The 128,315-nt window shown below is 29.7% G+C and overlaps 1 protein-coding gene across 3 annotated transcripts; it reads right to left on the bottom strand.

Annotated features, from left to right (window-relative positions):
* Positions 1-34,685: 34,685 nt before the first annotated feature.
* On the bottom strand, positions 34,686-85,105 carry LOC129976725 (organic cation transporter protein-like). 3 transcript variants are annotated; one of them, XM_056090431.1, is made up of 11 exons: positions 84,984-85,105; positions 73,454-73,638; positions 54,775-55,282; positions 51,194-51,297; positions 49,422-49,576; positions 47,853-48,021; positions 43,315-43,557; positions 40,141-40,355; positions 37,795-37,976; positions 35,083-35,222; positions 34,686-34,969 (listed from the first exon to the last, which is right to left on the bottom strand). In XM_056090431.1, the coding sequence occupies exons 3-11, from the start codon at positions 55,198-55,200 to the stop codon at positions 34,903-34,905; spliced, it is 1,701 nt and encodes a 566-aa protein (XP_055946406.1). In that variant the 5' UTR covers positions 55,201-55,282; positions 73,454-73,638; positions 84,984-85,105; the 3' UTR covers positions 34,686-34,902. The 3 variants fall into 3 exon arrangements, with proteins under 3 accessions (XP_055946406.1, XP_055946407.1, XP_055946408.1); XM_056090432.1 differs by lacking the exon at positions 73,454-73,638 and having other exon boundaries at positions 84,984-85,083; XM_056090433.1 differs by lacking the exons at positions 73,454-73,638; positions 84,984-85,105 and adding an exon at positions 63,286-63,376.
* Between the last annotated feature and the right edge of the window lie 43,210 nt (positions 85,106-128,315).

Genomic DNA, 128,315 nt, shown 5'->3' with positions numbered 1-128,315 from the left:
TATTCGAAGAATGTTAGGAGGATAAAATTTGGTTCATATGCCTAAAATCTAGATTTTGGATTTGTATCAAATGTGTAACGACATCTGTCAAACAGCTGGATGTACCTTTGCATTCATATAAGTGCGATTCTGTGGCGGGGACTGTGGTGGAGTCCTAAAGGCCATCACCGGCCACTGTACAACCCTTCCCTAAGGAAGTACCCATGACTTAAATATACGAAATTTTGTATACGATTTGGTAATTACAGTTATGGTTCGGTGCAAACTATTTGTTTCAATCGGTCCAAAATAATGATGTCTAAATTACAAATTCTTATTTCAAGTACTTATGTATTAACCGCAGCCCAGTTACCAATAAAAAAAAGAAAGTACTCTTATATTCTTCTTCTTTGTAATTACTATTCTCCAACGGCTTGTAAGGCATAAGTACATTATTTGTAAGACATAAGTACATTTATTGGATAATATGCAAGTAATTTTCGGTAAGACCATCCCCGCTGGTTTTCTTTCACTTCATGCATCGTTCAATTTTCATAATTTCTTTTTTGTATGTATAGTTATATATTTTTTTGGATCCATTAAATTTCCTGAGATAATTAAGAGCTGGTTAAGAATATTACATACTTAAATCAAATGGTAAACTTGTGTTTATTTAAGTACATGCGATTCTGCAATTATCTTTTTTTATATATATTTATCTAGATTCCAATTCTTGGTTATCACACTATTCAATCAGGTTTCCAGAACTGCAAAACTACAGAAGATATCCAAAAAATGCTGTTTGATGGAAATCAGAATAACTTGCTTCCTTCTTATCCTCCATGGCAGTAGGAAGTCATTTATTTGTTTGTTTTTTAAAAATAGTAGTAGCCTTTAGCAACCAGGTGGTTCGTCAGGAATATTGATACTGTTATTATCAATTGAATCTCTTATAATATTTTCTATATTATAAATTCTTGTTTTAATTTTTTTATATATATAAATCACATAGTATTTACCCTTAACTGGAGAGATACGGTATCTCAGATCGTTAAGGATGGACAACTATTCTATTTTTAGCACAATCGAATAGATTGACCCCTTAGCTTCCTGTTTCCTGACCTTCACAACATGCACACTTTTTCAATCGGTTTCAGTGGATACTTTTAAAAATATTTACATTATTTCTTTGCTCGGCGTCTGTGAGACCGCACTTCCCTTTTAGTGTTCCAGCATTATATAAGGCTCAGAAGATGGCACTACAACTTGGTGCTCGAAATATAATCCACATTCTTTATCCTTATTCTGAAGCAGAGCTCCAGAGACTTTTAAATGAAGCAGAAAGTGATTTTAGTGATGAGGATAATTGTACAGAAGAGTTTTTCTGTGAAAATTCGCATTCGACGGATTCTCATATGCATGTTCAAATATAATTGATTTTTTTTAATGATAATATATTTTGGAAAAATTCTAAAACATATTTAATATCAAGAAAAATGTATGCACTATATATTGACTGATTTCATACTAATAATTTCATTAGAAGATTTAATTTCAGTGTAAAGAAAATTGGATCTCGTAAAGCATACCTCTCCAGTTAAATAAAATTTTCATTTCCCCAATTAATTATTAAACAGAACTTTTGTCCCTTAGGTTACAAAAATGGAAGAAAATTTCAAAATTAGGCCTTTGATGGAACAATGAAATAGCTTGAATTTCAGTACAACAATGAATTAAAAAAATATGCAAAAGAATATTTAAAAAATTCAGAAACGAGACCGACTACAGAACGAATAAGAAAAACGGAAATGACGTTGAATTTGAATCATGAAAAAGAATTTTTAAAATTTTAAATAATAATTAATATTTTTAGGATTTATGACGAAAGAAACTAATATTTTATTTAATTTCAAATTAATTAAAATTATAATAATAATTTTTAAAACAATTGCCCATTTTCGCCCTCGAAGGTATATCGGTGCCAAATTAAGTAGCAGAAAGTGAAACGGTTTCTTTTTTGCAGAGTGCCAGCACTCACACATATTTTTCTTTATTATTAGAAAATTTAGAAGCCATGCAGTTCCCGTTTTGTCATATTTTCAAGTTAAAGAATCATTTGATCACAACAGAAGAAAATCAATTTTTAAATTCTTACCACTTAAATTTCAGTAATTTTTTTCTCAATGCTTTGAATAACAAAATTATGACAATGATATGAATAATTATTAGACCCCTTTTAATTTTCAAAAAAATTCGAAGAAAATTGTAATTTAATCAAATTGACCAGGGACTCACAACTGTGATATTAATACATAAGTAATATAATTACAATATTTTTGTTTATAGATTCTTTGTATATAATAATTTGAATGAATGGCAATGGGTCCCGTTTAACATTATTTTTAAACATTCATTAGTTCAGATACAAAATGCCTTTTTTTTTTTTTTCGATTTGGCATACTTGTTTTTGGCTATTTTTGTCATATGTTAAGACGAAGTGTCAGATTTGATAAAGTTTTGTGAAAGTATGATATTGTAAATTAGGCAGGAATAAAGTAAATTAATAAATTTTGGAATGCTAATATTAATGTTCAAAATGGAGCCATCTATAAAAATATAATAGAAATTTGCAGCGATAAATGCTAGTTTTCTTGTTTGAAATACTTGCAAATAAAAAAAAATAATTGAATGCAATTCATGTTAATTATCATATGAGAACATGATGTTGTTTTGGTTAGGGAGTTTTGAAGTTCGAAATGATGTAGGCAATGAATATTGAAGGTCGTAATCACGTAGGCAATGAATAAAGCATAAATGGAAATGTTCAGCTTTTAATTGTATCTATTTTTTTACCTGCTTTTTCCAGTATTGCATTATTATTATGTATGATTCTTTGAAAGTAGATATGTTTTTAAAAGGTTTACCTGCTTTTACCAGTATTGCATTATTATTATGTATGCTTCTTTGACAGCAGATGCATTTTTTGTAGATGCATTTATGCATTTGCATTTAGTAGATGCATTTATGCATATGCATTTAGTAGATGCATTTAATAGATGCATTTAGTAATTGCATTTAGTAGATGCATTTATGCATTTGACGTAGAAGTATAACATCATAGCTGTAATTTCATCAAATAGACCGATATATATATATATATATATATATATATATAATATACAGGGACAGAGAGCGATAGAGAAGTAGAGAAGTCCTGTGATTGTTTCAAACCGGTTTAAACGCGTTAATGACTTAAATAAATTAAGACAAATAATGACTTCAAAAATAATAATGTTATCACATAATAATTTAAAATTTGCGGTCGTGCATTTTTTTTTTAAACTTTTATCATGAAAATTATATTACATTGGAAAAGTATTTTTTACATAACCGTCTAATCATAATTACTCAGCTACTTTAAAAATTATTCTGATATTTTATAAATATTTAAGTTATCGAAATATTTTTGTTTTACTTTTAAAATGAAAAGCAATTTAATGAAACGTGGAATCATATAGTCTTGATAAATCGGGCTTTATATACCAAGAATAAATAATCGTCCAAATCGACCGAGCTAAGGTTTATTTATGGATAAGGAAATGTTAAAATAACTTTATTTTTAAATAGAATGTTTGTTTGTTAACCGTTTTTTATAAAATTTGAAAAACAAACAAACTTTATTTTGGAATTATATTTCAGTTTCCGGTTATTTTATATCAAATTACATATCATTCCTTATATGGAGGTTCTGCATGTGAAAAAGCATTTGATAAAATAAAAAAAATCAGATTTCGCATTAGAAAACTTTATGCTGATGTGAAAATAAATATGTAGACTCTTCCTTACACAAATATAATTTGTAGGAATTCAAAAAATACATTTAAAAAAAATATCAACTGAAATATTTCAACTAATATCTGCAGATTTCGATAAATGAAACTTTTTTGTTGAACTGTTCCGTAATTATAGTAGAACGAAAGATACGTTTTCCTCTCTTTTCTTAAAATACTAATAATAATACTAATTTTAAATTACCGAACTTTATTCCAATAAAAATATTTTTATCTATCATATACTTTTGTCTGAAAATTGAATTTAATGTCTGCATGATGAGATATTAAATTCCATTTAAGAGACATATGGCTGAAAATTCCAAAAATACTGCTTTTGTGTCTAATACGATACACAGAGTGAGAATGTCTATTTTAACGTTTCGCAGCGTTTTCAATTCAATACAGAAAGGCACCTGGTATACATTAATACTAAGAACAAAACTCTTAAAATGCATATATTTTATTTTTTTGTTCGCAATTTTCAAAATTGACTTCACAAAATGTGCTGAAAAGAGGGAAGAAGTAACTATTCACCACACTTTATCTTTATCTCTGTTGAATCTTATTTATATCTGTTGAAGCTACACTTTTTCATCTACAATCTAGATATGGGCCATTGTTTGAATTTCATTTTGTACCCTTTTTAGCATAACAGTTGGAGAGAGGTACAAGCAGCGGTGATTCATTAACGAAATTACTGGAATGCTGCCAGAAAGTTCGCTTATACTTGCTGTTTTCAATTATACTCATAGTAAATTCGATATAAAAAAATACATTACACAAATCAGGGCATAATTTTTTATTTTTCCAATTTTTTTTTAGTTTCTATGCTACTTCTGCAAAACTATAAAATGTTTTTTTTTCAGTTTTGCTAGCTTTGTTGCAATCTATACTACTTCAACTATTTTACGCAAAAGCAGAAATTGTTGAGAGTAGAAAAATTGAAGAAAAACACATAAGACAAGTAAAATAGCACTTTCCCAGAAACAGATTTATGTAATCAAACACCCGATAGAATTATTACACATAATAAAAGTAATAAATGAACGTATAATGTTTAAAATTCTTTTTTCTCTTCCATTTTCCAATTGCTTGTTTGGAATTCGTTTAGGAAGTGAAAGACTACATACGTCTATGATTACGACTTACATCTGTATTCAAGGTGTTATTCTGACAATCTTCATATTTCAAGCAATGAAAAGGCTTTTGAAAAGAAGCTTGGTAAGTAGTTTAGCTCCTCAATAAATTAAATACATTGCACATTTTATTTTTCAAATATGCTTTCTTATGGATTATTTCTTTTAAAGTACCGAGAGATAGGTACTTTTGTTATATCGCTTAATGTTTTAACTCTCGAAACATACATGTCTCTCAATGTTTTACACTTGAAACAAATATATACTGTACCTCTATATATAAGGAGACTTCAAAAAGGAAACGAGCCGGAATCCGGAATGTGCAATCAGCTGACAGAATTGTAATATCTTTGCGTGTGTTACAAAACGTGATGCAACAATAGGTCAGAAGTTGACAGCCCGTAGCTAGAGGTTCACGGGTGCAGGCCACGTGATTACAAAGCTAGCAGAAGCACGCCTCAATTATCCAACGCTGTCATTCGCGTTGTAACCGAATGACGGCGAAGCAGTAAAATGGAGCCTTAAAAAGAAGATCAATGATTTGTTTGTTGTTCGTTTTCTATTACTACCGGAAGGAGTAGAGGGAACTGACATCCATCGAAGAATGTAACAATTGCACGGTGAACACTGCATGTCTCTTTTAAGGGTTAAAGAATGGCACAGATGCTTCAGGGAAGGATGGTTGTCTCTAGATCATGATGCACGGTATGAAAATCCAAACTGAATTACTGACGATCTTATATAGCTGGTTGATGTACTCATACTCGTCTCCAGTGGTAGTATCCAGGGTCATCACCAACCAAAAAATCCAATGCCATTCACACAAGCGCAGGAAGAGTTATGTTGGCCATCTTCTTTGACTGAGACAGTCCCGTTCTGCTAGACTTCCTGCAGCATGGGACAACAATGAATGCACAGTGTTACTTTCAAACCTTGATCACTCTCCACCAACCGATCTAATCGAAATGACCAAGCCAGTTCAACCGTGGGGTCATTCTGCTGTACGGCTATGCAAGGCCTCCAACAGACAATAAAGCAAGGCAATTATGCAGAAGTGAGAGGTCCTCGATCAATCTCCATACAATCCAGACCTCTTTCCCTGTGATTGCACCATTTTTGGTCCTCTAAAAATGCTCTAAGGAGCAGACGATTGACCTTGGACGTCGACGTAAATCAGTATATTGAGTCCCATGAATTTTACGTGACAACCATTCATCGCATTATGTCGTAGTGAGACAAGTGCCTCAATTGCCAGGACCAGTTCTTCTGACATGCAAATAAGAGTTTCTGTTTCTAGATCTCCGACTCGTTTCTTTTTGAAGGTTCCTTATACTTATTTGAAGTTTCTAGTATTACGAATACTCTAATCAAAAGCTTTGATTCACACATCAATTAAATGTTGAAAATTATCAAAGTTTTAGGAATATCATAATCTGAAATGTGAAGATTACTCCAAACTATTCCAGGCATATCCAGGAAAAAATACTCCAGGCATATCCAGGAAAAAATACTCCAGGCATATCCAGGAAAATATACTCCAGGCATATCCAGGAAAAACTACTCCAGGCATATCCAGGAAAAACTACTCCAGGCATATACAGGAAATAATTTTTCTGCACTTCCAAGAAATGAAAAACCATTCATTATTAAAAGCGAACGCGCCTTACTGATATAATTTACGATGTCGCTATCTACCTAACGAATGTAGTTTCCGCCCTCAGGAACATTCAATTCTCTCAATTTCTACTTCAAAGTAGCGACTATTTTACATCTGTATTATTGTCGATGTACGACATCGAAAGCATTACAGTCAAGTTTTTAATGGATCAATGAGATTCCTTGCATCATATGACTGGATAAATAATCTTCAACAGTCCATTTCTCTTTTGGATAGTATTAAATGATCTGGATTATTGCCATTTGTACTCAAGTCGTCGGACATCACATAACCGTCGAGGGCATGTGATGCTCAGGAGAGCCAATTGATTGTTTGTAGAGTCTCATAACAAACTTTGCTATTATTTGCAAAAATATGCTCATTGTACCAATTGATTGATCAATAAGTATCAGTATAGACTGAAATTATTCTCCCATATATTGTGCAATATTTTTTGTAAAGTAATTAATATTCCAAATGCATAACAATGTCGTAAGAATATAGTAGCAGAATTGCGGAGCATCTGAAATTAGTTTTTCTGGAACCAGCCAAGATCAATTATTTTTTCTCTAATACTGCCCGCCTTCAATATCAGATTTATGGAATCTGGTTATCACTGTTAAAGCTGCTATAAGTGATTTAAAATAAGAGGGTTGTTCGGAAAGTAAGTCAACCATCTAACTCTCCGACCCGCCCGAAGGCACACGGATTTAAACCATAAAACTGAATGACCGCCGCAACAGCAACATTGGCGGGAACTGTGGTTGAGTCCTGAGGGCCGTCACCGGCCACGGTACAACCCTACCCGAAGGAGGAGCCAGATCCCCCACCTATTAGTGTACCTTCCAGAGTGGCGAGATCCAACCACCATGCCGGAAGCATCTCATCCTCATTTCGAGGTGCCCCCCCCCGGGGTTACTTTGTTCGGAAAGTAAAATCAGAGTCGCCTAATTAATCGAATGTCGAGTGATAATTTAAATACGCATGTGCTTGAACACCCAGCATGCCTCGCTCATCAAACAATGGTATTTGAAATTAGTATTTTTATAATGTGCTGTTTGCAGCATCGTTTAAATTTTTTTAAACAATTGATAAGCAAAGTGACTTTGAAATCCAATTAGTGATTCGGTTTTTGACAAGAATGTTTCGGCAGTGGAAATTCATAGACAGATATAAGGGATGTATGGACCCATTGCGATGATTGACAACTAAATGTCTTAAGTGGTTGGCAACTTTCAAGGACAAACGGAAAAATAATCATGATGGACCTGGACTAGCCCTGCCATCCGTGGCCACAGAAGATTTGGTCAGTGGCTTGCATGAAAAGATTCGAAAAGGCCGGTGATTAACAATTTTAATTGGAATTGCCGAATATGGATAGAATAATTTTGCATAAAATTGTTTTTGAAAGTTTTACGCCGTTTGGGTTTCCAGGCTGCTTACTGAGGAACATCAAATGAAAATAGCGGCTTGTGCTCTTAATTTCTTTGGACCAATATCATAAGAAAAGTAATCAATATTCAGAAAACATTGAACCTAGAGTGTAAACATTAATCAATGGGATGGCACTTCATGGCATCATCAGTCAGAATGAAGGCCAAACAGACAATTTCATCGCGTAAAGTTATGAAGACGCTGTGCTGGGATAGACACGGAAGTCTTGTTAGTCGAGTTTATAAAAGAAAAAATAATAATAAATCTTGCCGGTTACTGCGCTATTCTGACTGAACATAGAAATGCAATATATAATTAGAGAGGTGGCCTACTGATGAGTGAAGTTTTCTTCTACATGATAAGGCCAGATCCCATTCTGCCATTCATAAACAAATTCTAATTTGGTTTGGACTAGATTGATCAATCACCACTCAGTTCATATTTGGTGCCAAGCCCCTATTTTTTCGTCGGTTGTTGATTTTCATTCTTTTTTTCCTACCTAATGGAATTTATCGGTGGCAAGCATTGCGCCATAATTAAAGAAGTGAAAAAAGTAGTTGAAGACTTTTTTTTCCGCACAAGAGGCAGACTTCTATGCTCTAGGCGTATAAAAGTCTGCAGGACTTTATGACAAATGTTTAAACGAAATTTAGAACTAAGTAGAAAAATGGAGAAACATCCAAGAATCTGAGGAATGAAATGAAAAAAAAGGTTTTTGTAAAGTCTATGATCGATTATATTTTATAAGAAATTGATTCTAACTCTTTGAATAATCATCGTAGAAGGAACTGGTTACATATTACATCAGTTTTTTTTAAATATTTAATGACTCTCTTGTCCACATGCATCAAATTCGGCAACACATCTACTCCAAGAGAGGAGTAGATGTGTTGCCGAATGATCGAAAATCCTGCATTGAGGATTTTCGATCATTCATCCTATAATCTTTTAGTATCTGTTTAATATCATTTCTTCAAGAAATTCCTGTCCCATGCATTTTCTAAAAGATAAAAAAAGTGCCATCACACATTCATTCTTATTCCAAGTACCAGATACTGTTGCAAAAAGTATTTCCTCAATATAACAAGTGTTTCTTGAGTTGATTCCGAGAATTGATTATTTGTTAATCCTTAACTGAGGACGTGCGGTCTGTGAGACCGCTAGTGAGGGATTTTCGGTCATCCCTATTCTATTTTTAGTTCAATTGAATGGATTGACCCCGTAGCTTCCTGTTTTGTGACCTTCAATACACATGCACTTTTTCAACCGCTTTCAGTGGATGATTTTTAAAATAATTCAGTTATTTCTTTAAGTGCTGTCTCTAAGACCGCACCTCCCTGTTAGTGTCCCAGTGATAAACAAGGCTTAGCAGATGACGCTAACACTTGGGCCCCGAAATCTCATCCAATTTACTGATCCTATTATGAAGCAGTGATTCAGACACTTTTAAATGAAGCAAAAAGTGATTTTAGTGATAAGGATAATTGTACAGAAGAGTTTTTCGATGAGAGTTCGCATTCAACTGATTATGATATGCATGTTCAAACATAATTAATATTTCTAATGATAATGTATTTTGAAAAATTTATAAAATATATTAATATATCAAGATATATATATACAGAATTTATACGTTGATTTTTATACTAGTTCTTAACATGTATGTTTAAAATGCCCCAGAAAGCCTTGCTATGAAAGTCATACAAGCCAATAAAAAAAGGGCCAATTTTACCCATTGTCAATTTTTTTTTTCATATAACTGTTGAATTTTATATTATATTGTCTTCCATATACCTTCATATTCTGCAAAATTAAATATGATTTAAAAAAGTAAAATGTAATATGTTTTTCAAGAATATTATTTATTGTAACAAGTAATTTGAGAAGAAAATGTATGTTCCAACGCATTTACTTTTTTAATAATAATTTATTTTGAAATATTTCTAAAACATATGTATATATCAAGAAAAATGTCTGCAAAATATATTGGCAGTTTTTCATACTAATACATTCATTAGAAACTTTAATCTGAGTATAAATGAAATGCGGTCTCGTAGACCGCACCTCACCAGTTGAGTCCCAGAATTTCACCTCCCCAGTTAAGGATTAAAATAATAAATTACGGTATCTATTCCTCTAACTGTAATCTTGTCTTCCTTCTCTTCAAAACCTTTGGGAAACACCTTTTTTGAATGAAATATGTAACTTCACGAAAAGTTTCGAAATATACCAGCTTAAAAATGAGGATAATATCGTTCTTCAGAATTAAGTGTGGTGTTTCAACAATACTAATATCAAACTGCTGAGCAAATACTTTGATTTACGAAAATTAAATTAAAAAAATGGAAAAGCATAATGAATTGGCTAAAAGTAGTTCTAAATTCTTGAAATTAAAATATGTTAGAAATAAAATCGACTCGTTTTGAAGTTCCCGTGATATTCACTAACATTATGAGCAATAAGATGGAACAAGGGCAAATCAAAGGTTCGCTATATGAACTTTATCTTTAAATTATATTGAACTTAATTTCTTACCTTAACTAATTTTTTATATAAATTTGAATCTCAAAACAAAAACAAGAAACAATGTGACATTCTAATAGAAATAAATTAAACAATTTAGAACCTATATTACTTTTAGAAGATGATTTAATGTTTAATAAGTGCCCATGATTTCTTTAAATGATACTCATTGTGCCTAAATTTCCTGATAATATTATAATATTAGTTATTTTTCGAAGATAATATATATATATATATATATATATATATATATATATATATATATATATATATATATATATATATATATATATATATATATATATATTATTTTCTCTTTTTATAACGCTAAAATAATCATGCTTAAAAACCGGTTTTTATTATTTCAACTTTTTAGGTTTCAGTATCAGGTATTTATTAATTAACGGTGTAGGATTGGCGATTTGTTGGCGATAATTTCATTGTTGAAAAAAAAAAACCAATAAACGACCAAACAAAATGCACACTCTTACGGTTGAAATGCCAACTGGGTTTTGTTACTACATTTAGCAACCAAGCAAAATGTTCAAATAAAATGCGCGCTCATAAGGTTTCAATGCCAATTTGGGTTTGGTGCTACATTTGGCTACTAAACAATGAGCGTTCGTAGGGCTGAAATGCCAATATGGATTTGGTGATACATTTGGCGATTTTTGGAACCTTCACCGTTGATTAATAAGTACCCAAAATAAATTTCATAATTCATAATTATTTAATATTATATAAGCAAAATTAATGTATTTCATATTGGTCACCAGATGACCCCATCTACATAAAACCGATATTTAATTAAATTAATATTTTAGTTTATAATTAAAGAATTAAAAATTTTGTATGTATGTGTTGACATTTTTTATAAAATTTGGGAGTTCTGCTGTGTACAGAAGTTAATGGATGAATGAGAAGTGAATATGGAATTCCAGCGTTATAAACTTGAAATAAGAAAGAGCGTTGAAGTATATACAAATTGAATGTATTTTACTATTTTCCAGGATAAGTATAACAACATGTTTTTTTTTTTCAGATGAAAATCCTCGTGAACCAAAACGTTATACTTTTGAAGAACAAAGTAAGTTTTTTTAATACACTCTTTTTGTACAAATTACGGTGGCAGTCATAAGTATTCGCACATTGAATTTTGAAGAACTAATTCGGTGATTATATAAAATTTCTGGGGACTATGAATAATTACCACTAATCTTATTGTTAATCAGGGATAATTACCACTAACCTTATTGGCGATAAGGAGTAATTATCACTAACCTTATTTTTCATTTTGAATAATTATTACAATTTATAAATAATCACCAGTTTATAATATTTATCGTAACAAATATAATATATTTTTTCTTTTAGCTCCGTTATCGATTGTGCAAATTCACTATTTTGTCATCAAAGTAGATAGAAAAGAATTGCTTTATCCATGGCTCCAGAATCAAGCCGCTATTTTCTTGCATTCTCCTTTTGTACCTGTCAACCCTTTTGTCCTTGGAAAACCATTGAAACCTGGGCACGAATACAACATATACCTGAAAATGGTGAGTACAACATCAAGTTTTCTTATCTTGCTATTTTGATATCACGGAAAAAATAAATAATTTATATTCATTAGTCTCCTTCGACATTAGCTACTTCGACTTGGATATTGGCTACATTGCATTTAAGTTAAATCATTTATTAGTCCATTAAATAATCAAACTGCTAAACATTAGCATTATTTTTAACTGCCTTGCGTATGATCTATTTATTATATATAAGAATTTTTTTAATGGAAACAGCTCTTATGTCAATGTACATGTTAAACATTGCTTACAAATTGTTACATTTTAATAACGAAGGGAATCACGTAATTATATATATTTAGGAAAACAATATTAAAATTTTGTATTTCAAGACAAAAATGCAATCTGCTTTTAAAATTAAGAAAAGAAAAAAATTTTAAAAATTCCGAAATTTAGGAAATATTTACAATTTTACTAAAATGGTATCTTTAAAAATACAATTTATCTTTAAAAAAATTAAGCGATATAAAATTTCTACAGTCATACTTTTGAAGTTATAATCAATAAAGGCCAAATTGCAGCTTAGTTTTTAATTATTTGAAACTTAAATGAAAGTTTCAGAAAATCATTTGGAAATGCATTTACGAAAACGTATATATACGTGTGTGCGTAAATTTTCTTAGTTGTAAGTCAAACGGTCTGGCCTGTACAGCACCAAACAGCACACATTCCTTTTTATTATTAGCAGAGTTTGTACTTCAATCAAGCATGAAATTTTCTAGAAAAATTCATTTGAAATTCTGATTGTGAACATTATAGAGAAGGTTAATTCAAAAGGATTGATTCTATTTCCATGAACAGATGTTTTCACTATTATAAAAAATCCACCCTGGAAATATTACCATTCTTGTGTTAATTTCTTTGTCAGGAGTGGTGAATTAAATACAGAAAACATGTTATATTGTTTTAACTCAAATGAAATGTATTTCATATTAAATGAATAACTTTATTTAATGTGTCACAAGTTGTTTAACATATCTTTTCAAACGGATTATCAAGCATTTTAAATTATATTCCATTTTAGAATGAAGAAAAGCTTTTACCACATCCATTCCCAACCAACTGCACAGATTACGAGGCACTATGGGAGAAAAACAACAGAACTGGACCGCGTTCGAAAGAAGTAATTCTTTTCAATAACAATCTAAAAATAGATTATGAAAATGAATTAAAAAGATTTCAAATTCTATATGTTTCAGATGTGTCAAGAACTGTGTGTCAAGATGTCTATAGCAACACATTGCGAGTCCAGACTGACTATGCTCATGAATCCAAAAGAAATCTGCAATACAAGTAAACTTATCTAAATTTTATTTCCCAAATGTTGATTGATTGGCGCCGTCTTGGTGGAAAAAAATAATATGGGGTGGAAATAAAATTCCTCTATTGTTGACTCGTTTCCTACAGGTAGGTTGGTACTATTGCCGGTGATGGCCTTGAATATACAACCACAGTTCCCGTCTGTGTTGTCGCTGCGTCTGGTCACTCAGTGGGCCTCAGAACGGGTCAGGATAGACGGCAATGCTTAGTTAGAATTTATATAATAAACAAGATAAAGCTAACTAGAGAGGTCTTCCCGAAACTTTCTCGCATATTTTTTTTACTCCTCACTCTCGCATAAAATTGTGGACATGACACATGCTCGTGAAAGCCACGTACTCAGATTTCGAATTGCAGAATCCCGCACATGAGTGTTTTGGGCTTTACAGTAAAGTGAAGAAAACCCTGTCCATTTTGGATGCCGTATTTTGACCAACTAAGACAATGCAAAGGACAAAAATTCAACTATAATTTTAGTGATGTATAGCTGTCATTTTATGTATGTGGAAAAAGACACATTTCGGAGATTTGATTATAAAAAATATAAAACTTAAACAAATATGAAATAAGTTCACATAAAAAGGAACATCTACTGATTTCTGATAAAGGTAGCTGTCGTTAGAATTTTTTCTCTGAGTACTCTGTAGGACTGATTGTTAAACACAAGACTATAAAATCTTTCATAGATTTAATTTTAACATCATTTTCAAGGTGTAAATATACATTTTGGGTGGAATTTTATGAAATTTATAGATTTTTAATTAATTGAAAATAAATAACACTGGAAAACCAATGTGAAATAATTATGTAGATACTGCCAGATAACACAAGATAATTTATAACTTAATTACCTATAAAATATATCATAGCACGAAAGTGATCTTAAATTTTGAAAATTTTCCTCTACACTATTATATTGCTTGAATATTCCATCCCTTTAAGGTATACGTACACACTTGAAAATTTTTTTAAAAAATTTTAACTTTAAAAATACAGTTTTTTTACAGTAGGTTATTAATATATGTTTAAACTCATTTCAGGGAAAAAAAACCATATTACACTAATTATTAATTAATTAAATAATATTTGATGAGCTAATTAGCCTATTTTTTGAAACATGATATCTTAAATTCTAATTTGTACAGACACTTAATTCTAGTTGGAAATGATGCCTAATATTAGTCTTCATGTTGTCTGTTTCCATCAAGTTATAAAAATATACAGTTTTTTTTTAAACAATTTTTTCATCAACGATGAATAGAAAAAGCGAGATTTTTTCTGTAATTTTAACATTTAAACAGCTATTAAAAATTTATTTCTATAAATATGATTTTGATGGAGGCACAAAACATTCGCTATTTCATACAGATTATTTTGATATATAAATAACTGTATTTGGTTAATTTCTTGTTGAGTTATGATTGTTTGAATGAAGCAACATAGTGGAAAAATATCATTCTTCATAAAATAAGTTTTAAAAACACCGTAACTAGAGTTTTTAATGAAAGCACCTCAAGAAAAATAATTTTAACTCGAGAAATATTTCGAATACTGACAACATCTTGGTATCGTTTGAAAGCTAAAGGATCAAAGAACATCATTAAGCAATAAAATTTTTTCGATATTTTGAACAATGTTCGAAGTTTCAAGTGTGTATATACACCTTAAGTTTAATAATTTTTCATTAAAATCTAAACTAGCTGAGTGATCTTCCCAAATCTTTCTAGTATACACTTTAAAAGAAGTATTTTTCTATATAACGCCTTGTATAGAATTGGCATATAATAGTTATGAAATATTAACTTTTTAAGTGACCTTCCCATTTTCACTGAATGTCATCCTTGGCGAGTTATTTGGCGATTAATCTCTGGCATCCGTTAATAATACCATGAAATGAATTTGTGTTTTAGACACGTTTTCCCTGCCTATTCAAACAAAATTTCACAGAAAACTACACTTGTAGTTATAAAATCACATACCAAATTTTATATATTGAAGTCACTGCGTTTCCTATTTATCGCGTTTATATGTTTCTGGGAGCACAGACAGAAAGACAGTCAACCTCTCATTGGATTTCGTTCAAAATTGGATTGGTATCTACACTATAGATGTTAAATCTGTGTACCAAATCTTATATATCTAGCTCTCTTCTTTTTTTTAGTTATTTTCATTACATTCGAACAGCAGGACAGACAAACTTCCTCTGAACGGATTTTGTTCCAAACTTGACAGTAGATCTAAGAATATGGTGTAAAGATCACATACCAAATTTCATCTTTTTAGCTCAAAGTGATTTTGAGTTATTGTCGCAGACTGATATATAAATGTACATTTTCCAAAAATTTGTTTTTCGAACTCGGGGGGGGGGGGTGATCTAATGCGTTCAGATTCATCAAAATCTCAAGTTCGAATTTTTTTTCGATTACTATTCGTTCTATGTACTATGTATCAGAGAAAGTAAAAACTGAAATTCACAAGTAAGCAAATTTAGTACTTCAGAAAGAAATAAAATTTCTGCCGCTATTTAACCTTCATTTTAGATGTAATTTGGATTGAAAATTCTATTTCACTTCAACCTTATTTTGAAATATGATAACATAACAAATGAAATAAGCTGGATTTGTCAAGAGTGTGAAATCGTTTTATTTCCTTTTATACTTGAAAGTATAAAACTCGAAGATTCATTAATTTTTTAAAAATCTCTACCAATAATAAATAGAATGTTTGTTTTGTTGTGTCTGGGCTAGACCATCTTGTTAAGAGGCCAGATCTTTTGACACTAGAATTATCAAACGTTGTAGATACATAACGAAAAGAGTGAAAATATGCTCTTTCACTCGGGGCTTCTTTTTATAATTTAATTAGATTAACTAAAACGTAACCGATTTTCCACGATAAATCCTGAAAATATTGAACAAAATCTAATTCTATTATAATTTTTAAATTTAAAAATTTTTCGTTTGAATGATATCGATTCAAGTCATGGATTTTTTCCTCGAATTTTGATAATTTTTAAAGTACTTATGTTGCACAATTTCCAACAATAGATTTTGTTATTACAATGAAATTCAAACTGTTTCCGTTCTTTCGTTTAATCGTTTGATCACTAGAATTTCTTTAATTGTTGACAGAAAATGGTGTTTATTATCTGAGCAAGTTTTATGCCAGTGTAAAAAGTAAGTCTAGGACTCCAAAAGACAACGCACAATTAAAACATTGAATAATCGGAATTTAACTTTTCAATGACATTAGAATATCATGAGATTTAACATGAATAATAAGGAATTTAATAAAGGATCAGTTCCTGAAAAAATTATGAGCACCAAACGTATGCATAACTGAATTAATTTTTAATTAATTTAATAAAATTCATTTGATTTAATTTTTAACTATTAAAATATTCTCAATATACTTTATATAACGAGAAAGTCAAAAATGTAGATCAGTCAAATTTGGTACAAAGATTCATCATCTGAATGGTAAATCTGTTCAAATTTTGAACCAAATCTGTAAATGTTTTGAACTTCTGTCACATATGTGCAAATCCAATAATTCAAAATCGCAAGGACATTGATAAAGGAAATTTTGTATGTGATCTAACGGCAAACGACAAAAGTATCAAAAAGTTCAAATACAATTTCTTATTTTAGATAGTTAAATAAACTATGTTTTAGAATGGAATAAACATAAAAATGCGTAATATACCTCTACACTCGTTAAAACAGTGTTTAGAAATCGGTAGTCCAAATGTCATTGTCTGATAATTGGGCAAAATCTAGGATAGAGCTACTATTCTTTTGTTGTCAGTCTTGAGTAATTATTTCAATTCACAGAACAAATTTAAAGTACAGGTTGATTCAAAATTGCAAATGCCAGATATATGCATTTTGTTGGTTATTTATTTATTTATCTTTGCGTTTTTTGATGTTTCTAAGTTGTACCCTTATTAAGTTCACTTCTTCGGTTGTAGCACTTACACCTATTAGTTCTGGTAAGTGACTACGTAAAAAAGTCTATTTTTTTGCAGATATATAAATATTTTTTATTTAATATCCTTTTTAATTAATTTAGCTTCTATATCTATTTATTGGGAAGATATTATGTTTTTCATATTTTTATATGTTTTAATGCTATTTTACATCTTTAGATGCTGTTTTATTTAATACAGAATATAATGGAATTTTTTTCCGAAAAACCTCATAAATTAAAATTTAATGCATATTTTTTCTATCACAATCGATATAGTAATTTGTCAATATACTTCTGAGCTATAAATAATCTATCCATTTAGAAACTGTGTTTTAGTTTAACTTCAGGAAGTCAAAAAAATGGATATTTCGTGTTATTTATCAGTAAAGCCCTAATATTTAAAAAACGGATGGAAATACAGCTTATTTTTTTTGTTCAGGAATTAGTTAAAATATTCCAAAACTATTTGCAAAATTTTAAGCAAATCATTTGATAAGCCTCTAAATTAGAAGATTTTTGCTTTATACATCTATTTAACCAAAAAAAAAATCTCTTTTTTGCAATATTTAAAAACTTTTGCCACTTATTTGTTATGGTTTTCATAGATGTTATTTCAATCCTTTTTATTCAAATATTGAAAAACATAACTATTTTAGGATGTTTTTCAAAACACTCATCCCTAACGTAGTCACATACAGTAACCTCGTTTCACACTGAATTATTGCTGCTTTTAAAAGTCACAAACTAATAAAACTTTGCTGTTAAATGTCTTTCATTCTCCAATATCTTTACAGAGGGATGCGGGGGCAATAGATTCTTTCTTAGCCAAGATTGGGATTTTCTTGAAAATTGCATGGCGAACTGTCGACCAAGCTGCTTGTAAGTTCCATTATCGAAAATTTCAACATGATCTTTTGAGCTGTGCTTTTAACTTGAAAAAAATATTACGAAATGATCTAAACATTTTGAAAAAAACTTGATTATTGATTTTCTTATAACCCATTCTGGGACGGTGGTTGCAAAAGAGGACACCAATTTAAAAAATTTCTGTAAAAGAAAAATTGATTTTAAAACTGAAAAAATTGTTGGAAAAATGCAGTTGGTTTCTATTCTAATGAATAGATGGTAACCCGAGCAATTTTATATTGCTTGTTTGGTATTAATTTTATGCTAAAAATACCTCAATTTTTTTTGCCTCAAATGTGTGATTATTATTATTATTATTATTTTTGAGTTCTTAAGAATTAAGATTTTATCAAAATCTGTCACCCGCTTTCTTACAATATAAATGAAGTTTTAAATCATAATTCTTTTGAAGCTTCTAATTAATATAAGATCTAACCAAAGTAGCTTATTTGTGGGTGGTCTCATTTGGGGACACCACCTGTCTAGGACATTTGTTTCTTCGCTCGCTTATCTTCTGTTTTGGCGTCTCTCGTATCCGTGAGAAAGCTATAACTTAATATTTTTCAGTGAAGGGTGCGATGCAGATTTTGTGGTTGGCGTGGGAGGGGGAGTTTCGTTTATTGTCTTCGTTGAAAGACCACCCATATTTAAAGCCAGAAAACATTTTATATTTCAAATTTGCTTTTTGCCAGACGGTTTCGTATTTTTAACGCTCGTGCCCTGCTTTATTTTTTGCGATTTTTTCCTGTAAAGTTCAAAAAAAAAAAAAAAAACGTGCATAAAACACGAACAATTAGCAAAATATGCAATGTGTCGTCATGTGTTAGCCAAAAAGATATTCCTACATGTTTCGAAGGATTTTACGCCAAAAAAATGAGTTTTATTTTTTTTATTTTATTTATTTATTTATTTTTTGCTTTCTATTTGATATCTATCAATTAAAGTTTAGATATGAATATATATTTTTAGCAATATATTTAAATAGTTCTTTTACTTAATTGATATTTTGTATTAAATTACAATAGTTTCTATTTTTTATTATATATATATATATATATATATATAAGATAAATTTTAGAAACTTCATAATAAATATAATATAAATTGCATTTTAAATATTTTAAATGTTTCAAATTACCTAAAACATAAATAATGATCTTTATTAACCTAAAATATTCATGATAACTGCTATTATCATAATCAGTTTTTCAAAATACTTTTCTTTTATCACTTTTATTTAGGAAGAGGAAATACCAATACACTGTAGAGGACATCATTCCTGATGAACTTTCAGGACAGAAAAGGTAAATATATATTTATAAAAATTGTTTTACCATTTCATTAGAAACTTAAAATCAACGAAATTCAATATTCTAAACAAGTGATATAAACTTTCAGCAGTTCGAAGCAATTAATCTTTCAAATTCCAAATAAAACAAATAATCTGCAACTCTTATTGCAGATTATTTGTATTGACCAGTGGGAATGGTCTCTCAAAAACTTTCTCGCAAGCTCTTTTATAAATTTATGATGCCACCGGACATCTTGGAGGCAGGAAATAAAACTATTGCTTTAATAACACCTTTCTTAATAAATTAGGATTGAGAACGAATGAAAAAAGTTATTGCGGATGCTTAGCATTAGATATTAGTTTTTTTTTTTTTTTTTTTTTTAGAAATCTTGAATAAGAGAAACTTCAAAACACTTTTTTAGTTAAATAAACTTTTTTCAAAGTTAATGAGTTAAAATAAATTTTATTCTAATAATCCTGTTTCTAGCATTTTGGCTATTTTAAATCCAGTAAACCTTAGGTTAAACTGGAGTGAAAATCCTGCAGAGCTAGCAGGTTGTTGTGTGTTACGCTATATTGCTTTGGAGTACTGAAAATTTGGTTTTTATTTAACAGGGTTTTAAATATTTAATGAATCGTTATTATATTTTTAATGAAACCTTTCATTTATGTTTTATTACTTGTGAGTAGAATTTGTGGAAAATCTTTGCAATGGTTTATATTTCTATGAAAATCAAGAAAATTAGCATTTCAGTTCTATTTATGCTGATTTAAAAAGAAATTTCAATTACTTTACGGAAAACTATTAATTTCTACCTCTGTACTGATGCATGTACTTTTATAGTAATTGTGCTTGTTTTAAAAGTAGAAATTTACAAAGAAATTTCAAAGAAATTTCTTTGTAATTACAAAGAATTTCTAATTTACAAAGAAATTTCAAATTTACAAAGAAATTTCAAATTTACAAAGAATTTCTAATTTACAAAGAAATTTCAATTACTTTACGGAAAACTATTCATTTCTACCTCTGTACTGATGTATGTACTTTTATAGTAATTGTACTTGTTTTAAAAGTAGAAATTTACAAAGAAATTTCAAATTTACAAAGAAATTTCAAATTTACAAAGAAATTTCTAATTTACAAAGAATTTCTAATTTACAAAGAAATTTCAATTACTTTACGGAAAACTATTCATTTCTACCTCTGTACTGATGTATGTACTTTTATAGTAATTGTACTTGTTTTAAAAGTAGAAATTTACAAAGAAATTTCAAATTTACAAAAAAATTTCAAATTTACAAAGAATTTCTAATTTACAAAGAAATTTCAATTACTTTACGGAAAACTATTCATTTCTACCTCTGTACTGATGTATGTACTTTTATAGTAATTTTACTTTCTTTATAAGTAGAAATGTGTGGTTGTAATTGATGGTTTTGCTTAATATTCATTTTGATACCGACAATTAACTTACAGTAGTGATTAAATGTCTAAACCATGTTATTCTCTCTTTCTGCAGAAGCACTATACCCGTCAATGTTTTCCTCAGTGACCGTGACGTTACTGTTATATCTCATAATCAATTGTACGGCGTAAGTAGATATATCAATACTATACTAATAATAGGAAAGAATATGTGTATGTATGTATGTCTATGTTTGTGTTGCCGCTCTAGGCCAAACCCTTGGAATGAGAGCTGCCAAATTTAGCATATGTATACCTTGATGAGTATAAATGTGCAAGTTGGGGCGATTTTAAAAAAAAATTAATTAATTAAACATTAAGCTGAATTTTAGTGCTTTCTCTTGATATCTCCAGAAAATATCACTGGAATAAATAAAACTATAAATCACAGTATTTAAAAAATTTAGAAAATCGTCTTTTTCGGGATATCAATTTAATAGTCGCAGGATTTTTTTTTTTTCTGAATTTAGGGATTTTTTTAAAAAAATGTCTTTTGTCTCATATTTTAACAATGGATTTCATTATTATCCTTAAATTCAAATCTTTTTCATTGTTTCGTCAAATATTTTACTATGTAACTTTTTTCTATTGTTAAAAGCTAAAAAAAGAAGGATTTTATTTAATATCTGTGTAGTTTACACGATAAATAAAAAGGAAAGTTACAATAACGTGAAATTTAGAAATTAGATGAACATGGTATTTATATTTTTAGTAATCTTATTATATTGCGGGGATGTATCCATTAGAAAGGTCCATACACAATCAATAAAGCTTAACTAAAACAACTGAAATAACACTGCTTTAATGTCAAACAATTTCGCAGAATCATAAACATGCATTTCAATATAAAACGACTTATTTGACATAAAATATAGCCAATATTCCCGGCGAACCGGCTAAGGCGACAAGTATGAAATATTATATTATATATCAATTCTATTTTGTTTTGTGGTAGATAAGACAGTCCCCCCCCCCTTCTCTAGCAATATACTGATTCATACTTCAATCCTAAAACTTCCCGTCTGTTATTTTGGAAGTATCCTTAAATCAAATTGGAGCTTTCTTAAATCGAATTAGAACTGTGAGAATTAAAGAAGATATAAAGCAGTGCAACTAATAAGATATTTTTAATGAATGCATATAGTTTTAAACTTTTCCATGACTGCTATACTCTTTTTCACCCTAACTTGGCAGTATTGTAAAAGGTAGAAAATGTGACGCTCCGCGTTGGGAAAGAGTTCCCCATGAATTCCGACTTTAAAATAGTTAAAATGCGCAGAAATTTATCAAATAATATCATAAATTACAGAAATCCTTTTTTTATCAATATGTATTTAAAATTATTCTCAAGTTAGAAGTGCTTATATGTTAAGTATTTTGTAAATAAAGCGAACGAATAAAACTAAAAGATTGACATAATGAATTCCACTTTGGATAGAACCGGTCTTCAAGGTCAAATATTTGGCGCGCTTTTCTTTTACATCTCCGCCAAACATTCAGGTCTTGTAAAATATGATGATTTTACATTATCCTGTATTTGACGAAAAATCCATGCATATTTTCGTAGAAATGAGGTCCCAAAATTAGATAAAGTTTTAAGAGATGTGAACGATGATACAGATATCTTTTCGAAAAACATTAGCCGAACTATGCTTTACCGAATATTGAAAGATTTAGGGTTTTCTTTTCAGAAACGATGAAACGAAATGAAATAACATTAATGATTTATTAAAATAATGTATCAATAATATTGGAAAAATAATGAAAATAAGGAAACAATTAATTCTCTGATAAAGTGATAATATAATACAGTAAATAAATATTTACTATTTGGCGAAAAATTTGCGAGATAAAGTTTCGCCAGTGATTTGCATTTCTAGTAACTTTGTACTTTAAAGTAACCCAGTTCCCCTGATAACGACTGCGATTCGGCATCCCTAGAATATACACTACTGCCAAGTTAGGGTGAAACGGAGTATAGCCTAGGATTCTAGGAGTCATGATTAAAGAAAGAAACTTCCTAAAGGTATATTATATAAACCACTGAAATATATAGCAATCATATAAAGCAGCTGCCTATAAATAGTTTACGATTTGGTGTCTGCTGATGGTCAAAATTATGTGATTCATAACATACACTTTAATTCCATCCAAATTCAACAAAACTAAATGACAAAAACGTTAAACGTTAAAATAAGAATCTTTTGACGTTAATGTTAGCGGATGATTGAAATATTTGATACTTCAAATTGAAAATCAATGAGTGTTTGTGGAGAGAGAGAGAGATGATTTATATGTTGTATATTTTTATATATGTAACGATATTTTAAAATATAAACTAAATGCTAGTTAATTTCTTAATTTTTATCTTATATTGGTCCACGTTAAATTCATTCGAAAATGTTATCTTATTTCCTGATCCAATTTCCACTTTTTCATTTAAATAAATCTTCACGCCCTATAGAAAACCGATGACTTCTGTCTTCTCACGTTCAGAGACAGGGGATAAAATCCTTTCGTGCATGCTTACAACATACATTTAAAGATACCTAAGATTTCTTAGCTTACATCGACGCTTGGGAAAGAAATCCCTATCTGAAATTCCGAAAATTGTACCTTTACGGCTATACATGCTAACATATAAATATATGATGTTAATGCACGTGGCACAAAAATCGCTCTTATTACTCATTGACGAATGACAGCAGTCAATGTAAATAAATTATCATGCGAATTTCAGACTGTTCCATCATACGTGTTTTCCAGATGCATTCAATTCAGCTTTTCGCTTAGCTAATGAATGGAACAAAATGTCACCAGAAATGTTATAGTAAGTTTTCCGCCGTTTACCATACAGATATATTCATTCAGGAAACAGAAAATATAAAAGACATCAAGAAACAGACATCAAATAGAAAGGTAAATCAAGCACAAAAATAGGCTTTATAATGTGTGGTTGTGAAAACGTTATAATTTGCCAATGAAAATGGGTGCTCATATCATCCCCAGCAATTTTCTTACATAAATGGTCTTCGTATTATCGTAAGACTCTAAAAATTACATTTCGAATGATATCAGTTTCATTTCCGTGCGATATTGCCCATTAATTTTAATAATAGTTTTAATTCAGTTTGAATAGTTGTGTTTTTAAATGCTATGACAAACATCCATTAAATATTTCATTCTCATGCTTTTAAATCCATAGTAAAAACATCATTTCTGCATTTGTTTCGTAATGTATATAATGCTTTTTGCAATAGTATCAAATTAATATAATTTTAACATATATTTCATATTAATCATTTAACAGCCTGATCAGTCAATAATCTGGCCAAATAAGCTGGTCGCGAAAGGTGGCTAGTATCATTAAAATGCTGTATTGCTATGATTATAAAAGTGGTATATTTTTCTAATTTCTTCTAGGCTTGGGATTTGTTCAGTAATATTGGAGGCCTGATGGGTTGCTGGTTGGGCATATCGGTCTGGACGCTCGTCGGCATCGCTGAAACGACTTACAGCAAGCTTATTGTATTTCCGAAGAAAATCTGGCAGAAGTTAAATTGTCTATCATTAATTCTTCGTTGGAAGTGCAACCATCAAATAAAGAAGACTCCATCTATCACAACTTGTGGAAGATCACCCACAGAATGTTAGCTTGTCGATATTAAATCACAAATGATGCACTTACACATTGAGAAGCATAAATAATTGTGTATTCTTTATCATTTCCAAATAAAATGCAACTTCGAAACATTTACTTAGCCCTTTGACTCCAAATAATTTAATGCACACTAAACCTTCGATCAAAGCACATTTTTCGTGGGATTGTTCTTTCAAAGTACTTGGCTGGAAGGCAAACAAATACATCAAAACAACAAGAAAACGATACCAGATCATTGCAGCCAATTCAATTTGGTCAACAGACCATCATAGTCATATTTGATATCGTTAACAAAAATGTTTGGTACTAATTAGCAACATGAAGCTATGGCTTAAAAAATAATATAAGTTTACAGTCTAAAAGGTTCAAAACCCAAACTACTTGGATATTTTAAATTCATTGTTGATCAACAATCAGCTATACATATATAGATATATATACCGGGTGCGGTATATATATCTATATATATATATATATATGATATAAATTCGTGCAAACTTCAATAAATCATAATAAAAAAAAAGAATTTTTTCCGAGCATTACATTTTTTGTTATGAATTTTTGAAGTCTGTACGAATTTATGCCGCACCCGGTATATACATATTGCGGTTTGAGGGAATATGTTCAGAGAGCCTTTGGATTTTGTTATTTCCTTAAAAAAAGTGTATTTAGAAAATGACCGATAGATGGCTCTCACACGTCATACCGAGACGGTTTATGCAATTCAGGAAAACAGAGCGCAGTAACACTATAGTACATTTTATTTTAAAGCAAAAGATGCTCAACATGACCGCCACCAAAAGGTATTAAGGAAGAGAGTCTTGTAAGATGTCGGCATCGATGCCACCAACGAAAAATTGAATGGCATCTTTCAATTCCATCAAAGTGGCAGGAGAGCTCCGGTAGACACGAGACTTTAGGTATCCCCACAACCAAGAGTCCACTTGAGCAAGATCTGGCGATCGTGACGGTCACTCATTCTTACATCCTCGGCTTATCACTCTGTCCTCAGTGAATGTGTCTAGGAGGAACGTCTTAACGAAACTAGCAACGTGGGCCGGGACACCATCCTGCATGAAGGTGACGGAAGATAATGCACGTCTTTGCTACAAAGCAAGCGTAACATGGTCACGCAAAAGCTTAAAATAGTGTTCTACAGTGACGGAACAAGTTTTCAAATCGGATACAGGACAGCGCTCTTCAAAAGAGAAAGGGCCTGGAAGGAAGGACGCAGTCAAACCGCACGAAACAGTCACATGTGGAGAATGTAGTGGTTTGATTGTGTACGCACGAGGGTTTGATGTCGCCCAAATACGACTGTTTTGCGTATTGGAGTCACCATCTAATGAAAAGTGGGCTTCATCTGTCCACATGATGTTCAGTAACCATTATGGGTCATGTTCCATCTGTGCGAGCACCCATGTTGCAAAGGCGTGTCTTTTCAATGTCAATCTGCTGGTAACAACTGTTAAAATGCCTATATCTTTTTCGGATGCAGTTTCAAGATTTGGTGCAGAATCTGTCGGATCAACCTTTCCGGAATTCCTGTTACTTTACCTGCTTCATGGGCACTCCCCGTTGAAGCCTCGGCTGCCACATTTCTCATGACCCTTTGGATAACAGGGATGCGGTCAGTGCTGGCGGATGGTCTGCCACTTCGTGAACGTTCCTCTAATCTTTCCGTTTCCTCAAAACGGCGAACAAATTTGAATATCCCATTCAATGAAATTGAGTTTTTCTTCGCCTTATTCCTTTCACCGTCAGTAACTGTCGCAATGCTTTAGTCGCGGATTCGCCGTTCTTATAGAACAGTTTAACCATTAATGTTCGATCCGGTAGCGATAGCATGCTACTGGCGTCGGATGACAGATCCATTTCCAGCCTTGCGTTTTATAGCAATGCTGATTTGCATAAACAGTCTCGGTATAACGTGTGAGCGCCATCTATCGGTCATTTTTAAAGACATTTTTTAATGAAAATGACAAACTCCTAAGGCTCTCTGAACATATTCCCGCAAACCTCAATTTTTTTTCGAGCATTACTTTTTTTTATTATGATTCTTTGAAGTTTGCACTAATTTATGCCGCAACCGGTATATATTTTACAATCTTATTTTTCCCAAGGTCACTTACCTTAACACTGCTTTATATATTATATATATGAGGTTAATTCCCGCGGTATCGTGGCAACATTAAAAGCTTAAGCGTCTGTGTAATTTATTTTAAACTCCATAAACTGCATGTTTACTTTCATGGAGCTGGAATTCCTCTTATTTGATTCCTGATGTAAACTGCGCGGATCTATCTACATAGAATCTGTGGTTCTTGATGTAAATATGTACTTTACAATCTTAACTTTCGGTAATGAGAGTAACCAGGCGATTAAATAATTGAACGATAAAAATGGTTAGAAATCTATTAAATTTACAAAAAAAAAAAAAAAAAAAAAAAAAAAAAACATTTTTTTTTTCCAAAATTTAGAATTGAATGGTACAGCAACTATATTCATATCAATAAAACATACTCTTGAATTTTAAAATGATGCAGAAATTAATTTAGACACTAATTTATAAATAAAACTAATAACTTTTTAACTTTTAGCTAATTTAATTAATAACTTTATACTAACTTTTTAATAAAACTAAGCAAAAATTAATTTATTTCCAAAAATTAATTTATAAACTCCGAACTCTCACTTAATTTTTTTTTTTTTTTAATTTCAAAAGAATTGCTTTGAGGTCCATTCTTGCTTCTTCAAATCAAGCATTTTCTGTCCTGCATTGTAGAAATATACACATTTTTGTTTATCGTCAGTAGAAATAGATTAACGATAGAGATATTAAATTGTAATGATATAAAAGTTGGAAATATTTTTCGGAGTAATATATAATAATTTTTTTACAATTTGAAATATTTTGATTGTGTTATTACTGTCTCTCAAATAGGAATATTCAATTTATTCATTTGCGGCTTATGCATTCAGTGGTGTATGATTTTCGGTCTTCTTTCTTGGAAATTACATTAGAAGAATGAAGAATATATTTCTCTTTGATTTACTCTCATTACTTACGTTGATTACTCAAATACTCTTTGTTTCAAATACTCTTATATATATATATATACTTGATTGTAATCTCATTTACATTTTTCTATTTTCATTTATATTTAATTTCTTGCTTCTTACGGTAGATGGCAGCACGACTGACATTTCATCAGTAGTAATCGTTTTCAATATGAGTCGAAGGTATTGACAATACTTTTTCGATTTTCTTCATCATTAATGGAAATCAAGAAACTTTTGATGAACTGAAAAAATTATTTCATCATTGTGGAGTCCTAAAATAATTTTTAGTAATTTTTCAATACATACTCTCCTTAATTTTGTTTTCAGAATCCATTATTGTTATTGCTACGAAGTCAGCTAAAATTGATCTTTTTTCTTTTTAATGCAGATGCGACATTACAATCGTTTGGTCTAATCGAAAGTACCCATATAGCGGAGAATAATAAAACATTTGTTTGTTTCTTACGGCACTTGCCACTGACAAGCCCACTGTTACGAAGACAGCGATTTAAGCCTGAGGGGAACGTCTCTTATTTTTTATAGCAGCGCCAACTAGGGCCAAGAGTACGACTTTTCCACTCACGCATCACTCATTCGCTTGCACAACCCCTTTTTACAGGAGGGCACATTCACACATCTCACAGATAGAACAACAGAAGAACAACCATGCCCAAACCGGGACTCGAACCCGGGACGCCCAGATCACGGGGAAGACGCGCTACCCCTATGCCAGGACGCCGGCAAAACAGTTGTAATCACGGTAAAAAGTGAAAATGATCAAACGATTAATCATATGCTTGATTAATAATATATCTTTTTATTTTCTCATATACGATGTATAAAAATGAAAATATTGAATGACTGAAATGAAGAGGTTTATCAAAATTTCGAATCCAAAAAAATTTGAATTCAAGATTTTGACAAACCTCTTTATTTCAGTTTTTTTTATGAGTCCGGAAAACATACTTGTAGAATGACGTCTACCTATGAACACTCAGAATAACTCAAAAATACATTGAGCTATATGAATGAAATTTGGAATATGGTCACAGCTCCAAATTTTCAGATTTCTATCCAGTTTTAGACAAAACAAATTCAAAGTAAGTCTCTTTGTCTGACCGACTGTCAAAATAGAAAGCTGATATACGTTAACTACAAAACGAAAAGAGCCAGAAAAATAAAATTTCAGCTCACAGATTTAACATTTAAAGCGTAAATATGTGTCAAATTTGCAAAAAAGACATATCAAGGATGTGGTTGTCTATCAGCCTGCAGTTTTGTAATTATGTTAATTCGATAATTCAAAAATTCAATTATATACATATAGGGCTCTGCTGATTTCCAAAGTATCGAAAATATTGATTTTTCGATATTGGAAAATTTGGAAAAAATTGATTTATAATTATCATAACCAGAAATCATGACCCATTGAGTCGATAGGTGGATTGATCAAATGAATTAGAATTAATTTTCCTTTTCAATGTTTATAGGTATTTACTCAGACTTAGTATTGGTGCATTTTACGACTATTAGCAAAGATTTTACGATTTTATGTTATATTGTTACACTGCCCTTCTAAAACATTTTACTTTAATAATCCTTTAAGCAAGCAACTCGAAATAATGTTTTGAAATGAAAAAATCAAATAAAATGATAAAATTTGGTCAAAACTTACATTTTCTTTTATCAACATGTAATTATTTCATTTTATGTGAAGTTCTAGTGCAACAAAACAGTTTGCGTTAGCAAACTGCACCAGCGCATATTTCTAATTAGTGATAATGAAACCAAAATTCAAGAAGCTGATGATTTTTTTCCTTGTTGTAACATTCCGTCCAAATTATAAGAATCATTCAGACTGACATTTATAAGGATTTCATGTTTAATTTGAAATATATAAAATTATTTGAGTCAGTAAATTTTGTTCCATGTTTTAATATTTATCATTCAATGAAAAATTTAATTTGAAATTTCGCGCATATAATTATAGTTAATATAAAATAGATTAAAAAACATATTAGCAGAATTCATTACATGTCTTTTTTTATACTAAGTTTAGTTCAATTTTCTTTTATTTAAACATTTATCATGTTATACATATTTTAATCCTTGTGTGTTAAAAGATTGAAATTATATTATTTTTATTGTTTGAAATGATTTACAAATCATTTCGAAAAATAATTTGATGACTTATTATTATTGACAAAAGCATAACGGACATAAAAATAGAAAAATATTATTCAAGAATAAAAATTTGAAAAATGAAGACTGCAAGTTTAAAGTTGCAAATTAAGTAAAACCATCCATGCAAGTCGAAATTTTATCTTCGAAATCTGTTCAGAATTATATCTTGAGATTTTTTCCTTTTTAATTTGTTTTCTTTTTCTAGACTACGTGTTTTTAAATTTTTTAAAAAATATAATTTTTAAAGTCTATGCTTCTAAAACTATTGCTTCATTTCGTTTTAATGAACTACAATTCATTAAATCTTATTGTTGTTTTATTGATGATAAAGATTTTTTTAGTGGCATATCGGTACATCCAACAGTTGATAATTATCTAAATTCTGATGATCATCAGTCTTGACCGAGCTCTTTGTGCAGATCGAAACTTCGATAAACCGACTATTGGATGCTTATCAAATTTTCGATACTTATCAACTTTCTGTTGGTTACCGAAATTTCTATACTGGCAAACTTTTGATTTGAAAATTCATGCTATTGAGAATAACTGGTAATATTTACCGATTGAATTCAGAAGCACTGCTTTGGAAGTACTTCGATAATGGTTATTATAATCATGTATTAAACGAATTTTATTATTAGAATTTATTTCAGATTGGATTTGTGTTGGAATGCTTATTTATTGTTACGGAATTTCCGGGGTTCGTTTGGATAGTGGGGGTTAAATGGTGTGAAGAACGCTCAATCACCAGGCGGCAGTAGAAAATAAAACAACGACGTTTATTTACACGAAGACACACAGGACAGCACAAAGACGACAACTATATACAGCACAGAAGACGATTATCTTCAGCCGAGACGTGCAGCATACAACAGCATACACAGCAGCATACAAAACAGCATAAACAGCAGCATACAACAGACTCTACTGCAGATAGTAGCACACGGCTTAGTTCAGTACTAGCTTCACTCCGTCGCTGCTCCGCTTAACTCTGGAAGGCCAGTTCTTTACCGTCTGTTCCGACTACAACGACTCTGGCAGCCGCGGCCGCCTCCTTTTATAGGTCTGAGGGGGCGGGGCTAGAAGCCTCTCAACCAATCAGGAACGTTCGAGGCGTATCTCGGTTCCTACTGGACGGTTCAGGAAAATTCTCAATGTCTCGAGTATAATCTATTTTGGCACCAAAGTTGCCAAATTCGTCGCCAAATCGCCAAGTTTGTCGCCAAGCTCCGGGACCTCCGACGCGACGCACGGATTCCGTCCAATACGGATGACTGTAAAACATTCTTTCCGATGGTGGAACCAACTATGCTGGGAAGCAGCATTAAAGATTCGTAACAATATATATATATTTTACCTTTAATTTCAGACTCTTCTAATATATATTCTAAAATACAATTTGTGTGAATTTCATACTTCTAAAATTATTATTCCATTTCTGTTTCAGTATGTATTGTTTATTTATCTATTTTGGTCTACGTTTATGATAAAAATAAATTTTAATGATATATCAGTTTATCTGCCATTTCAAACTATTTTTATTTTGATGCTTATCTAATTTGATCAAGCGTTCAATGCTGATCAAATTTTCAAGATCATGCAGCAGACCATTCGTACCGTCCTGGCAAATTTCCGATTTCGTTTTGGTAACATGGCATTTAAATTGCTTCGATGCTGATAAATTATACAATGCTAGCGGTAGAAAGATAAATGATTTTTATTGGACTGATTTTGATTGATATGAATGAATACTTTAGCATGCTTTTTAAACCTTCTCATTTAATTATTTAAAAGTTATTATTTTTTTTTCTTTTCAAACGTTCAGTCTTTTGAATTGTCTTAAAAAATTCCACTATTTAATTTATTTATGGTGTTTTTATTATGATATTTTAAAATACTTTCATTTTAAATTATTTAAGTTTCCATTAAATATATGATATTTTACAATATTTTATTTTATCTTTATAATAAATATTATTTTTAGTGATAGTTCTTAAAATCTATAATTGTACTTTATATAACTTTTTTATTATTCTTTCAACTTTATAATTCAATTTTTATTATGTACTTAAATGTCGATAGAGTTACCAGAAATGCTATTAATATTCAAAAGCATAAGAGTTTTGTTTTGATGTTTATGTTTTCAATGAGTTTGTATGAAGGATGTACATAGGAATATTTTTTTCCTAATTATTCATTTATTCTAATTGCTCAGAATTGACAGCCTTATCTAAATTTTTAATGTATTGCAATATTCTCTCCTAAATTCATTTACATTTCATGATACTTTATATTATACTTTACATTTACATTTACATTTCATGATACTTTATATTATGATACTTTACATTTACATTTACATTTCATGATACTTTTATGATACTTTATTACCATTAAGGAATTACTTATTATAGATTTCTAAAATTTTACTTTTAGTAGTAATAATTTTATAGACAGATATTTAAAATTCTAGTTGCATATTTAAATTTGGTCGGCCACTATCATCTTTAAAAAAAAACGAATTAATTTGTTATGATGTTAGACTTCACATTTCCAATTCGCGTTTCGTCAAAATTATTCAATTGACCGTATGAAGCACAAATATTTTGTGCATATATAAAGGGTGGATGAAGCTGAAATTTTCTAAATGGGCATTAGAGAAGGTAATATTTTAAAAATTACTCCATTATTAAAATAAAATAAAATATTATGGTATATTGTAAGATGCAGACATCGTTAAAACGAAATGCTGCTGCAATACTCTATATCGAAATGAATGTAACATCATTATTTTATAGGTAGAAAAAAAACCCAAATATTTTTACCATATAAATGAAAATTTTCAAAATAATTGAAAGAGTTCCTCTTTCTTTGGTGAAATCCAGTATGCACATTAAGTGATATTAATTATAATTTTTTTGCAGTAAATAAGTAATGAATTCCCGATATATCGAGAAATATATTTAGGACGATATATCCCGATGATAGACTGGAGCTGTCATCGCCCAGGCCTACTTATATATAATTTGCTATGGGACCTTATGATTTCTGTTATATTTGTATGTCAAATTTTCGTTCTAAATGATAGGAAAAGAGGCTTCTAACACGCAGCTTCATTTCTCTGATAATTTTGTAGCTTTATGTTATCGATTACCAGCGATGAAATGAGGAGGATAGCACTCAAATGGGATCTTTCATGACTCTTATTCACCAGAGGCATATGATTAATAATACAGTAGTATATTTATTAGAGAATATGCGAGAAACTTTCAGAGAGAACACTCCCGCTAGTTTATTTACTCAATGAATTATGTCTAATTCTTAAAGTTTTCAATGATCATTTTCATTTTCTTACCCACTGCCTAAGCCTTTAAATGAATGAAAATTGGTATCGATTTTTTGTGAATAGGATTTCAGTTCTGTGTCAAATTTTGGTTCAATCGGTCAGGGAAAAAAGGTATTTAAAATACATGTTCCGTTTTATAGCGCTAGTTAATTAATCAAATTCTTCTGATTAATCGCCAAAGATTCCAAAATATTAATATTCCATATTTCTACAATGGCATTCGGTCCGGAAAATAACCGACAAATATCGCATAATATTAATATTCCATATTTCACCAATGGCATATGGTACAGGGATTAACCGCCGAATTTCGCATAACATTAATATTTCTAATTTCGCCGATGGCATACGGTGCATTGAATAACCGCCAAATATCGTATAATATTAACATTCCATGTTTCCCCAGTGGCATACGGTCAGGGGATTAACCACTAAATATCGCAAAATATTAATATTTCATATTTCACCAATGGCTTACAGTCCGGGGATTAACCACCAAATATCGCATAATATTACTATTCCATATTTCACCAATGGCATACGGTGCAGGGATTAACCGTCAAAGATTCCATAATATTAATATTTCATATTTCGCCAATGGCATACGGTGCATTGAATAACCGCCAAATATCGTATAATATTAACATTCCATGTTTCCCCAGTGGCATACGGTCAGGGGATTAACCCCTAAATATCGCAAAATATTAATATTCCATGTTTCCCCAGTGGCATACGGTCAGGGGATTAACCACCAAATATCGCAAAATATTAATATTACGTATTTCCCCAGTGGTATACGGACCAGGGATTAACAACCAAATATCACATAATATTAATATTCTGTATTTCACCAATGACATACATTTAATAATACGTAAGTGCATTTATTAGAGAGTTTCCGAGAAAAATTCGGAGTGGGGGGGGGGCTTCCTCTGATTTATCTTTATAATAATTATGATGTATAGAGATTAACCTACTCGATATTTTCATTAATGAAATCTGAAGTTTTTATACCTAGTATCTTAGAAGTTCTCACATATAGAAATCGAAATAGCTGGTATTTTTTTTTTTTTGTAAATATTTTGTACCAGAATTGTACGCTTAATTTAGGGATCAAAGCATTTAATTTAGAGATCAACAACTAATTTGGATATGCTCTAAATATCGTTAAATCCTATTCAATAATAAATTAAGAAGTAATTATGAAGAGCGAAGTCGTATGCATTGATTTATCAATATGAGAATGCAATGGGTACCGGCAAATTTCAAAAAGAAATCACAAACAAGTTTTATCTAACAAACTGTTAAAATATTTTATTTATATAATACAAAGCACGCAACACAAATAGTATACTTTCTGAATGAGCAAGAACAGTTGCTTGGAAATATACATATTAATAACCTTCCGTCCAATAGTTATTTGCAAAAGTATGTACAAAACGCTTGGCACTTATGAGGCGTAAATTATCAAAGATAGGACGAAATGAAAACAAATTAAGAATGAATGTGACGACATATGAATGAATATTACACAAATGCTCTCTAAATAATGCCATTATATCTTGTTTCCAATAAAATCGTCACAATGACCAGATTTCATATTATCATCGCTTTTCCGTCTCCTGAAAAGAAAATGACAGATTGAAAAATAATTCTTATCATTTAGTAATTTACAAATTATTAATTATTTTTTCATGTAATAATCTCTAGGAATAGTAAAATATTTTTTTCTTACTTTCCAATGTTTTCTGCCTGTTTAAGTGTATCTGCAAACGGTTCGTTGTTGGTTTCCGGTAAGAAGTAGATCAAAAACCCGCTGGAAACTGATAGGAACGAGTACAGAAGATCGGGGAAACTATCAAAAGTGCTGCCACCCTAAAATCATAATTCAAGAAACTATTAAAAAATGTTATATGGATTTGGAAAAAAGCATGGATGATGCATAAGCTCCTCATGTACATTCAAAAGTTAGACATGCCCCGATGTGTGAGAAAAAATGTTAAAAAATGGTACCAGCGTTTTATTAAATTATGTTCTTTGTTGTTTATATGCAATTATCGTACTTGCCATTATTTCCTTCACAGTTTGTCTTATCCCTCTCATTTCTAGCATCAGGGAAATTCAGATACGTCAGAACTCTAAAATGCACGAATTTCTTTTTCAAAGATTTCACCCTCTCCCCCTTACAAAACAAATATGACTGCCCATCGACATAAGGGGTTGACAGTCAAAAGACGGTCCTCTTAAATAATGACTATTAAACAAATGTACAAGGCCGGGATAGCCTGGTTGGTAGAGCGTGGGATTCGCGTCCTTTAGGTTGCGAGTTCGAACCCCGCCGGCCGAAAATCCCCCGCGTGCTTGGTGGCTGACGCGCGTTAAATCTGTCGTGGTCACAAAGTCCTCCATGTCGAGAGTAATACCACTGGGTACTGGATCAGGGGTGATCGTTCTCTGATTCAGGTCTGAATTACCATCTGTGTTTGAGTGAATGAAGTCCGCCCCGTAAAAAGGGTTGTGACGTGTGTGTAGCTAAGTCGTTCTCTTGGCCCTAGATGGCGCTACTATAGAAACAAGAGGCGCTCCCTCCCAGGCCTAAATCCGCTGTCTTCGAACAGCGGTCTTGTCTATGGCAAGTGCCATAAGAAACAACAACAAACAAATGTATGTTTGAACATTCTTTGAAAATTGTCAGAAAACCACTCTGTCCCCAGACTCATCGGAATGAGCGTATCTAAGTGATAGACATCCGTCTTGGACAACCACCGTAGTTTTGTCGAATGGGCGCTTAGGGCGTTTCAGTATTGATAGATTTAAAAGGGCATAACATTAGATAAAATTTAGAATATGCATTTAAGAAAAGAAATTCGTTTAAAGCATTCTACAAGAGCTGTAACATATTCTATTCTTTATGCAATTAGCAGATATCTCTAAAATTTTTATGAAGCGCTTAAAATCATAAGATAAAATTCAAGAATTATAAAATAATTTCCATTTTTCATATATAAATGACATTATTTATAATAACAAAAATTTTATTTCTTTCACATTATTGTAATCTATCAACAAAATTTTTTTCTAGGTGAAATTAAAGTAGCATGCATTATTAGCTCGCAAATTATTCCAAATCTTTCTTTAAAGTTAAATAATATTTTTAAATAAATAATAATTTTATACCCATTTTAATTTTTAAAAAGTTACCAGCTTAAGATAAAGAATGATTTCAATAAGTGTTAAACCACTGCAATAAACTTGGAATTTTTATTCCTTAATTTCACCTTTCATGATTAATACTTCAACTATGCATGATTACTTACTTATACATTCTTAAGTCATACTTGCACCGTGAATGATTAAGAAATGATCTTCATCGAATTTATTTAAAAAATTATTATGCCCTTTCATTTACGTGCTGTAGATCACGAAATTGCTTTTTATTATGTAGTTTGTAATGCAATCCGAGTATCCCATCTCTTAACCCATTCATTGCCGTCAACAAGATATTTCGTAGGAAACTGCTGTAAAATAAAACGTCGCTAAATTTCTCTGGGAGTGAATGGGTTAATTAAAGACGTAATGCCACGAAAATTTGTATGCATTTTTATTAACTTTTTTTTAACATGGATATGTTTTGCACTTACACAGGTGCTTTCCTCTGTATAATTGTTTTGGTTGATCCTTTTATATTCATCTGTCTTCTACTAGGTTTTAGAACTAGCCTTTCACTGGCGCCACTATGGCAATATTGAGATGCATGGCTATTTTAGATTAAGAAATATATAAATCCGTTTTCTATTTAATTAAAGAATACAGATAAGGTTTATTGGTATAACATTTGCTAATTTTTTTGTCGAATTAATTGCATTTTGAATATAAACCACAGACGACCACTCCGGCCGGCCACAAGGCACACGGATAAACACACGGACCCAAACAAGGATCACGATTCATCGTAGGCCATGATTTATCGTCATGATATAGATATTTCTAAAAATCGATTTTTCTTTTTTCGAATCGAAAATCGACACATTCTTATATATATATATATATATATATATATCATATACTGACTACCCCGTCGAAAGGCACACGGGAAAACCTGATTGACCGGACAGCCGCAACAACACTGGCGGGAACTGAGTCCTAAGGTCTATCACCGATCACGGTACAACCTCCCTATAGGAAGCAACAGTAGGAGGTACCCAATCCCTATCATTCCTGTACCAACTCGGTTGGCGAGAATCCCCCACCATAGCGGAAACTTCTCACCCTCATTTCCGAGGTACCCCCGAGTGGGATTCATCTTGAATTTGAATAAAAAATTGAATTATATGTGCTTTAAACCTAAAGTATGAAAGCAACTTAATACCACTGTAGTGGCGTCATAAGGTTCAAAGATAAGTAAACATATATCTTATAATATCAATTCAAGCGTCTTTATACAAACCAGTTCTCTGACAAAAGGCGCCACTATGGATCCGATTCGTGCCACCGTCGACCCCGTACCTAGTCCAACATTCCTGACGACTGTTGGAAAGATCTCGGCTGAGTAGACGTAGAGCGTTGCGAATGTGGCTGTAATGCAGAATTTGCCCACCAGGGGAAAGAAAGCTTTCAAAGGTGCATAATCTACAAAAAAGAAGAAGAAATCAAAATGTAGAATAAGAATTTTCGTATTCTTGTCTTAATTTGAAAACTACTCGACCAGATCGACTTGGTAGAATGTTGGTAATAAAAGTTTTGTGGCCTAAAAGCGAAGTTTGATTATCTTACACGATGGATAAGGTATTGTGCTCTGGTTTAGGAATTTGAACCCTATTATTTCTATTGTAAAAGAAATGTACAATTCATAATAGTTTCAATGGGTTGGGTTCGAAAATAAAATTGAAAATGTTAGATTGGTTCTGATATCGGAGATAAATGAAAACTTATAAAGAACATAATATGTGCTTATGCATGTGCACGTGTAAGTGTGAAATGAAAGTTAAAAGATTTATAAAACAATAGGGTGCAATAAGAATAGTTAAAGCGATAGTGAAATGCAAAAATAAATCATTGTTGAACATGTTCCGAGAAGCGTTGCTCTTCTTTCAAACACTGACAAAGAATTTGTTTAGATATGAGTATGACAACATGTTTCAACATATGTGTGGATTCCAACAAATATGAGCGATCTACTGGTCAACAAACTTACAGTCATAATCCGCAGGTGCGTTTTATAAAATTATTGATGATGATGATGTCGTGTCAGCTTAGTCGTGGAAAGTGGACTGCAGTAGCTTCTGAAGGTAAAGACCTCTGAACATCCTAGGGCAGAAGTCTGTCTTCTTGCTCATATGAAGATAACCCTCACACGCACGCTTGCACAACCCCTTTTTACAAGGGAGGGGGGGGGGGCTTTCACACACCTCATAAATAAAACATGGGATAAAGAACAAACATTCCCGAACCAGGACTCGGGCCCGGGACTCCCAGATCACGGCATTTTCTGATTGATAGATTGATATTGGAATTTAGTAGTTTCTTTTCTCACTTTAAGAGACAGAGGCTGGTAAGAAAATCCCTTAATTTACAAAAATTCAAGAATTTTGTATATTAATTTCTTGATTTACAAAATTTTAAAAATTTGGCTATAATATGTGTATATTCCATATCTCTTCCTGAATAACTGGGCCGAATTCAATCAAATTTCGCACACAAGGAATTATGCTATCAATTTTTAACTAACAAAAATTAATCTAAGATAGGGAATTAATACAAATGAACCAAACTTTTAATTTTGAAAGAAATTATACCAGAAAAAATATTTCTATACTGTTTAAAATTCAAAATTTTACATTTTGAATTGCAAATTAATTCTGGAATGCAATTTTTTTCTTCAGTAATTATTAATATTTTTTAAAAAAATTATCGGATATCTTTTGTAATCAGGAAATGTATAGGCAATCGTTTGCTAGAAAACGTTAAAATATGTCTAAGCTAAATTTCTCTTCTTTCAATACGTATCTTTTAACAATTCTACCTTTTAACAATTTTGTTGTTTGTAAAAAAAAACTGATTTAACGAGGAGTATAAGCAAGAAAAATGTTTTCAAGAGCGTATGGAGTATTTTTTTTTTTTTTTTGTAGAAGATTAAGAATATATATGAAAAGTTGTTGACTGAAAGTATCAGGAAATACTAGCAGAATTATATAAGCAAAATTTCAAAGTTCAATGTTAGAGAGTCACACTTCAATCTTTAATGACGGAATCTTGATAAGCAATGAGTTCAAAATATCTAAGTATTTTTTGAAGTTCATGGCAAAAATTAGCAACACACTTATCTAAACATTATAAAACTTGGCAAATCGTACAAAGCGCTTAGATAGAACTAATTAAATAATCAACATTCAAAAGAGAAACTTCGTTTTATTAGTATCTCTCGTCTGAAATATTCATTACTGATTCGTCCACGCGCCTTCGCTTTTTTAACGTCGAATGTTCTAGAACAAACGTTGGAACTTGAATCCTAATGGAAATATAGTAAGCATTCTGAAATATTCGGTATCCCTCATTTTTGTCGCCAAATTTGGCTGTTTGTAACAGTGCCGTCATTGACTAAACATGAAATCAGCATCCTTTAGAACTATATGTGAAACTAACTTTGCTACTTATAGATTCACTGCGTAAAAAGGGAATAATATAAATTCGAGATAATATGATAGGATAAAAGGCCACGGTCGAAATAAATGGCTTAAGACAAGTAACATATTTTTAAAAATGCAAAAAATTGTTTAAAAAATTGACTTTTTACCTGAAGGCACTGGTATAGCCAAGCAGCAGGCGAGTCCGGCAATGACCATTGCGATGGCCAGCGGTCGCCTTCGGCCCACTTTTCCGATCACTTTAATAGTAATCAAATAGGCAGGAAACTCCACCGCCCCAGACAGGAAGAAGCTCAGGTAAGGATCCATGTGGAGCTCTCCGGTATTGTAAGACAATCCAAAATAGATAAAGGAGTTCACGAGCCTGTAAAAAAATTATACAGAAATGCAATTGACAGAGATTTCATCAGCAAGACTGTAACAATATTAAACCGAAACGCAGTTTAGGTGATTTCATAAGAAAAGAAGCATTAAAAATTTTTATCGAAATGAAATTTAGAAGATTTCATAAAACAAGCCTGTAAAAAAAATTAAACCGATATGCAGTTTACGAAGATTTATAAACGATCATAAAAAAATATTAAACCAAAATCCAATTTCTGAATATTTTATAAAGAAAGCGTGTAAAAAGAATTAAACCAAAATGCAGTTTAAGGAGATTTTGTAAAACAAGTATCTAAATTTACTAAACCGTTACGCTATTTATGAAGATTTCATAAAACAAGCCTGTAAAAAATTAAACAAAAATGCGGTTTAAGAAAATTTCATAAAGAAAGCCTGTAAAAAATTTTTACCAAAATGCGGTTTACGGAGATTTTATAAACATTATTTTAACAAATTTATTTCTTCCATTGTCCAATCAAGAAAACTGCAAGAATCGATTTGCATTTGATTTATCTTATTTCAAATAGTATAAATGCAACTGAAAAAGAAAGTAAAAAAATTATAAATTAACATTCTTGCATTAAATACTGAGGAGACGGCATCGTGTGGCAGTTATCAATGTTGTATTATCTGATTTATATTATCGAAATCCTCTGGTCCTGAACAGATGTATTCAAATGTAGCTAAGAATATTCATTAGTGTTATCGATATATCATTTAATATTATCATTTTTGGACTGGAGAATTGAACTATCTTTCATTTCTAACCAGTGATTGATATTCGTGAAAATTCTTACTCCAGTTGCAAGGAAACAACAAAGAGCAATTTTTCACGTGGATTTTTTTTTTCTGATTCCTTGATCTGAACCAGAGATATCTGGATTGACTTAAACATGCAACTACTCTGCCATATTTACCATAAATCTGATAAACAGGAGCACACTGTTTCTTGAAATTGAATTATGGTGGCAAAATCATAAACATATCTTTGAGTGTTAGAATCTAAATCTAAATTCTTTACAGGTATGAAAGGTTTACCTGAATTTAGTCAATACAACGGAATAGCACAGTAGAAATTTTCAAAGATTCTCCTTATTGAAATTTTAAAAATTGCAAACTTTTTGTGAGCAAGGCCGGGCAATAGTTGTTGATGATTCCGATGGAAAGGAATACTGAAGACAGCTCACCAATGTATACCAAAGTGAGTCAAGTACTAGATATTTTAAAACGCAATGTGTGGCATCATTCAACAAATTTTAAGAAACAATACAAATACCAACAAAATATAAGTGATCTCTTGAGGAATAATAATCACTAAGCAAAACAATTAACCTAGATATATATATATATTAAATAATTATTAAACAACTCTTTTCCATTGATATGATAAAAAAATTGAATTTACCTATTTCACTTATTGTTATCAATTTGTTAATGTTACTGTAATTCTTAAACTCCAAGGTCATCACATTAAAAGTTAACTATTCTGTATGGAATTCAAACCTAAAAAGTTTTACTTTATGAAACGTTATAGTGTAAAATATTTCTTCTTCTTTGATCTAATATAGGCTAAATTTTTATTAAATTGTTATATAAATTATTTTATAAAATTTATTTTATTTTAATTTTTAAGAATTATCACAAAAATTAAGACTCCCAATAATTTTATTAAATCAATTATTATTAACACAATTTTATTATTTTTACTACTATCTTTTAATATAATATATAAACAAATTATCATTATTGATTCATGTCTTTTACAACTCTTTCTTGTAATAAAAGCAATAAATTAAAAAAAATTTATCAATATAAAGGAAGAAAATCTCTATTCAAAACATTTTCTGCTTTCAAATGTTTAATTTAGTATTCAATTTTATAAATATACACATTTTTAACTTAGTTAATTACAAATTCAATATTACGTGATGCCACATGTATATAATCTAATTAAATCAAACGAATCACTTATAAGAGTTCTGAAAATATTTGTGACAATACATTTTCATCAAAAACCTATAAGGACTTAAAATTTTTAACGTCCATCTCATCAGGAGCTGAAAGAAGAATAGATTAAAAAATTTAAAATGTGCAGAGTATATATGAGGCTTCTCAAGTTAAACGAAAATGAAAAAAAAATGTACAGTAAATTATTAATTCTTCAATACTGCCTAGTTTTAAATTCAGTATTATTTAGCTTGCTCGATCAAAAATTACTATATCCTTTACCCATTTTATATGATTACTATGAAAATTTATAATCGTTCTTCAGTTTGCCTTTTCATGTAAAATATAGCAGAAAAATTTTGGGGCAATGGGATCTTAGTCACACCGCCATTAACAAACCCTCATCTTCGTACTGAATAATGTAATTTTCTCATCCATGGACGAGTTAATAAAGAGTTAATAATATACCTAACCAACAGGAATGAAAGCCACATGTTCTCTTATCTTTATTTTCATAGTGCTGGAAATTAGTGTTTTCGGCTTCAGAGTATTTGGACCTATTTTTATATTTATTGAAACCGGAATTTGATACAAAAGAGTACAATTTTAATAAAAAGATCAAGTGCCAAATTTCATTTATCTAAGTTCATTGTGTTTTTAAGTTATTCGTTTTACATACATGAAAATATATATACATACAGAAAATCAAGCCTTTAATTTGATTTATATCTACACTCTAGATGCTAAAAACTGTAATCAAATTTGGTCCCTTTATTTGTTTGCATTTTGTAATTATCATGTCCAGTTGTATATGAACAAACAGATAAGCATAATGCCATAAATTCGACTTTGGGGGTCGTGAGAATATGAAACTTGGGAAGTCGTCAATACCAAGAATTTTAAATTTTTTAAAGCTTTTTTTAAGCTTAAGCTTTTTTTTTTCAAGCCTCGTTTACATGAAAATAAAAAATAAAAAAATGAGAATTGCGTACCAGCTATAAAATAATATCACGGTATTCTTTCTCAGATTGGACGTTTTGAAGAGATCAAAGACGGTCGCCGTGGATTCGGCAGAGGTGGTGCGCATGTCTTCGCTTCTCAAGATCAACTTTTCGATCTCGATGTCGACGTATTCTGGTGGAATGCCATTCTTTCTTGAAGCTTTCTCGACCACCCTTCTGAAGACATCTTTTTCTCCTCGAATAAGCAACCAACGAGGAGATTCCGGAATCACCCTACAAAGAACATTACATTAGCTCTGTAAAAAATGAATACATTTGAAGAATACAACATCGGATTTTTTCTCAAATTCCGATGGGCCATAAAGCAGTTAAATGTGGAGAACTAAATGAATATATTACTTAGATATACGCAAAAACATGCTTAATTTTCGACATAAAAACTACAAAGTCCATTACTACTACTATAAATATATTATTACTACATAAAGATATTGTCATATCGGTGGAATAGAGCTCTGAACCCCTCTTTGAAAACTCATCCACCAATGATGTGAATTGTGTATTCCAGATAATGTGTAATAATCAAGCTAATACACAACTCTTCGTTAGTCCAGAAGTTTTGTGAATTTTCTTTGAAAAGAGAACAAGTAGCAGAAATGTATAAATTCTCAATTTGATAGGTTGATCGGCCTGCTTTCTGTATGGGATCCCAATATCCAACCTTTTTTTCCAGTCGCCTGATCAACTCGTTAAATAAGATCTTTCATTGCAATAAACTTGCATAGATGTCCTCCTCCTTTATCGGGAAAGTTTTACAGATGAAGTATCTTCATCTATTTCCCTGAATTGAAGAACTGGCTAAAAGACAAAGGTTTCCAGTTCAATGAGGAATGTCGAAGAAATATTAAAGCCATCTCACAACACTGGCATCAAGATCAAAATTAAGAGCTGTATGATTTTTATCTCTTCTCTGAATTGAAAAACTAACCAGAAGGCCAAAACTGACAGACTAATGAGGAGCTTCAAAGGAATGTTAAGGTCCTCTCACATCACTGGTATCCAGAACACATTTAAGAACAGTATGATTTTCATCTTTTCCCTGAATTGAGAAACTAACTAGATGGCAAACCTTCTAGACTAATGAGGAGATGCAAAGGAATATTAAACACATCATTTGCATCCCTTCCCTGGATTTTAGAATTGTAAAGAAGGCCAAATTTTCAGACTAATGAAAAGCATCAAAGGAATGTTAAGATCCTCTCACATCACTGGCATCCAGAACACATTTAGGAGCAGTACGATTTTCATCTCTTACCCGAATTGAAAAGCTAACTAGAAAGCAAAACTTCCAAACTAATAAGGAGTTTTCAAGAAATGTTAAGGCTTTCTTACATATTTGGCATGAAGAACACAGTTAAGATCTGAGTGATTATCATTTCATTCCTGAGTAAATTAACTGATTAAAAAACTAAAGTAAAAACTTTAAATTAATGAGGGCCGCGTTGGCCTGGTGGTAAAGTCTTGGCTTCGGAACCAGACGGTTTCAAGTTCGAGATCCGATTCCACCGAAGAAACGTCATATAAGCGGGAATGGTGCACGTTAAATCGAACGGTACAAACGTCCTCTAGCTGATGTAGTGTAGTGTGGAGAGGGGGCTGTCAGCTCAGATGCCGTCCTCGTCATCTGACCGTTCAAAATTACGAGGTTCGTCCCAAAATAGCCCAAGTACGGGACGTTAATATAACTAAACTTTAGACTAATGAGGAGCTTCAAGGTCTTCTCACGTCATTGGTAACAGCGTCTTTCGGGAAGGAAATAGAAAGCGTCATCTACCGGTATGACAAATGTATGAATCTTTACTGCGATTGTGGTAATAAAAACTTTTTATTCTTCTCTATTCGTGTCTAATTTAGAATCTATAGGTTTGTTTTGGTTATATTAACGTCCCGTTTGAAGCAACACTAGGGCTATTTGGGGACGGACCTCGTAATTTGGAACCGCGGTCAGATGACGAGGACGACACCTGAGCTGGCACCCCCCTCTCCACACCACTCCAGCGGGAGGACGTTTGGTCATGACGGATTTAGCGTGCAACAGAGCCCCTTACACGTCGGTTCATCGGTGGAATCGGGTCACGAACCTGGAACCCACCGGTTCCGAAGAAGAGACCTTACCACCAGGCCACCGCGGCCCTTAGAATCTATAGGAGCTGGGTACAAAAGGAAACTATCATCGTACAAGAAGTAGTTGGGAATAAGAAGAACCCCTAATTTTATAGTAATTTTATTGTTATTGTTGTTGCTAATCTCCATGGTCTGACTTAGTCAGACCAAATCCAAAAATCCGTTGACAAGAAGAAAGTCAAAAACGAGGAAGGAAGAAGAATACATTTCTCCCCAAAGAAGTCCTAAACAGTCTAGAATATGTTCAGCAGAGGCCTGATGTTGGCAACATTTCGGGCAAAGAGGGTAACATTTTTCACCCTAAGAAAAGAAAAGACATTTAAGGTGGCCACTGGCAAGGCGCGACAGGCAAGTGTTGGTTTTTCTATCACAAGGAAGAATTAAAAGTAGTTTTATAAAGAAGATTTATTATTTAGAAGTAGTTTTAAAAAAAGTACTTGTCATTAATTACTTATAATTTGTTTCTGCTCTACCTTTGTCTCTTTTTGCATAATTTCATGATTAGTACGTCATTATTATAAAATGCATCAGATAAGTAATGCAATATATTAGATGATCTGAATAAGGAAATAAATAGTCATCTAATTAAAGTATTTTGCAAAGTATTAAAGTAATAAATAATCATCTAATTAAAGTATTTTGATTTGGTAAGGACCTATATATATATATATTTATATTTTTTTATATATTTCTCTTTTGATGCCTATTTCATGGAAAAATGAAAATGTAAAATATTACAAATTAAGACAAATGTAATATATATAAAATTCTTCGGTACTTTTATAATTAGCATTTGTTATTTACAATTTATTACATATTTCTGCATGGTCTTTATATCTTGAAGCAATAACATTCTCTGTACAGACTATTATTTCATGTATCATATATTTTAGTAATACTCTGCATTAAATAATTCCTTAAATATTTGATAGGTAAAAATATGACTAATAATCCATTAAATGGACTTTGCAGAGGATGATATCTTGTGTGCCTGATCAACCTGATCGAATTTTATGGCAAAATAAGGTCACAGAATTTTACATGTCAATGCAGCTATGATCTGGAAGAATTCACATTCTGCTCAAAATCAGAATTCCTATTCTGCTCAGAATAAGAATTCAATTTACTCTAAATTTGTTCCTCTACCAAATTAAAATGTGTCTATCTATGAGAGTGTAAATTGGAAATCTATATGCCAGAATATTCGAATTTGATATCAATATACTTTGGGAAGTAAGTACACTTCATAGTGATTTTCTAGATAATTTAATAAACATTTCATTAATTCAAAATTTAGCACCAATTTAGTGCCATTTTCATGATAAACTCACAAAATATTATTCCACTTACGCTGCTTTTTATAGCATTTTAAAATTTATAAATTTGTCTTTTTAATGACACCCATTTATTTGTTTTAAATGGTTTTCCTAAATTTTGCTAATGATTTAAATATATATTTTTTACATAGTTTCCGACAATAGTTTCCATCGATGCTATGAAATTCAAATAATTTTCATTCTATCATAAAATATTTAATCAAATGACACTATTTTATAATTGAAATCTAATAATGAATGATTCTTCTTCTTATCTCCATAATTTCCATCAAAAATTGAAAAGTAAAGCTACCTTACGAAAGACAATGCGCAATTTAAAAATTTATAACATAAGCAGTTACATATTTAAAGACTTAACGATATCTCTAGACGTGCTTCGTTTTTTTAAAGTTCATGTACAAAATAGTTGAAGAGAGCTAAGGCGATTAAACTACACGCACTTCATGTCTATCGAAGTTTGATACTCAAAAATATATTGTTAAGGAAATCATAAATACCATACAACGAATAAGAGATTTAATGCGAATTAAATAAAAACCAAAACTCCTGATCGGCCAACTGGTTGCCAAAGATGTCTACTGTTTGACAATGGATTCTAAAACTCTCCTAGCTTGTATGCATGTCTTAGGATGGGTTTCATTTGTCAAAATAGGGGTGAGAGAAAAGTTGAAAGGAGGAGATGATTACATCTAATAATAAAGTAAACTTGTATTCCTCGCGGGTTGAATTAAATTAATATGGCCAGAAACGGCACGATATTCATATACACGAGGAAAAAAAATTGGACAAAAAAGTATCTAATAGGGAGGATCTCAAGGTCAAAGAAGACGAAGAATTCCAGAAATTCGTGATCATCTCAGGATACTGAAATGAACAGTAGTTATTAGATAAAAATCACAACAATAAACTATTAATCATTTTTTCAGAAATATAGAAATTATTTTCAATTAAACTTTAAATACCATAAAACTGATTAATTGCTGCAAAGAATTAAGATATAAAAAATGTTGTTCTTTTGTGAAGGAAGAAATAAACACACAAACTTACCAAAATACGGAGATAAAAAGTAATTTGGGAAGGGTCACAGCTAACTGAAGCCAGAACCAATCTCTTATAATCCACGCTACTGCTGGAAGACTGATGAAAGCTAAGCACCATCCGAAATTGATGGCAACTCCTACCATGGATCGGTAAACTGGACTCACCATCTCTATCACTGAAATGAAATGAAAAAACTTTCTAAATAATGTCAAAGTATTTCTGCCCTAAAGATTCAAAGAAATCAGTGATCATAATTTCCATAAAAGAAATACATTATTAGAGAAGAAAGGAATTATATATTTTTTGAAAAAAGATAAAAAGTTTTAAACGTTGACCATCCTTCATCAAATTCTGAGCCAATTTACCGATATCTGAGTCAGAGGTATAAGTCCTACGTTGAAAGAAACTGGTCTAACCAAAAATCTACCTGCATAAATTACTTACAATTTTTGTGCTACAGCAATATTTCAATTCCAGCACAATGTCTCTTGAGTATCTGCACCGTACCAGTGGAATATCTTTTTAAATAGAAGTTATTTTTGTTCTTGTTCCTTATGAGTGTGGATTTTAAATTTTTAATAATTGTTCGCTGTTATATGAAATAATTAATTTTCTGTCATATGGAATACTATCCGCTATGTAAATGTTCTTTGTTGTGTAAAGGAATCATTCCGTTCATCGTATTCATTGAATCTATCAAAAATGTGGTTTAAAAATATTTCAATGTGGAACCCATTAAGTCACAATTACATAATACAATTATTTGAAATTTTAAGCCACTGTTGATTTTGATGAACCAAATAATCGTCAATGCCAACTAGTATTTAATAAAATAATTGTGACATACTAACATTTTAAATAAAAAAAGCTACAATAATCTGCAATTAAAAGTTATATATCTTTGAATATCACAACCATTTTAAACTATTTTATACCAGTTTAATAATCGCCTCTAAGTGGATCAATACATAGTATTTCGTTGGTCGTTGATTGGCCAAAAATGATGGAATTCAAAGCTTCATAACTCGTTCAATTTAATCCACAGAAGAGTGGATTCTTTTTCTCTTTACATATTAGTGCGTCAAGAACTTTTAGAATATGAATAATAAAACCATGAGAGTGTATAAAAATTTAGATTTCATAATTTTTTCAGATGTATATCTCTTCTCAGATAAAACAAATTTTTCATGCAATTTCTTACATTTTCTTGTATATCTAGTATCTTGTATCTTCCCTATTAAAAGCGACGCTTTGATGGATTCATGCTTTATTCATTGACTTTTGGGAGGTTTTGGGATTCGTAGAAATGGTCTAGAAAAGCTAAATCATATATGAATTGTGATAACAATAACAAAACTCACATATAACAAAACTGATTGTATAAAATCCAGCTGCCCCTACAGCGGTGAAAAATCTTAATATAGCAAAAACTGCAAACGATTGTGCAAAAGCCGATAAAAATGGCGCTTTGAAACTTCTATATTTTATTCATTGACTTTTTGGAGGTTTTTAGATTGATAGGAATGGTCTAGCACAGCTAGATCATATGATATTTGTTGTAACAATTATACTTACATATAACAAAACTGACTGTATAAAATCCAGCTGCCCCCACAGCGGTAAAAAATCTTAATATAGCAAAAACTGCAAAGGATTGAGCAAAAGCCGATAAAAAGCTGGCTCCAACATTCATAACATAGGAAAATAACAAAGTAGGTCGTCTTCCAACACTGTAAAAAACAAACAAACATCAATGAAAATTTACAGGAAATGGATTTTTGAAAAGATTATAAAATCTATTACATAATCTGACCTTAAAAAAAGGCCTTTAAGAACGAAATCACTTCCTATCACTTAATTAAGTCTTGGAAGTTCATTGCAACGATAAGTAAGCTTCTTTGCATCACTTTTTCCTTAATTTACAGGTATTTAACATTCTCGTAAAGGATGAAGTCAAGATTACCTGGATTTTCGTTGACCTAGATCATGAATATTCGGCGGATATCTCTGATGCATGAACTTCCTCAATTCTTTGAAATTCTCTATTTACATATTCGCTTTCTTACTTATACAACCACAATAATTCTCAATATTAAATAATTGTATTCACTCACCCACAATAAAAGACAGGAAGTCACTGAGAACGAAATAACTTAATATTATTATTCAAGTTACAGTGAACACTGTTATAGAGTTCTGTTTTTGAATTGCAATTTTAAATAATGTTATTTTATTTCCTTTACGAAATAACTCAAAAATCTTAATTTTCTTCTTAAAGAATGATTTAATTTTTTGCATTTTAAGCTTTGGAAAGAAAAAGAAAATTAGCAAAAAAATTTTGATTAATTGAAAAGCGATTTTAATTCATTTGTATTCATTAAAATTCAAAATCGTTTCATTATTTTCCTGAATTTCTTGTATTCATAAATATAGTTTGAAACGGCATATTTTTAGTAATTTAAAAATCGCTTAGTGGAAGACTTAGAAAAAACAGCATGTCTCAAATAAAAATCTTAAAAATAGTTTTTAAATTTATATTACTTTAATGCAGAATCTTAAGTAAATAAATTCATTTCAGTAATCAATTTATATTATTTAAGGAAATAAATTCATTCTTAGTTAAAGAATGTATTGCATTTTTTCAGTAAAATCTGCAAACTGAATATATAAATAATATTTTGCATAATTGTAACAATTCATTTTACCTTTTTATAACCTTGAAGTATCAAAGTAAATAATATTTTTCTTTAACCGTCATGGAGCGAATTATAGCTTTTGAAATTTATATTGTAACATTAAATTATTCTAAAATATTTAATTCGATACATAACATACGCATTTTCTGCAGAAAATCAATATTTTGAACATTGATAATGTTTTTCCAAAACGAACGTATCCAAATATATACAAAAAAAACCCAATTTAGGAGTTAAATTATAATTTTCTAGTGTTACAATAACAAGCTTAGTAATATTGTGGTTTTTAATAAAACTAAAATAATCATATTCATATAATTTTAGATTTATTTTTCTAAGATTTTTTTTCAATTATACTTTGTTTTGTAGCAATCAGTTTGATCCAGAGTATCAGTAATTACAATCGATTTTATGATTCTAATTGTATAACATTACTAAAATGATGTAAATTCAAATCTTATCAACAGAAATTTCTTTTTTTAAATAAATATTTTTTTTCTATTTTTTCCATGTCATCATGTTATTAAATCTGTACATAATTAAAAAATGCCTCTATCAATATATTTCATTCAAAATTTTGAAGTATACTATTTAAATACAATTGGAGATCCTTTTTATATTCGTTTTTTCACTGTGAAATTATGTAATTACCTGTCTGAAAACTGACCGAAGACCAAGACAGCCACTAAATAACCCACATTGTAAATGGAGACTGAGAAAGATATCAGCCACTCTCGGTCACATACGAGGTCCCACTGAAGAACAAAAATCAAATTATAATCAGTATTATTTGTAAATTACATTAATTAATATTTTTATAAATGACAGGTTTTAATTTAAATTATCCTATTTCTGATTATTTAAATTTCCGTTTCTTATTTTGCATATTTCATATGTTGGAACACAAATAACTACAGTACACTCCCGAGTATCCGGCTTCATTATCCAATTTCCGTACAATCCGGCATAGTTTTATTTTATCGTTATTAAATGAGGAAGGGAAGGCTTATATTGGCAACATTGACAAGGAATTGGACTCGGGCGCTTGCTACAATGATCCTACATGTTGTGACGGGGAAAGAGCAGAATTCTGCTCGTTGTACATTATTTCGTCAGTGTGTAACGGACCTCAATTGTTGCCGTTGTTTCTGATCATAACTGCACAGTACATACAGTATTCGTTATTTGTGCTTGAAATACGCTTCATGGTTTTTTAGAGTACCAGAGTAAAGATTTCAAAATGGGTGATAACCGAAAAAAAGTTGTAGTGACAATGGAGGAAAAATTAGCAATTAGTCCCAGGAGTGACGGCAAAATGCTTCTATGATTCACTGGGCTGGCCGCGTTCACATTCTACTTGGTTTGAGATAAATGAAGGGCTTAGTATTCAATAAGAAGTGAGAAAATACTTATTATAACATTGAAATAAATTATAATTATTTAATTATAAACATATAATAATTTTGAAATAAAATTTTTTTCTTCTGGTATTAGTGGGCAAAGGTATGAATTCATAGAACTCTGGCCTATCCGGCTTTTTTGTAATCTGGCCTACCCTTCCGCCAAATGAGTCTGGATACTTGGGAGTATACTGCATAAATTATAGAAGATATTTCATGAAAGTATGCTAAGTTAATAATTCTATAATTTAATTTGTTCACAGTAATTCTAAGGTAATCACAAAATCATAAAAATTATACATTTATACAGCAGTGTTCAATGTACTTAATGACATTTTCATCATTTTAACATGATGATGCTACTCAGTAGAGAAGTTTCTTCCATAAAATGCTTAAATGCCGACAAAAATATAAACACCAATGTTCTTTTAAATAAAAAATACTTTTGGTTAGTGATTGTTCATATCTTCCTCACTTCGAAATAAAGATTTATGCTGAAAATTATGACTATAAGTAGCATTTTTATCTTGCTCTGAATATTTAATTATATTTAGAGTGCTACTTTCATACTTAGTTAAAGGTACAAAGTTTGCCTTGCATTCCATGGGTCAAATAATTCTCAGAATAATTAGTGCTCAATTATAAATAAAATTGCATTTCCGAAATAGATATTTTCATCCAAATTTATGATAAGTCCTTCTAAATGTAACTATAAACATATATCGGTGACATATATATGTATAAACAAATCTTCTTGGCGGGACCTTGAATTTTTTAAGTGCATAGATGGAGATACATTTTACTACTTGGAACTTACTTTGGCACCATGCTGGTAGCATGAAAATTCATTTATATATATTTTTTTACTATCAATTTTTACAGAATCCAAAGTATCAATATAGAGCACCCCAACTTACTTAATGAAACTTTGTATCTAGAAGTATATTTCTAATTGCAATAATTAGAGAAATAAACGCTTGTTAAACATTTTGGGAACACATTTGGGAACTCAGTAATAAATCCTGTTTATTACTGAGTTAATTAATAAACAGAGTTTCGTTTATAAACCCTGTTACTGAGTTAATAAATAAACAGGGTTTCGTTAATAAACCCTGTTCATTACTGAGTTAATTAATAAAGAAGGTTCCGTTAATAAACCCTGCTTATTACTGAGTTAATTAATAAACTGGGTTTCGTTAATAAACCCTGTTTATTACCGAGTTAATTAATAAACAGGGTTTCGTTAATAAACCCTGTTCATTACTGAGTTAATTAATAAAGAAGGTTCCGTTAATAAACCCTGCTTATTACTGAGTTAATAAATAAACAGGGTTTCGTTAATAAACCCTGTTTATTACTGAGTTAATTAATAAGCAGGGTTTCGTTAATAAAACCAGTTTATTAAGGAATAGACTTCTCATCGATATGCAATATAGTATTTGTATCTTAAAAATACAAATGCAATATATATCTTAATGTTTCAAAATTTTTGACAAAAATTCGGATATATTTTGCAGATTAGCAGGTGCATTTCCTAAACGAATTTAGAGCAATTTTCAACGAAATTTGAATAATTAGAACGAGGGCGAATAAGCGGCGTGCCGACGGAAAGTACATTTTTCAAGAGTTCACGGCTGGATTTGCTCGAAAAACGCCGTTAATTACTCGATTTCGAAGGGAAATACTTCAAACATTTTATAAATTATCCCATAATTATACATAATAGAATTTTGTTTTTATATTCTACGTCGTTTAAGTGGATTTCACTGGCTAAATATAATTCACAATGCCATCTACATATATATATAACACCAACCTATGTGGCACAGAAATCGACCTTATTACTAATTGTCGAATGGCAACAGTGAAATATGAACAAAACATCACGCACATTTCAGACTGCTTTATTCATTGAACATTTTTACATTTGTGCTGAGTCAAAAGCTTCGCTTAACTAAACAATGGGGCTGCAAAATATAATTAGGGGTGCTCTGGAGATAGTTCGCCACGTCACCAAAGAGGACACTCAGTCAGAGGAAAGAAGATATGAAGGAAATCAAGAAATAATGGAATCAAGAAATTTTGTTTGATGTCCACAGTAAAAATAGGCTTAACAGTTGCCAGATAAATAATCATGATAATATTATGTATTCTTTCTCGCCAAGCACGTCAAAATCTTGCCAATCGTCGAAAAACTATCAAAGAGTCAACAATCTTGGATATATACCAGAAATGCTAACAAACGGTTTTTAAAGTTACAATAACAAATTGTCACGATTATATTTGGTGAGAAATCGTTTCAAAGTGTTTCAGTTTTGGCGCTCGTTTATTAATCTTATGTCTAGCCGTAATTGTCATGAATTGCTTATGAAAATTAATAAAAATATCTTTCAAAACAATTATTTTATAATATAAATTCAATTTTATACGTAATCAGAAATGATATTTTAATAGGATTCAAACTCTTCATCAAATCATTCAACCACGTGATGTTGCCAATTATTCAGTTCGCAGTAGGATTTTCCCCTCCTCTTTTATTCCGTAATATATACGCTTTGTAAATTTCTGTAAACTGTTTTAATTGAATTCATGTATTTTAGTCACATTAATTAACTAGGTGAAATGTTTTTTTAAAGAATTCATTCCATATTAAAAATTTAACAGTCTAATAAGTTAATAATCTGGGCGAAAAAACTGATCGCCAAAGGTGGTAGTATTCATTTAAAAATTTTGTTCTATCTTATATTTGCGGTCCAATTATTTCAAAACTTGGTTTCCATAATCTCAACTAAGAAGCATACAACGAAACGAATACATACAATACATACATACCTCGTCAATTATAGTGGACGGATAGAAACTGCTATCGTACTCCCAATTGGTGCATTTCAAAAGGTCACTTTCTTCGACAGTAGCATTGTCTTCCAACCTCCAAAACGGTTTTATGTAACATCTCTTATCCAGTCCTAAATGGTGCGGTGGTACGCTCATGTTACGCCAAGAATCTACGCTCATATTTAAGTGGGATGGTTTCGAACACCAGAATTCCACTCCTTTGGGAGCCATGAAGGTCATTTGAAGGTTATGCCATGCTGATGGAATGGAAGCTAGGAACAGGAGAACGAAGATATCTCTTTGCCATGGACCATAGCCACCAATCAGGTCGCTGACTTCTACTGATTCTTCGGGTTCGGAGATGTAGGATTCGGAGCTCTTCTGGACGGAATTGCAGTCCTCGTCTTTCTCGGATGACCACATTCTGACAATAATTGTGAAGTAAAATAAATAGAAACTGTTCTTCTCTAGGTTGCTTATATCATCTAAGATTGTCTCTTAAAACCTGAAAAACAATAAAAGAATATGTAATGATAAGTCTTTATGTATAAATATCAATTAGCTTAGTTTAATTACATTAAAGTCCCATTTTAAAGCAATACTAGGGCAATTTTAGGACGTACATTATAAATTCTGAACTGAGGTCAGATGACGAGGGTGGCGCCAAAGCTGGCACCTCCTCGCCAAGCTTGGGTGGCCCTGACGGATTTAGTGTGCACCATCTAGATTACACAACAGTTCTTCTGTGGGATCGGGCCCCAAACTTGAAACTTTCTAGTTCGGAAGCCGGCACCTTATCACCGGGCTTAATACTAATTGTAATATTAACTAGAGCACTCAAATATTAATTAGGGCTCCCATTCCTAAGATCATTCAAGTACTAGGAACTTCAGAATACTGGAATCTTATCTTCAACTTCAAAGATTAAAAAATTAACTCCTTCCACTTTTAAAATCTATTTTTATATCTCTCGGCCCATATTATATAAGGATTGAACGACCCAAGAAGATTCACATAACTGATACATTCTTCGCAAATGTATGCTTGGGCATCTTTTGAGAATTTTCAGAAAGTCTCCCTGTCTCCTAACTCCATCTGAGAGAGCATCTCTAACGAACAAAGTACTCACCATGGTTATTGGTAATGAATATATTGCATGAAATAATATTTTATGCACTTAATCAAAGGGAGAGAAGTTGTGCCGTCGTATACATGCATCTCAAGCGGCCACTGAAACTTCCTTGAATGGGCCTTCAAGACCTTTCAGTATTGGTAGAGTTAATATGCAGAAATAAATTATTAAACTTATAGAATTAAATTTTTCATTGTAGAAATAATTCCAAATTACATCATTTATTACAAAATAGATATTTAATATATGGAGAGAAAAATTATCCAACTTATAGAATTGAATTTTTTTTCATTATAGAAATTCAAAATTGTAACATTTATTACAAAATAAATATTAAAAAATTATTACAATATTTTTAAACACACGCATTGTCCACAATAATTCAAGGGGAAATAATTCCTAAGAAATACATTTAAACCATCTGGAAATTTAAAATTTTAACATTTCAGTTATCCCTGTACGATATTATTTTAAACTGTGATTAATTATTTTTAAAAATTTAACTCATTAAAATTAATGGTAACTTAGAACTAGCATAATATTACTTTTAAAATTTATGTTTAATTTCATTATGTTTATGTTTTTATAAACACAGTATTGTTATGATCCAACTTATAGAATTGAATTTTTTTCATTATAGAAATTCAAAATTGTAACATTTATTACAAAATAGATACACAATATAAAGAGAGAGAAAGAATCCAACTTATATAATTTTTTTTTCATTATGAAAATTCAAAATTGTAACATTTGTGAAGAAATACATAGTCAAATTATTTACTCCAAAGAAATAAATAAAAAGCAGAATCTTTTTTAAAAAGATATAGAAATGATTATCAGAAAGCCTTTAATAGTTATAACACTAAATGTTGAGATCTGTCATATATTTAAAATCTTAAAATGTTAATTAGGTTTCATTTTAAAACTTAATTCTTAAAAATGTTTCCTTTCAATCTCTTTTTTGACATAAAATATGTTCCAATTAGTTCAATAAAAATTAGCACTTCAATACAACAATTCATTTAAATCTTATTAAAACTCGTCATGTAAAGTTTCTAGACTTTTTGGATTACTCTTGATTACCAGATTATGAAACATTTCTCTCCGATTTATTACCACCAAAACATATGCAGAATATCTCGGTTGAAAAGTCATAGCAATTTGTTACTTTTTACTGAAAAAAAACCAGTTTTGGATTAAGAAGATAAGGATAAAATGATTCATATGACCATTCTGTCAACAAAATGGTCGTATGAAGAAATGACTCACAAAAATATGCATGATCCTCTAACAAACTATTTGATATTTCAAATAGTATTATATACTCAATTTAAATCATTATGAATTCTCATCTTTTGGAAAAAATTTCCAATCTTTTGTGTTAACGTAATAAATCAAGTGCAAAATATTTTGTCATACTTGTAACCGAGAATATGCTGATAAGAATTGGTCTAGAAACATATCATAACTATTATAAACGGGAGAATTAAAATTTAGTGAATTATCAAAAGATTTTTGATAAGATTATAAATTATTTGATACCACCATTAAGGGTTAATATTTAATTATACATTATTGAATATATACATAATTTTCTTTCAGTATCTCAGTTTTGTTTGATAGAACAAAAATTTTCATTTATAATTAAGAATTGTTCCATTTTTTTTTCCAAAAGCGTTTCACAAGATCTGTTATACTGACAATGGAACAGGATTTGAAATCCGTCATGCATAAAAATCTGGAATATATTGCAAGAAAAATAACGCTTTTATCGTTATACGGAATCCAGATAATAAATGGTTTCGGTCGCTCCAGCTCAGTGATTCATCATAAGGCTTGTTGATTGTTCTGTTTTAATTTTCCAATTATCTGCTTTTATTGTTACTTGAACATATTTTTACAGAAATCTTAGTAAAATAATTCAATAAAAAATGCATTTTCTGATCATGAATAATTTAAGATAAGTTTTTTTTAATAAAAGGTTTAAAAAATTTGTAAGCAATTTCAAAATTTGACAAATAACTAATTTATAATAAAACATAGAAAAATGAAAAAAAAAATGAAATAAAAATGTATCAAATTTGTTACAATTTTCAGTCAACTTTCTTTGTACTAATATTATTAGTTTATTATCCTACAACTTATTAGCAGATAGGTTATCATAACCAAAATATTTGAATAAAAAATGCCTTTCTGACTATGAATAGTTTATAATAAATTTTTTAATAAAAATTTTTAAATGTTTACAATCATTTTTAAAAATTAACCGTTAACTAATTTATAATTACAAAATAAAACATAAAAAATGAAAAGAAATGAAATAAAAATGTATAAAATTTGTTACGATCTTCAGCCAATTTTCTTTTTACTGATATTATTAATTATTATCCTACAACTTATTAGAAGATAGGTTATCATAGGCTATTCTATTTTGATTATTTTAATACCTGATTTTACGTTTCAGTGCTATTTATGCTTTAAAAGCTTTCGCAAGCTAAAATCAGAATTTTAAAGAAAATCTTTCTAAATAGTTCTCCTATTAGGGCGCATCTCAAAAATGGAGATGAGAAGCTTCCGTTTTGGTGGTTGGTTCTCGCCACCCTAGTGGGTGCAGAAAAATGTAGGAGTTGGCTACCTCCCATCAATGATGGGACGTACTTCCCATGGGAAAGACTGTACCGTGGTCGGTAATGTTCCTTAGGACTGAAACTCAGTTAATGCAAGTGTTCCTGCCGAGGAGGTCCGAGCATTCAATTCTATCTGTGAGCCTTAGGGATTGGGATTTCTAAACAGCTTTCAGAACCAGTTAGGAATTGTTACATTACCTTCAACGAAATTTAATCATAACTGTATTCCATTACCGAACGAACCTCTGACATGGTAGTTACACACTTATGATCTCCTGGTAATAATAAGCTCGAACACTGAATTCTAATTGCTAAGCATTGCAGCGTATCATATTAGAAGCCCATTTCGAATATTAGAAATTTATGTCAGTGTTCCAACTAGCTGAGATCAGTATCTTTGAAAGCAAAATAAATAATATCGTGTGTTTTCCTTTCATAATCTGAAAATTATCTAATCTCAAATCATAAATTAAAATTAATATGCTGACTCACAGCAATAGATTTAGTCAACATTTTAGTTAAAATTTAGATTCTGGATATATTTCTTGTATAACAATGCTCACATTATGTACAACAGTATTAAAGTTACATATTTCAATAAAAATCAGCAAGGAATATAATTAAAGACAGTGGGGATGGTCTCTTCGAACCTCTCTCTCGCGCTCTCTAATAAAGGACTATCCCCTAACATTAAATTGTGGACCTTGAGGGAAGCCACTTGTACTCAGATTTTTATTTCTATACATGAAATCTATGTATTTTTTTAGTATAGAGCAGAAATCTATACTTGTGTATTAAATGCATATCACAGCAGAGCAATAATTTCAAAATTTGGCCTGACTCTGAAAGTTTTACAGAATCTAAGGTGCGATCTTGGCTATTTATTTTTGGTAACTATTCGGTAATTCATTAATAATTATTATGCGGTAATTCATTATTATTATTAATTATGGCATAACCGCATTATTATTAATTATGCGGTAATTCATTATTATTATTAATTATGGCATAACCGCATTATTATTAATTATGCGGTAATTCATTATTATCAAAAAATTAAATATGTATCTCAAGCGCATCTTTTCTTATCAATTAAAAGCCCAATTTGATGTAGAATTACGATTATAATCACAAGGTCACACACCAAATTTCATTTATTTAAAGGATTGCATTTTTAAGCTATTGTATTTTAATGCAAGAAAAAGTACAGACAGTCAATTTCTCGAAGGATTTGGTTCCAAATTTCATATTGATCTACATTTCAGACTTTAAACATTTAAAACCTTAAACAAAATTTTATTTTAACTAACTCTTTACATTTTATAATTTTCTGTACCGACGGACAAACAGACTTCCTCTAAGTGATAGAAATCTACAAATTTAGCGAGAAAAAAAAACTATGTACGAAATTTTATTAATCTAAATCACAGTATTTTTGAATTATCGTGTTTACAGCAAGACAGACATAAAAAGAGACGGTCGTGATTCCAAAAACTTTTTTTAAAACTCTGAATGGATTAATTACACCAGAAATTTACATATATATTTTTTTTAAATACAGTATGCCAAATTTCATTTTTCTAGCTCATAATGTTTTAGAAGTCACGTGTTCACAGACAATCATAATTCTACAAATGCATTTTTCGGTCTCAGAAAAGTTTGAGACGAGAAACTTCATCAAAATCCCGAGTTTGATTTTTTTTTAATCATTTGCAATACTTTTCTTTGGGAATTTCGTTTATGAAAAAGTAACGAGTTACAAATTTCAATATATTGTGACGTTGATGCTATAGTATAGAACTCAATGACACCCACAAGAAGTAGAGCCAAACCAATTTATTAACTCAACTCTGAACTGAGAACACAGTGACTGACAAATCTTCTGCTTTTATACTAGCAGGGAAAGTTCCAGAATACTTTTCTGGAGACAGTAAGAAAAGTCCCGAACACTTGTCTGGTAAACTAAAGAAATGTCCAGAATCTTCTGGAACATGAAATAAAGAGAAACATAAAATCAAATATTTACACAAACTGTCAATCGCGGAATTCGAACTCACAATCCCTTGATTATGAGATCAGTGATATGACCATTCGGCCATGGATATTCGAGTGTCCCTTTTTCAATGCGGCAATATGTAGGGAAAAACACTTTCATGCTTAAAAGATTTCAATGAAATACATTTGAAGTTTTAGTAAAATTCTGCAAACGGTTTATATTATCTTTTTTATGTATTGAAATAGAAACCAAATGTTGTTTAAAGAATTTTCCCTTTTATTCGTCAAACTTTAGATGACTACTAAAGAAGCATAAAATGCCCGATATCTTAACCACTCGATTCTCTCAAAATTCAATTTGGCTATCGTAAAATTGTTGTTTCAGTATGCTCTGTTTTCGATAAAATTTTTAATCAAAATTTTGGAAGTCAAGTTTTTATTTTGTGAAATGACTCCAAACGACGATTCAAACCGATTATTAAAAAAATTCCCTTCCAATAAAAGTCAGCGTATCATGCCTTTTAAAAATTTTTGCATGAGAATAAAACAGGAATTTTCAAAATTACATCACCGCTAATGCATAAAAGTTTCAGGAATGGTATCTGTAATATAAAACAAAAGTCACAATAAATCCTCAGAAATTATAAACAGTAATGAAATGCGATTACACATTTACATCTAATTTCTATTTCTAAACCGATTATGATATTTTTATCTTTCAAAAATAATTATTTTTAACTTTTTTTAATTAAATAACAATATTGTGAAAATTCGGTGATTTGATTCCAATTTTCTACAGTAGCTTCTGTTACAGCAATCAAAGATAAGTTACATGCAAACATAAAGTGCAGAAAATTATATTTCCATTGAAGTTAATTTAAATAACATGAAATACTTTATCTAATTCTGTCAATCAGTATGTAAAATTATTCAAAGTTAAAGATTCAGGCTTCTATCGGGAATTAGAAACTTATGAAACAAATGATGAAACACTATGCGGTATTTTTCTAGTCAGAAAGATCCTCCTGCCCCGTAAAAATAGTAGTTCAGATCATGGAAATAAAAATTATATTATAAATGACTTTCTTTTATTACTTTAGAAATGAGGAGAAAAAATAGTACCCCAAATTACATAAATAATTAGTACTAAGTGGAAGTCCGAGTTTTAATTTCTGCTCACACATTCCAATTAAAAGTAAAAGGAAGGCTTAACTAAATGTTTTGTAGCAGTTAATTAAATATTTAACTTTCTTATTTATTAAAAAATTAAAATTTCTAAGTATAGAAAAAAATTATTTTTTTTTTAAATTTAGTATGTTATTTTTATTAAACAGAAAATTGTAGCAGTTTCAAATTGTTTTTTTATTTGTTTCTGAATTGCCATTTATAATTTTAAATCAAATTTTCTATCATTCTTCAAAAATATTTATTGAAAAATTAGCTATAGTACGCATTTAAAAATCGTTTGGCACAAATGATATTTTCAGTTTAATTAAAAAAAGTTTCAGAAAATAAAAGTTTGAATATAATATTTATATAACAAATTTTTTTATGTTTTAAATATTAAAAAAAAAATATTTTCAAAAAATAAACTGCTAAATACATCTGCCAATTATGTTAACATTTGCAGCAAAAAACACTCGTTATATAATGATATATTTAATAACATGTTTCAAGTTTTGACTCTTACGTTATTGAATCAAACGGAAAAAAATTATTTTTAAATAAATTTATTTTTAGTGTTGGTTAAACTAATTGTTCTATATATATGTGTCTTGCCAACATATTAAACGATTCTTAAAATCTTTAAATCGATATTCAATCACAATTGGCATTATTAAATATTTCTTAAGAATACTGAAACTTAGATTTTATTCAAATTTAATTAAGTTGTCAACTTTTAAAAAAACAGTATTATAATTTTTTTGTCTCCAAATATTTATATGCGTTTTAATAGATATTGCATTACTTCACCGTGATGTGTTTTGAGTTATGCTAATTCGATTTAAACAGCCGTCAAAAGCCATGCTGTACAGTTAAGAAAGTGCACAGATAAAAAAAATTTATAAACACACCACAATATTTTTAAACACACACATTGTCCACAATAATTCCAGGGGAAATAATTCCTAAAAACTATATTTAAACCATCTGGAAATTTTAAATTTTAACATTTCATTTATCTCTGTATGATATTACTTTCAATTGTCATTAATTCTTTTAAAAAATTAATCTTATTAAAATTAATGTTAACTTAGAACTACCATAATATTACTCTTAAAATTTACCTTTTATTTTATTATGTCTATGCTTTTATAAACACAGTATTGTTATGGTACTAGACTCAAATAGAATGGTTTATGTACCCAAAGAACAGAACAAGTGTAAGAGTATTGAAATGATGCAGTTTTAATGTAAGTGACAATTTGTTGCTTTCAAAAAAATTGTTAACGGAATCATGAACAAGAATTAATTAAAACTAAACATAACTAATATTTCCAGTGAATTATCTGGTCATCAAAGACGCTTAGCTGCCAATACATTTTTTTTTTTTTTTTTGAAATTTAGTATTTGAAAGGACATCATTATTTGCTTGTATTAGATTTTACTCAGCATTTTTTAAATATCTGCATTTCAACTCTGACTTATTTATTCCCCAGAAAAAATAGCTTATAGTGACTCTTTAATGAATTTATTGGGGGGGGGGAGAGAAAATTTATCTAATTTATGAGATGAAAAGAAATGCATTCTTACCTTTTTGATCTTTTCAAACAATTTGTATTACAACGTAAAAAAATATAGTGCAACTTCTCTCATACAACTCTCAACCATCTCGTGCTTCCACTATTTCCTATTTTATGTGACGCTCTCTAGCATATATGCAGCATTTACTTTCAAGATATCTTTAATTGATTAAATTATTAATTGAGTTATAACTTTGAGTGTTAGATGTGTAATTTCTTTATTGGAGGTTGTTACGCAAGCATTCATTATTTCTATTAAAATATCGTTTAGGATTACAACCACTTGCACTTAATTGAGATCTTAAATTTGTCCTTGACCCTGCTGCCGTTGCAATGGATAAATACCCGTTGCGAAATTAAAGAGAGAAAAGAAGCGGTAGCGATTGCTTCTTGATTAAATAATCAGCTTCTCCATAATCCAATTTATATTATTGCGAAGAATTCAATGAAATATTTTTTTCTTTAATGAAATAAAAGTAGATTTAGTCAATCATTATATGAAACAGGAAACCGAAGCATGTTTCTTTTTTTTAATTTCACAATTCATGATTTCTTTTACGTTTGGCGCAGCATAATCAAAAATGGTTTTTGCGCCACAAAACTCCACTAAATCAAATCATGATTTCTTTTATAAGTATTGAAAAATATGTGTTTAATATATCAAAAATCAATTTTAAAGAATTCAAATTCATTTTAATTATTGATGATTTCAATATTCAGAAACATCTTAAGCTGATCATTGATAAAAAAATATTATAATCCGCGAATTATTGCATTACAAGAATAAGATTCCTGTACATTTTAAACCCATGAAATAAATTATTATTATATTAAAAATAACTTAGGAAATTAATAAAAATTATATTTTAGTATTAAAAATTATTGTGTAGTAGCCTGAATGAACTTTCAATGCGATATCCCCACCATTTCCAAGTACGCTTAAGTCTTAAGACTAATATTCGGAATGAATAATTCCCACCCTTCCCAAGCATACAGAGAATGTTGAATAATTGTTGTTGCTAAATCTGAAATAGAGTTCTGAAATTCGAATCCTAAGAAAAAGAAATACCAGTTGCGTTCATAGTTATGAACCAACCCCACCTGTAGGAAGTGCATCCTTTCACTGAAATGGAGGTAACTCGACATAAAACATGGCTATACTCAACAGGAAAGCAAGCAACTTCTTATAGTGCCTGCCCACTAGAACTCATTAATGAGAAAATTAGAATTGCTGCTTTCGTTCGTTAAATATACGAAATAATAAACAGTATTTATAATGAACAATAAGATTTCCTGAATTATAATATAATATTTGAAAAAGGAAGATATTTTTAAAATTTGCAGAAATTCAGCAAAACCTTTCACGATTATTAAATTGTTATAATTAAAAAGACATTTTTTTTAATTTTGAAGTAGAATAAAATTTATTTTATTTTTGTGAAGCAATATTTTTGGTTATATTATGCCTAAAAAACTCCAAAATTAAGTTGAAATTTTAATCAATTAAAATTCTAATCAAAATTGCAAGAGTCTCCGAAGTGCACATTGCTATCCTCCTAGATACACATGTGTCAAATTTAGTAGCTGTAAGCAGAACAGTCTGGCATTCAGAGCGCCAAAATACTTATATTCATATTGATTATTATTACTAATATATTACTACTCTATTATGATACTAATATATTATATTACTACTTTATTATTACTACTAATGTGTGTGCGTGCGTGCGTGCGTGTGTGTGTGTGTGTGTGTGTGTGTGTGTGTGTGTGTGTGTGTGTGTGTGTGTGTGTGTGTGTGTGTGTGTGTGTGTGTAGGATGTTCATTTAAACTCTTCTACCACCTGTTAGCTTGAGAACGACGATGACAGTTGCCCCAATGATGTCTATGTATTGAAAAGATTACCCTGTGCTACACGGAGAGATCGATTACTGCGCCATCTAGCAGTAAAAGCGGAGTTATTCCACCTATTTTAAAAACTGCTAGATACGAGAAAAAGTCAATTACAAATTAGTAGTTGCAATTTAATACCAAAAGATACCTTGAATGTAATAATATTAAGAATAAAACTCGCAAAACGTGTTTCGTGTCGATTTTCCAACTCTGTGACGAAGCAATTAGCGACAACAGAAAAAAAAAATCATGTTTTGAACAACAAACATCCATCTAATGGGGTAGAGCATTTTGAACCCCAAAATGAAAAGTATTTGCTGATAAATATTCCTTTTTTTATTATTTTTCTAATGACGAAAGAGCGTTGGATATCAAGACCAAACAAATATGCGTTTTACACACTTTTGTATTAACATTATTGTGAGTACTACATCGAGGAATTTTGCAATTTTGTTACCGAAATCTTCCTTGTATTTTTTACAGTTTTCAAAATAAGAATGCAAACTTCGCTTTTTGTTTGCAGCCATGCGGCGTTGTAATCGATTTTTCTGTCTAGTGCACACAGTCTATTATATCTATGCTTCAAGTTTGGAGAACAGTGGTCGATGTTTGCAACTATAAAGACTTTGATGAATTTTTTGCATATGTGTTGTATTTGAATTTTTTATTTTCATTTCTGAAAGCAGCTAACTTCTTGTTACGGTACTTCAGGTGAGAATTTTCTTCAGTACAAAAGCGTTTAATTTTATTATCCATACTATGAAAGGCTTTTAATATTTTTATACAAACTTTTTTCCGAACTATAGGATTTCCTTAAAACGTTTGCTTTACTAACAACAGGAATTACGAGGTGATAAATTATGAACAAAATAAAACAGTAGAAACAAATTCAGAATTCCATTATTAACTTAAAATAAAATAGCAATATTTTTGATAATAACGGAACTGAAAACACATAACAAATAAGATTGGTTATTTTATATTGGAAGCTAACATATATACAAGAATACTATACTATCTTTTATTTCACTAAAAAATATAGTTTCGTAAACGGATTTCAAGCTCACAACTCTGAAGCTTATATATATATATATATATATATATATATATATATATATATATATATATATATATATATATGAAATAATTCAATTTCTGCAGGTATCAACTGTAATTATGGTTCCATAACTAATTTCTAAATTGCTAGAAATAGACATGATTTCATTTGACAGTAAATGATGTAAGGAACTATATTTTATAATTTTCGAGTCAATAAATACATTTCTGAAAGAATTACGAAAATTTTCTAAACAATCACGCGTTCTTTTTAGTCAGTGTTCGGCGTTTCTATAAAATGACGTTACCTTCAGATGACGCTACTATTTTATCGTTTGGTTTCTTACTTTTAATTAATTAAGATTTTCAGATGGTGCAGCTAATTTATCGTTTGGTTTATAATTTTTAATTAATTAATCTAATGTCATAAATAATCGCCAGTGTTTGGTGTTTTCGATTTTTTTTTCAGTTTTAATTATCGCGCTCTTGTAATGCGCATCTTATTCTTTAATAACTTTTTTATACTTTATAAATGCAATTTTATTATTTTAATCGCACTCTTGTTAAGTGTTTCTCAAAGACTTAGTAAGTATTTTATAAATATTAGAATTATTTTTTTAATCAAGTTTCATTATTTTTATTGGATTTTACCATGCATAAAATAGGTACCAGAGTTTTTCCAATAATTACGAACTTGTGATAGAATTTATTGTTGCTACTTATTAATTGTTGCTTATTAATTGTTATTTACTTGTTGCTACTTTTTAATTATTTACTTCTTGCTACTGCTGCTATTTATTAATTCTTATTTACATGTTGCTACTGTTGGAATAATTTTAAACTATCGGATCATAAACAAATGACAATCTTATCCAGTAAAATATTTTCTACAAATTAGAATAAAACCAAAAAGTTGAATTCACCAAAACTGACCAAGTTTTGAAATTATTAATTGCATATTTTAGATCACTCAACGGCTACTTCCAGTAACAGCTATAAGTTGATTAGAAGATTTTTCTCTCCAGTTGGTGTTTAAAATGGCGCAGAATCGTCTAAAATAGTGATATTTTAAGTTCATTGGCTATAATTGTTTTACTCTAAGATGTTAGTGCATTTAGTTAGAATACTTTTTTAAAATATTACTGGCCTTTAGCGATAAATTAGTTTAACTGGGATATTGTTTGTTTATATTTAATTTCAGTTAAATTGCTTAGACATAATTTCATGTCCATTATTTTTTCAAATTGTCAGAATTAAAATAGAGAATAGAATATTTTAATTGCATGATATAATTTCGACTCAATCTATGCATGAGCCTTTCCAGTGGAGATCTGTCCCATGACATGGAACTATTGAAAATCTAAATGTACGGTTTATCCATCTTTTAAGTTTATCGGCATTGTAACTTCATATTTTCATTCGTTTTGTAAACCATACAGATATTAAACTGAATCCTTCTTTAGCTTTGATCAGCGAAAAAAAATCACACAATTAGATTCTTGATGAAACAACAAAAACGTTAGGATTTTATGACAACAATGTTATTAATTATTAAATTTTTTTTCAAAATGAATTTTAAAAAATATCAAAATTTAAATCAATCAATTATTAAACCTACGTCATTAAAAATTCCGATTTGAAAAGAAATATTTTTGAAATGTGTGAAAATATTTTTGTGTAATAATGTTTTTTGGAGTTAATCACGGCATAATTGAAAAATGTATCTTAATTTTCAACTTATTAAAATTTTAAAATTATCTCGCCTAGGTATATATTGGTGCACATTCGACCTTCCAAGGAATATATGAGACACATTTTCTAGCTGTAAGACAAATGGTCTGGTTTATAAAGCTGCAATATACTGTTACATCTTTATTACAAGCAGAAATGACTAACATGCCCATAGAAATACATAGACATTATACATACATTACTTCAAAAGTACAATTATTGACAAACAGAATAAAATATAGTTTTTCCAGTCATTTAAATCGTTTTTCCAACCGTTAGTATATCTCTAACTATTTAGAACTTAATTATTTGGCCATGATCAAAGTGGACCACCCTGTGTACATGAACTAAAAATGGAGCAATAGTACAACAATTTAATTTCAAAAAACAGTTGAAATTATTTTACATGGCATGAGATATTTTAAATTTTTTTCAAAAATCTTATTGCATTACTATGTTTTAAAGAGGCCCCATTCATTTAGACAACTTGTAAATTAATGAAAATTTTGTGACTTTTATAATTAGTTCATTAAAAATAATTTATGTTCGTTAATATTAATTGTTGCATAACATGCAAAGAAAATCCTTATTTTATTTATTATTAATACTCTAATAAAATTATAAAATAAACGTTATATAATATACGTCCATATGATAATAAACATTAATAACATGTTCATTACATAATTATGTACAAAGGACTCAATCCAAATCAATAAAATGGCGTTACCTGAGATTAGCATGCGTATGGCACTTGGATATAGAAAAATTCTAAAATCAGTTAATATAATTAAGAGTAATAAAAATAAAAATTCATTTCATTAAATTTTCATGTGCTTTATATAATTCCATATATTTAACGAATTAATAAGTCATTACTATGCGGATTATCGATATTATTTCATTACTTAAGCATTTAATACCGATTAAATTCATTTATAATCAATGCACATACAGGTTAGAAGTAAACAAATATATTAATAAATAATCGAAAAAATTTTGATCTCAATATTTTTTGATTAATTTTTTTTAATAATTTCAAACTTTTTATGGGTATTTTTTATTTTATTTTTAAAAATTGAATTATTATTTTCAGTTTTCGGCAAGTTTACATTTGCAAATAAAAACAAAAGGATTACCTATATTTTTTTGTTTTTGAACATTCGCCAATTAAAAGAAGAAAATCAATTTGTTTTTCTTATAGAATTTGCAATACGAACATATTTTACTTTTCGTGCCATTTGCAAAGAGCATTTTTTTATGTCGTCAGTTTCAATTCACTTCATTCTAATATTTTTAACATAAAAAAATAAGTTCAATAAAAAAATTTGCAAGATAAAAAAAATTACTGATAAAAAGATTTGCTGATAAAAAAAAAGAAAAATATCAAGATTGAAACGTTTGGTTGTGTATTCCTTTTTTTTTTACCTGCGCAGAATGTATGAAAAGCAACAGCAAAAAAACTCTATACCTTTTATAGACAAATAAATTTCATTATATATATATATTGCATATTTCTGTATCTAGAAAAATTTTCTTTTTTTGTAATTACATCTAGATTGTTGTAAAAAGTTTACCACCCATGAAAGCTGTAAATTGTACTTATCAAAAGATAAAGTTTATTTCCTCATATAAATTTCTGGAAAGATACACTTACTACAGCGAGAAGATAAAATGCTGCCAGTTATATAACTTGAGTAAGATTTCATGTTCTTCTTTCATGGATCGTCACATTAAAAATGTTGATATTCAATATAGATTTAACTATATGGAATAATTTTGACCATTTTAATTTAATAATTTTAAAATATTAAATTGCTTGTATTTAAAACGAAAAAATACCTGGTAAAATGTCAAAATAAGAAACAAAATATACATTGATTGAATTGAAACTGATTTATGAAATATAAACATATTTTGAATTCAGTAAGTAAAAAAAAAAAAAAAAAATCTTTTGCTTTGAAATATAGAATGACAAATTTATTTTTGAGAGAGAAATTTTTTTTAAAAATTAGTTTAGAAGATTTTTGCAAAGTATTTCAAATTAAATTTTAAAAACAAGTTATCGTCCCATTTTTTAAAAAATTTAATTTCCTTCTCGGATGATCAAAATACTCAAAAAAAAATTTCAAGTATTCTGAAGGACTTATAAAATTAAATAACTCAATTAATTATTCTTTTATGCTTATCGAAAGATTTTTAAAAGGGTTTGTGACTAGAAACATCTGAAAATATTTCTATGTCATTAAAAATGGGTTTTAATTTTCTAATTACGCAGAAAAATTGTCCTTAATTTCATTTAAAAATTACACCATTTCAGAATTAAAGCAAAAGTGTGAATTTCAAAACATTTAGTCTTTCAGGTCGGTTTTGTTAATATTTATATCACAATATCATCTGTTATTTCTGTAAACAAAATTTCTGTCATTTTTATATGATCTTATATGCTTTATTCTCAACGAATAATGCATAAATAATTTTAATTTCCCCTATTTCGAATTTTTTAAATAATGTCAAGAATATTAAAATAAGATAAAAACTATGAATTCTCTATTTCCTTACGAATTGTCTCAAACATTATCTTTCAAATCTATGAACTACAATTAATTTTTACAAATATATATATACTTTTTTTGTAAATATTTATATTATTCTCGGAAAATAAATATTTACAAATGTTGACACATTTTCCACCGCCATTTTGTGTCAGGTTAATTTAAAAACTCGTGAATGTCATGAAATGACTATGGAAATTCGAATTCTGAATCCCAATATGAAATATGCAATTATTGTTCAATTATACTTAAAGTCATTTTTTTTTCTGTTTCAAAATAATACTTTTATCATGTCTTTCATTTGACATCTTTATAAATTTCTTGTAAAAGTATATTTGATGTATAATTATTATATATAAAATATAATAAATATAAATTATATATTAATAATAATTAATAATATAAATTATAATTAAATAATTAATTTTTTCGTTTAGGTTAATTTTTAATCAAAATCTTTCATGTTTATCAATATTATTATAATTCTAGTTACTTCTGATATTTTTGCATTAGAAATAAGAATTAAACTAATATATTTAGAACAATTATATTTATTTTTAAATCCCTCGTATTTGTTAACTAACTTTGTTCAGCTAATTAAAGCTAAATCATGCTACAGTTTTTTTGAATTTTTAAATGAAAGCACTTTTATTTCGCATATTTATTATTATTATTTATTTATTTATTTTGCTGTTTACGAAATAGATTATTTCAAAATTACTAAACTTTAGGGCGAACTTATAACAATTTTGTGCAGAAATACCAATTGCATCGAAGTTGTTTTCAGAATGGCTAGAAAAAAATGTTTAAAATTCTTAATTTCACTACGATTTATGCAAACATTCTCTACAAAAAAATCCATATTTCATTAGGAAGTGAATGAAAATCTGCTCATAAATTACAATTTCTACAAATTAAAAAAATAAATTTTCGATTTTTAATTTGATTTCCACAAATAAATAAATATTATTTTTCGATCCATAGACAAACTCATTAAGAAGCGTTGATAAGAAACTGATTAAGAAGAAGAAGATATAAAATGTTTGAAAAATAATTTCATATTGATATAATAAAATAATTTTTAAATTTTAATTTTAAATTCAATCATTGGATTAGATTTCTTAAAGATTCAGTATGAATAATAGATATGTTTTAACAAAAGAAACCATTTAAATATTTGGCAACTTCAAATATTAAAAATATTTTAGGCAAAGATAATTTTTTATTCACTCATGAAATAAGAAAATCAAAGATATTTGAATAAGAGACGCGCGTCGCGTTTAAGTATAAAAAAAAATAATTTCAAATGGCCTTAAATAAAGCTACGAAGGCAGCGAGACAAAAGCGGCTCTCAATTTCATTCTATGCGGTCCCGCAGTTGGAGCATATAATAAAAAAATCATGAATACAAATAGAAGTTTTATAAAATATATTTTAGAAAGATATTGTGCTAAAAGAAAATCGTCTGCATTCACTATTCAAATATTTGAAACAGCTAAATTACAATTAAATGAAAGGAAATAAATCGTCTGTGAATTTATTTCTTAGAATGTAAATATTATTATACATTTTATGTTTTTATAAAACGCAATAAATTATAATTTTTATTTTAGTACATGATACCTATACAGAGCGCTCAATTTTCAATTAAGTATAATTCACTCACTTTTAAAGATACGAGTATGAGGTATTTAAAGATACGAGTATGTTTATAATGATATTGTTACATAAAAAAATTAAAGCTTTCTAATTCTAAGCTAAATAAATTTTTTAAAGTGGTCGCATAAAAATTAAAAAAGTGCAGCTTTTAGAAAATTGATGAGAATTTTTTTAATTAAAATGGTTTTATTTTCTATCTTATTTTGAACTATTTTGCAATTTACATTGCACATGTATCTTCAATAGATAAAGAATTAAACGGCATTTCAATCTTTTTGGGACACCATGCAGAAAGGCAGTCTGTGTTGTTAAACATTATAATTATCATGTATCAATCCATCAAGTAACATTATAAAATATAATCGAACAGCAAACTTGAAATGATCACTTACAAAAAATAAGATATTCGAATAATAAATATGCTAAGTTCATAAAAAATAATTGCAAAAAATTGATAATGGAATAATAGATGTACAGTATTTGTTCAAAAACCGTGATCATACAGAAGATAATCCATTAAAACATCTTTATTCTTTTGTTGAAATTTATTTCATTACTTCTCCGTATTATCAAAAAAAGTATTCCTGAGTTACAATTAAATGTATTATAGAATTATAAGAAATTTCCACAAAATTATTTAATTTACTTGAGCAGACAAAAAAAAATTAATCAACCATGACGTGCTATGTCCATATTTAACGATAAAAAATATTGTTAAGAGTATTATTTCTGAAATGCTTATTATTTCTAAATCATTTTTAAAATCCGAAGTAAATCTTTTAATGAGATACGTCTTATTTAATCTATTTTTTTAAGCGCTTTGAAACAATTCTGCTCTGATATGGAGCAATGTAAACATAAAGATAAACGAAGACAAGCGAGATTTAAGAAACATGTTTTAACCTATTAAGCTCTATTTAATTAAGCTCTTCTAGAAAATATAGAGATAAATATTGTATAAATTGTATTTGAATTAAAGAAGCATAACTAATAATATAATTAAAATGTCTTTGGTAATGTCAGTCCATATAATAAAGAAAACTGCTAGAGGTGAATTGGGATATTGTTTAAATGGTGGAATTATGACATGAATTTCGATGCATTTACAAACCAATAAATAACCTGCCTATACTGTTTCGTTAAGTGCTAGTGGGGAGGGCGAAAAGAAGGTCGGGCTGAACAAAAGAAAAATGAATCTAGGTACTTGATGGGTAAGGATTCTCTTATTTGCGACGAGACTTGAGGCTGATACCGAAACAAATAATGATTTAAAAATGAGAACTCACTTTATCGAATGCTTCTACCATATAGGATTGGGTTGATACACAGCTTTGATGTATCAAGTAGAAGTTGATATTGGCACCCAATTGTAATTGATAATTTTGTATTTGATGCAGCTTTAGGGGTACACGGCAATTGGATACTTGATGGATAAGGATTCTCTAACTTGCAGTGTGGCTGGTGGCCGATACTGAAACAAATTATGAGTTCAAAATAAGATTTCACTTTATCTTCAACATATGATCACATGATTATTATGATCACACTTCTACAACATATGATTGGGTTGCTATCCGATTTCGCAGTATCAAATACAAGTTAATATAGATATCAGTTGTAATTGTTGCTTTTGTAATTGATGCAGCTTAGGCGACACTGATTGCTGGTACTGATACAAATAATGGGATGATACTGATACTGATAAAATTTCAAAACCGAATTTAACTTTATCGTATACTTTTACAATATAAAGTTGGGTTGACACCTGGTTTTGCAGTATCAAGTAAAAGTTAATAATGAATCTCAATTGCATTTCACACTACTTGTGTACTTGGTATTTCTTTGATACTTTACCCTTCAGAAACGAATCTGGGTACTTGATGGGTAAGGATTCTGTGACTTGACAAGACTGGTGGCCGATTTTGATACAAGTTATGGCTTTAAATTGGGATTTCACTTTATCGAATGCTTCTACGATATAGGGTTGGGTTGGTACCTGGCTTTGATGTATCAAGTAGAAGTTGATACTGATACCCAATTATAATTGATACTTTTGTATTTAATACAGCTTCGGGATACACAGCAATTGGATACTTGGATACTTGATGGAAAAGAATACTCTCACTTGTCGTGTGGCTGGGGGCCGATACTGATACACATTATGTTTCAAATTGGGATTTCGCTTTATCGTATAATTCCACAATATAGAGTTAAGTTAACACCCGGTTTTGCAGTATCAAGTAGTAGTTGGCACTGATACTAAGTTGCACTTCATACTTTTGTACTTGAGGTAGCTTTGATTCTTTACTCTTCAGAAGATGAAACTGGATACTTGATGGGCAAGGATTCTCTTAATTACGACAAGATTGGTAGCCGATACTGATACAAATTATGATTTCAAAATGGGATATCACTTTATCGTATACTTTTACAATATAGGGCAGAGTTATACTCGACTTTGCGGTATCAAGTAGAAGTTGATACAGATACTCAATTGTATTAGATATCACTGTACTTGATACAGCTTTGATTGTTTACTCTTCAAAATGATCCCCCTGGAAGTCCCCCCAGATTTGTGGGTGGGAAGCTTTCAGCTTTGTGGTACCACCCGGATAAGTACAGAAATGGTGTGGGGTCGGTTATTCCCTACCGATGATGAGACTTGCTTACCACAGGAAGGGTTGTACCGTGGCAGGGGGTGGCACTTAAGACTCAATCTTAGTTCTCTCTAATGTTACCGCGGCGTTCCGGTCAGTCAGATTTAATCATTGTGTTTTAGTGACGGGGCGGAGTAGCCGCTTGCTGTTACCCTCCAGAATGAAACCAGGTACTTAATGGGTAAAGATTTTATCACTTGAGGTGAATGCTTGAGCAGATACTGATAAAAATTATGTTTACAAAATGGGATTTCATTTCTGCGGAAGTGTATTGATGACGATGTACCGACGACCTTCGTTTTTTGGAGGGATTGACTGGTGTGTGAGAAGAGAACTGGAAAGGGGATCCTTGATAAAGTTAGTATAGAAAAATGTAGTGATTTCTCAGTGTTATATGAACACAGTTTCAGAGAATGAGATGTAGATAGTTTAAAAAATCATCGCGAATACTAATAGCATCTCTGAGGTTGGAGGGGGAATTAGGCTATATACATCTATTAATTTGTATCAGATTGATATAGTATCACCTGATAGAAAATGAGTGAGGAGATTATAGATGAAATCCAAAAGCTGCATTTCACTATTACTATGTATCAATTCATCATACCTGATTGTTTTACGTACCTGATATAAAGCATCAGGTTAATATACTATCGTACTACAATACACAATATGCAGTATTGTCTGCTAACTTTCATTATCTAAAAACAGAAATCGAGAATAGAATTTTGGAGCAATACTGTTTAACATTGACTACCCATATTGTTACAAAATTTTTCTTCTACAAATACCGCCAATAAATCGTAATGATGCAGCATATTTAATTGCTAGTTCAGCAGCTTTCTTGCTGTCTAATCCTCCAGTTTCTTTACTTGTCGGCGACTCCGACTCCTCTCACACACAACTGCTGACGATCCACACAATTTCCTCAGAGCTTCAGAGTGCTCGTCTCTTATAGTTCCGGGAGGCGGGGCTAGAATCTTCAGACCAATCAGGGCGTACCTGGGTATATCTCGGTTATTACTGGATGGCTCGTGAAACTTCTCAAACTTTCCGGTATTATCCATTTAGTCGCCAAACTCGCCAAATTCATCGCCAAGTCGCAAAATGGTCGCCAAGCTCAGCACGCACAGTACAGATCTTACAAAGGTTTTAACGGCTTTTTCAGGATGACACAATTCGTGCCGGATAGCAAAATTACAGATTTGTAACAATATATAAAACTAGATACAAATTTACAGCTTTAGTGTTAAGATATTATATAATATTTTGCTGTGTGCATTTTGATTAGTAGTACATTTTAATGTATATATTTCTTCTTTTTTTTATTTGATTTAATTGTGTTCACTCACGCAAGGATAAATAAACACATAGTCCATGAGTCGTTTCATGGATTTGGTTGAAAATGTAGAGTTGGACTTATCATTCAGGCCTAAATATAACACATTTAATATCTCCATTAACTAACTGCATTATTCAGTTTTCACGTTTATGTATAAAGGAATAGATATCTTAATAGAAAATCAATTCTATATAAGTCCAATGATAACAGTATAGACGAAAATTTATTCATTTATTTGTTTCAATCGTCAGTCTAGAGCCAATTCCCATACCAATATAGATAGGTATATATTTCCAATTCAGAAAATGATGAATTCTCTACATGATGAATAGAATTTTTTATATATAGCTTGAGCCAATAAATGAACTGCTAAATTACGTTGTTTACGTTTCAAGTAGTCAAGCAGCAAGCAGTACTAAATAAAATTAACTTCATTCTTCTGCAGCTGAATGTGCAAGAAATGAACTGCTAAATTAAGTTGTTTACGTTTTCAAGTAGTCAAGCAGTACTAAATAAAATGAACTTCATTCATCTACAGCTAAAACTGATCGTGTTCAGAAGCTTTTAATATCGCCATTTCAGGTCATTTTAAACCATTTCATTAGTCAATGCGAAAAAGATCTTCCAATTTGTTTTTTGAGACAACCGTTGATTTTTTTAAAGTAATGAAATTGAAACTTCAAAAAACGAATACTTTAAGTCATAAAGAGACTGATTAAAATGTGGTGTATCAATGCTATTATACTAAATATGACTAATAGGATGAGGGTTAGTTTAGTTTAGTTTAGTTATATTAACGTCCCGTTTGAAGCAACATTAGGGCTATTTTGGGACGGACCTCGTAATTTTGAATAGCGGTCAGATGACGAGGACGGCACCTGAACTGTCACCCCCCCCCCTCTCCACACCACATCACACCAGCGGGAAATATGATGAGGGGGAAGATAGTGTTTAAAATATGTTTAGTAATTTTTTCATGGGATATTTACTGACATAGAATAAAATATAACAATTTAAGACATTTAAAAGCTTTTCCAGTTGCATGAATATATAATATTGCCAATATATTGCTAGCATTTGTTTGCCAACATTTTAATTATGCAGAATAATGGAAAATAAAATAAATACAAAATTAACTCGAAATTTTGAAAAAAAAATCCTTAAGCAATCTTAAAGAATGTACCAACAAATGTAATTAAATATAAGAAAAACATTGATTCCAACAATGTTGGAGTCTGTTTTAAAAAGAATTTATAGCTCGAACTCTAATTAGCAATCATTCGTTTTACGTCGATTATGCTATAGCATCTGACTTATAAACTATAGATTATCAATTGTTTTAACAATGATAGCGTCAAACCTAATACAAAAAATATCTAACATTTTTTTGATTCCTTGATTCAATATTATTTTAGAAATACAGGGTGTTTATAAAGTCCCGGACCCATTTTGATGTTTAATAACTCATAAAATAATAAAGATATAAACACACTTATGACATTTATTGATGGAATAACTCATATATTTTCCTTTTCAGGTTTGAATATTTTTACTTTTGTAAATATCGTCTGCGCGTGTGGTTAATTTCAGATAATTTCATTTTCCAGTCTAAATATCTGTACTTTTCTAAATATTGTCTGCTTATTAATTGCATTTTTCTCTCTTTTGTTTTTGTCAACTATTGCAATGTTATGTTTACTTTTGATGTGTTTGTTCTATGTAGTACTTTTGTATGTGATGTTTTATTAGAGCGGATATTAATGAGAATGCATACACCACAAGAGAAAGCACAGATTTTATGGTGGTTCATAGAAATGAAATCGATAGTGCAAGCACAGAGAAATTTCAGAAGAATTTACCAAAAGGATCCTCCATCCAAAAATAGCATCTTGCGGTGGAAAAAGAATTTTCTAGAAATTGGAAGTATCGAAGATAAGAAACGTTCCAGACGTCCTTGCACAAGTGATTTTGATGTTGAGCGTGTCAGAGAGACATTTTTACACAATCCTAGAATATCTGTGAGATCAGCGGCAACAGAATTGGATATGCCAATTTCGAAGGTGTACAAGGTTATTAAGAAAAAATTAAGACTGCATGCATACAAAGTTCAAACTGTTCAAGTTTTGGAACCGAACGATAGGCCTAGGAGGATGGCCTTTGCAACAGATATGCTAAGGAGGATAGAAGCTGCTGCTGATTTTCTGAAGAGCATAATGTTCTCCGATGAAGCATCCTTTCATGTTTCTGGCATTGTCAATCGCCATAATGTGCGCAAATGGCTGTGTGGATGCCGACATGCTTGTCGCTACCTGGCGTGAAATTGACTATCGACTTGATATTCTCCATGCGACGAAGGGGGCACACGTGGAAGTTCATTGACAAGGGTCATGAAACTTTTTGAGTCTATTTAACCATTTATGTTATTAATTTAAATCTATCTTTATTATTTTATGAGTTATTAAACATCAAAATGGGTCCAGGACTTTATAAACACCCTGTATAATATCACTAAGCATATGACTTACTGGAAGAAATTTCTTCCCATGTTTAAATACACTGAATAACAAATGCAGCTGCATTGAAATTTCTTTTCATGTCAAAATGATACGAACTTTATTTAGTCTCTGCTCTGTCTTTTAATCTTTAAGACGTGAAAATATATTTGTAGAATAAAATAGCACATTTCATACTTTCATAAAGTACTTCTGTCGACAGTTTATTTTATAACATTTATTGTATAGTACATCAAAATATTTTCGAGCTTCCAAAACGTTAAATGGAAAGTATACTTTTATTTGATTCTTTGTGTGTCATGTTGCTGTTGCTGATTATCTCCCTTGGATTGAACTCCAATTCAATCCAAGACCAGGAGATCAGGGAGAAAGGGGTGCAGTACATTTTGAGTGTAAGGATCCCTAAGAGACAGTGGGCAGAGGCCTGACTTCTAGCTCATATGAAGATGACACTCACACACTCGGGCTCTTTCACGCAGCTCACAGACGGAGCACAGGGTCGAGAACAACCACACCCGAACCAGGGTTTGAACCCGGGTGTCCATATTACATGAAAGACGAGCTACCCCGAGGCCAGTAATTCGGTTTGAGTGCTATTTTAAACAGAATCATCATCATATAAAAATAGTTAGATAAGAATTGTGCTCGTCTAAAAGAGTCTTATAATAGTAAATTTAATGATGATTTTTCTCTTCGTAGTTTTCATTATTCATAACTGGAACCACTAAATATGAAGTGAGAGTAGTTTTTTCCAACCAGTTCACTTTTCTCAAACAAATTAATTTTCTAGAAGGTTCATTTACGCGTTATTATCCACTTTGGAGGATAATTATCTTCATTAAATGAGGGAATACCGCACAAGTGGTATTGGGCTGAAATTTTGTGATTAAGAATTATAAATTCTATAACTCAGAATAGAGGCGTCAAGGTAAATATTAACCCAATTTGATCTAAAATCCGCATATTCTACTAAAGAACAAATTTAGTTTAGTTATATTAACGTCCCGTTTTAAAGCAACACTAGGGCTATTTTGGGACGGACCTCGTAATTTTGAACCACGGTCAGATGACGAGGACGACACCTGAGCTGGCACCCCCTCTCCACACCACACCACACCAGCGGGAGGACGTTTGATCATGACGGATTAAACGCGCAACATACCCCCTTACACGACGGTTCTTCGGTGGAATCGGGTCACAGACCTGAAACCTGCCGGTTCCGAAGCCGAGACCTTACCACCAGGCCACCGCGGAACCCTACTAAAGAACAAATTATTAAAATAACGAACGTTATTAAACGAATTAGGTTGGCAGAGCTCAAATTCATATACATCCCATACCCGCAGCAACCTTTACTTTTCCCTCCAGACAAAATTGAGTAATGAAACACATCAGCGTCTTTATAATTTATAAAGCTTAGTGAAAGCACAAAGCATTGTGGCATTATTTACACTGTGTCAAAATTCTAAAGCGCAGAACTGTTTCCTTGTTTTTTTTCCCTCAAAACTTTCGCAAGTTTTTCCATCTTTATTATTCAATTTCGTTTAGTTATATTAACATCCTATTTTAATCAACACGACAGTCATTTTGGAACGGATCTTGTAATTCTGAACCTCTTTCTGATGAAAAGGACACCTGGGCTGGCACCTCCTCTTTCAATTTCCGGAATTCACAAGTACAGAATCCAATATTCCTTCTATTTTTGTGTGTGATAAAAAAATCAATGTATTCAAACTTTTAATAATTTTCAGATGTGTGAAATAAGTTTTGGACTAACATGTTTTTTTTTTTTAATTTTGAGTTAAATAAATTAATTAGATTCTCGTCTAATTTCTCGTCAGTTAAATCTTTATATTGATTAGATTCTCGTTTTACGTTATTTATAAAATTTACATTATAATGAATCCTTAAATAATAGTGTCTTTAACGAAAATTTAATGGTGCGAGATTAACTCGTTCATTATGAATTTAAGTGCTTCATTGTTATTTCTTTTAATATTTATTTAAACTCACTACTTTAATTAGAATTATGTGTATATTTTCCTTGTATCGAATTTCGAACAAATGACATATTTTTCCCTTACAATTTATATTTTGGAAAATATAAGATAATAAAAGTATATCATTGAAATTTCATTTTTATTTTATAAATGAAACGAAACAAACGCCCATATCTTAAAGCAAATGAAACAATTACATTACACGAATAAATTCTATGCATTTTGAAATAAAATATTATATTTCAACTTAATTGCATTTATAGGTATTGAAATAAATTTTTAAAAAAAATAATACAACGTAAATTATAAAATATTATAATTATTAATACTAAAAACAAGAAATATAATTTAATAGAAATGATGGCAAATGCAACTTTAAAAAGTCCCAAACAAAAATATTTGAACATTTTCAGACTTATTTAAAATATGAAATTACAATGCTTCTTAATGTCTTTTGTGTTTTTAAAAGTATCAGTAGTAATTAGGATGAGGATTTTATATGGATTTGGGTGGTCAACTAGAACAACAGCTTTGAGTCACAACTCCCTATAATTCCCTGAAGCGTATTAAATCCGTCAATTTATTTTATTTTCAGCCTAAATACTACTTTTGTCGACTGTTTTATATTAGAATTGTGGCATATAATGCTATCATTAAATAGTTGACTTTCTCAAATTTAATGATGTAATTAAATAGTTGACTAGTATAGAAATCTGAAACAATCTCACGAAAAATTACTTTACTTAAAACTATTAGAAAGCTGCTCTATTTTATGGTATTTTTTAAAAACTCAGCACTTGAAAATTCTTCATTTGTACAGCTTAAAATTGCAGATATTCAAATTTTCTAGGTTTTTTTTAAAAAACTTTCTTACCATTTACAGTCTAATTAGCCATTAGGTAACGACCAGAAAATAAGCAATATTTATTGCTTTATAAATAAAAGTAAAATTGATTTCACTTTTAAATTACATGCTTTCGATTTTATTCCATTTATGATTTCCAATCCGTGGAAATCGGTACATTAAATGTTTATCTCATGATGCTTTAAAAAGTTTATTGATATATAAAAATATACGTTTACTTCAACATAAGAAAATAATTTATAGTATTAGTACCAAATTCTAAATGCGCTAAAGAATGTATATAGTATCTTGAAAAATGCTTGTATTCTGCCTAACTTGATAAAATGTTAAAAATAATTTAGTACTTTCCTATAAAATAAAGTTTCAATGAATATTATAGCTTATAAAAATTTTAAATCAATTGTGCTATTTTTTGAAAGCTATTTTAGCACTTTTATAAGGAAAATTCAGTTGGTTACTGGTCTGACATATATAAAAACGAAGAAAAATCTCTTAATTCTGATTCTAATATTTCTTTTCTCCAGCCTTTCATAAAGTCAAGAAGACGAATTCTAGCCTTATAAAAAATATGAAACTATAGCTAATTTGAATAGTTTTGGTTTAGTTACTTTCGTTTAAAACAAATATGGGTGATTTTCCCTTTAAAGTCAGCTGCATCAATGAAAAATTCAGTATTGCGTCAATGTGGTAGCTAAAATTCATCAATTGTTTTATGTAATAAATGCAGCTTTACTGATAGATTTTAAGCAATTTTTACTGCCTAAACAAATTTGATTATGTAACACAATATTTAAGAAAAAAAAATTATTTCCAAATATCTAGCGAATAAATGAATAACATCATATTCCGATGCAATTAATTATATAATTTTTCTTAGTGAAAGTTGAAGAATTTAATATTTTTTGAATGACGTGAGAAACGCAATTTTCAATATATCCAATAAAATATCATGTTTTCACTTACACATTATAATAATGTGCCGTTTGAACCGCAATCTGAATTCATTTATAACCATTTTAAGCAAATTGCTTCATGCTAATTTAAACAATAAATAAAAAGAACACGAAGTCGCTGTTCAATCTTCCTTTAAAAATAATATTTATTCAACTGAAAAAAGTCCATTTTATTTATATAATCAGTTTTACTGATTGTCAAAACATTCGACGAAATTAATTCTTAATAGTCAGCACGTCAGATGCTGATTAAATCCTTTTTCAATTAAGTTATATGTAAATAAATCATATAAATAAGAGATATATATTTAGTATTCAAGCTATGCAGTAGACATATTATTCATTTCATTTTTAATATAAATAAAAATCCTTATAGAAGTTATTATATAATATGTTCCAATTGTCCTGAGCAAATAGTCCGAAGTTAGGAAAATTTTGCAGACGACTTTTTATATAAGAAAGAATATTGCCAATTTTTTAAAATACAAAAATTAATTAAACATTAAATTAATTAGAAATAATAAAAAATTGTCTTTTTTACACTTGAAACTACTTTATCAATATTTTTTCTAAATTTTTTAATAGAATTTAATAAATAAATTTTTAAACTAAATTGAAAAATGAAATTAACCAAATAAAAATTTAATAAACTTTAACTAAATAAAATTTTGATTATGCGTTTACTTTAGGATTTTCATTTCCATTTCAAAAATTCGTTTCAGACGATAAAAATATTTCGTAAATTATTATAAGTTTGACATAAATAATTTTTACTTCAGAAATATTAGAACTGAAAGGATTTAATCCCGAGGAAATTCAGGTTTATCAATTAGCATTAAAATAAACGTTTAATTCTGAAACTGAATTATTGTTTTTGATATTATGTAACAAACTAGTTCTGCCTTAAAAAAAAACTTTATAATATTCAAACAAATTTACATTAATAGCATTAAAATTCTAACAATCAAAATTATTTTTAAAAATCGATTATGAGTGCATTTATTTATACTTCATTTTAAGTCAGTTTCTTGAAAAAATATACTGTAATTAATTAAAATTATTTAAATAGTAGCTTATATTTTGTAAATTTACTCAAAATGAAAAAGCATGGTAATTTTAAAGATATTATTTATTCTAATTTTCCCGTCTTTCCCATCTAATGGTTACAAAATCACGTGATCAGATAGGTGTTGTGAGTAACTAACTGAGCATTTTTCTTCTATGACCAAGGGTCAAACACCTTGTCCATTTATGGAGCAAATCGATAGGATTCTTTTCATTGCGCTACAAAACCGTTTGCAGTACTGAAATAAAATAAAATATTTTCCAATTCCAAAAAATATTACATTTCCATTTGTAAATTTAATGAAGCAATTCAAGTTTCCAAATACTTGCAGGGAAATAAGACGTTAATTACAAAAACTAGTTTTCAGTTTCTTAACTCATGCTATGAAAAAGAAGTCAAAGATTAAATTCTAAGCTTCTTTGAGATGAAAATACAATGGCTATTCGAGTATATATTTATTTATATTTTTATGTTCATTTAAAAGATAAATTTAGAATTTTTAAAGAAAATGTAAATGTGTGTGTATATATAATGCTTTCCCATGTTATTGACTTATCAAAAAAGCTATTTCAGCTCTAGTTTTAGAAAATAGAAAGTGTTTTATTTTCAATATTTTAAGAATAACAAATCAATATTTTACTAGGATTTCATTAGTATAAAATATATAAGGAAAATAATTCAAAAAAAATAATTATTTTTTCTTATTATATGCGATGAATATTCAATATCTCATTTATATTTCAGAAGCCTGGAACAATATTAATTTACTATTAGAAAAGCAAATTTCTGGTTTTCAGTAAATAAAAAAATTCATATTCCACATCAAAAATAATGATAATTAATAATCTCGGCCATACAAAAAGCCTCTGTTGCTTTATATGTCCATTATTTTGTTAATTATACAAAATAATAGTTAAAAATTTTTGCAATATTTTTTCTTTATTTCTGCAGATTATCAAAAATTATATAAATCTGAAAAAGGAGATTTACTATTGCATGCCATCAAAACTTCATACAAACATAAAGAAAATTGTTGTTGAAAACAAACTGATTCCATCACAGAATTTTAAATTTTCGATTCAATTTCAAAATACTCTATAATTTTTTTTTCAAAGTAAGAAAAATTTTATCATGTTATTTGATAATATATCACTTCTAAGAACAATTTTAAAAAAATTAAGTTGTTTATGATTTTAAATTTTATAATATTTTCTATACTATATAAAAATTTAAAAAAAAATCAAACTGTGTCTATGTCGTTTACAAAAAATTCTCAATTAAAAAAAATATTAACATAAAAACTTCTGATATTTTTAAAAAAATCGATATTTAACTTCTGGCATTTAATAAAAAATTAATTATTACACCTATTCTTTTATTTATTATATTCAACCAATAAAATAATAGTCAAAGAACTCACGTGTACGCAATGAATCAATCCCTGGTCATGCTTGTATCCATAGTATCTGAGGGAGAATCGCACGGCACTCCTGTATCTCAAAAAGCCACCATCCGAAATGTGGTCGCCGGTGGATTCTGAACTCTTTACGTTAGCGGAGGGAGACGGAGTGCGACGGCTTTGTGCCACTCCGCTGACTATCGATTCTATCGTGGGAAAGGGTGAACTACTTAGCCTTTATGGAAAAATGAAATCTATATCGTATTGTTTCCGAAAATGTGAGAAGTTTCTGTTTCTTCCTACTGTCGCTCTTATAAGTGAAGTGTGAAGAATATTTTAATAAATTTTCAATCAGCCATTGACCACTCGGAAATGACAATTGATACTTATCAGAGCAAATCTGTGCTTCCGAATATTTAAATTTAACTAAGGGTTGTTTTTTTTAAATATTCTTTTCACGTTTTGAATTTTAGATCTTCCTATACAGTTATTTTATATAAATAAGAATTTTTCTTTATTGCACTTTATTAACAAATAAAAAAAAATTAATACATTTCACTTACGTTTATATTTTATGAATTCTTTTACATTTACTTGTTAAATTTAAATCTACAGACCGATAGATAGTCTCAGTTGACGGATTTCTTTAGAAACTTACATTTTAGATATCTAAGCTTTTTCTATTTTAGCTCTCTTTGTTTTGTACCTATCGTGTTCATTTATATTTGGGCAGACGGACAGACAAAATTCTTCTGAATAGATTTCGTTTAAAATCTGAGAGAAATCTATAAATTCTGTATGAATGCCATTTATCTGAATTTCACCATTTTAACTATAAGCATTTTTGAGTTTTCGTGTTCATAGATACATGGATGGACTGACAGAGATATTCTAAAACTGATTTTTTTTTCAGAGACTTTGAACGAGCCGTTCAAAACGGTCTGAAACTTGCAGTTTGGTCAAAAATCGAACTCGAATTTATTTTAGGAATTTCATTTATTTATATATATATATATATATATATACAGGGTGTCCCAAAAAAATGTATACATACTTTAAATAATTGTAAATTTTTGGTTTATTATAATTCGAATAATTTTCAACATGTAAAAGATTCTTCAAATACCATTCTATTGTCTTGTTATCGCATGTTCTCAAACTGATGTAAGTTCTGCTCCAGACACTGCTGACAACGCGAAGCGATGGAATAGCACACATGATGGAACAATTCCCCTGGGATATTCGTACATTCATGTTCAATGGTGCCCTCAATTGAACAACTGTTGCAGGTTTATGGACGTCCTGAACAGTTCTATCAGCTTCAAACTTATCTCTAATTCGAGAGATGGTAACTCGTGTAGGTGGTTCTTTGCTAAACTCCCTCTTAAATTGTCTTTGCGCTTCTACTGCATTTTCATACTTCCAGTAGCATTTTAGAATAAATTTCCTTTCTTCAAATTCAAGTCTGTCTGCCATCACTCGGTCCAAATGTTCTATTCTTAGAGATTGCTGCATTTTATTAAATAGAAAATTATACTAACCAATCAGCAATGTGTAAGTAAATGCAGATTACTTTACAATATCTTTATTACTACTACGAATAATAATAACTGTAAGGATCTGCATGTGTTGGCGCTCTGCAAGCCAAATATTTGGCCAAAAATTAACAAATTTGGCACAAATATACTTTGGAGATGTGAAATATGAATTTTGAAATGATTATTTTAGATTTTAATTAATTAAAAATTAAACAAGATTTTCTCATATTCCAGCAATAACTTTTGAATATATTACTACCTAAAAATGATTCTTAAAATGTTTAGGTTTCTAAACAATGTATTTTAGGATATTAATTTGATTATCAAATATTTTTTAATTAAAAATTATATTATATTTTAATTAAAAAATATTTCTGCATAAATTTTTACATTAGTTTTCGTTGTAGCGATGAAAACAGATGTTAAATAATATGCACGATAATGAGAATTATCATGAACATAATAATTAAATCATTTTTATTATTTCACCAAAAAATTAATAGCCTGATTTTCTTCCATTGTCAAAAGCAAACGAAAATGGGTTGTACTTAGTATCTGTATAATTTTTATGAGGCCTGATGAAAAGAGAAAATGTACATGAAAACTTATGAGCAATTAGAAGATAGATTAAATGTATAGTTATGTTTTGCAGACACCATGATGTCATGGGATTCAACTCCTTAAGAAAGGTTCATGAAAAATAATCAAAATAAGTGCAATGCTATTAAAATAACATTACTCCTTATTTATCTCAATTTGATTCTTAAAATTACTTCGTATACTGAATTTGAAACCCAAATTATGAATAAGAATTTCAACAGAAATTTCTTTAGGATATGAGTGTTGTGAGAATTCTGTTATTACGAGTTTTCACATAGTTAGGAATCATTGTTATAAAATCTTTTACTGCATGTGTGAGTATGCGTGACTTTACATGTGAATACTGCAATTCAACGATTGATGGTAAAAAAAAAAAAAAACATTTTTGTACAAAATTTTTAGAACGAAAATTTTTTAAATAAAAATATGCAATTTACTACATTGTATTACGAAACTATATAGTACAAACAGTGTGTGCTTACAAATTTCTTTTTATTTTTAGTATTTCCGTTTATTTTGAATAAAAAAATTAATTTTTAAGAAATGTATTAATTTTGCTCTCTGTTATTTCCTATGATTGCTTTAACATATTATATTCACGGGTTATTTTAGTTCATATAAAATATTAAATAAATTCTTTCTGAAGTAAATTATTTTATATGTAATGAATACTTTCTTTAAGCCGGCGTCCTGACTTAGGGGTAACGCGTCTTCGCCATGATCTGGGCGACCCGCGTTCGAGTGCTGGTTCGGGCGTGGTTGTTCCCTACCCTGTGTTTTATCTGTGAGGTGTGTAAAGCAGTCCCACTGTAAAAAAAAAAAAAAAAAAAAAAAAAAAAGGCTATGCAAGCGAATGTATGCGTGCTATCTTCATATGAACTAGAAGTTGGACTTCTGTCCTCGGTTGCTCAGAGGTTCTTACCCTCAGAAGCTACCGCACCCCGTTTTCCCCTATCTTTTGAACTTGGTTTGATTTAGAGTTCAACCCAAGAGAGGGATAAGCAACAACATACTTTCTTTAAATTTTCGAAATATAAGATAAACAAAATGAATTAGAATGTACGAAACAATTTTGGTTTTTTAGAATTTTTATGGATAATTTTTTGGAAGCTGTAATGCATGACATACGGGCAAAATCATTTCTGTTCATACCTTAATTGTGGTATTCCTTTGTGTTTGGTAAGTGTAAATTGAGAGAAAAATTTCTTTCTATCAAATTTCGAAACATAGCTTTATAATCTTTACATTCACGTCAGTAAATTCAATAAAAAAGTTGCTTTTCTTTTAGATTGCATTAGAGTAATTACAATATCTTAAGAAAAATACATGTTATAACAAAGAATTAATGAAAAATACTGGGTAATTTTGACATTTCTGAAAATGAAAAACTACCCGAGGGGCACCTCGAAATTAGAATGAGATGTCATGGTGGTTGGATCTCGCCATCCTGGAGGGTACACGAAAAGGTGAGGGCCTGGCTCCTCCCATTGATGATGGGACGTACTTCCTTAACGTGGCCTGTGATAGCCCTTAGGGCTCAACCACAGTTCCCGCCAGTGTTGCTGTTGCAGCGGTCTGGTCATTCAATACTTATTATCTGTGTGTCTTCGGGTGGGTTGGTGAGTCAGTGATATGACTTACCCTTTGGTAAAGCATTTCTTCTCCAGTATTTTAGTTTTCACCATAATTAGAATATTTAAAAGCTGAGTAACAATAAATACAGTTGATTTATAAGTAAACCTAGAATTGAACACTGATAGTACTTAAGAATGATCCCACTTGATTCAAAACAGTGGACAAATAAAACGATGTGTCATATTTCCAGTTGTCACATTGAATTACTTCACTATAAGAAGAAATTGTGTTGTAACCCATGAAGAATGATGCTCTTTGGTTTCTGAATCTGAAAGGAAAAAATAAAATTTTGTTAATGCGCATTGATGAATTTTTTTTTTTAATTGTGGAATATATTTGTTTCATTCCTTTATGATCTAGTCACATGGTGTTGGAAACAAAAACAAAAAAAATAGGAAAAGAAATTTTATGTTTCCGTATCAGGTATTTATATTTGATTTTTTCACATCTACGTTTTCAATTTTGAGAGGTAATACTAAATATCAACAAAATCTGGCATTGGATTATATTCTTAAAAGTGAGAACATAAAAATAACATAAAGTCTTCTTGTTCAAAAAAAGCCATCATTCTTAATGTTAAAAGATTAATTGTTTACATCAAAATGTTTTTGTTTAAAATACATTATGTGACTTAATCTATCATAAAGACGATACTAAAGAAGAATTCAGATAACGGGAAGTCCATTGTAAGCATATTTTTTAATGAAAACTTTTTTTGGAAGATATTAAACTGACTCTAAAAATAAACGAGTGGTTAATGTTTGTTTGCTTTTTCTAACCATCTACATTTATACAATGAAACCCACATGTTTTGAATAAATTACACACATTTGCGAACTGGAGTTGATAGATCTCAAACTCCAGTTAAATTCTATGATGATAATAATGAGTGTTAAGTTCGAATTCAAAGTTGCAAACTTATTTAATATAATATGTATCAAATATATGATAAATCAAATAAAGAAATGATTTCTTTATTAAATAATAAAGAAATCAAAATTTTGATATATACAATTTAAATTGGAAACTATCCACTAGCATATAGCATTCGAGTGATATGCAAGTAACGAACTTGATATAAATTCAACTGTCAGTATTTATAGAAACGTGATTGACAAAATTCATCGTATTCATTTAAATCTGTAAATTATAAATTCTGTGATCAAATATTTTAAGAAAAAAATGTTCCGTACTCTCGCAATAGTTCTGAAAAGAATTTGAAATCTAATAATACTTTTAGAAATTTTTAGTGCAACTTATGGAAGGAAAACAAAATAGTGATGCTAATTCTTATAATTAATGGGTAGAAAAAAAATGACAGAAAGTAATGAGATATTAAAATGCAAAGAGTACACATGAGATACATTAAGAACCCCCAATGTACCAGCATACAATCTTCGTTAAAATAAATGTGTAACATATTTAAAAAAACACATGGAAAATCAATAATCTAACAAATTATTTATAAATAATTTAAATAATTCAGTTAGAAGTCTGTTAAAGATGTCTAATTATATTTAGAGAAAATTATGAACTTACCCATTTAGGTTCTCGAAATTTTATGTATTATATAGTTCCTCTGAATTAATAATTCCATCTAAAATATTGATGAATTAGTCAATACTATTTTTATTTTGGAATAAATGAATAAATAAATAATTTATATTTATGATATACATTTTGAATACATTTACATATAATAAATTTTTCCTGGAGAAATCTATTATATAGTCTCTATAACATTATCGAAGCAAATACAATAAACATTTTGGCACCGAAAACTCATACTATCGAAATATAAATACGTTGAAATTCTGTGTTGAAGATATTTATTAATTGTTTCACAAGGACAGTTATGGACATTATCATGCCACAAATATATCTTTTAATTTTCTTTTTCATTCGATTTCATTTTGGAATGTTTTTAGAAAAACCATAATAGAATATTATAATGATAAATTATTATTTATGTGTTTGAATTATTTAAAATGAAATTAAATCAATGTTAAATATGAATTAAAAAGCTAACATCCAATAAAATATATTATTTTTTATACCGTTTGGCTATAAATTGCATGTTTTAAAATATGTCAACATTAAAAATGTTTCTTTAAAAAATATCATTGTTAATATGAGATAAATTTCATGCCATATAGTGACAATAGTATACTAACACATAAAATATTCCTTGCTCCTCTTTTGATATATTATATTTGTATATTATTATATCTAATTATAACATTATAATTTGCATTACTTTATATTATAAAAATTATTATTACAATAAAATGTTTACTTCAGAATATTTAGAAGGGCAGAAATATGTCTTTATTAGCGAAGTTCCAGATGAGAAAAGGAAGCTAAAAGAAAATCATCTGACATATCAATAGACACAAAAAAAGGTCTTGAAGTCACTAATTAAACATCAGTAGCCTTGCCTTATTATTAACTAGATGTATATCTTGCGCTTCAAGAGATATAAATATTTTTGAGTACTTTAACAGTAAAAAATTCACAATTATATTAAATGACCCGAAACCTTTTCTGAAATTGTTCTTCGCTTCAACTTTTAACAGTTACAATATAATAATTACGTATAGGATGACAAGGATTAAAATTACCATATATCAAATAATCGATTATTAAACTAATATCATACAGGAGAAAGTAAAAATATATTTAAAATAAGGATTCAATATTTGTAAATACGTAAATAAATCCGTGCCTTTAAAAAAGTAAACATTATATTTTTAAAATAAACAGTTTTTAAATGTAAAATTTTAATATATTAAGCCTTACGTGTTTAAATGAGAAAATTAGTTGCACCAAAAAAACATTTTTAAATCTCGCACTTTTTCAAAAAACGATAGACTGTACCAAACGATTTTAAAAATCCAAAGAGAAAATGTATTTGCTTTTCATATTTTAAATTTTTTTGTAGAATTATGTAAAATGCATTTACGTGTTGCGAATGGCATATCGGAAATAAGTAATTAAAATAGCTTAAAATAGCTCTAGTATTTTCATTCCTTTAAAGATACCATAATCTTTTCCAAGTATGGATTGTTAACTAAAAACCAAATAAATTTCTTGATTTTTATGAAATCCTCATTAACTTTTTCACATGCTTCCTATGATTTGTATGTAAAATTTAAAAAATAATTTTAATGAAAAATTATTATATTAACTTATAAATTATTTATGAAAGCTTCGTTTCATAAAAATTAATGCATGAACTTTTTCAATTAATGTTATAATCGACAAAAGAAAAATCTGCTCAGTTGTTCTGACTTATAGCACGTTACAAGGCCCTTACCTTACAGCAATTTAACCCTTTCTAGGGCCGTGGGAAGTATGCTTCCCACCAAATTTATCAATCTTTGTATGAAATTATGTAGGTTGGCATAAGTTCTGATAATTTTTTTTTGAAAAACAGAAACTTAAATGCTTTAGTTCTTTATCTCACACAAAATAATGTGTCTTGATTTGTTACTTAATTATTAATTAACCAAATTAATCAAATTAAATTTATCTAATAAGCTAAATGTATCCCTTTTCTTATTCTAATTTCAAGCCTAAAAGTGTTTTAACATAATATGACTAGAAACAAATGGACCTTTAAAGGGTTAAACCGAACGAGCGTCTCTTGTTTTTTCAGCAGCGCCAACTAGGGTCAAGAGTACGTCTTAGCTGCTTCTTGCGTCACATTCACTTGCACAACCCTTTTTTACAGGAGGGCACATTCACACACCTCACAGATAGAACACAGAAGAAGAACAACCATGCCTGTGCCGGGACTCGAACCCGGGACGCCCAGATCACGGTGGAGACGTGCTACCCCTATGCCAGGACACTGGCAAAAGGCTCACTTTTAATGCATATTATTAACAAACAAAATAATGAATAAAAATATAATGAATTGAATGAAAGAATTTAGATAATGTATTTATTAATAATTACATCAAAGACTGCTTCTGCTGTCAATATATTAGACAGGTCAACATTTTTTTTTTTTCGTAACTGAATATTTCTTATACTTATTTTGACTGAATTTGATATATTGGTTTCAATTAAGGAAAAGATTGTCTTCATTCGGCTCTATAAATTTCAAGAATCAATACAATTAAATTAAGAATAAACTAAAACATTGAAAAATAAGTTATTCCCTAGTAAATGAATCACATGAAAAGAAAAAAAAACAAATGCATTTATTTTCACAGTTGATGTTTTTAAAATTCTTGAAGTTTGTCGAATATCGAAAATTAAAAGAAACATAGTTTTAATTATGGAGAAAATAAAATTTCACGAAAAACCAATGGATAATTTCTATAAACACAAAAATGAATAACTTTCCGTTTGATCACTAGGTCATCTAGGGCGACATATGAAATATCCTTGGCTTTCGTGTCTGTGAAGTAGCAGAGCCAAACAGTGACATTGGATAAGGAATAATAATATTGTTGCTGACGAAAATCAATCGAAGGTCATTAGTTGGATGAAAAATAATCATCTTGCCCTTACTGCATATAAAACTATTGTTAACGTTTAGACTTGGAAATTTTTTGCCTATATAGAACAAAAAATGCCACGAATATAGGCAGAAAAGCATAAAGATGGGTTTTTTCTCTCCAGATGAAATTGCCGAAAAGCAATCAATACTGTTTAGATTCCATGAATGAGACAGATCGTAAGACTTGGATTACATTTGTCCTCCCGTCAGAAGGAATATTGACATGTGCAATCTCTTGTCGAATCTACCATTTCTCTATGGATCAATTGTATTTAGAAACAACAACTGACCCACTGATGTTTAAAGATTGTATGAGAATGTTAAAGAGTGAATTGGGACATCGAAATGTCAGTTATTATGAAGCACAAAATTATTCTAGAAAAAAAATTAATAAATAAAAAGCTAATATAAATCATGATTAGTTTAAAATAAATTTAAAGAATGTTTGACTTGAAAATAGGAAATGTTTTAAGAATTTAAATGTACGAGAAAATTTGTATATGCCTTTAAAATTGTTAAATTTTTTTTTGGAAAATCGTTTGGTTTTTGTTACTTTTATTTCGCTGTAATAATCATATCGGAAAATGTTTTCAAGGTATTCACATGAAGTTTTACCAAAATATTTTATTCAATTCTAATTAGTCTATGAAGTAAAATATAATTTATAAATCATTTGTATATAATTATTTACTTTAAAGAATAGTTAATAAAAAATGTAAATTATTTTTATAGATTTTTTTTTTTTGTAAAACTAAGAATATTTTTAAAACTTTAGGAATCACTACAAATCTTTTAGAACAAAAATATTTAAATATATTTTTGATATGGGCTGCACAAAAATTAAATAATTATATACATTCAAATTTTCTAAGTGTCTTAAATACAGAATTTCATTAAAAATGTGGTAAAAATTCCCAGTGTACCGGAAATTCATAAAACTTTTTAAAAAATGCAGTGTAAATATTAATTTTACAGGCAATTTTAATAAAAACTTATCTGATTCATAAAAGATTAAGCATTTTAAAAAAAATGTAAGGAAAATTGTCACCTTTTTTCAAATTATTCACTTAATTATTTTTTTATTCTAAAAGATTGTACAGTTTGAAAGAATTAAGATTTTTTTATTGGAACTGATAATTAATTAACCATAAAAAATGCAAAGCAAAAATCCACAGAATCATAATTTTACAAATTTTGTAATCTCAAACTTATTGAATTAAAATAAACATTTTTGCAAGTGTTGCCAGATATTTCACATGAATTATTAGTATTCCTTAATTAAATTTATTTTGAATAATATGTATCGCGTGTTGGTCATATTTTAAATGAATAAATTAAATAAAAAGAATAAATTAAACTTTATATAAATTTTATAAATATCTGACAAAAAATTTTGGGACCATAATTTTGAGGCACCATTGCATTCGATAGACAATTGTAATAAAAGCAGATTAAAGCATAAACAGAATTATTTTTCTTTATAAAATTTTGGATTTTATAATACAAAATTTTAACATCCTTTCATTATTATTATGAACCACTGAATAAAAAATTGCTATTTAACAATCGTGTTACAAAATTGTTCTTAAAATTCACTTTAAAATTTCACAAATTTTCAAAATAACTGTGTGTGTGTGTGTGTTTTTTTTTCAAATTCTTTTGAAAAAACTTTTTGAAATAGGATTAATTATAATGATAGAAATACTAAATTATTATAATTTTTTTTATCTTCAATTTGGATATTTTTACAGATTTGTCAAACATGCTACCATATTTTTCGTTGAATTTATTGGAAAAATTGGTACTTTACAATTTTTTTTTGTTAAAATGGAAATTTCAAGATAATCAAAATGCATTATTCATTTTACTTCTAATGCATTGATTAACTAATGCAAAATTATTTAAAGACTATTCTCAATTAACAGGAAATATCTTAGGAATTGTTTATTTTTTCTGGATTAAACAAAGAAGTGTGTGAAAAACATAGAAGTTATGCATTCTAGCAAGGAATAAGTAACTTATTAGTATTCAGATTTGAAGAGTATTGTAACTGGAGTGTGAACTTAAAGTTTATCTCAGAAATATATATTCAATTCATATTATATAATGCCTTTATGAATAAAACATCGTAATTACGCACGTAAATGCTTATTATGAATTACTGCATTACTTAATTGCTCGGCTGTGGGAATGCAGTAAATAATTATCTGGCGTGAAATAAATATGTTTCTCGATTTCATCGAAGTGCTTTGCATTTTTCATCATTCTGTAATAGGATTAAAAATAGGTAAGCAAAGGGTTTTTTCCTGTTGATATTGTATAATGTCATTGTAATTTTAAATAATGATAAATCCATATTATCTAATTCGAATTTTTGATTACATAAATGAAATTCTTGTGGTGGCAATAAAGGGTGAAATTGAAATAAACAAATCTGAAGGAATATTTAGAATAATATGGACTTAAATTTATTGTTGTTATTATTATACTTTATGTCACGGAAAAATTGATATTATCTAACTGGAAATTTTAATTGCATGTATGAAATTCCTTTGATAATCTTTGGTGAAAATGAAATCAAAAAAATTCGAAGTAATGTTTAGAATATGACTTTAAACTTGCTGTTGTTATTAATTAACTTTTTGTAACGGAAAAATCCATATTATTTATTTAGAAATGCTAATAAATGCCGGAAAAGGAATAAACGTATCTGAAGTTATATTTAGAATAATATGGCTTTAAATTTGTTGTTGTTATTATTTAACTTTATGTAATGGAAAATCCATATTATATCATTAGAAATTTTGATTTCATAAATGAAATTCCTGTGATAGTAAATGGTGAAAATGAAATAAACAAATATGAAGTAATGTTTAGAATAATATGGCCTTACATTTATTGTTATTATTTTTTAACTTCATGTAACAGAAAATCTATATTATCCAATTGGAAATTTTGATTGCAAAAATGAAATTCTTGTAATGCTAATATATACTGAAAATCAAATAAACGTATTTGTAGTATAAACGTTTAGAATAATTTTGTTTTAATTATATTGTTGTTATTAACTTTATGTTTCTATAAAGATAAATATTTTTTGTATTTTTTTTTATACTTACCCAAATGGAATTAAAACATAAGCTACAAGACTAGATCATTGTAAAATTTTAAAAATAATAAAGTTGACTTAAATATGTAAATAAAAATTTAGACAAATTTTTGGAGTTTTTAACTTTTAAATGTGAAAGTTTTTTCCTAAAATATTTTCCTAAGAATTGTTAATATATTATTTTAAAACTAAAATGACATTTTAATGATATTAATTTCAAATCTGTAATTTTTTTCTCAAGTTTCATTTATTTTTTAAAATTTAATTTGACACTGCAACAATGTTTTTATTGTTCTGATAAAATTCTTAATTATTCCATAGTTCCGTCAAGTCATTGAATCGAGATTTTATAATAATATCCAAGAATTCCATGAACGAATATCCCAACTCTGCAGGGCTATTAAAAGAAAACAAGTCAAAATAGAAACTTGGTTTTAATCGAAAATTAAAAAATTACAATTAGAAGTTTAAATTCAACACAGTTATAAGTGCTCATTTTAACCCCCTTCAAAAATATCAACGATATCCAGGTGATACGATAACACATCGCATATTTTTTCAGCTTCTATGATATAGCGCTTTGAAATGCACCAGATATTCAAGCCTTTCGTAAATGTTCGCAATGGTGAAACAAACACCTGATGTTTGATATAGATCAATGAAAGACCAGATATTGAAACCTTTCGTAAATGTCTATTCGCAACGGTGAAACAAACACCTGATGTTTGATGTAGATCAATGATAGACAAGATATTCAAGTCTTTCCTAAATGTCTATTCGCAACGGTGAAATAAACACCTGATGTCTGATGTAGATCAATGAAAGACCAGATATTGAAACCTTTCGTAAATGTCTATTCGCAACGGTGAAATAAACACCTGATGTTTGATGTAGATCAATGATAGACAAGATATTCAAGTCTTTTGTAAATGTCTATTCGCAACGGTGAAATAAACACCTGACGTTTGATGTAGATCAATGATAGACAAGATATTCAAGCCTTTCGTAAATGTTCGCAATGGTGAAACAAACACCTGATGTTTGACATAGATCAATGAAAGACCAGATATTGAAACCTTTCGTAAATGTCTATTCGCAACGGTGAAACAAACACCTGATGTTTGATGTAGACCAATGAAAGAAATCAAATATTAACACATATGCTTATATTTATTCTTTCAAAGCTTCAAATTGAGTATAAAGAAAAAATTGTGGGATAAGTTATCGTCCCTCTTCTATAAACTTTCATTTCTAGCGGGACTCATATTCAAATCTTGTAATTGTTTTGGGTTTAAACTTTCAATGGTTATTTTTAATTTCCGATGAACAATAAAGCTGTATGTTGAGGCATTTTCTTTTAAGATATCTGAAAGCTGGAATATTCATTTATAAACACCCTGTACAACTGACGCAAAACCGGCTACTTTGACCCGTCCGAAGGCAACCGAAAAAATCTGAATGCCCGAACCGCCGCAAAGCAACACTGGCGGGAATTGTGGTAGAATCCTAAGGACTATCACCGGCCACGATACAACTCTTTCCTTGGGAAGTAGGCCCCGTCATCGATGTGAGGCAGCCGATTTCCACCTTCTTCTGTACCACCAAGGTGGCGAGAAGCAACCACCATACCAGAAATTTCTCTTCCTCAATTAGGAAGTCCCCCCCCTCACTGTGGGACTATTCAGGTATGTCAGCTGATTAGTAAAAAATGCCGGAAACTATTAATAGTTGTAACCATAAATAACTTCTGGGAACTTCAGTAAATTTAGGAGATTCCACAATTTTTAATTATTTAAATATTCATTTCGTTCCAATTTAATATAATTGTAAATACTAATGTACGATGATTGAGAATTTTTTACTTTCTTGTAATAATATTTATGTTGGTTTGTGAACAGAATAGTTCAAAAACGTTGTGAACAGGATAGTTCAAAAACGTTTTGAACTGGTCGGGTGAAATATGATATTTGATCTTTACTGAAAATTTGCAATTCTCCATCAAATTTTAAACGAAATACACTCAGAGAAAGTTTGTTTTTTCCTGATAACTAAATATAAGATAAAACAGTAACTACCAAATAAAAAGAGATAAATGCAAAATTTTGTACACAGATTTAGCATCTAAATCATAGATGTTTAGCAAATGCTTCTAGGGGTTGAACGTCTGTCAGTCCGTATTTCTGCATATATGTAATGCCTATATATAATATATTAATGCGTTAAAAATGTATTTCCTTAAATATATACCGTATATGGTTTTGTGATAACAATTTTAATTATATGTCAAATTTAAGTTTCAATTGGTCGAAAAAAAGTGACTAATATAATTGTATATTATTACTTTGTCAATACTTGTATATGAATAGTTATCTAAAATATTTGTATATTAATAATTATCTAAAATATTTGTATATTAATAGTTATCTAAAATACTTGTATATGAATAGTTATCTAAAATACTTGTCAATACTTTTATATGAATAGTTATCTAAAATACTTGTCAAAACTTGTATATGAATAGTTTTCTAAAATACTTCTATACTTGTATATTAATAGTTATCTAAAATACTTGTATAATTGTATATTAAAAGTTATCTAAAATACTTGTATAATTGTATATTAAAAGTTATCTAAAATACTTGTATACGAATAGCTATCTAAAATACTTGTATATGAATAGTTTTCTAAAATACTTCTATACTTGTATATGAATAGTTTTCTAAAATACTTCTATACTTGTATATTAATAGTTATCTAAAATACTTGTATATGAATAGTTTTCTAAAATACTTCTATACTTGTATATTAATAGTTATCTAAAATACTTGCATAATTGTATATTAAAAGTTATCTAAAATACTTGTATAATTGTATATTAAAAGTTATCTAAAATACTTGTATACGAATAGCTATCTAAAATACTTGTATATGAATAGTTTTCTAAAATACTTCTATACTTGTATATTAATAGTTATCTAAAATACTTGTATACGTGTATATTAATAGTTATCTAAAATACTTGTATACTTGTGTATTGATGGTTATCTAAAATATTTGTATATTAATCGCACAGCAGCAATTAATCGACAAAAATATCACCAGTGATCGTATTTTAAAAGACTATTTTGTAGTAGTGTCCGCAATTTCTAATGGTCAAAATTTGATGGAAGTATACAAAATTGGGCTAGGGATCAGATATCAAATGTCATCTATCTAGCTCACAACGTATTTTAGTTTTCGCTCTCACAGATAAACAAAATTCCAAAAATGTGTTTATCAAATGTGTTTTAATATGAATATTCTTCAAATGAATGCTTTGGCAATTATAATATTTTCTTCTAGTGTACTTTATATACGAAAAAGTAAATTCCCTGATCATACGGAATTAGAAAGGTTATTTATTTATTATTATTATTTTGAATTAGTTTCCTCGGCTCTAGTTCAAAATAGTATTCAAAAACAATTTTATTACATCTTTCAATATAAATAAACTGGCCCATTAATGAGATAGCATATTGCATAAGCTAATTAGTCATGCCTTCTGAAAGAAGTGGATCTGGTTTATCACCGAATTATGCGATCGCTTACGAATCCACGAAGCGCGAAGTTATCCAACATTCGAAAGCCAGTAAAACTGATTTCTAAATGCAATTTGACGAAATGTCAGAGTGAAGAATTTCTGCATAAATGTCATGCTTCTTAAATCTCTCGCGGAGTGGCAAATTTATGCACGAGAATTAAACTTCTGTACGACACGAGATAATGATCGGTCTAGTGCAGCTTAGAAAGAGTATTAAGAACACATAAATTAAATCTTCGGGAAGTCCACAACACGTGTAATTCTTGATTCTCATTACAGAAGGAAATACTCTCTCTTTAAAAGTCACAAGTTCATCTGAAAGTGTGTTTTGTATACTGCGACTGATTACATTAGAATGATTAGTTTAATGCCATGTGAAAATGCAAAAGAAATCGGTTAATCCCGAGTTGTTGAAATCTCGGTAAAAATTAAGTTTTTACCGAGTATTTTGAAGGAAAAAAAATCTGTAAAACATGAATCTAAAATTTGTTTAGCAGGATGAAAACGATAATTTTTAAATTAAAACTAACTTGAGAATTATCGTTTTCTCTTATTTATGAATCATTCATTTTATAAAATATTTATTTTTAATATGTAACAGCTTTATTAAATGATATATACAAAAATATTAATATAAAAAATAAATACATAAAATTATTATACATATTGTTCGGCGTTTTTATTAAATGACGTCACCTTCAAATGACGCTACGAATTTATCGTTTGGTTCTTACTATTAATTAATTAATCTCTTGACACAAAGAATCGCAAGAATATCGTTTGGTGTTTTCGAATTCATTTTGTGGTTTTAATTATCGCACTGTTGTTACACAACTTATGTTTATTCTTTAACCGTTGTTATATACTTCATAACTGCACTTTCAAGACTTCAACCTCACTTTTACGAATTGTAAGTTTTTCTCAAATAATTTGTAAATATTAGAATATCATTTTAAGATCAATTTACTTTATATTCATTGTATTTTACTACACATACAATAATGTCCAGAATATTTCAGTAATATCAAATTCCTTGTTACTATTTATTTCTTACTTTCAACTATCGTAATACAGCTTAGATAATAGGAGATATTGTTTATAAGTAAATCATTTTAAAAATAATAATTTAAATAAATAAGTAAATATTAGTAAAATCTAAACAGTAAATAGCACTTTGATAAAATAATTGTATCAGGGAAATTTTTGAAAAATAATACAATTGAGCATATTTATTTATTTTTGGAAAGGTAAAAAACATTTTAATGCTTACTTTATTGAATACACAGAACTAAATTAAAATAGACGTAGTTTACAGAATATTCAAATTAATTTTTCAAGCCAACAGTAGTTGTCGCCTCAAAACTTTCTCGCATTTTTCTAATTAACTTACCATGCCAGAGAATGGTACAAATATTCGACTCTAAATGTTAGTCCTAGATTATAACTCTCTCTTTCTTAAGTGAACAGAGACACCCTCGACAATAAAAATTCTCAAAATTTTAGTTGTAAATAAAGGGATGATTTTTGCCAGTGAAATTTAATATCTAATTGGAAATTTAAAACATATATAATAAATGATTTACTTTAATTACAAAATAGCAGAAAAATATTTTTTCTTAAAGTATATGTCTTGTAATTCCACATCGAATATGTGTTGCGATGCGATAATTTTCAAATTCATAACCATAAATCTGTACATTCGGATAAATAATTCTGAGTAAAATCATTCCAAAATTAACATACTAATTGAATATTTAATTAATAATGACAGTGAAATTATTTATATTTAAATATGCAAGTAACAAAAATTTCATAAAAAGTAATGCATATCTCGTAATTTGAAAATTTGAAAACTATATAATATTTTGCAAAATAAATAACTCGTAGAAATTCATACTACTGTTCAGAAAAAAAATAATAGTATTTAACAGATGCATAAGGTATATAAATATTGTTGTACGCAGTTTCGCCCGATTTTAATGAATAGAATCTATTCTATGCGTATCGAAATTTCAGAAAATATGCTTCCAGAAGCAGGAAGACAATTCTATATTTGTATTATAGAAGCTGCTATTAGATTCATTGTTAAAAGATAATTTATATAATTTTAATATTTCAAAATATTTAAATTATATATTTCAGTAATCAGCAATTGCTCCCTATTTTATCAGACAGAAATTAAAAAATCATTTTTTTTGAAGATGCAAATATTACCAATTCTTTTAAACGAAGGGGAAATGCTGCCATCAGTCTTATGTTGCCACTTCCCGATTGAAACTGGTTTCCAATTCCTTAGATAATCATCGAGATTGGTCACCCTGAAACATTCTCGCATATTCTCTATTAAAAGTGGTATCCCCCTACACCCCTCCCATAAAATTGCATGAGACAAAGCCGTGAACATCACGAGTGCTCAGATTTTTATTTTCAAAGCCCCACAAGTGAGAACTGTATGCTCCGTAGCATAATAAAAAAGCCACTTATGTATTAAATTCAATGTATTTACGAACAATGAATACGAAATATTGATTTTTGAAATCATTTTAGACAAATATTGATATCTGATATACATTTTGGACACTTTTTCGACAGAATGAACTCAAAATGTAATACAAAACTCTAACTGTGGTCACAAAATAATATTCCAAATTTCATTTACCTAAATTATTTTTGGATTACCGCATTTGTATGCATGATAAAATATTGACAGACAGAGGTTCAATCTCTTGAAGGATTTTATTCTAAATTAGATGAACATTTGCATTCAGATGCTAAACCTGTTTAACCAAATTTCATTTATCCAGTTCCTTACGATTTCTAGTTCACGTTTCGACTTTTACTTCTACAGCCTGAAAGAAATGAATTTCGTTCAAAATTTCATATAAATCTTCAAATTTGGGAGCAAATTAGATATACAGATTTCATTCGTAGCTCAAACTGTTTTTGAGCAATCAGACAGAGCAAAGGACGGCTTAATTCTACAAATGAGCGTTTTGCACTCAGGGGGGTCTGAAACGTAGAAATTCGGCAAAGGAATTATTTGACAATTTCAATGTTTTCTTCATGTACTAGTTCAAAACTTTCTCTCAGAGAACCCCTTTCATGGCATTGGCATAAAATAATGGCGAAAAATTAACTTTTGGCGGGAATTGGGCATTTTTACTGAATCTACCATGTGATCCTTTCGACGTTTTTCAAGATTAATCACTGGTATGCAATTAATAATATCCGAAAATCGAATTTGTGTTTTAGGCACGTTTTATCCATCCGATTCTAACAAAATTTTTGAATTAAAACTGTTTTTATAGTCACAAAATTCCATGCCAAATTTCATATATTTAAGTTATTGCATTTTTGAATTATCGCGTTACTTGTTTTTGAAAGAACAGACTGGCAGATGGTAAAACCTTTGTTCGATTTGGCTCAAAACTTTATAGGTGTCTACAGTATAGATGTTAAATCTGTATGCCGAAGTATATCCATCTGGATTTCTCAGTCATATAGTTATTATTTTAATGTAGTTTCGAATAGCAGTATAGACAGACTTCTTCTGAACAGAGTTTGCTTAAAATTTGAAAGAAATTTATAAATTTGGTTAAAAAACCATATTCCAAATTCCATCCATCTAACTGAAAAAGTTTTTGAATTATCTTTATCACAGTCAGACATACAGACAGATGGACAGATATAATTTGATTTTTTTTTCAACTCATGGAACTTTGAAACGTGGAGATTCGCCAAAATCTCGAATGCGAAATTTTTGACAAACACAACTTCGTATATGAGAAAATAAAAAATGATTTTTTTTTGAATTGTATCTAGTTCATAAAATCTCCGCGATAAGAAAAATGTGCCAACCCAGCTCTTATTTGACTCAGATGCAGAAAACAGCAAAAACACAATCGTGTCATTCTCTGTCGAATTAAAAAAGAAAGCGACCCACTGTTTATCTCGCTGATAAAACCCCTGCTCTCTCGGGCCTTTTCAAGGATGGCTGCAAAAACAAAAAAGCGGAATTCGAAAGTGACAGTCACATTTCCTGCAGATTGCGATTCGACCTCAATAAGGAGACAGCAAAGCGGTCAGCCAGTCGGAATCCAACTCTGTTTGGATTTGCGTCTAATGAGGCGTGTCTACAGACGCACTAGATGCATGCATGAAATGTATCGCGACGTATCAATCCAACCAATGCTTCCGTCCATCATTCCACAGCAGATCAATTGTAATATGGTAATCCCTTGCGCGAAAAGTGTTGCTCTATGCTTCGTGATGTATGGCGGAAATTAAAATGAAAACAGGTTTTAGTTCGTTGATAAGGCAGCCTAATTATTTTATACAGTGTAAAATAGCTAATTATAATTGATGAAACACCTTTGTCGATCAGATGATTCGCATGTCCTATTGTAAAATATTTAATTAAGATAGTTAAAATCATCTCTCAATTATTTTACAATATAAAAAAAAAATGTTTTTAAAGATGTGAAAGTTATTGCTACGCAGGTATCCAACTAATGCTTCCATCTATCATACAACAATAAATAAGTCATAATATGGTATTTCGATGCTAAAAAAATGTTGCACTATGCTTCGTGATATATGGCGGAATTCAAGAGTTGCTAAAATCTGAAACTGTTTTTCATCTGTTTATAACCAAGAATAATTTTTGGGGCATTGTAAAATAAATGATTAATCAGTCAATTCTCCGTTACAAATAATTAATAAAATTTTCAATTAAATATTTTACGTAATTTGCTATTTGACTTATAATGGTATCAGTATAAAAAGTATACGACCATCCAATCCCACCTTATCCACCATAAGTTTGACGCAGTATGGCCAAATTTGGCTCTTGCGCCAGTAAAACTCACTCACTCCCACTCCCACTCCAATCCCACCATTACTTTCATCTTTAATTCCATAGAAAATCAACTGCAATATGGTAATCCCATAAGCGAAAAATGTTGCATTATGCTTCGTGATGTATGTTGAAATTTAAAATGAAACTGTTTTTTGTTTTTTGCTAGTACAATACTTTTTTGTGTGTGTACGCACTGTAAAATATTTAATTATTCCAAAGGAATTATTTATTATTCCCTTGGCGAACAGCTAATTTACTATGATGAATGTTTGCTAAAATTCCCAATTAAATACTTTACAATACGAAAGATATGCTTTTAAAAGTATGAAAGTTATTGCTACAGCGCAGTCCAACCAATCCTTCCATCTATCATTTCATAGCAGATCTATTGCAATATGGTTAATTTCTTAAGCGAAAAATGTTGCATTATGCTTCGTGATGTATGTTGAAATTTAAAATGAAACTGTTTTTTGTACTTTTCTAGTTAATTACTTTTTTGTGTGTGTACGCACCTTTAAAATATTTAATTATTCCAAAGGAGATACCCTTGGCGACCAGCTGATTTGCTAAAATGAATGTTTGCTAAACTTCGCAATTAAATACTTTACAATACGAAAGATATGCTTTTAAAAGTATGAAAGTTATTGCTACAGCGCAGTCCAACCAATCCTTCCATCTATCATTTCATAGCAGATCTATTGCAATATGGTTAATTTCTTAAGCGAAAAATGTTGCATTATGCTTCGTGATGTATGTTGAAATTTAAAATGAAACTGTTTTTTGTACTTTTCTAGTTAATTACTTTTTTGTGTGTGTACGCACCTTTAAAATATTTAATTATTCCAAAGGAGATACCCTTGGCGACCAGCTGATTTGCTAAAATGAATGTTTGCTAAACTTCGCAATTAAATACTTTACAATACGAAAGATATGCTTTTAAAAGTATGAAAGTTATTGCTACAGCGAAGTCCAACCAATCCTTCCATCTATCATTTCATAGCAGATCTATTGCAATATGGTTAATTTCTTAAGCGAAAAATGTTGCATTATGCTTCGTGATGTATGTTGAAATTTAAAATGAAACTGTTTTTTGTACTTTTCTAGTTAATTACTTTTTTGTGTGTGTACGCACCTTTAAAATATTTAATTATTCCAAAGGAGATACCCTTGGCGACCAGCTGATTTGCTAAAATGAATGTTTGCTAAACTTTGCAATTAAATACTTTACAATACGAAAGATATGCTTTTAAAAGTATGAAAGTTATTGCTACAGCGAAGTCCAACCAATCCTTCCATCTATCATTTCATAGCAGATCTATTGCAATATGGTTAATTTCTTAAGCGAAAAATGTTGCATTATGCTTCGTGATGTATGTTGAAATTTAAAATGAAACTGTTTTTTGTACTTTTCTAGTTAATTACTTTTTTGTGTGTGTACGCACCTTTAAAATATTTAATTATTCCAAAGGAAATACCCTTGGCGACCAGCTGATTTGCTAAAATGAATGTTTGCTAAACTTCGCAATTAAATACTTTACAATACGAAAGATATGCTTTTAAAAGTATGAAAGTTATTGCTACAGCGCAGTCCAACCAATCCTTCCATCCATCATTTCATAGCAGATCTATTGCAATATGGTTAATTTCTTAAGCGAAAAATGTTGCATTATGCTTCGTGATGTATGTTGAAATTTAAAATGAAACTGTTTTTTGTACTTTTCTAGTTAATTACTTTTTTGTGTGTGTACGCACCTTTAAAATATTTAATTATTCCAAAGGAGATACCCTTGGCGACCAGCTGATTTGCTAAAATGAATGTTTGCTAAACTTTGCAATTAAATACTTTACAATACGAAAGATATGCTTTTAAAAGTATGAAAGTTATTGCTACAGCGAAGTCCAACCAATCCTTCCATCTATCATTTCATAGCAGATCTATTGCAATATGGTTAATTTCTTAAGCGAAAAATGTTGCATTATGCTTCGTGATGTATGTTGAAATTTAAAATGAAACTGTTTTTTGTACTTTTCTAGTTAATTACTTTTTTGTGTGTGTACGCACCTTTAAAATATTTAATTATTCCAAAGGAGATACCCTTGGCGACCAGCTGATTTGCTAAAATGAATGTTTGCTAAACTTCGCAATTAAATACTTTACAATACGAAAGATATGCTTTTAAAAGTATGAAAGTTATTGCTACAGCGAAGTCCAACCAATCCTTCAATCTATCATTTCATAGCAGATCTATTGCAATATGGTTAATTTCTTAAGCGAAAAATGTTGCATTATGCTTCGTGATGTATGTTGAAATTTAAAATGAAACTGTTTTTTGTACTTTTCTAGTTAATTACTTTTTTGTGTGTGTACGCACCTTTAAAATATTTAATTATTCCAAAGGAGATACCCTTGGCGACCAGCTGATTTGCTAAAATGAATGTTTGCTAAACTTCGCAATTAAATACTTTACAATACGAAAGATATGCTTTTAAAAGTATGAAAGTTATTGCTACAGCGAAGTCCAACCAATCCTTCCATCTATCATTTCATAGCAGATCTATTGCAATATGGTTAATTTCTTAAGCGAAAAATGTTGCATTATGCTTCGTGATGTATGTTGAAATTTAAAATGAAACTGTTTTTTGTACTTTTCTAGTTAATTACTTTTTTGTGTGTGTACGCACCTTTAAAATATTTAATTATTCCAAAGGAAATACCCTTGGCGACCAGCTGATTTGCTAAAATGAATGTTTGCTAAACTTCGCAATTAAATACTTTACAATACGAAAGATATGCTTTTAAAAGTATGAAAGTTATTGCTACAGCGCAGTCCAACCAATCCTTCCATCTATCATTTCATAGCAGATCTATTGCAATATGGTCAATTCCTTAAACGAAAAATGTTGCATTATGCTTCGTGATGTATGGCGGAATTTAAAATAAAGCATGTTTTTGTCCTATCATAATACTGCCTAATTTTTTGGATATTGTAAAATATTTATTTATTCCAAATGTAATTATCTCAGCAACAATGTGTTTCGTTGAGATGAATAGTTGCATAAATTTTCAATAAATATTTTATGATATGAAAAATATTCTTTTTAAAGTATGTAAGCTATTGCTATGGAAAAAATCTAAACAATTCTTCCATTCACCATTCCAAAATAGACCATAATAAGATAATCCATTGCTTGAGAAATGTTGCACTATGCTTCCTGATGTATAAAGAAATTCAAATGTTGCGAAATTTGGCAACCAACTGATTCTTCGTGACAAATGGTCCGTAAGATTTTCTTTAAAATATTTTACATAACTTTCTCTAAAAAATATCGAAAAAAAATCGCAATTAAACATTCCATCCAAGGATTTTTCCATCATTCCACATCAAACCAACTGTAATATGGTAATCCATTATTTGAAAATTGTTGTATCTTACTTCTTAATGAAAGAGGGAATCTGAAATGTTGGTTTTTATTCGTTGATAATTCTGCATAATTTTTTGTGCAATGTACTATATTTAATTATTTCAAATTAGCTACCTTTGACGGCTGCCTGATCTGCCCAGAATGGCTGTTAAAATTTTCAGTTAAATATTTTAAATAGCTTGCTCTTTAAGGTTCGCTAGGTAAATTAACTTTAAGGTGTACGTACACATTAGAAGATTTTTTTTTTAATTTTAGTTTTAAAAATCCAGTTTTTTCACAGTAGGTCATTAATATATGTTTAAACTCATTTCAGTGAGAAAAAACTATATTACGTTAATTATTAATTAATTAATTAATATTTAATGAGCTAATTAGCCTATTTTTTTAAACATATCTTAAATTCTAATTTGTATAGACACACAATTCTAGTTGTAAATGATGCCTAATATGAGTCTTCATGTTGTCTGCCTCAATGAAGTTATAAAAATGCATAGTTTTTTTTAACAATTTTTTTCATCAACGATGTAAAGAAAAAGCGAGATTTTTTCTGTCATTTTTACTTTTAAATAGCTATTAAAAATTTATTTCTATAAATATAACTTTTATTGAGGCACAAAACATCCGCTATTTCACACAGATTATTTTTATATATAAATAATTGTATTTGGTTAATTTCTTATTGAGTTATGATTGTTTGAATGAAGCAACATAGTGGAAAAATATCATTCTTCATAAAATGAGTTTAAAAAAAACTGTAACTAGAGTTTTCAATGAGAGCCCCTCAAGAAAAATAATTATAACTCGAGAAATATTTCGAATATTTACAATATCTTGGTATCGTTTGAAAGCTAAAGGATCAGAGAACATTATTAAGCAATAAAAAAATATTCGATATTTTGAACGATTTTCGAAGTTTCAAGTGTGTACGTACACCTTAAGTCTTGATAGCCATTGGTTGAAATTCCTATTAACTTTCGTGACAATTTATTGGCATCTGTACTGTGGATATAAACGGATGGCTGGAAAAAATTGCAGTTATAGAAATGTCCCCTTATATAAATGAGTTATAATTTTTGTGTAACAACTGTATGTATTCCACTCCAAAACATTGTGTTTTTTTTTAAATGTGTGTTCAGTGACCTTGTAATATTCTTTTGAAATTGTTTCATGTTTTGTATGTTTGTTTTTGTTTTCACTTTTCAGGTACTTGCCATATTATGTTTTTAATAAATATTTTATGTTATGAAAATAAGTTTTTGAATAAATCAAACCTCCCAGTGCTATTTTAAAAGCCTTATACTGCTTCCTTCAGTTCAAAGGTTTTTGCCAAATTTTCTGTCATCTCCGTTAAAATGTGAAGAATAATTTGAAAAATGGAAGTGGTTAAATATCTAAAACTTCAACAAGTTACTAACTGAAAATTAGAAACTTCTTACATTTTTATTTAAAATATGAGAAGGGAAAGTAGAATCATTCAGGATCAAAGTTTTATGTATACTAGAAGGAAATTTTCATAATTTATTCCATAATTCGACGGGTTGTTCAATTAAAATAAACCGGTTTCAAAAAAACGTTTATGCCCTGCAATAAGAAAACAATATTCAAGCGATAAGAAGAATAACGTATTTTATACATCAATTTATATTACATGAAAGAGAAACATTGCTAAAAATTGATACTGTTTAAAAATATTTTTATTATTGTTTATTTGGGAAGTTAAACCGTAATTGCAAGAAGAGCAAATTTCAAAACGCATAATAAAAGCAAAAATTAAACAAGAACTAAATCACTTTGAAAAAAAAGCTGTAGCTTCATAGCTTCATCATAAACAATAGAAAAATTCTTATTTCATTTGCAGTGGAAGAAATCTAATATATAAAAATCTCGTGTCACGGTGTTTGTGTTCGTACTCCTCCGAAACGGTTCGAGCGATTATTATGAAATTTTTTATGTATACTTGGTAGGTATGACAATAGGTCGTGAAGTATATTTCATAACGCTAGGTTATTAGGGTGTCCCTATCCCGTCATTCCACGTTCAACATATGCTGATGAGATCAACGCTTGCTTGAAATCATCGCCACTGTGGCGTAATGTTGAAAAAGTCCAGCTAAAAAATAAACATGCACGTCCAATTGCTACAAGATCTATCTGCTGACACATTCTCGGACCAATTGTTAGATATCGGTGATGGAAAAGTTGATTTCTATGAAAACACTGGATGCATAAAATTGCCCATTAATTTCTGCACTATCGTTGATTAGCAAAATGCTCTCATCGACCGCATATTTCCCGATATACGCACACAATACACATATCATGCGTGGCTGGCAGAAAGAGCCATTTTGGCAGCAAAAAATGTGGACGTTGACGATTTAAACTTCAAGATACAGCAATCGTTGCCAGGCGATTTGGTATCATAGAAATGGATCGATACAGTTTGCTATGCTAACGAAGCTGTAAATTATCCAACTGAGTTTTTGAACTCACTGGATTTGCCAGGCATTTCACCACACCTTCTACGACGGAAAGTTGGATCTCCGGTTATTTTACTTCGGAATTTGAACCCACCACGGCTGTGCAATGGCACGTGATTGGCCATTAAAAAATTGATGAAAAACGTTATCGAAGCCACCATTTTGAATGACAAATTCCGAGCGGAAATTTACAAATTCCGATTGCTGCCACGAATTCCAATGATTCTCACAGACCTGCTAATTGAATTCAAACGCGTTCACTTTCCTATTAGACTGACATTCGTAATGACAATCAATAAGTCGCAAGGCCTGTTTACTGCTTAGATTTGGGCATCACGCCATGTTATTCACGCGGACAATTATACGTGGCATGTTCTCACGTGGCTAAACCATCGAGCTTATTTGTATTGTCTAAAGACAGACTGACAAAAAATATCGTACACTCAATTGCTCTTCGAAATGAATATTGATTTTCTTTATTTCATTTTTATACTTTAGGATGAAAAATATTTTACTTGTTCCACTTTACGTTTAACTTTTAAGAGATCAAACAATGTATATGTTCGTTACGTTAATAAAATACATTGTATTGAGAAAATGAATGTTTTTTTTTTATCGGCGATCATCATCTACAGCGCTCCATTCCTCTTTCTGTCATAGATCCTATCCCCACACACTTACAATACATTCGTTATTTTTTAATTAACAACCAAAATATTCACTAGAAATAATTTATATGGCAGAATAACGTTTGCCGGATCAGCTAGTATTCAGATGAAATATTTATAGCAATGATAAAAACATTTTGAATTTCTTTTTCCAATAGTGAAAAACATTATTGGAAATATGCACCAAATATTTTTAAGAATTAATCTTAAAATATAAAAAGATTTTTTTTTCAGTCTCCAGGTAAAAAAAAAAGTATAATTCAAGACTTACTAACGAAAGTCATTGCTCAATTCACAGAGGAAGAAAATTTCAAATAAGAAAAGACACAGGCACAAAGACAAAAACTGGTGAAACAAGAAAATACACAAATACAAACAAAAAAGGAAGCAAAATTTCGCACATACTAATTACTATTCACGTAGCAATTAAGATTATATAATAGAGAAACATGATTAAAATAAATATTCAAAATATAAATACATAAAGAATAAGAATATAGTCAACAAAACCATAAGGACTATATATTGGATGATACTATGGTTTGCATCGGACTTTCTAAGGGAAACTTAACATCCGATACCCTTATTATTATAGATTGTTTGGAGGTCAACAATCTACCGGAGCTGGCATATGTTAGCTGTTTTGAGGATAAGCAGCAACATAATAATATAGATGCAAAAATATGTTGGCAAACACACAGAAGTGGTCTAAATAATATGGAGGGGGGGGGAATACTTTTAATATATGTACAAAGATATATAAAAGATTATTTGTTCTGAACAAAGGCAGATAAAGAAATAGGCTATTGCGGCTGATTGAATTGAGCGGGTCACCCATGTAGCCCATTGTTATGAGCGAGGATAGAGCCTGGGACCTTGTGGTTCACAGCCGAGTAACAAGACCACTAGACAAAAGCAATTGCTCGAGTTTCGTAGCTGGTAACTGGCTTATAAGCTTTCACCACACTATGCTATATTATTCTTTAGTGAAGGCATTCATGTATCAAGTGCTTGGCATTCTGAACTGCACCTTTGTAGTACGAACGCATGTTAGTAGGTAACAACTGGAAGTGCTTCAAACAGGCTTTAAATTTTCAAGCATATCCCTTCATTTCATCATAAATAAATCATTTTATTTTCAAATTAGTTATTAAAGTTTTCCAAAAGATTTATACCTTTCCAAAGGAAAGAAAAGTAAATCCCAGCTACACGATAATAATATTTACTTTTAAAATATACTCTTCTTTTGAATCAATTTTTACAGGGTGCCACCAAAAATTTCGGACAGAGTTATTACATCATCGAATAGAAGTTAATTCATTTCTTATTAATTTTTGTCCACTTTTATTTTGTCTACCACTTTAATTATAACATATTTTATAATGTATCTTTCAGTTTAAGTATTGGTTTTTGGTTTTCTTACAATGCCAAACAAAGGATGCTATTTTAGAGTAGTTTAAGCAAGGAAAACGACAGTATGAAATCGTTCTTTCGTTTAATATGCCTCGACAAACAGTGTATGATGTAATCTATCATTTCAAAAGAGCTTGGCAATAATGGTCAAAGTCCAGGAAGTGGACGAAAACATATGATGAATTCTTTCAATAGCTTAAGTTTCTCAAAAAGCGAGATCGATGAAATTCGAGGATTTCCATGAGAAAGATGGCTCATGAACAGGAATAAGGGGATAAGGGGCCGATCACTGCAACGAATGGCCAAAACAGAGCTTGGGATAAAGCCGTACAAGTTCCAAAAAGTTCAGCCTCTCGCTGAAGAAAACAAACTCGTGCGGCTCCAAATACACCGATAACTTTTGAGACAGGCCACAAGTCAGCGCTGAGAGAGATTCCTTTTAACTCATGAGAAGCCTTGACCATTTAAAAGCTCATAACTCCTAGAACTATAGGATCTAATCTGTAGATGCTCCAAGCACTTCAGCAATTGTTGAATATGGTAAATATCCAAAGTCGGTCATGGTCTGGGGTGAAATTTGCGCAAGACGCAAAACACCTCTAATTTTTTGTGGATTAAGACGTTAAAATAAATAAAAATGCACCAGCGGTACATTCTAGAAGCTATTGTACTTCCGGGGACCAAAAGGCACGTCGGCAATGTAAACTGTAGGTTTCAACAAGACTCTGCACCAGCTCACAAGGCCAAAAGGACACAAGAATGATGTCCATCGCCTTTTCCGGACGTGATATCATCTGGAGAGTGGACACGCGAATCTCAATCTCATGAATACAGTGTATGGTCCATTTTGGAATCTCGGGCTTGCACCAAACGACATAAAAGTGTGGACTCTCTATAGCAATGGCGTAGGTGGAAATGGGATAGATTAAAGGTAGGAGATTTGGGGCCCATTGTTAAAAATTTCAATAAGTGTTTGAGCCTCTGCATCGCTGAGAAAGGCGGCCACTTCGAAAGAAATTAAATTTATTTATTACTAGCCGCCTTTAGTGACCAGCCGGTTCACCAATCTTAATGCTCGTTAAAATTTTAATAATTAAATATTTTAGGTAATTCCTACTTTAATAGCTTCTTCAATAAAATATTTCAAAACTTCATTCAGTGATAATATAATATGTATCTCTCTCATTTTCTGTTCGCTCCCCTAGAATTTATGCTTTAAATTTAGCGAGAGCTAACAGAAAATTAGATACATCTTATGTTATAACGGAAGGGGAATGATTAATCTGCAATTAATATAATAATATTTTTTACTGAAACGAAGCATTTTTTATAATATGATTACTGAAAACAGAGTCACTGAGCGTTTAAACTTATGGGCACTGAAGAATATCTCTTAATTTATGTAATATCTCAGGAATGTGTCAACAAAATTTTCTCAGATTCCTCATGAACAGATCGATTAATTAAAAATGTTTAGTTTTAAATGCATCAAACACTAAGAAAATAAACAGAATCGTTTAAAATAATCGGTCGAAAACAGGTAAAAAAAACTACTTAAAAAATGATGTACTTAAAATTATAAGCATATACAAAAAATATATAACTAACATAAATACAATTTAATTACAAAAGCATACAACTAACCTAAACATAATTTAAATCAAGTCCGCATCCGTTGATAATAGTTGTAAACAATCAGAACACAATGCGCATGCGTGAATTTTCAACGCCAGTTATGGTAACGCAAATGCGTGAATTTTTCTACGCCAGTTGGGATAACGCTATGCAGATTAGAAATTTTCAAAAGTACCTCAGAATGAATCTAAAAGATCGATTCATTAGCATTGTTTACTTTTAAATGCATCAAATATTAAGAAAATAAACAGAGTCGTTTGAAACAATCGGTCGAAAAATGTTAAGCCTATCCTAATTAGCCTGGGGAAAAAAACTGAAGCCTTACTCATTTGGCGGTGGGAAAATAAAAAGATTTTTTTGGTGGGAAAGTTCGTTTTTAATTAATAATTTAAATTCTAATTAAAAATTCAAAAAAGGAACCCCAGGTGCACAAATCCCGACCTCCAAGGTATACATGTACCAAATTTGGTAGCTGTAGGTCAAATGGTATGGCCTGTAGAGCGCCAACATACACACACACATTGAGATTTATATAAGTATAGATTAAAAGTCAACTCTTATTATTATTAGTTATATTTTGTTAATTTATTTATTTTTAATCAAGTTATATTAAAAATTGTTTTCCAGGTTTTTAAGCCGCACCCTGCCAAATATATTTCTTCCCTGAAAAAAAAAACTCTTACATATATAGATTGTATCCAACTCTTATAAATATTTTAATATATATACCGATTTATATCATATTTTTATTCTAGATAGATTTTTAGATTTTATTAAATAAGATGACAAATACCGCCTTGTTGTTAACATCTTGATTAAATGAAATTCCTAATAAAGCCTCATTTTAAATTGTTTACTTTCTCTTCAAAATCTTTTTACACATGTTTTTTGGTAGGACTTTATGTTTTTCAAAGCTTTTAAAAAGGATGTGTGCTTGCGTAAGTGTGTTTTTGGATCTAATGATTTAGCCCGTAGAGAACCAATACATTCAGACAAACAGACATAAACACATTTATATCAATTATTAGTAGAAATAAATAAGGGAAAATATTTTTTTGCTTCTAAGATACTGCTTTAATTTTATCTTTAGCATAAACTATTTACTGTATTAACCCCATTTTGATAATATTTCTGTTTAGTTTATAAAAAATGCAATTACATTTCAATCTAAATTTTGAGCGATATTATCTCAATTATGAGTTTAATTTTTATGTGTTTACAAAAAATGGTTATAGTATCTATTAAACAATCTAATTTAATCACAGATAAATCTTTCAAAATAACCTCAACTTCTATTTCATTGACATTTGGGACAAACCAATTGCACATAAATGATTTTTAATTCACCAACCTCATTCATGTACCATATCATAGTTTCTCCCAATTTCACATAAGCAAATCAAAACATGACACAACTAATCCCAAAATTTCTTTTAAATTGTACCCCGAAACCTTCCTCGACAACCCCACCATAGACAGCTTCGAGAAAGTGACAGCACACCAGATGTGCGAGAAGAAAACGGAAAGGAACTTGGGAACGCCAGTTGTAATTGACCTTAATCTTGCCGAATGAATAACTTAACATCCACAAAATGCCTTATTCCACAGCTTTTGGGCTGTTAAATCTGACGATCGATCTGGGCAATGTCAACGATTATCTGTGGTGATCCGAAGATTTGAATTACCCCTGCTCACTCGAGCGTCAACTTCGACAAGGGAAAGTCGACTTCCTTTCCTTGAAAGTGAGATCGTAACTCAAGGGTGCAGTAATTGCCCAGGGCAACGACGCGGTGAGGGTTTGTTCCATCCGGTGATGTAACCCACTTTAATCGTGAAATCATATCCACAAGATAATAGGAAATTAATGATCTCATTAAGAGACAGTGGCAGGAGTGACGATCTGACTTTTAGGAATACCTATTCCGGTGTAATATGTAATTTTACTTAATGGTGTATGAATTATTTGTTTTTGTTGCTGTGTAGATTGAAGTAAAAGAACAGAATTTCAAATTAATGTCTTGGTTTCGGATATCCAATATATTTTTTTGGAATTCCATCAATGCAGAAGTGGAACTTTTTTTTCTTATATTCGAAGAGAGATTATTGTTATATCTATTGGTGCTGCTGCTTATCCTCAAAAGATCTGACATGTCAGATCAGCTCCAGTAGGTTGTTGACCACCAAAAAAAATCTATAATAATAAGGTGATCGAATGTTAATTCTTCCTTAGAAAGTCCGATGCAACCCAGAATGTGATCCATTGAAGTTGGATGGTCACAGTTTTTTTTTTTTTTTTTTTTTACAAGTGAGATAGATTTTTGTACCGCTTTCAAAGGAATTTCAAATAATTATTTACTAATAATTAATGATAATATGTAAATGTGTATATTAGCGCTCTATAATGCCAGACGGTTTTTTAGAACTATCAAATCTGGTACAAATATACTTTGGAGAGTTGAATGCGGTGCTCAATTTATTTATCCTTTAATTCATTAAAACTGAGACAGATTCTGACACGTCTTCGTATTAACTTTCAAAACTATTAATGCAAAAATTATTTCTATATCATATTAAAATTTTTAAAAATATGTTTTTAAATTTTACCATTTTAATTAATATGTTTTTTTTTGTTTTTTTTTTGGATTTTGATATTATTTTACAAAACAAAATTGCATTATATTTCAGCAAAATATTTCATTGTTGCGGTGAAATTTAAAACGTTTTCATTGTTAAAAAAAATTTAATCGTGTTTCCTTTTCCATTGTTAAAAGCACTGGAAAATGTATAATATTTAATATTTGTATAGTTAATGAAGAATAGGGAAATAGAAATTTCGTTATGCCGCAAGTTAAAAGCTAGATACACTTGACAGATACACTTTAATACCACTTGATTCATAAAACTTTATTACACAATAAAGGGAAAGAAAACTTCAAATCTATTAAAATTACATGGTTTTAATGCCTTGTTAAACTATGTTGAGTTAATCTTGATCTTCAACTTATGAAGAAGCTATTTCATGGAAGTTGAAACCAACCAATATTACTAGCGAATCAGCTAGTAGCTAAAGGCGGCTAGTTATTTCAGAAATAAAAAAGATCATAATCATCAAAAATTGTGATTATGAAAAATAATTCTGACCAAATTTCATCCAATTGGGATTTTGAGAAATTCCCCAGTTTTAGGCATAGTCCAAAACATGAAGATGCGTCAAAATTTCGCGTTTAAATTTTTTGGTGATTGCAATATTTTCTTATATTTTTATAATTCGTTTATATTTCGTAAATGAGAAAGTAAAAAAAAGATCGAGGGGTCAAAAATTCAGGATTCTTTTCCCAATTTCATTTATTGGGTCATGAAATATTTTGACATTACAATACTTTTTGCATACTTTGCATATGAGAAAGTAAGAAAAAAAAGAAATATATAAAATGCGAAATAACGAACATAATATAAAATAAGCCGTGGAAAAATCAATTCATAAGTTTCTTGAAGACCCCGAAAAAAAAAACTTACAAATCCAAAGACACTGAAAGCTGAATTTTCATTATTTGAGGCGACGAATAAAAGAACAAAAAGAAAAGAAATCTGCGATCGCAAATTTCAATTTATCACGTGAGAACATTATTATCTTTTAAGTCATTATTTGTCTAAATTATTTGTCTCGACTGGTATTTTGAGTTGTAAAAAAAAAAACCCATCGTTTTCCTAAGTGTCGACGCATGTGTAATCTGATAGTCCCGTGATTGTTTCAATCTGGTTTAAACTGATTAATGACTTAAATTAATTAAGACAATTCGTAAGAATACAGAGAATAAATTATTTGGAAATCAAGTTGTAACTTTAGTTGGCGATAAATCGCCAAATGTGATAAACCCTCTGCATTATTTTCTAATAACCGTAAAATCGAAAAATGAATGCCTCAAAAGCGAGAAATCGCCAATTTGTTGCCTACGCATTTTGAGGTTTCAAAAACCTCAAACCAAAACAACATCATATTCCCATATGATAATGTAAATTAATAATAACACATAACGATAATAATAATAACACATAATGAGAGAAATATTTTTGAATATTTATTCAAAATACTTCTTCCACTACTTATACAGAGGAAAAAAACTCCACAGTGTTTTTCAGTGCATCGCTACTAATCTACTGAGAACACTACTAATGTACTGAGAGCTTAACTGTTCGATAAGTAATTCGAAGTGTGTTTTATTAAACAAAATTAAATAATATATAAGTACACTATTCATTTTCGGATATTTGGAAAAATACAGGTGTTGTAATATATATATATATATATATATATATATATATATATATATATATATATATATATATATATATATATATATATATATATATATATATATATATATATATATATATATATATATATATATTATTTTTTATATTTTGAATCAATTGAGGAACTTTATGTGCTTTATCAATATAAATTTGTTATGTTTTCTTCACTGTAACCACAAATGAACTACTTCTATTCCCTCTTAAACTGAATTATTATCGTTGAGACGGTAAAAGGAAGGAAAACAAGGATTGGGTCCTAAAGGCTGTGACTGAAACAGTCGTACTAAGCCCACTCTCTCCAGTAAGTGGTACGTCTTATCATTGGAGTAGTGGTAACCACACCCCGCAACTATGTTTCCTGTGCCTAACAGGAAAGTAAGAGTTATTACTTGTATACATTGCCATTGACGTTGAAAAAATAAATTGATTTTTTTTTAATTTTTACTTTTATTTATGTGCGCTACAGGACTCCTTTTAATGATTTATTCTTAGAGACGCTCATTATTTAATTATTGTTGAATTGTTTAAAATATTTGTTTAGTGAAAATTATCATGAAAATAATTAAAAAGAAAACAAATTATATGGAATAATTAATTTCACGAGAAAAATAATACCTTAATTAAAAATCCATCACTGAAAATAATATCATTGTAAATATTTTAAGACCAATGAGGAGTTTTTTTTTCCCTGAATAACAGTTATAAAAGTTTTTCGAATACATATAAATTATGTGAAATAAATGAAAAATGTCAAACTTTAATTGGAAGGTTCATTTAATTCATATATATTTTAATAAAAATAATCAGAATAAAATATTTAAATGAAATCTACGATAACAAATTTCAAGTATTCATGTGAAAACATTATTATTTTTAAGTCATTATTTGTCTTAATTAGTTTAAGTCATTAACCAGTTTAAACCGGTTTGATACAATCACGAGACTTCTCTATCGGTCTCTCTCTCTCTCTCTCTGTATATATACAGGGTATCACAAAATTCTTCACTGCGGCTTTTATTCTTTAAATATTGATCGTAGACATATACTGTAAATTACAAAGCTGCGTAAAAAAAGATGCAAAATGTTATGAAATCGGTTAAAATTTTCAAGGAATTAAATTTTAAAAAATACAAAATTTTAATTTTTATACGGACTTCGTACAAAAAAAATTCCCACTGCAAAATGTGCCCCATCCTCTAATAAGGTCATGTACAAAATTTCAGAATTTTATCATGAAAATTCTCCAAGATATGTTAAAACAAAGTTGGAGAAGGATCAATCACAAATTTAAATTTCAAATGTTTACAGCTTCAGTGCAGATGACGCGACACAGGAATGCATCATAAGAAAATTAAATATGCTTCATATTTTTAGTTTTAAATACAAATTTTAAAATCTATCTTTCCTGAAAAATACTTTAAAATTTTATACCATGAATTACAGAATATAACTTAAAAATAGCACGGTGAGTGAACTTGTAAAAAATCTTATGTAATCTTTCATTAAAGTAATCTTTCCTTTAAGTTATTATTTCTACATATTTTTAATACTTTTGAACCAATAAATAGTAAAATTATTATTTATTTATTCACTTATTACTTTCTTTGTTAATTTGTGCACTACCCCTAAAGCACGAACATCCGACATGATGTTTTTCTCTTTGAAAACTCATATCATTGGAACAAAACTTCATTTTAAATGTTCAAAGATTTTTCGCATTTTTTTTTCGCAATAATTTGAAATAAGGGTTAGCTTTTTGTCGGTGTTCATACCCAAGAATCGAATCCCATCTAAAAATGGAATGATTTCATTCCATGTTCGCGTCTAAAAAATGGAATGATGAAATCGTTCAATTTTTAGACGGGATTCGATTCTTGGATATAATCACCGACAAAAAGCTAACCTTTCTTTCTTATGTCACATTATTGCGAAAAAAATGCGAAAAATCTTTGAACATTTCGAAAGTTTGGTCATCTACAGCTTGGGGAGCGGATACAGATTCTTTGATTAAAATATGTAAAGCCACAGTGCTCTCTAGGTTGGATTACGGCAGTAGAATTTATGGATCTGCAATAAAAAGTGTTTTAAAAAAGTTGGACCCTCTTCATCACACAGCGCTCAGACTTTTTTCTGAGCTTTTAGGACATCGCCTGTGAAAAATGTTTATATCGACTGTTATAAACCTGCCCTTGACGTAAAAAGACAAATGTTATCTTTAAATTGTTGTTTTAGAATTCAATCAAAGACGAACTATCTTTTTAATAAATTTAAACTTTGCCCTTATTTAGTTAGATTGCAAGAGGCTAGAAAGTCGACGAAAACGGTGTTTTTTACAAGAGTTCAAAGTTTCCTTTCACAACCTAATCTGCTTAATCTACATGTAACTCCACAGCTGGTAAATGGCTTTCCACCTTGGAAAAAATCTTAATATGCAATTTTTAAACCCTTTCAATACTTTTAACAAATCCGAGACAACAGAAGTTATTTATGAGCAGATTTTCCTTGAACACAGACAGCAAAACCAAGATTTCTTTTCAATTTATACCAATGGGTCGAAATTAACTAATCATCTTTCGCTGTTGTCTTACCAGATACAGTCATTTCTTTTACACTTCATTCTTTTTGTTCAGTTTTTACGGCAAAAATAAGAGCGGTTTTATATGCATTAAAAGAAATTTCTGAGAGACGTGGAAAAAAGCTCATTATTTACACAGAGTCTTTAAGGGTTTTACAATCACAAAAATCATTTTATCTTCATACTCATAATCATCCTTTGGTTTTAAATATCATTGATATTTTTTAACCATCTGACTTCTCGGGATTTTACTATTTTATTCTGTTGGATGCCGTCTCATGTAGGAATTCTGGGCAATGAGGAGGTAGACAAGGCTGCTAAATTGGCAGCGGCTATGTCTAACCCTGTAAGCGACTTAAAGAAGTACACTAAAACACCTCTTTATTTAAAATGGCAAGCTCAGTGGGACCTTGAAACTAACAATAAACTAAATGCCATTAAACCTCATGCGCATTTGTGGTCTACATTACCGAATCTAAAAAGCAGGCACAGTGTTAACCCGTCTACGCATTGGACATACTAGATTCACACATCACCACTTGTTGCTGGGTGAACAACCACTTCTATGTTGTCAGTGTGACTGTCAAATGCCTGTCGAACATATAATGCCCAAATTTCAATGCTCAGCGTTTGCTATTTTTTCAAAACGCGAATGCTCCATTAAGTTTATTATTACTTGGTAAAACACCACATGCTCAAATTTTCGCATTTTAAAAATCTATCAAATTTTATACACTCATTTAAATTTGTTTTTAATCATCAAAAATTTTGTTTTTAAGTACTTTTCTACACTATCAGTTTTTATTTATTGTACATTGATATCATTTGAACCCTGTTTTGGCGCAGTAGTCAAAACCATGGCTCATGCGCCAGAAAAATCCAAACAAATCCAAAAAACATATATACATGAAAACATTTACAGGGTGTTTCAAAACTCATGGGCAACATTTTAAGGGGTGATAGGAAACATCTAAACAAGCAATTTTCACCATACAAGGCATGGGTGGAGATCAAGCAGTGAACAGCTAGGAGGTATCAGTTACTGTCACATGAAAGAAAGACACACCAAACGGATACAGGGAGTACAAAATAATTTTATTGACAACTTGATGGCATGATTACAGAAACCGGCTGCTGTAATGCAGGCATCACACCTGCGACGTAGTAAGGGGCGCACTTTTTCAAACACATCCGGCATTTCTTGGACGGCGCCGGCAGCAATAGAAATCCTGGCAACTAGGTCCTCGTCGGAGACGATAGGGTTTTCGTACACAAGACTTTTCAAATGGCAACACAGGAAAAAGATAGGAGAAATCGGGATGAGTGTGCCGGCCAAGGTTTGGTCCCACCCCGACGAATCCTTCCAACGTGTCTTCTCGGGAAAAGCTGCCTGTACAGTCTTGCTACTTCAAAAGCATTCCTACTCGCCAGACCTACATAAAATGAAGGTCCGCCTTTTCTTGATTACTGTACGTCGCCATACATTCTGTAATCCGCTCTCCGCTCATGCATTCTATGGTGAAAATTGCTTATTTAGATGCTTTCTATCACCCCTTAAATATTTGCCTATGATATTTGAAACACCATGTATTTAATATCTAAAATTCAGATGTATATAAAATTTGCAACAAAATTCATCAAGGAATTCGCGAGCTTTAGGTTTGTACTTGTCCATGCATATAACCGTAATAATTCGGAAACTCAGTAATTTACATGAATGAAATTTAGCTCACAGTTTTGGCATCTAAAGTGTTGACTCTTATCACATTTTGAACCCTATTTGTCATTGGGTTGACCTTCTTTCTGTTTGTAGTTTCACAAGTAAATAATTAAAAATGCAACAACGTAACCCTAGAATGCATAAATTTTTATTTTTCACAATATATATGTGTGTGTGTTTTGAATAGCTGCATATAATTTAGGAAAATTATATTTTTGTAAAATTTAAAAAAAAAATTAAAATGTGGCAAACGGTTACAATATGGTTTAAACAATATATCAGTGATATAAACCACATTATAATAATTCTGCAATAAAAATAAATATCCGTTTTTGTTAATATATTTTTTACAATACAAAAAATATTTTAATTGTGTTTTTAATAGTAGTAATATTTATATAACAACCATCTTACTATTTTTCCAAGCTTTTAGTTCATTTTATTCCAATGCCTCTATTGTTATATATCGGTCTTTTCTATAAATATTTATCAAAAAACATTTTTAAAAAATAATTTTCAAACACTCATTGTTGTCCTTTGTGCATTTATGAGAAGCTTATGAATGGAAATAAAGAGTGTAGCCTACATGGTGCACTGTAGAGTTAAATACGTGAAATTTGGTATGTGATTTTGTAATTACAATTGCAGTGCTGTAACAGTTATTGGTTTCAGTCGGTCTGCAAAATAACATCTAAAATACACTTTTCTGGTACTTTTGAATTAATGGCATCTTAATTTTTAACCGCTAAATATTTCATAGTAATGGGCTCTTTCTTTTTGTTCCTCATTGGTTTCAGTTTAATAATACTCCGATACGGTTATTAAAAAATATGATATAAACTTCTGTTGGGTTTATCAAACGAAACTGCGTTATCTTAAGTGATAACAATTTTTATTTTACTTATTCATTACAGTACTTATCAGCCATCTCGCCGTTTCTTCATATATCGCGGTTACATGTCACATTTTATTTAAGTTTTCTATTTATATGATTATTCTTTTTATAGAAAGTCCCTTCTAAATCTAAGGGGATAGTCTCCCTTAAACTTTCTCACATATTCATTGATAAATGTCTTATCAACTTCCCCACCCCCCTTTCGGCATAAAATTGTGTACCTTGAGTAAAACCATGAATGCCAGTAGTACACAGATTTTAAATCTCACTTATTACAGATATGTTCGTAATATGCGTAATATGTATAGATATTTGAAGACAACGTGTATTAACTGCACGCCATTGGTTAAGAGAAATCAAACTTTGGCATGAATCTAGCATTTTTAATCCTTAACTGAGGACGTGCGGTCTGTGAGACCTCTGGCGATGGATTTTCAGTCACTCCTATTCTATTTTTAGCTCAATTGAATGGATTGACCCTGTAGTTTCCTGTTTTGTGACCTTCAATACACGTGCACTTTATCAACCGATTTCAACAGATGCTTTTTAAAATAATTCCGTTATTTCTTCGAGCGCGGTCTCTAAAACCGCACCTCCCTGTTAGTGTCCCAGTGATAAACAAGGTTTAGCAGATGGCGCTAAAACTTGGATTCCGAAATATCATCCAGTTTACTGATTCTATTATGAAGCAGTGCTCCAGACACTTTTAAATGAAGCAGAAAGTGATTTTAGTGATAAGGATAATTGTACCGAAGAGTTTTTCGATGAAAGTTCGCATTCAACTGATTCTGATATGTATGTTCAAATATAATTAATTTTTCTATTGATAATATATTTTGAAAAATTTATAAAATGTATTAATATACCAATCGATATATATACATAATTTATAGGTTGGGTTTTATAATAGTTCTTAACCTGTATGTTTAAAATGCCCTAGAAAACCATGCTATGAAAATCACACAAGCCGATAAAAAAAGGGCCAATTTTACCCATTGTCATTTTTTTTTCATATAATTGTTAAATTTTACATTATATTGTATTCCATATACCTACATATACTGTAAAAATAAATATGATTTAAAAAGTAAAAAGTAATATGTTTTTTCAAAAATATTATTTATTGTAACATGCAATTTGAGAAGAAAATGTATGTTCCAACGCATTTACATTTTTAAATGATAATATATTTTGAAACATTTCTAAAACATATCTATATATCAAGAAAAATATCTGATAAATATATTGGCAGTTTTTCATACTAATACATTTATTAGAAAATTTAGTTTAAGTGTAAATGAAATGCGCTCTCGTAGACCACATCTTCCCAGTTAAGTCCTAAAATTTCCCCTCCCCAGTTAAGGGTTAGTGAATTTATCGTGCGAATATGTATTTTTGGATGACTTTTCATAGAATGATTGAAATGCACGCATGCCAAAGTAATAACCGACAGACGATCCACCCATTTGGCTGATTTGGTTCAAAATTTGACAGGAATCTATATTTTGGATTCTAAACTTGCCTTACTTTTTTGTGTTTTGTAGTTTTTATGTTTTAAGTTCGCTTGTACTCGAGCATTTAGTAAAATAGACTTTTTACAATTAGTCTGTTTCGTTGGTTGTTTGACAAACTTGTACAAAATTCGACAGAAATCTACAAATTTGGTCTAAAGTCTATATAGCAAATTTCACCCATCTAGAACACTGCGTTTTTGAATGATTGTGTTCGCAAACAGAAGAATATAATGCCAAAAAAATGCATTTTTGGACTCAGCGAGATATGAAACTTGGCGATTCGTCAAAATACCGAGTTTAAATTTTTTGGCGATTATTTCCTCGATGCTCCCTATATAAGCGAGTAAAAATAAAAATAAAAGTATTCATTAGCATTATTTTACTATTTAAAGTTATTTATTGTATCATAGTATTAGATAAAAGTTGTTCATAAAAAAATTCACATCATCTTATCAGAATGGCTTATAATAATTATGTACTCAATAGGTTATTGGTGTTTTCCATTCGCTTACAATTACCTTGATCTTACATTAATAGTAAAAATTTTAAAATGTGCCTTATAATAACAAATTTGGGTACAGTTTTTTTTTTTAGATATTATACAATTTAAAAAAAAAACAAGTTGTTATCTTAAACTTAAAATAGGTTTTGAAAATGAAAGTAAAAAGCTGCCCATATTAATAATATCTACCTCTTTCCAATTTAATAATACTTACTGACTGTCGGTTTCGGCTAAAATTTGGCAATTGATTTCTTCATTTCCGCTTTCATAAAAGAAAGAAGCAACATTTATTGCGCACATAACATGTTTCTACCTGTGGTGTCATTTAGTGAGGAATTTTCTAAGTTATGCAAATTTTTCGGATGTCGGACAACGATTAATAATGTCTCCTGTAGTAATTTGTATTTAACGTATTTTAGTAACACTTTCATTAACATTATTATTATGTGAGAGCATGATGGGATTTTGGTTAGAGGGTTTTGAATCTCGAAATCGCGTAAGCAATGAATAAAGCATAAATGGCAATTTTCATTTTCAATTTTTTTATTGGCTGGCAAAAAAGTTTTGGAACTCTCGTAAACCGGTTTAAACTGGTTAATGACTTAAATTAATTAAGACAAATAATAACGTAAAAAATAATAATGTTCTCACGTGATAACTTGAAATTTGCGATCGTAGATTTTCATTTTTTTTTATTATTTTATTTATTATTATTATTATTATTTGTCTTACCTAAAATTGTTCTGGAGTGATTAAAATTTTAAAATTGTTTAAATAAAAGTTTTTTTAATCTAGAAATATTTTAAGCTAAATCTTTAATTACAGTTGTGAAATATATTCTTTGAATACTTGCAAATTCGGATTATACGTTCGTGTTTACTGCAATTTCCTTAAAGGAAAAAAATACTGTTAAGTTGATATGAAATGAATAATAAATAACTTAATTAAAAATTTGATTTCCTATAATATTTTTTTTACTTATATTGTATTTAATTTTTGAGAAAAATAAATTATGTTTTAAGTATGAGATTATATGTTGCAAAATCGTTATATCTTGCAAATTTGGATTATACGTTTATGTTCACTGCAATTTCTATTTTAAAAAATACTGTTAAGTTGATCTGAAATGAACAATAAATAACTTAATTACAAATTTAATTTCCTATAACATTTTTTTTACTTATATTATTTTTGTATTCAATTATTGTGAAAAATAAATGATATTTTAAGTATGACTTTGTTGCAAAAACATTCCTTTTTGATATTAACAAAAGTTTAGCAATAACATTTTATTAGTTCTTTTCTGCTTTTAGAAATATTAAGCATTCTTGGAACTCTTCATGCCAAAATGTGAAATAAAAAATTAGCTCAAAGATATAGATTTCAACAATACTTTTTTTCCATTAAAACTTACCTTCATTCTTAATATCCAATCAAATATTTTTGTAAAAATTGATAATTTTACAAGTCCATACAGGAATAATAAGTAACATAAAAAAATGTTTCCCAATTTGTTAAAATATTGTGAGATCTACAAATATTCAACAATAAATAATATAAAAAATAAGGTATTTTACAATATTTTTAAAATATTGTGATATCTAGAAATATTCTTAATATTGATGCTAAGCCAATGTCCAGCTTGAAATTTCACATTTAGATAGTTGCTTTAAACATCTAGTATGGAAAGTGTGACAAAGGAGAAACCAACAGAAACACATGTCGAATAGAGCCCAGAGTCTCAAATAAAACAGAAGAAATTCTGATTATTTTGATACATGGTCGACAATTTCCTTGCAAACAATAACTTCTTCTATGGTGAAAAAGAATATCCAATGCATTACATTACAAAATTTCCTCTAAAATTACCTGGATTTCCGAAACGTAACAGAAAATAAAGCCACGATAACAAATAAACAAAAAAAAAACATCATTAGAAACAAATTCTCAAGAACCATAACTTGATTTTTGTGAAAAAGGGAATTTTCTTTTAGTGGAACACCAAAGATGGAATTCCTTTTAAACAGACTTTCGGGTCGAGCAATCTTAAATAAAATTTGATTACTATTATAGGGAAAATAATTGCTGTTATCAGAAGGTTGTTATTTTCCATTCGTCTAATCGCTAAAATTTTATCTTCAGGAATAAAAACACCAAGGATTCATTCAGATTAAAATCTACACACTTTATTTACACCTCGCGTCTTACAACAGTTCAATTGTACTCTTTTCAAACAGGAAATCCATTAGACATCCGCTCTCGCATGTGACTGAATTGCTTGCACATGCCCAAAGGTAAACAGGCGCATGGAGGAATTGGCTTCACCACAGTATCTATTAAGCAGGGTATGTTGAAATTCACTGACAGTTTTCAAAAATGTGCTATAGG

This window comes from Argiope bruennichi, chromosome 7 (assembly GCF_947563725.1).
Source record: "Argiope bruennichi chromosome 7, qqArgBrue1.1, whole genome shotgun sequence".
Taxonomy (NCBI): domain Eukaryota; kingdom Metazoa; phylum Arthropoda; class Arachnida; order Araneae; family Araneidae; genus Argiope; species Argiope bruennichi.
This window is presented reverse-complemented; position numbering and strand designations above follow the sequence as displayed.

What these genes read in the sequence shown, in the direction of transcription:
- LOC129976725 (XM_056090431.1), bottom strand. Translation starts at nt 55,200, where the DNA reads ATGTGGTCATCCGAGAAAGACGAGGACTGCAATTCCGTCCAGAAGAGC. An exon ending in CGTCCACTATAATTGACGAG is followed by an intron (nt 51,298 to 54,774) that starts GTATGTATGTAT and finishes TTTGTTCTTCAG; the next exon opens with TGGGACCTCGTATGTGACCG. An exon ending in CGCCTTTTGTCAGAGAACTG is followed by an intron (nt 35,223 to 37,794) that starts GTTTGTATAAAG and finishes TTATGATTTTAG; the next exon opens with GGTGGCAGCACTTTTGATAG.